This window comes from Salmo salar, chromosome 03 (assembly GCF_965601325.2).
Source record: "Salmo salar chromosome 03, fSalSal1, whole genome shotgun sequence".
Taxonomy (NCBI): domain Eukaryota; kingdom Metazoa; phylum Chordata; class Actinopteri; order Salmoniformes; family Salmonidae; genus Salmo; species Salmo salar.
Window position 1 is genome coordinate 18,454,946 of NC_138293.1, and position 144,179 is coordinate 18,599,124.

General features: G+C 42.1%; 5 protein-coding genes and 1 long non-coding RNA gene across 15 annotated transcripts in view; 2 read left to right on the forward strand and 4 right to left on the reverse strand.

Annotated features, from left to right (window-relative positions):
• Positions 1-27,950: 27,950 nt before the first annotated feature.
• LOC123741615 (uncharacterized) lies at positions 27,951-31,139 on the reverse strand. Its single transcript, XR_006769078.2, has 2 exons — positions 28,323-31,139; positions 27,951-28,213 (listed from the first exon to the last, which is right to left on the reverse strand). It is a non-coding gene; the product is annotated as an uncharacterized LOC123741615 (long non-coding RNA).
• On the reverse strand, positions 31,140-39,566 carry rwdd3 (RWD domain containing 3). Of its 2 annotated transcripts, none has more exons than XM_014190230.3 (4): positions 39,387-39,566; positions 37,097-37,560; positions 33,575-33,687; positions 31,140-33,391 (listed from the first exon to the last, which is right to left on the reverse strand). In XM_014190230.3, exons 1-4 carry the CDS (start codon positions 39,469-39,471, stop codon positions 33,280-33,282), a joined length of 774 nt encoding a protein of 257 aa, XP_014045705.2. In that variant the 5' UTR covers positions 39,472-39,566; the 3' UTR covers positions 31,140-33,279. The 2 variants fall into 2 exon arrangements, with proteins under 2 accessions (XP_014045705.2, XP_014045703.2); XM_014190228.3 differs by having other exon boundaries at positions 37,097-37,563.
• A 6,644-nt stretch (positions 39,567-46,210) lies between these two features.
• On the reverse strand, positions 46,211-51,550 carry LOC106599140 (holocytochrome c-type synthase). 5 transcript variants are annotated; one of them, XM_014190236.3, is made up of 7 exons: positions 51,530-51,550; positions 50,560-50,712; positions 50,193-50,392; positions 49,717-49,865; positions 49,458-49,577; positions 48,806-48,892; positions 46,211-47,162 (listed from the first exon to the last, which is right to left on the reverse strand). In XM_014190236.3, exons 1-7 carry the CDS (start codon positions 51,531-51,533, stop codon positions 46,964-46,966), a joined length of 912 nt encoding a protein of 303 aa, XP_014045711.1. In that variant the 5' UTR covers positions 51,534-51,550; the 3' UTR covers positions 46,211-46,963. The 5 variants fall into 5 exon arrangements, with proteins under 5 accessions (XP_014045711.1, XP_014045713.1, XP_014045712.1 ...); XM_014190238.3 differs by lacking the exon at positions 51,530-51,550 and adding an exon at positions 51,229-51,523; XM_014190237.3 differs by lacking the exon at positions 51,530-51,550 and adding an exon at positions 51,170-51,523.
• Positions 51,551-55,467: 3,917 nt separating this feature from the next.
• tm56b (Transmembrane protein 56-B) lies at positions 55,468-72,042 on the reverse strand. Of its 5 annotated transcripts, XM_045714302.2 has the most exons (8): positions 71,821-72,042; positions 70,987-71,065; positions 60,651-60,817; positions 60,312-60,401; positions 60,149-60,207; positions 59,951-60,045; positions 57,969-58,042; positions 55,468-57,023 (listed from the first exon to the last, which is right to left on the reverse strand). In XM_045714302.2, the coding sequence occupies exons 3-8, from the start codon at positions 60,803-60,805 to the stop codon at positions 56,708-56,710; spliced, it is 789 nt and encodes a 262-aa protein (XP_045570258.1). In that variant the 5' UTR covers positions 60,806-60,817; positions 70,987-71,065; positions 71,821-72,042; the 3' UTR covers positions 55,468-56,707.
• Positions 72,043-76,476: 4,434 nt separating this feature from the next.
• Positions 76,477-105,784, forward strand: LOC106599141 (calponin-3). Its single transcript, XM_014190240.3, has 7 exons — positions 76,477-76,765; positions 97,938-98,059; positions 98,535-98,601; positions 98,739-98,876; positions 99,204-99,320; positions 101,094-101,240; positions 101,654-105,784. The coding sequence occupies exons 1-7, from the start codon at positions 76,709-76,711 to the stop codon at positions 102,041-102,043; spliced, it is 1,038 nt and encodes a 345-aa protein (XP_014045715.1). The 5' UTR covers positions 76,477-76,708; the 3' UTR covers positions 102,044-105,784.
• A 37,531-nt stretch (positions 105,785-143,315) lies between these two features.
• Positions 143,316-144,179, forward strand: part of LOC106599203 (tissue factor) — a 3,142-nt gene continuing 2,278 nt past the window's right edge. The window contains exon 1 of the mRNA XM_014190321.3: positions 143,316-143,586. Coding sequence (XP_014045796.1) covers positions 143,514-143,586 — 73 coding nt within the window. The 5' untranslated portion in view covers positions 143,316-143,513. The remainder of the gene's footprint in view (positions 143,587-144,179) is intronic.

Consider the following 144,179-nt stretch of genomic DNA (forward strand, 5'->3'; position numbering starts at 1 on the left):
AACCAAGGCTAGCTCATAATGGTTACCACAGGTAGGAATATGCTAATATAGATTTAGCACAGGGAGGTCAAGGAGGTACGGAGACCTCCACCCACGCTCTTGCTAATGGCTAGCCTAGTGTGACTGGCTCGACGGGAGCGTGTAATTTGTAACACGGAGTGGGCGCCTCACTGGGCTGGGCCCCCCCAGCTGCTGGACCAAGGAGAGATTAGTTCCACCCAGAAAGGAGGCTTCAGGGGATCCATAATGGCTCAACAGATTCCGCTGGGCTGACCTTTCAACCATTCTGTTTAATTTGGAGATTAGCAGCCAAGAGCTGTGGATTAACAAAATGAAAGAGAGCAACACAGGTAGAGGGGGAAGCGAGAGCAAGAGAGAGAAAGAGAGAGAGAATGAGAGTTAAAAAGAGGTAGAGGATAGAAACAGAGCGAGGCAGACATATTATTCAAACAAAAGGGAGAAAATAGATTGAATTGTTAAATCCTGAGTGTGGCTCACAAAACAAATAGTATAAATAAAATAGTAGATTTATGTTTTCTCTATATTGTTACCTATTTATTACATATTAACTAAAACTCCAACACGAAAACATCTGCTTGTACGCATGCATGCTTGTGTATTTGTACGAGGGGTAGACAGAATGTAATTTCGAGACTGTCTCATTTTCTCCACGGCACGACTGATGTCATCTGTATGGTTGCAGGGCACTGGAAGACAAATAATGTTGCTCTTTAGCTGCCAGAGATAATTGTCAAACTCACCCTGCTCACAGCTCCATTACAAAGATGTACCACCGGAGCAATTCAAACCAAAATGATTCACCAGCACATTGTATTCCAAGGGAATCCTTAAAATACAGCTCGGCCTCAAATGAGGCCTCCCTCGGGTAGACATATTTGTCTTTGGAATGACTGCAAAAGCCTTTAAATATAGCAGTTACTTCAGAACAGCAGCTAGTGGGCATGAGATAACACCTGGAAGTGGTGAAACAATGTTGGCGTAAATGTTAGTTTTCCTGGGCCTTCCTTGAGTAGGCTAGCTTTTATTTTCTGGAGTCTTCGTGTTGTTCACCATTACCTGCAGTAAAGTGCATTTCATCTTCAAGGAAACGCAAATTCTGGATGACCGTTTACATGAGACTTTAGATCCTACTTGAAGTACATGTGAGGTCCAACAGGGATCCAATCTTGGCCCCTTGCTTTTCTCTTAGTACTGCAGAAATACCTACAGTATAGCTTCAATCTCTGTCGCAACCGAAACCCTTCCAACGATGCCAAGATGGATGATAACTTTAAAAATCCCTCTCAAGTCAAGGAGAACACAGTGACAAAAACACACTGAGAGAGTAGAGAGAGTACAGCCTGCTGTCTCTCCTCGTTAGCCTTACCTCTCGCCTTGTCCTCTCTTCCAGTCCACTCCACTTCCATAAGCTAATTGCAGTAATTAATTAGCATAGCCTGCAGACAATGGGAGCTCCAGCTGCTAGGCCCTGGCCAGGTTATCACTCAAGTGTGAAATCAATTTACAACTGTAGGATGGAGAGAGGGAAAGAGCAGGAAGTGAATCTCAAAGTAGATCAAGATTGTCAAGATTGTCGACACTTTTTAACAGTGGACTCCGTGACTGAATCAAGACTTGTGGTATAAACCAACACTTGTAGAATAAGTTTTGGTTTATTGGCATGACAGATTGTTGGCAAGTGAAGTGGCTGTTAATTCAGCCAACTTGACAGACTTACAGTAATAACGGCATCAGAAAATTTTACTTTGCATAGACGTGCAAAAAATCTATTAGTTCTGGTGAAAACCTATTTACACTAAACATAGCCAAACACTGAATAAGATCAAGAAGAAAGAAAAGAAAGACAGAATTCCACTTTACTGCTTCTCTCATGTCTACTGCTTTATTGCTTCTTCCATGCCAAACCAAGCCAGTTACGTTTAGGTCTGTCACCACAACACAATGTAAACACACAGGAGTGACGTTGACTGCTTCCCTGTTCCCCCTCCTGGCAAAGCTCCAATTTAAAGGTCAGGGTTCTCTAGGCACTGAGAGACTGATGGGAGGTGAAGCTTCAGGAGCTATACTGCAGGTGCTTGTCACATCCACACAACAACTCCAACCTGATGCCCCTGTACTCAAGTCTACCTTTGTGTCGCATTGCACATCTTTATATTACAACAGCACTACATGGCCCTGTATGTGTTATTTCAGAAGCTGTACATTGGGTATCGATGAACCACTTAAGTGGATGGGGAATGACTTGCAAAAAGAAGTGATGCTGTAGATTCTGTGAGAACTAGTCAGGAACACGATCGCTGCTGTGTTAGATCCACTACAGAGATACGCTTTGTGCATCTTTTGCAGAACAACCCAGTCAAGTCGGCCCATTGCACCTGGTTCTACACAGCCTCTCTCTGCTGAAACACTTCCTTGTTCACATCCCATAACTTCTATCTGTCCAATCAGACGAGACATTTCCTAGTGTACAAAAGCCTTTGTGAGATCAACCATCCACCATCGACCATCTTCTATCACAATGAAATCAGAGTTCCATCTCCTCTCGCTACCACATCTTTCACAAAAGGAGAATCTGGCTGATTCACAGTCGACTCCAGACTCCAGCGGTGTTGTTCGGTTTGGTTCAGGTCATCTTCCCAACCAGCGTGAGAGAAGAGTGACAGGATCCAAGAATAGAAAGGCCACCCTGAGAAGCGGTTGAAAAAAGGACAGAAAATAGGAGATGACAGGCAGAGGCTGGCGTGCATGCTGAAATAGATCGCCTTGCCTTAGTCCCCTTCTCCCCAATGGCTCTTAATTAAATGATTACCTCTCTGATGCTCTGTAGCAAAACGGTCCATCCAGGGTGGGAATGCCACACCATGTTGCAGGCTATAGGGATTAGAATTCTCTAGTATTCTTCACCAGGATTGGTTTGACAAGTAGAAATCCAGGCGAAGCAGGCGTTTTGTGGAGATACTGGACTGACTCGTTTTCTGTCTTTCTCACTTTTTTCCCCCTATGAGCAAAGAAAATGTTGAATCGGTCATTTGTTGATTCAACCTTCTGTTAAAATAGGAGAAAGTGGATGAAAAATATTAAGACACACAGATCCACTGAAAGAGCATTGGACAAATGTAGCTTAACACCTTTTTCACAAAATATTTAAAATGGTATCTTTAAAACAAAAGCATCGGATCCCAACACACACATTATCCATGTTTTTGTCCGTCTGTAAAATGCTGATATGTTTTTTTGGGGAAAGAGCTCACTCGATGCACTTTCATAGATAAATAGGTTTGTGTTTGGGGAAGACCAATGTGAGAGGTGGAGGCGGCCCTGGGTTTGATGGTCTCAAACAGGTTATATAGGGGAGGAAACACATAGCGGTTGGTGTGGACAGACACAGTGCATTCGGAAAGTATTCAGACCCCTTCCTTTTTCCCACATTTTGTTATGTTACAGCCTTATTCTAAAATGGATTACATTTATTTTTTTCCCTCATCAATCTACGTTTGTAGCGTCATACCCAAGAAGACTTGAGGCTGTAATCGCTGCCAAAGGTGCTTCAACAAAGTACTAAGTATAGGGTCTGAATACTTATGTAAATGTGATATTTCCAAGTTTTGTTTTATAAACTTGCAAAAAATTCTAAAAACCTGTTTTTGCTTTGTCATTATGGGATATTGTGTTTAGATTGATGAGGGGGGAAAAACAATTTAATCCATTTTAGAATAAGGCTGTAACGTAACAAAATTTGGAAAAAGTCAAGGGGTCTGAAAACTTTCCGAATGCATTGTATCTAACCTGCTGGGGAGAAAAGGAGGGTTTAAGCTAAATTGTCTGAGGGGTGAATAATTCAGCAGAGATCAAAGACTGTTGTGATGACTGGGAGCCTGGCATGGGAGCTGGCACTCTTTTACCATGCTGGTGTTGTGTTACGCTACGCTACCTCCAGATGTAAGAGGAAGTTAAAATACATATGATGCGGCCCGGTGACACTTCGCTTCTTGAAAGTCCAATATCTTGAAAACTTGACTGCTGGCATGCAAAACATTTTTGGACTGTATCAACATTGCACTAAAATAAAAATATTTGGGCTGCCCTTAAGTTTTGCACGATCATATTTTGTTAACATTACACAATGAATTAATGCTTTTGGCGGAATGTAATTGTCTCTTGTTGTCATAGGCGTCGTAAGGATTGGACCAAGGCGCAGCGGGTATAGTGCTCATCTTCTTAATTTATTTAAAGATAACACTTAAACAAAACGACGAAACAGTTCCATAAGGCAACACAGGCTATACAGGAAAACAACCACCCACAAAACACAAGTGAAACAAACCCCAACTAAATATGGCCTCCAATTAGAGAAAATGACAACCAGCTGCCTCTAATTGGAGGTCCTACCAAAAACCCAACATAGAAATAGAAAACTAGATTTAAACATAGAAATAGAAAACATAGAACCTAAACCAAAAACACCGAAACACACAAAACAAACACGCCCTGCCATGCCCTGACCAAACTACAATGACAAATAGCCCCTTTTACTGGTCAGGACGTGACACTTGTAGAATTTACTTAACTCAGTGGTTAATTCTGTGGTTAGTTCACTGTACCAACTGCTGGCTTAGGAACTGGCAGAGAAGCACATGGATGAGCACGAAGCAGATGGGAGCAAAAATCTCCCTACTGAAATCTTCACTATACCATTGTTAATTGGAAATAAAATGTAAAGAAGTGGTTTTTTTATTTAGTAGTTAAGGACAAATGCAACTCAAAGAGCAAGAACTGACACAATTTATTCATTTGGGAGGTACTTGAGTGGAAACATGATTACCTGAATACATTTTGTCTATCTGACTTCATAATTTCTTATTATTATTTCTCAATTCAATAGTGTTTCAATAACACAATTAAATGAAGTAGATCTGTATTATTGATTTCATGTAAAAAATAAAAAATAAAATACCTGTTTCAATTAAATGTAACTACTGTCCAAAATTGAATTAAGTAGATCCAAATAATTTATGAAAATGAAAAAATATCATTTTTGAGTGGAGTTCCCCTTTTATCAACAACACAGACCAACCCCTCATGAATCTAGATAAAACTTACTGGTGTAACTATATATATGGGAAATGCTACATTATCAATAGATCTGAGTGAGCATATGTAGCCCTACATTTGGCGTAGTCAGCAGGATTCAATATGTATACTTATTAGTCCCCCACGTTACACATGCAAACATTAAAGATGTATTCAACTCTTATAGGTTTAAACAGCAACAAAAACATATTTATGTACTCACATGAAGAGAGATTATTTTCTAAAGGTAGATATAGCATGTTGAAGTGAGTAGGCCTCATCTTGTCTTCAGGGAGAGAGGATATGTGACACTCAACTAAATCCATTGTGACAGTCCATAAAAATGTGATTTACAGGCCGAGTCAAATCACAAATTATTAGCTCATTCTGTCAAAAGGGTTGCAGAGTCGGCATATAAATAATATTAGATAATTGATTTTATTTTTTGCTGGACAGATGATTTGAATGAATACCACAGCATTATCCAATAAGAATGGAATAAACTGATATCTTCATAGTCCATTGGTGTTAAAGAACAGCTTAATGTTAGGCTGTAGTAAAGAAGAGTTATATAGCTTGTACTAGAGAGAGAGAGAGAGAGAGAGAGAGAGAGAGAGAGAGAGAGAGAGAGAGAGAGAGAGAGAGAGAGAGATGAAAGCTAAGGAAATGGATATGGTATATCTATGAGGCTCTGCTATGGTCCAGTCCACCTGGTTTCTCTTATCATGCACCACGGATTTCTCCCGCAAGCTGCCACTTCCTGTTAAAGGTCTGTGATCGAGTGGGCAGGTCATACTGGTTTTGTGTCTGCTTGAGTGGAGTCTCTCTCTTTCTTTCTTTCTTTCTCCCCTCTCTCTAAAGGACAGTATTATCCAGTCATCTCTCTGAACCTTCCACCGATCAAAGTGTTTCCCTTGACTGACATGTAAAGCTAAACAAACTGTCTATCTCTGAAATGTAATCACGTACCAAGTTTCAGATTCAGGTTGTCTGGGGATCTGAAAATCATGTTAGTCCTCTGAGCTAAAGCCCAGGCATTCGCTCTGGGACCTCATCAAGACTGATACAGACAAATAAGGAGTACAGACCCACCCACTCTGTAATTATAAATTCTATAATTACCTCTAGCTACAATGCTCGTCAAAGGCTCCACTACCTGGGCTGTAGCTCCAGCTGTTTATCTGCTTGATTTTCCGTCTGTGTTTTGTATTTTTCTCCTTAATTTTCTCGCTCCCTCTGTTTTCTTTGTGGGCCTCCCACGGCTTGTTAAATCACAACATGTCACACGGCTTGATTGCAACAGTCAAACTTTACTGTATGCCACCTGTGGGTGTGCTTTAAAGTCTGTAAATTATATTAGCCCCATAAAACAAGACAAGCTGAAATAATAATGGTGCGGGTTTCATTTTTCCCATAAAGCTCCAATAAGCTATGTTTGAAGACAGGGAGATAGAGCGAGGGAGATGGAAACAAAGCATGGAAAAGCAGCTGGGTTGTATTCTCTTGCGGAGACATGATGGCGTTTATTTTTTGGAGGGGAGGGGTGGTAAAGAAACTGATGTTGCGTTGTTGAACATAGAACTTCATTGCATGCCACTCGAATCGAGGTAAACCTGGGTAATAGATGTCTTACGTCTCAGTATTTATCAAGGAGTACAGTATACTGTAAAGTAGCTCCAAACAGAAATATTAGTATGTTTGCTTCATCATTCATCATCAGTATGCTTCATCATTGTATAATTAAGTGTAGTATCACCTTGCGCCTCATCTCCATGTGCTTGTGGAACAGACGTTGTTTCTCCTGCTCAGGCAGGTTGTGGTAGTGGAAGCTGGCCATGTTTAGGGACTTCCAGTACCACTCACAATGCAAGATCTCTGAGAAACCTGGGAGGACCTGACATAAAGTCACACATAAAACCATTTCTTGAAGTACCTAAATGCATTTTAAACAAGGAATGTTGAGAAATTCACAAAAATAAGTAATGAACCAAATCCTATTAAAAATACATAGATTGATTCTTACCACTAACCAGGTTTCCATCCAACCTTTTTATCAGAGTAAAGTTCATGTCTATATAAAAATGTCACGACAGGCCAGACGGAAACAGATCATTTGTCTGTAAACTTTCCAAATGTCGACATAAAACAAAAACATAAAGTTATGATGGACTTCACTGGGTGATGAGCCTGATGCTACTTTCTAATAAATATTGAGGGTCTTATTCTGGCTAAAAAGAATCTTGCTCTTTTGTCTATAATAATCTCATCATGTAGGCTATACCCGCACTGTATCTATGAAATGTTGGCTATAGCACACGTGCCAATACCAGAGTGGGAACATTCGCTATATAGAACCATTCTTTTTGTGATTAAAAACATCAGTATAGTTGAAAATCCATTTAACTTGTATTTTTTATTCGGTACATGGGGATTTAACCGCAAAAGTAATGTTTATGTGCACTACGTCATCACGCACAGCCTTTTATCCGCAACAAGTACATTTGATGGAAACACATCTCTGGTGGGAAAATGCGCATATTGTTTTCATGGTAATTTTGTAATATTTGCATGAAAATCTGTCACCAACATGGTGGAAACCTAGCTATTGATGATGATATTTGATGGTCTTATATGAAGATACTGATGCTCTTGTGCCATCCATGGTACGGAGTGGTGGAATCGCTGGGCATTGAAGCTCATTGTTAAAAAATGTATAATTTTGGATAGCAGAAGCAGAAACATCTAGGGTGTTTCTCAAAATACATACTACCGTGTTCCGAGCACGCAAATTGGAGTACGGGAGGGCCGGAGTATGAGTCCAAATCAAAGTATGTGAAATGGAGCACGGAGGGCACTTCTGGAATGCGTACTTCATTCAAAATTGTTTAAGTGTTTCTTCATCTTTAGCACACATTCATTCAACATGACAGGGGAGTAGCCTACAATTTTTACAGGCAAGAGAAAATACTGCAGACTTAGATTGTCACCATTGTCACCAAATGCAAACTTCATAACTGTAAAAAAAAAAAACAATAGCATTTGAGATTTGATTTTCTACCTAGCTGGTTCAGTGCAGATGGTAGGTGGGAGGGAGACAGTAGGGAAAGAGAAGGGAGAGGGCAGGGGGTTTAAGATGGGATAAATGTGATGAGGAGGATGGTGATTAAGATGTATGAGGGTCAATCAATAGATGTGAAGTAAAACGTTTGTTTTGTGTACAGTGCATTTGGAAAGAGTCTTGTCCCAAAGCCACTCATGCGTTGTCTTGGCTGTGTGCTTAGGGTCGTTGTCCTGTTGGAAGGTGAACCTTCACCCCAGTCTGAGGTCTTGAGTGCTCTGGAGCAGGTTTTCATCAAGGAGCTCTCTGTACTTTGCTCCGTTCATCTTTCCCTCGATCCTGACTAGTCTCCCAGTCCCTGCCACTGAAAAACATTCCCATAGCATGACGCTGCCACCACTATGCTTCACCGTAGGGATGGTGCCAGGTTTCCTCCAGACGTGATGCTTGGCATTCTGGTCAAACAGTTCAATCTTGGTTTCATCAGACCAGAGAATCTTGTTTCTCATGGTCTGAGAGTCCTTTAGATGCCTTATGGCAAATGTGCCGTATACTGAGGAGTGGCTTCTGTCTGGCCACTCTACCATAAAAGCCTGATTGGTGGAGTGCTACAGAGATGGTTGTCCTTCTGGAAGGTTCTCCCATCTCCACATAGGAACTCTGGAGCTCTGTCAGAGTGACCATCGGATTCTTGGTCACCTCCAAGACCAAGGACCTTCTCCCCTGATTGCTCAGTTTGGCCGGCGGCCATCTCTAGGAAGAGTCTTGGTTGTTCCAAACTTCTTCCATTTAAGAATGATGGAGGCCACTGTGTTCTTGGGGACCTTCAATGCTGCAGAAATGTTTTGGTACCATTCCCCAGATCGGTGCCTTGACACAATTCCTTCGACCTCATGGCTTGGTTTTTGCTTTGACAGGCACTATCAACTGTGGGACGTTATATAGACAGGCGTGTGCCTTTCCAAATCATGTCCAATCAATTGAATTTACCACTGGTGGACTCCAATCAACTTATAGAAACAATGGAAACAGGATGCACCTGAGCTCAATTCTGTTTACATTTTTTGTACAAATTAGCAAAAATCTGTTTTACACTTTGTTATTATAGGGTATTGTATGTAGGTTGATGATATTTTTTAAAACATTTAATCAATTTTAGAATAAGGCTGTAACATAACAAAATGTTGAAAAAGTCAATGGGTCTGAATACTTTCCAAATGCACTGTATATCTTGTTTTGTCTCTACTGTTGCCATTGTCCTGGCTGGAAGAAAGTTCAGTGAATGGGGAGGTGCAGCGTGAGGTAATACAGTAGGGGAGTGCGAGTGCTTCTATAGCATAATGTTTTATGTGTTCTCCACACTCTCGTCCTCACAAGTACGTACTCAAGAGAACGTCCTCGGAGAATGCACTTGGAGCATGAGAGTGTGGAGCACGGTAGCATGCATATTGAGAGACAACCCTAGTCTTGGGGTTGCTGCCACCAAAACAGAGTTCCAAATCAACCTTGGTGCCATATCAACCAAACATTCTAACATTCTAAATTCTACTAAAGTTGCTCTTTTCAATTGTGATATCATCATATTCAAATGCAATTTTATTCTTATGAATACAATCACCATGGCAATTTTTGTTACTTGACTTCAAATCAGCACTGTTGCTTTTGTCAACCAAAAATTCTAAATTCAAACATTCTCCCAACTTTGTTTTGGTTCATTTTGTATTTTTATGATCCAGAATTCCCATGATAATGAAAAAGAGTGAAATTAATGAATGTACTCTGTGCATAATGTTAGATTAGTTTTACATTGAACCCACACTGGCAAATTAAATTTACTTTAACACAGAAGTGCACCAATCACCCTGATGTTGTGATCTCAGTGCTTCATTTTAGAAGTATGCCAAACTATACCAGTAAACAATACACACACACACACACACACACACACACACACACACACACACACACACACACACACACACACACACACACACACACACACACACACACACACACACACACACACACACACACACACACACACACACCTTCACTATAAGGCAGCTTCTAAAGACCCAGGTCACCTGACCATCTCCCAGACCACATTCTGTTTGATTGTTGCTCCACAGAACACTTCAGGGAGCCATGGAACAGTGGTAGGCAGCATTTAATGAACAATGGACCGGTCGGGGGCCTCAGTGACGGAGGGTAAGGTGAGGAGAAGGGAGCTCTACAAGGAGAGTACCACTGTAACTACCAGGCCTGAGTTTGTTTGTCGCCCCGGGCAAGTGTTTCCAACAACAGCCCCCCCCCCGCTGCTTGTGCGGCCATATAAATGATTGAGGAAGCTGCCAGGTGGGACACTGTGTGTCTCAGATTTCATAGTACTTCACCTCAAGACTCAGAGTCAAGACCTTTTCATGATAGGGTGTGGAGGTAGGGCAAAGACCACTTTCAAATATGTATCATTTAGGAGGTGTTTGAGGGTGAGCTACTATTGTTACCCTGTACACTCCATATCCACTCTGTTACCACTAAAGGTGGTCACATCACTGATATGCCATGGAGATATATGAGGTGAACTGAGAGTAACATGCGTTAGAGTCCTGCATCGGGTCGAACACCCACGTTTCCCCACAGGTGACCCGCAAAATAAATCAGCTGTCGAGTGGAATTAAAACGTTCCTTCAACCTGTGGGTCGGCTTGCGTTTCAGAACAATTATATTGCGGATTAGAAACGTTTTAAATCAAGATAATCTTTTTTTTACAAACCCAGTTGCTTGTGTTGCATTTTGTTGCGAATTGCATTCTGTGACGGGTGAGGCAGACATAGGGAGTGTGGGGCAGGGAACTGTCCATTATTTGTATGGTGCTGAAACAGTCTAATTTGTCTTACGTGCAGAGCTTATGTTCCCTCCCTACATGAGAATACATTGCCAAGTTTACTTTCCCTGGCTAGTCTAACTCATGCGAAAATGGCTAAAATAAGTGTATAAATACAAATAAAAGTTATGATGGGGTAATACACCATTGTGGAAAAAGGTGCTGCACGAGTGAAATCCCCAGTTTGGACAGATGTTGGAGTCATTGTGGACAAGGACAACAACCGGGTAGATGGCTACACAGCCTGCAAAAAGTGCAAGCAGCTATTTGTTTATGATAATTCAGTGATTTATCATTTAATTATTATGGGCCAGCTGCCAGCACAGCTTTGGAATTGACACATAGGCAGGAAAACAGAGCCCCAAAAAGTTACTTTTTCAAATCCTTTTACAGAGTCACATGCATGTAAGATGTTTTCAGTGGTGTAGTGGAGAGTATACGGAAGTATACGTCATATACCCACTTATTTTTCAGTGTTCATTGTGTATACTCATTTCTTAATCCCCACGATGCGTATCAAAATACCCTTGTGTAGTGGAGGTAGACGCTGTATCAATTAATAAGGCTGATGGAATAGATCAGAATGTTTAGCTTAAAATGTTGATAAACTACTATTTCTTCACAATTTAGCAATGTGAACACGGCGGTAGGCCTACGTGCGAATGTTCCAAAATGCAATTTGGTGAAAAACACCACTCTTAATTTGATTTGATATGATTTTAAAATGTGCACCGCACATGCCAGCAGTTTCATGGAGGTGGAAATATCAATAAAAAAATATCCGTTCAAAATTTTGAATGAGGGGAGATCTAAAGATGCAACAACTATCATGGGTTGATAATATGACTAGGATAATGCCTTTGGCTGCAAGACAATGAAATAAAATTGAAAGAAAACCAATAGAACAGGAGAACGCAAATGAGGAAGTCTTTATAAAATAATAATTCACATTTCATGGTGGGATTTTGGCTATAGACTACTTTTAAGCAAGGTAAGACATGTCTTCAGTGGTGTAGTGGTGCCTGAAGAAGAAGTGGGTATACTCAAATTGTGTGTGTAGTTACCCTTTAATTCACTAGCACTGTTTTTTGGATAGTGATCATTCTGTAGCACATGAGATGGAGTTTGAAAAACACATGGCCACTGGATTGATGCAAATAATCATGATATCCTTCTGCCAGGTGGGCATGGGCTACTTTGTAGCTAGTTAAGCCTATCATTAGCATTATCATATTTTCTTGTTCCTTAATTGTTTGAAAACTGGATTTTTTTACTTCATATTATGAGGCATGCAGTGGTGAAGTTGAGGGTTCACTTTTAGAAAAAAAGGGTTCTAAAGGGTTCTTCGGCTGTCCCCTTAGGAGAACCCTTTTTGGTTGCAGGTACTGTAGAACCATTTTTGGCTCCAGGTAGAGCCCTTTTGGGTTCCATGTAGAACTAAATCTCTTTGGAAAGGTTCTACATGGAACCCAAAAGGGTTCTAACTGGAAACCAAAAAGGGTTCTTCAAAAGGTTCTCCTATGGGGACAGCCGAAGAACCCTTTAAGGTTCTAGATAGCACCTTTTTTTCTAAGAGTGTATACCCCTTGACTTTTTCACATTTTGTTGTGTTATAGCCTGAATTTAAAATGTATTAAATGTAGGTTTTGTGTCACTGATTTACACACAATATACCATAATATCAAAGTAGAATTGTGTTTTTAAAAGGTTTACAAATTAAATAAAAATGAAAAGCTGAATCCCCAGTCAATAAGTATTCAACACTTTTGCAATGGCAAGCCTAAATAAGTTCAGGAGAAAAATGTGCTTAACAAGTCTCATAATAAGTTGCATGGACTAACTATGTTTACAATAATGGTGTTTAACATGATTTTAAATTATTATCCCATCTCTGTACCCCACTCATACAATTATCTGTAAGGTCCCTCAGTCGAGCACTGCATTTCAAGCACAGATTCAACCACAAAGACCAGGGAGGTTTTCCAATGGTTAGCAAAGAAGAGCACCTATTGGTAATCCGGGGTGTCCTGTTCCTGCTCCCCGCATTCGACCTGAGGTGCATGTTACCAGTCTGGCACCACCTATGCCAGTCCCACGCATCGGACCTCTAGTGCGCATCCCTAGTCCGGAGCCTCCAGCGACGCTCCTCAGCCCGGAGCCTCCAGCGACGCTCCTCAGCCCGGAGCCTCCAGCAACACTCCTCAGCCCGGAGCCTCCAGCAACGCTCCTCAGCCCGGAGCCTCCAGCAAAGCTCCTCAGCCAGGAGCCTCCAGCGACACTCCTCAGCCCAAAGCCCTCAGCGGCGGTCTGCAACCCAGAGCCTTCAGCGGTGGTCTGCAACCCAGAGCCTTCAGCGGTGGTCTGCAACCCAGAGCCTTCAGCGGTGGTCTGCAACCCAGAGCCTTCAGCGGTGGTCTGCAACCCAGAGCCTTCAGCGGAGGTCTGCAACCCAGAGCCTTCAGCGGCGGTCTGCAACCCAGAGCCTTCAGCGGCGGTCTGCAACCCGGAGCCCTCAGCGGCGGTCTGCAGCCCGGAGCCCTCAGCGGCGGTCTGCAACCTAGAGCCTTCAGCGGTGGTCTGCAACCCAGAGCCTTCAGCGGCGGTCTGCAGCCCAGAGTCTTCAGCGGTGGCCTTTAGCCCAGAGTCTTCAGCGGCGGTTGGCGGTCCGAAGCCTCCGGCGACGGTCCATGGTCTGGTTCCTCCGGACATACAGAAGCGGGGGGATCAGCGGGCATTGAGGGTACTACGCCCAGAACCAGAGCCGCCGCCATAGACATTAGTCACCCACCCTACCCTCCCTTCTTGTTTTGTGGTTGTTTATTATTTTATTTTTGTACATTTTGCATTCGGAGTCTGCACCTTTGGGGGGGGGGGGGTACTGTCACGTCCTGACCCTAGTAAGATGTCATTTTCTATAGTAGGGTAGGGCAGGGCGTGACAGGGGGTGTTTTGGGTTGTTCTATGTTTTGTATTTCTATGTTTAAGTTTTAGTTTTCATTTTCTATGTTGGGATTGTTTGGGGTTGATCTCTAATTGGAGGCAGCTGATACTCATTGCCTCTGATTAGAGATCATATTTAAGTAGGGGGTTTTCTCTTCCGGTTTGTGGGTTATTATCTTTTGAGTAGTGTGTTTTCCTCTCTGTGTCACGGTTTGTTGTTTTTGTATATTCAAGTAATTTGGGATTGGAAACCCAAATTGGTCTACATGGACAAGTTCTGGCCTGGTTTAGATCTTATCTGTCGGAAAGATATCAATTTGTCTCTGTGAATGGTTTGTCCTCTGACAAATCAATTGTAAATTTCGGTGTTCCTCAAGGTTCCGTTTTAGGACCACTATTGTTTTCACTATATATTTTACCTCTTGGGGATGTCATTCGAAAACATAATGTTAAATTTCACTGCTATGCGGACGACACACAGCTGTACATTTCAATGAAACATGGTGAAGCCCCAAAATTGCCCTCGCTAGAAGCCTGTGTTTCAGACATAAAGAAGTGGATGGCTGCAAACTTTCTACTTTTAAACTCGGACAAAACAGAGATGCTTGTTCTAGGTCCCAAGAAACAAAGAGATCTTCTGTTGAATCTGACAATTAATCTGGATGGTTGTACAGTCGTCTCAAATAAAACTGTGAAGGACCTCGGCGTTACTCTGGACCCTGATCTCTCTTTTGAAGAACATATCAAGACTGTTTCAAGGACAGCTTTTTTCCATCTACGTAACATTGCAAAAATCAGAAACTTTCTGTCCAAAAATGATGCAGAAAAATTAATCCATGCTTTTGTCACTTCTAGGTTAGACTACTGCAATGCTCTACTTTCCGGCTACCCGGATAAAGCACTAAACAAACTTCAGTTAGTGCTAAATACGGCTGCTAGAATCCTGACTAGAACCAAATAATTTTATCATATTACTCCAGTGCTAGCCTCCCTACACTGGCTTCCTGTTAAGGCAAGGGCTGATTTCAAGGTTTTACTGCTAACCTACAAAGCATTACATGGGCTTGCTCCTACCTATCTTTCCGATTTGGTCCTGCCGTACATACCTACATGTACGCTACGGTCACAAGACGCAGGCCTCCTAATTGTCCCTAGAATTTCTAAGCAAACGGCTGAAGGTAGGGCTTTCTCCTATAGAGCTCCATTTTTATGGAATGGTCTGCCTACCCATGTGAGAGACGCAGACTCAGTCTCAACCTTTAAGTCTTTACTGAAGACTTATCTCTTCAGTAGGTCCTATGATTAAGTATAGTCTGGCCCAGGAGTGTGAAGGTGAACGGAAAGGCTGGGGCAACGAACCGCCCTTGCTGTCTCTGCCTAGCCGGTTCCCCTCTCTCCACTGGGATTCTCTCCCTCTAACCCTATTACAGGGGCTGAGTCACTGGCTTGCTGGTGTTCTTCCATGCCGTCCATGGGAGGGGTGCGTCACTTGAGTGGGTTGAGTCACTGACGTGGTCTTCCTGTCTGGGTTGGCGCCCCCCACCCTTGGGTTGTGCCGTGGCGGAGATCTTTGTGGGCTATACTCGGCCTTGTCTTAGGACGGTAAGTTGGTGGTTGGAGACATCCCTCTAGTGGTGTGGGGGCTGTGCTTTGGCAAAGTGGGTGGGGTTATATCCTGCCTGTTTGGCCCTGTCCGGGGGTATCATCGGATGGGGCCACAGTGTCTTCTGATCCCTCCTGTCTCAGCCTCCAGTATTTATGCTGCAGTAGTTTATGTGTCGGGGGGCTAGGGTCAGTCTGTTACATCTGGAGTATTTCTCTTGTCTTATCCGGTGTCCTGTGTGAATTTAAATATGCTCTCTCTAATTCTCTCTTTCTCTCTTTCTTTCTTTCTCTCGGAGGACCTGAGCCCAAGGACCATGCCTCAGGACTACCTGGCATGATGATTCCTTGCTGTCCCCAGTCCGCCTGGCCGTGCTGCTGCTCCAGTTTCAACTGTTCTGCCTGCGGCTATGGAACCCTGACCTGTTCACCGGACGTGCTTGTTGCACCCTCGACAACTACTATGATTATTATTATTTGACCATGCTGGTCATTTATGAACATTTTAACATCTTGACCATGTTCTGTTATAATATGCACCCGGCACAGCCAGAAGAGGACTGGCCACCCCTCATAGCCTGGTTCCTCTCTAGGTTTTTGGCCTTTCTAGGGAGTTTTTCCTAGGGAGTTTTTCCTAGCCACCGTGCTTCTTTCACATGTATTGCTTGCTGTTTGGGGTTTTAGGCTGGGTTTCTGTACAGCACTTTGAGATATCAGCTGATGTACGAAGGGCTATATAATTAAATTTGATTTGATTTGATTATTTAAGTGTATTGCATTCAGTTTCATGTTTAAATAAATATGTGGAACTACGAACACGCTGCATTTTGGTCCGCTCCTTCAAACAGCCGTGACACACTGGTAGACGAATTCAGCTTTCAACAGGAAATTACCAAAAACACAAGGCCAGATATACACTGGAGTTGCTTACCAAGACGACATTGAATGTTCCTGAGTGACCTAGTTACAGTTTTGAATTAAATCGGATTGAAAATCTATGGCAAGACTTGAAAATGTCTGTCTAACAATGATCACAACCAACTTGACAGAGTCTGAAGAACGTTTTAAAGAATCATGGGCAAATATTGTACAATCCAGGTGTGCAAACTCTTAGAGACTCACAGCTGTAATTGCTGCCAAAGGTGATTCTGACATGTATTGACTCAGGGGGTTGAATACTGAATAATTATTTTCCTATAATTAAAAACAAAATGTTGGAATTGTTCTTTCCTTTTTGACATTATAGAGTATTTTATGTAGATCGTTGGCAAAAAAAAAAAAATTCAAGGGGTATGAACACTTTCTGAAGGGGACCATGGCGCTCTCCCCGAAGCTTGTCTGGTGGGTAAGACCTGTGAATTCAGACAAACAAAAGGTGTGATGGGTCTTCACTCAAAAATGTTATTTAAAGCTTACCTTGTTTATTTTTATTTGTTTTACTATTTTCAATATTTAGAAAGAGCAGATTCTGGGTTTCCAAAACACCGACCTGTACCAAATAACTCTCAAAATTGAAGCGATGAGCTCTATTTAAAAATATATATTTTACCAAGAACAACTGGTGTTCCATTTGCTCCACCAATGAGCCTGCAGCATCATATAGCCCAGGCTACTAAGCAGGTCATTCCTACATACCTACAGTGCCTTTTCTGTCCACAGGAAATATTGTTTATTTTTTGTTTAAAATGTGGATTCCAAAAGACTTTAAATATAAGGCCAGGTGTACTTTACTTTAAAAACACAAACATATGGATCTTTGAAGGGAATTTTGTGCAGTTTGAACACTTTTTTGTCATGTCCCAGAGTGTTATTCATCAACTTCCACAAGAAATATAAGCAGTACAATATTTAAAATACGGTTCAAGTGTTGACCATTATGCTAGCTCAATCTTGCTCACTCACAGAGCTATGGCTAATTTAGGCTGCACATTTCTACAATGTTAAATTCCATCCTGTTAAAACTATGCACCTAAAAGGTTTGAAAACTTTCCTAAAAAAAAAAATGAAGCTCCTGAGCCAATATGTTTTTCTGAATGTCTTTTTCTGATAGAATATTTTTTTTCCGAAGATATACTTTTCCCCCCATAAGTTATGAGGTCCAAAAGGCACCACATAGCAGGAATAAAGGCCGGTGCGGCTCCAAAAAACTGACTCGTGCAGGACTACTGAGAAGTCTACAATGTTATGCATTTCCTAATTTAGGACTTTATTGATTTGCAAGCACTTTATAAAGCTAAATTATAAATAACTATTTAACATCCCTATCACCTCATATAGCTTACTGTAGTCATTAGTTATGAGTAGAAAATCACCTATACTGTGTTACCCATGTTAGAGTCGTGCACCGATCAGCTTATTGGAGCCACATCCATTCATATCTTTCTTCGCAACCCAATCCACCTGTATAGAATTGTTCCGAGAGCCGATCCGTTACCTGCCAAATAACATCAATTTATTTCATTGTTTTTATGAGTCCAGAGTATAGGCTACTGATCCCCTTTACCTGCATGAATTCATTTGTCTGCATGTCTATTCAACATTTGGATAAAAGGAAACCAAGCCATGAATTAAGAACGATATATCTTTATTTTCACAATGCGATGCGTCACATTGACAACTCAAATTGCTTTGAGCCTTTTTGCCTAATGAAAGCCTATTAAGCGACATAACAGAACAAGACCTTTACATTCAATATTGTTTAGATCAACAAATAGTTTAAATAAACATAAATAAACAATTCTCAGAATAGAATATATGCTGCAAAAATAAATGTATTTAGTAGTTAGTAGGCCGAGGCTTTACCAGCCAGTTTAAACTTTATATGGCCTGCGTGTGGTCTAAATGAACAAAAGCCTCAATTTACACTAGAAAACCCTTGCTTTTTAAAATGTACTTTAAATTGTATTATGTTACATATCTTGCCTTAGTAGCCTGGGCTATATGCTTCCGCGTGCTCACGTGTGGAGTGCGTGGAACAGTGGTTGTTCTTGGAAAAAGTGTTATTTTGAAATAGAGCTTATTTCTTCAATTTTGTTATTTGGCAAAGGTAAGTGTTTTGGAAATGCCTACTTTTTCGGGAAAACTGGCGTACGCTGCTTTGAGGTATATTTTGTACATACGCAACGTTTATAAATGAGTCCCCTGGACTAATAATTACTGTCTATCTGTCTGAACTCATTGCCTGACATGATCTTTTTTTTCACTGAGACACAGTGAGCATGGAGACCAGGCAGGCGAAGCTTGGCAGAGGAGAGAAAGGAGAATGAACATGAATTATGCAAAAGGAAGGCTTATGGCTCATAAGCAACCCATCATTGGCTGTTATCCCATTTTGATGATGTATGGCATAGAAATGACTATTGAGCCCATGGTGAGATGGAGCACACCAACTGACTGTACTAGAAAAAGAAAGGAGGGTTAGTCTATTGTAATGTTATACATGGATATGTAGGCTATGCGGTCCAACACACACACACACACACACACACACACACACACACACACACACACACACACACACACACACACACACACACACACACACACACACACACACTGTGGACCAATTTCTTCTCTAGAATGATAATAGTTGTCCTCAACAATCAATGCAGATGGAAAGTATACAACGACATGGCATCAGAAATCCAATTTGTGTGGCAGACGTAATTTGACCATGTTTGCCGAATACCCAAGTAAATCACTTGTCCTGTGTCTTACAGAGAATATTTATAATTAAGCGATGTCGTTGGTTGATGATAATTAAAATTTTGCTATGCATCGACGCTCCTGTCAAACATCAGCTTTCCCCATCAAGTCTCACACACACACGCTCCCTGCTCTCCCACAGTCGCACTCAGAGCTATCTTTTCACTCAGTGAACCACAGCTCCCCTTTCCAAACACAAAACACACACACACACACACACACACACACACACACACACACACACACACACACACACACACACACACACACACACACACATACACAGCCACAGCCACAGAACAGGAGCTGGTGTGTTCGTGTATAGCTATTGCATTTGTTATGGTTGATCTAACTTGAGCTAATCTCACATGTTCTGCATTGACTCAGCAGGTCACTGTACCTCCTCATCTCATCTCTCAGTCCTTATGAGTGTATCATGAATGACGTACAACCCTAATGTTGAACAACTGAAGAGTCCACTGATGAAAAACCTAATGAGCCAGCGGCACAACTGAATGTGATTGCTGAGATTATCATCAAAGTACTTTATGCAATGAGTTGACATTTCCACCCTTCATAAAAAGCGGAACAATTATCTCTCTGTAAATATTCTGTTTGGGCAATTTTGTGAGATGGGAGGCATCGCTGACTGCACTAGCCTGGTCCCAGAGCTGCATGTTTTAGAATACTCCTCTGACTGTGGTTGTCTTACCATCCAATATGGCCTCAATGTAGTCTAAATTCTCATCTGCAAGGCTTTTCCTGTACAGGATTCATAAGGTAAACTGAAACACTACGCTCAAAGTGGAACTGACAGAGTTTTAACTACTTTGCAGATATGAAACAAACATACAATCATAATATCAGTAAAAAATATAAAATTCCCAGTTTATGCTACAAAACCGACTTACTAAGAGGTTTTAAAAATAGGTTCTATTTGCCTCAACATTCCATGACCTACAGTAAGACATCGTTGGCAGAATAGATGGATGCAGTTCAATGCATGATTGATATAATTCACCAATACATTTCTTGGTAGTCCAAAACATATTGCTATCAGGTTGTAAATCACAGCTGGTCTGGTACATTGTTTGCTGCCTCCATTCAGGATTCACTGTTTCAGTTTCAATGACTAAATATTCTGGACAAAAACGGACGAATGTAACAAAGTCTGGGAATGTCGGTCAATACAATCAAACTAGCAAGGGCAATGATCACAAGTCAGTCATAACATAGCTAATAGGCTAGCATATCTATTCATGTAGAAAGATAAAAACACAGAGCCTAACGTTAGCTAGATAGCTAGATAGTTGCTAGGAGGATGTCATGTCATGTCATTGGAGGAGTGCGTGAGTGACTGACTTTTTCCCCTCATATCATTTTTCAGTGGCTATACTGTACACAGCTAGAGATGCAGGTGTCATTTGGTTAGCTAGCAAGAACTTGAACGTTCACAAATTCACTCTGGCTATCTACTCCTACTTCAGAGCACTCTCGTCTGAGTGTGCCAGAGCACAGAATAACTGATGAATTTACAACTGTGCAACACCCACTGAATTTGACCGACCGGTGTCAGTATACGTAGGCAAAGAAAGTAATACTTAGTCACGAACGCTCTAGATAACATGTAAGCAGCTTAACCAGCTCTGCTACAGCGAATACAATGGTCAGAGTAAGTTGTTCTCTCATTTTTGTCTGGAAGTAGCTTGCAAGCCAGCTAGCTAACTTTCGCCAGTTAGCTTTGGGTGCTTGGTTGGGACAAGCATGCATTGTTGGCAGGCAAGCTGCAGAAGGATGAGTAGGCTACAATTAAACAAAGGTCTACTGTAGCTCTGATTGGATATGGTGCACAGGTCTGCGTAGACTCTGGTCCTGGACGAGACAGATGTTTTTATTAGGATTTACTGCAGACAATTGCATTAGTATACGTAATTCCTAAACATTCTAACAATTTATGAAAACCTGAAAATGTCCATATCTAAGTGCCCGCTTGTCAGAAAATGTTTCAAAAAAGTGTCATATTCTTCCTGGGGGTGTATATGAACATATTTTAATAAGATTTCATGTTGCTAAAATGCTGTCAGTTCCACTTTAAACTGCAGTACATGGTAGATAGAAGTACAATACAGAATTTAGAGCACTGTGCACTGAGACTTGATCTTGCCTTCTCCCCCACTAAACCAGAGGCAAATTACAACATCCCTCACACACATTTGTCTGCGTGCCATACGGGTGACCTCTCGCAAAGGTCAAGACAGGTCAGCTCAAACCTAGAATTATTAACTGATACAGGTCTCACTATTTGTGTGATCAGCATGCGAATAGCAGTCCCTACTGTGTTTAGCTATTCCTATACCACAATATTAGTAATAGAAAACCACCTCCTAACTACTCACCTCTGACCTTGCTGGTAGAATTGCTGCTCATGGGAAGAAGTTGGTTGTGTATCTTTATTGCACTTTTCCTTAAAACAACCAACTCAAGGGGATTTTGTTATTCAGCTAATACATCTAATACAGTATATGCAATGTGTTTCACTGGTTCATATCCAGCTCGAAGGACCATCGCTTTTTCAGCATGAAACTTTGAAATTCTCACAGTTAAATATGTTGAATAAGATGTGTATTTCTGAACAGGTAAATGGAGAGATATTTAAGGAAAATGTTCAGTACAAGAGTTATTGATGCAAGCTCCAAATATAGGTGTACCTACCTAACATATTCGAAGACTAACTTTTAATGTCGAACGATCTTCTGCTCTCAGTGTGAATTTTATTCCATGAGTCATATTCTTGATCATTCATTATGACATTTGCCTTTTATTATCTTAGAGATGCAGTGGAGTCAGTATGGAGAGGTAGGCCACATGTTATAATATCAAAGAGATTAAAGTCCCTTCCTTAGAAAACCTGAACATTTATTCCTTAACTACTTTTTTTTAAATGGCAAATATCAATTTCAATCATTTATTTGCATGTTGTCTTTTCCTCCCAACATTTTTCCTTTCCAAATGTAAAGTAAGATGTCTCACTGGTTCTGAATAAGTAAAACCTTGGCATGCTCGCAGTCCTCCCTTATCTTGCTTTAAAGAAGTGCAAATAAACTCTCAATTAGATTACATAAACTGTGAACAAGACTTAAAATGTCTTCCCTGCTGCTAGGAACAACAGTTAAAACGGTGAAACCACGAACCACGGTATGTTGGAAATAAAGCAGAAAACACCCATTGTACCCAGCATGTTCTCTCGACAGATTCTGAACAATAGAGCATTTGTTAGGTGTTTTTTTATTTTTATTTTTTTACAGTAAGTACACTTGGGGAGTTCGAAGGGAAGGCAAGATAATTGGGATCGATTTTATATTGCCTCTGATTGTTGCAAATCTGCTGTCTGTTCCATTGTGTCTATACTGTGGTCAACATGATGGCCTGAAAAGTAAGACAATCTATTTGTCTCCAAAACACCTTTTCCTTTGTGGAAAAACCACCTGTTTTGGGGTCTCACCAATAGACGGTTCAATAAATTCCCACCAACAGGTTAACCACCAGTGCAGTATGAAGAGGCTATTTGATATTTGCTGGTGTCATATTTAAAAAGGGCAGTGTCTGAGGGAGTCCCAGTGGGGAGTAGCAGGCTGGAGGGTTTGACACTAATCCACGGTGATGTATCTGTTTAGTTAGATTCTCAGATGAGGTAGAGTGAACACACCGCACTCACTATCACTTTGCAGCACCTGCCATTTTATAAGCTGACAAATTGCATTTATGAGGCACTCCAACAGCTCATTTAAGAAGTGTGTGTGTGTGTTTTTGTGTGTGTGTTTCCTATCCTTCTATTCTTGAGGAACACAATTCACTCTAACGATAGGAGTCTTTTCATTTATTTCCATTCTTTCTTTTCCCAGGAAACCACAGTTGAGCTGACTATGGGTGGCAGTGGCACATCAAAGACATAGAGGCGCAATGATCTAGTCAGCATCTAATCTCCGGAAACTAAGGATTTAAGATGCCGTGACCAAGGAAGCGTTTACAGACACTGAGACATTTTGCCATATTGCTGCAGTAGTAGGTCTCATGTAGCAACCTTGATGCCAGAAGCTAGACTTGCACAACAGCAGTCCTATTTTACCACCTGAGGCTTGAAATTGCCCATTGCAACCTTTATCCTGTCCATATAAGAGCCTGTTTTAATTGCTCAAAAACAAACACTGTGGGTCAAAAGCAATGCATTTACATTAGAACACATGTCTACGGTAAGATATACTGTACAGAGATTGAGCTCAGATTGAGCTCATTTCCGACAAAGACCACAGTACAGCCCTCCTTCTCCTCCTCATCCCTCCATCCCATTTCCATGACAGATTTGTGTACATTTGTACGTCTCTGCAAGGCAAGGTGAAACATGGGAAAATGTTTCATTTAGCCGGCAGGTGGCTCAATTATCCTCTTCCCAGCAATTAGGCACAACACATCGTCATCTTCAAGGGCACCATGGACAAATCTGTTATCCTGCTTGTTTTCCAGCAGCGCTGAGCCTGTCAGACCATAGTTTCTACCATGGTTGGATCCACTGTATGCATATAGTGTGATTTTGGGGGGAGGGGGACAAAATGCTAGTTCTGTTGTTTACAAGTAAGCCTGCTGTACTGATTAAAAGACCTTTCGGTCCCACTTTACAACAAAGTGTTGCAATTACTGGGGTATTTATTTGGTAGTTACATAGAGGTACAGTATAATTACAATATAAAACTGTGCCTTTGTAACTAACACTTATCTACATAGGCATTGTAACAACTTTTCTCCAATAGATGTTCAATTAATTTGCTCATTCACCACCACAGTTAAGAAAGTATCACCTTCCCTTTCACCGCGCACTTTTGTCCTGCACTGTATCCGTGGCAGACAACATTTGGAGAGGGCATGAAGATACGCGAGCCGTGTTTCTCAGTATGTACAGTTAATGATGTGTTGTTTTCAGATTAGACTCGTCTAGTCAGAGAGGTGCCAGGGAAACAAGGTTGTTCTGTCTTTACAGGAACAAGCAGAGGCCTTTTCACAAACCGATTAATTCAAATATGCAGCAATAGCCAGGGAGAGCAGACAGATTTAGGAAGGGTCACTGTATCACCTAATGAGCCTCAAACAAACTCCAAAATAAAACTGTTGCTTGGTCAACTTCTCAATGTGTTTTTGAGTGCCAATTCAAGTCAAGTAGAACTACACAATAGCACTGAGTATGAAAAGCAAAAAAACACTTGCTACGAAGTTGTTGTTTCGCAGTGTACCGAAAATCTCAGGTGATTGAGTTTTATCATACTCTATGTCTGCCAAAGGCAATGGAAATGGCCTCGTCCTGGCATGGAAGCTAGCGAAATGAGACTGACCTAATTGTATTGCCATTGATTGTTTCAACAGTCACTGTTCGTTTGACTGACAGTGACCTCATAGGTAATGATCATTTGTCCAAGGTAATGAAGAGATAGGATGCCTCGGAAATTTCACCCTATTACCTATATAGTGAACTACTTGGTCAAAATAAGTGCACTACAGGCCAAGGAATAGGGAGACTGGTGAAAAGTAATTCACTATATGCTGTCATTTGAGACGCAGACTCAGGGATTTGTCTTTACCATCTGTAATCACCTGCTGTGTTTGAATGATGACAACTGTATAATCCTCCTATCGTTGTCATGTCATGCATGGCACATCCAGATCTGATCTGGCATCAGTCTAGTTATGGCCCGTCTTCATCACTGTAAACCCAGAGGCTACAAGCAAATCCTCAGAGAGGCAGGTGTGGTCGACTGCTGTTCTGAAGCATCAGGCAGAAACACTTAGTGTCCCCACAGACCTATTCAAAGGTTGGTAGAATCCTTGATATAACTTTGATATAACTCATTAGATTCACTTTAATGTCTGCTATAATGGTTGTTTTAGAAGGAGACCAAATTAAAGATCATGATCATAATTATTCATTGTCTCAATTCACATCAGAACAAAAAATATGTGTCCTGTGGCTGTGGAGGGAAAAGTCCCTTGGTAAAGAACAACAGTGTCCTGTGGCTGTGGAGGGAAAAGTCCCTTGGTAAAGAACAACAGTGTCCTGTGACTGTGGAGGGAATAGTGCCTTGGTAAAGAACCACAGTGTCCTTTGGCTGTGGAGGGAAAAGTCCCTTGGTAAAGAACAACAGTGTCCTGTGGCTGTGGAGGGAATAGTGCCTTGGTAAAGAACCACAGTGTCCTCTGGTGGTTGTCATTTAAAAATCATGCACTGCTCTGGTCTGTGTTTACAGATGCAAAATTGCACATTCTACCTCTCTCTAACACACACACACACACACAATCCTCTCTCTCTCTCTCTCTCTCTCTCACACACACACACACACACACACACACACACACACACACACACACACACACACACACACACACACACATCAATAGATGTGTGTTTTTCAAGGCCTAAACTGTCAATCACCCCTCCCCAGTATCATAGCTTAGGCTTCAACTTTAAAGCTGGTATTAATTCGGAGCTAAGGGGGCAGGGGATACATGCACTATTAAAATATTTAGCGACTCACTGTGTCTATGTATGGAATACTTGTGTTCTTCTTTCATTCCAGCTCTTTCATGTGAATATCAAAGACATCAAAATAGAGTCCTATAAAGAAGTTATTGAGGTTACCGCTGAAAATTACACACACATATTTGTGTGTCATCAGTAATGAGACATGGGACACAGCAATGTGTGTGTTTGTCTCCACACACACCAGTGCATTCCCCTCACGTGGTGGTTTGAGTATAATGGTCTCTCCTAATTGACTCTCTAATGTTTGCCTACCCATCTCAAGCATGTCAGCTGTATTATCTTCTCCAGGATAATAAGATTGCCCTTGAATTTGTGGAGAACAGTGTTGGAAAATAAATGTTGGTGGTGGAGTGGTTACGATAGGGCAAAATGACTTATTATCTTGGTTTGACAATGAAATCATGACTTGTTTGTTTGATTTCTCTGGGTGAACGGAATAAGAGCTCCGTGAAGCAGGAGAGTTGGGTAAGTTGAGCTATTTTCTTTACATCCTGCGTCACTCCGTCAAGGGAAATAAAGTATTCTTTCTAACAAAGATATCTACATTATTTCAGGATGTTGTGTATCCCTGGAAATAATCAGAATTCACGTAAACTTTAGTTTTGAAAACATAGCTTGTCCGAAAAAAAGTGATCTCTCGGCACAAAAAGGTTAACTTTTTAAAACCATGTTTATATTTGTCTTATCTAATTTCTTTACTGAATTAAATATTACTACTACCTTTTTAAAACCATGTTTATATTTGTCTTATCTTCATTTCCCAAACAAAATTCAACACAAACACTTAAAAATATATATTTGAACCATTTTAAGCATGGTTAAAAAAAAAGGCTTACTTTTTTTTTTTACAACACTTTGAACATAGGCCCTGTTGTTACCTCATATCCCAGCAATAATGCCTTGCATTATGCCCGGTAAGAAAACACTTCAATTTGCTCAACCATTAGCTCAACTTACCCCAAGACAAACATTTTGACTATATTAGCCCACACAGCTCATATTAAACTTTATACAGACCCCAACTGGTGTATAGAACAATCTTAAAATGATCTACTTTGGTTTAGTTATACACAAGCATCATGAAACCTCTAACACAAATTCATTTGACTGGACCTAACTTGCTTACCACTTTTTAAATGTGGTTTCTTACTTTACAGACTCCATGAAATGATTACCTCTTCTTAAATATTTGGTCAACTGATTAACTTTGTGTATGCTTCCTAAAAAACAAGTGTGGCTCAACTTACTCCTTTGGCTCAACTTACCCCACTCTCCCCTATAAACATTGAAAAAAACAATTTATCTCATGGTTGAAGTCACAGGAGTCACCAACTAACAACAACTATGCCTTGAATCACATTGTAAAGCCACATTCTGCCATGTTTTCCAACTCCTCCAGTTCCCCCAACAGCCCGCATTTTTGTTGAAGGCTGGGACAAATACGCCACATGCAACTCATTGAGAGCTTGACGATTAGTCGACAAGTTGAATGAGGTATGCTTGTCCAGGGCTACAACACAAACGTGTGCTGCTGGGGGAACTGGAGGACTGGAGTTTGGAAACACTGGCCTATTGTACTGTATGACAGACATCCAAAAACATATTTTCAGGCCCTTTCCCTCACCCATCCCCTTTCCAGCAATCAGAATCATTATGCCCCGTCCTACATTTTTATTTTTTTCCCTGACAATAACACGTTTATCTCTCACCTAAAAACCTTCTACTCTACTTTCATTAAAAAGGCCAGTGTCCTCTAGCTGCATTACTCAGGAGCTAACGAGTTAGGGATAATTAAGAAGCCAAGCTCAATAATGGGGAGAGGAGCAGTAATGCCAGGGTAATTGAGGCGTGTGTGTGTGTGTGTGTGTTGTTACCATTGCTGTGAGGGGCAGCTCATGAGAAAGATAAGAGCGGCGTCACCACAGTCAGTTCAGGGTGAAATACCACATTCGATGACTGTCGTTCACTAAGTCATTATGCTGATAAAGATTGCAGAACATTGTGTGCGGTTTAGTATATGTGCAACAAAATGTATATTTGAAAATGTTGAGGAATTGAATGAATGCAGACACAGACAGTCCAAGTATATGAACGAATACGTATTTATTTGTAAAGTAAAGGTGAAGGGTGAGAGAGGGTGTCTGAGGGTGATGGAGAAGGAGGGCTGTTGAGGGGATATGAGACATTCATGTTATTGTGTAAAGTACCCATTGTGGAAGGTATTCATATGTACACACTATTTCAATTCAAAAAGAGGTGTAAAAGAAATGGTGACCTTACGCCGTGTTGATCCAACCCCTCTTCAATCGTGACACGATTCGTATACAGAGAAAGAGTCCTTCCTATCCTGTGTCAGGGGAAACAAGAGACAGTATTAACAAAAACAGCATTAGTGTATGTTGTTACTACTCTTCAAGGTTATTGAGCCCAAGACAACTATAGGTCAGAGGTTATACCTTGTTCCCAGCAACAGTCCAGCCACCCAGTCTAGCCCAGCCACGCTGATAAAGGTTATGACATTTAGGACGGTCTATGGGACAAAGAGGGAAACTTGAGGCCATGTTGAACTGTTCTTCTGATACACAGCAGTTTATGAGTAAAGTGTTCTATATGTATGCATGAAGCTATGATTTAAGTACTCACATTGAAGGTCTCTCTCACGAAGGCCCACAGTACAAGAGACAGCCCACCTGAGGAATATCTCCTGGAACAGAGGCAGGGCATACAGGCAGGGCATACAGGCAGGGCATACCACATGATGGATGGATAAATCTCTGCTAACACGGATATATCTCGACTAAAAGGTGCCATAGTCTGCTTCTGGTGTCTTACCTCAGGGCTGAAGTCTTACCTCAGGGCTGAAGTCTTACCTCAGAGATGTTCATTCAACACATTTATGAAACCACCACTGAGCTTATCATTTTTACATTTTAGTCATTTAGCAGACGCTCTTATCCAGAGCGACTTACAGTAGTGAATGCATACATTTCATGCATTTTTTTTTGTACTGGCCCCCCGTGGGAATCGAACCCACAACCCTGGCGTTGCACACACCATGCTGGTGTTGCAAACACCATGCTCTACCAGCTGAGCCACAGGGAAGCTTATAAATCAATTTTTATACTGATTTGAGGTTGAACAGACAAAATAGTTTTGTGTCATAATTTCTATTTCCTGACTTGCTGTCTCTGCTCTAAGCCCTGTTTTATCCAATGAAATGCCAGTAGGTGAGTGACATTTAAGCAGTGTTATTTGGGACTGTGTGTCAGGGAAAAGGGCAGGCCAGGTGGATTGATTGTCCAGGGCAGGAGGTGGTAAAGGTGTTGGAGTGAGTGGGTTTCATTAAGGTCTGGTAAATCACTGAGAAAAACAAAGACATTGTATCCCTATGCCATTCACAAGGACTATCTCCTATACCAGGGTTACTCAAGTACTAATTGAGATGGTCCATTCACGCAAATTTCCTAGGAGGTCCAGATGGATATTGTCATTTATCGGCGAAGAAACAAACTACCACCCTGCAACCCCAAACGGTTTAAACTGTTCACACCCCTCTGGTTGGCGGTGAGAACATTTTGCAGATTTAAAGCATATTTCCTGCAATTCTACACAATTTGCAATGGGGTGGATAGAAAATGTTGCCGTTTCAGATGTCATTTCTTGCAATTCTACACATTTTGCCATGTCTTATTTGAGAAAATATACCTGAGTAACTCAATAAACTCAAATGGGGGCCCCCTGGGGGTCGAGGCCCCTGCCCACGTAATATGGCCATGATAACTACAAGATTTAGATATATGGTTAGCCTAACTTACCTACCTAGCTAACATGGGTTAGTTGATCAACTCGACATGTCTGACAGGTCATAAATAGCTCTCCAAGGTCTGTCAGTGAATGACATAAGAGGGAAACTGCCCATGCACTAACAAAATAATAAATAATAATAAATCAAATTTAAAAAAGCCTGGACCCGCGATCTGTATTGACCCTGTCCTGGGTCCGGATCGCTGTCTGCCAGTTGCGTATGGCTGCCCTTTACCATTCAATACCTGTATAACGTTCATACAGACACCATACAATTCTGTACCTATACCATTCATAAGGAGACATGTATACCATTCTACCTATCTACCATTCATACGGACACTCTCCCGTTCAATTCTATACCTGTATAGTATACCATTCATAAAGACTATTATACCTTTCTGTACTTATATATTGTTTAATAACATGTTTCATGTAACATTCTGTACCTGTACCATTGACAGTGATCCTATGAATCTCTCAAAGTCTTTCCTATCAACAACTGTAGGAATTCAGTGCAGATACCCATGACAGCTAGTTAATAGGCAGGACAGACAACAGTTACGACTACTTCTCTGCTTGTGATTTCTAATTATAACAACTTGATGGCTGGGCAGGACAGGAATAAGCAAATATGATTGAATGTGCCTCAGAAAGGTAAAAGACATCCATCTTCCAATACGCAGCTTTTTTAAGATGAGATCAATAAAACTATAAAACACTGCCTAACATTTAAATGGCCTGATTTGCAGGCCTTCTGTAAGGGAGAAAACAATTGATATTGACATACAGGGAACTCTGAGTAATGGTTATGTTGAGGGTTCTATTTTATTTATGTACTGATGGAGGCAGGAATATATGATGAGTGGTTCTTGTATGCTTCCCACAGTTTCAGATTAACTTTGCAACAACTTTTCAGTTCAGTATTTTTTAGTGGCGCTAAATAAAAGCCATGTATTTAAATGGCAGTTACATAGACATGAACAGGGTTATGGGACATGTTACATAGTCCTAAGCAGCTTCAAATCGCAACTAGGATGTTGTATACAGACAGCATCCTAGTTGAGCATTGTTCCTGTACCTGCCATCCAAAATGAATTACAGCCTTATGTGTTATGGACATGTCAAAGAAGCAAGTGTTTTCCAGTTGGAAAATGACAATACTAGGCTTATCGTTGGAATGGAAGACCCTGGATAAAATCTGTTTTTCAATGTTTTTGATAGCGTTCCTAGAGATTATAGATATGCCTTTGTCGACGGGAATCTTCTTTTTTTTTGTTAAACTGTACACTTTATTAACCTTGTACAAACATCCGGAAGTTTTGCGAGATTACATTCGGTTTCGCTACACAGATTCAGCTAACCATTTACAGTGAATTCGGGAAGTATTCAGACTCCTTGACTTTTCCACATTTTATGTTATGTTACAGCCTTATTCTAAAATTGATTAAAATTGCCCCCCCCCCCCCACCCCCTAATCAATCCACACACAATACCCCATAATGACAAAGCAAAAACAGGTTAAGGCATTTTTTTAAATGTATTAAAAATAAAATAGCACATTTACATAAGTATTCTTAATCTTACTCTGTACTTTGTTGAAGTACCTTTGGCAGTGATTACAGCCTTGAATCTTATTGGGTATGACGCTACAAGCTTGGCACACCTGTATTTAGGGAGTTTCTCCCATTTTTCTCTGCAGATCCTCTCAAGCTCTGTCAGGATGGGGAGTGTCGCTGCACAACTATTTTCAGGTCTCTCCAGAGATGTTTGATTGGGTTCAAGTCCAGGCTCTGGCTGGGCTATTCATGGAAATTTAGAGACTTGAGATTTAGAGCCACTCCTGCATTGTCTTGGCTGTGTGCTTAGGGTCGTTGTCCTGTTGGAAGATGAACTTTAGCCCCAGTCTAAGGTCTTGAGCACTCTGGAGAAGGTTTTCATTATGGAACTCTCTGTACTTTGCGCCGTTCATCTTTCCCTCGATCCTGACTAGTCTCCCAGTCCCTGCTGCTGAAAAACATCCCCACAGCATGATGCTGCCACCACCATGCTTCACAGTAGGGATGGTGGCAGGTTTCTTCCAGCCTTTACTTTTTCTTTTTTCTTTTTTAAATTTCACCTTTATTTAACTAGGCAAGTCAGTGACACTGGTCTGAGAGTCCTTTCGATACCTTTTGGCAAACTTCAAGTGGACTGTCATGTGCCTTTTACTAAGGAGTGGCTTCAGTCTGGCCACTCTACCATAAAGACCTGATTGGTGGAGTGCTGCAGAGATGGTTGTCCTTCTGGAAGGTTCTCCCATCTCCACAGAGGAACTCTGGAACTCTGTCAGAGTGACAATTGGGTTCTTGGTCACCGCCCTGACCAAGGCCCTTCTCCCCTGATTGTTCAGTTCGGCCGGGCGGCCAGCTCTAGGAAAAGTCTTGTTGGCTCCAAACTTCTTCCATTTAAGAATGATGGCGGCCACTGTGTTCTTGGGGACCTTCAATGCTGCAAACATTTTTGGCACCCTTCCCCAGATCTGTGCCTCGACACAATCCTGTCTCTGAGCTCTACGGACAATTCCTTTAACCTCATGGCTTGGTTTGTGCTCTGACATGCACTGTCAACTGTGGGACCTTATATAGACAGATGTGTGCCTTTCCAAATCATGACCAATCAATTAAATTTACCTCAGCTGGAGTCCAATCAAGTTGTAGAAACATCTCAAGAATGATCAATGGAAACAGGATGCACCTGAGCTCAATTTTGAGTCTCATAGCAAATGGTCTGAATACTTATGTAAATAAGGTATTGTCATTATGGGGTATTCTGTGTAGAAATTGTATTTTTAATCAATTTTAGAATAAGCCTGTAACGTAACAAAATTGTGGAAAAAGTCAAGGGGTCTGAATACTTTCCGAATGCACTGTATGTAAGCTCGCGAGATCAGGGTGGCTCACGAGGCTAAAACTGTATGGCTGTTATTAATTTCAGACGCTAGGCACCGGAACGATACGCATCTGTATACAACATCCTAGACGCAGTTCGAAGCTAAGTCATATGATGCAACTTTCATGTAACAGAGTTTTGTGCACCACTTTATATAAGTTTTTCTATATGACCTTAACCTTCATGCATTTCATCTGATGAAGAGGTACAAGAGGGAGGAACAAATCTGTCAGGAGTAGAAAGCAAGGCACAACTTTTCAACTAGGAAATAGCCTAAGTGGATACCTGAGCTGGCAAGGTGAAAAACCTGTCGATGTGTGGTGAGCAAAGCACTTCACAGTAATTTGCTCCAGGGGTGCCGTGCTACTATGGCTGACCCTGTATAACAACACATTTCAAAGCACCTATCCAGTATGTGACAATAAAAAATAAAAAAGATTTGAATAAACTATCAACTTTACAAATCTTTGATTCAAATGGTAGACTTTGCTGCCATCATGTGGATGGTAGAAAAACCTTTTGAATACCTTTTACATTTTCAATGCACAGATGTAACCCATAATTGAATGTTAATCAGATATTTAGATTAGTCCTTCCGTTGACTGTCATATGGAAAGTATAAAGTTCACATAAGCTGCACCTGTCTGGAAAAGCATGACTTGACAAAAGCCATGATGGCTACGGCAATGTGGGCACAAACTCTTGGTACAGAGTCAATAGTCCAACTTGCTCAAACTCCCTTTTTAGCTCCTCGAGGGACAAAAACTCTTTGATTTCAAAAGATGAGATCCTGTGAATGAGAGAAAGAAACACATTGAGGGATGAGAGTGAGGAGCAGTAAGTGAAATCAAGGACTGATTACAGTGAGTTCTTGAACACATTGCCTGAGACCTTTACAATGCCCAAATGTACAATTGCAAAATGCCCACGTTATGACACAAATTCATATAGAAAAGCTGAGGAAATCCTTAACCGTTTGAGGTCTGAGACTTGGGTTTCGCAAAGAACTCTCATCATCTTCTCTTTGCATCTCTTTCCTGATGAATCCACATCTACTTTCACAGTTCTCTGGAGATGGATGTATTCCTACAGAGGGAAAACAAACAGCAAACAGGCGTGGATTTGGCTTGTAAATATAATGACCTGTGAAACCAGCAGTTAATTAATACTGTTCAAGTACACGTTTCGCATGGGTAGTAGTTATTCCTGGTTGGCAAATGATGGAGGAGGCAGGGTAATAATGATCAATAAATGTATTGTATGATGTTGCAATAATTAAGGTGCCAAGTCAACATGTCCCAACACTGTTTGTCTGAATTATATTTTCCAACTTTCATATTCAGTACAACATATGCAGTTAATTACTGAACAAAGGAAAAGTGGAAAACAACACAGACATTTTGTGGACTGACATACTGTGCTTTTTCAATCATTAATTTAGGTTCAGATTAAATATGAACACCACATCTTTAAAAGAGTGGATCAGGCCTAAAACATAACATACATTTGGAGGGGAGTGAATTTGGACAGTGAAGCTACCATTTTTTTTTTATTTGTCTCAATAATCCAGCATTTTAGATTTGAGATAAGATGTTTTACATTAGGTGACAGTATAGAATGTCACCTATTTTGGGGTATTTTCATACATACTCTCCCCTGTGTATTTATTTGGACAGTAATGCTAAAACTTTAAATTTGAGATCAAACGTTTTATGCGAGGTGGCAGTACACAATGTTACCATCTATTTGATGGTATTTCCATACATACGTTTTACCATTTGGAAATTAAAGCACTTTATGCATCTAGTCCATCCATTTGAAGGTGTCATAAGAACTCATTTTACTCAATGTTTAGTATTTGGTCCCATATTCCTAGCAAGCAATGACTACATCAAGCTTGTGACTCTACAACTTGTTGGATGCATTTGCAGTTTGTTCTGGTTGTGTTTCGGAATATGTTGTGCCCAATAGAAATGAATGGTAAATAATATAGTGTTATTATGGAGTCACTTTTATTGTAAATAAGAATAGAATTTGTTACTGAACACTTCTACATGAATGTGGATGCTACATGATAACAAATAATCCTGAATGAGTCGTGAATAATAGGTTAGGGTTTGTGATTATGCCACCAAAACACCTCTCATCATTATCAATAACAGGGGAGGTTAGCATTTTTGGGCGGGTAAGATATTTATGCCCATCTCCCCTGTTAACTTTCATTATTCACGATTCATTCAGGATTATTCGTAAGCATGGTAGAATCCACATTAAATGTTGAAATGTTCAGAAACATATGTTCAGAAACATAAAAGAATATTCTATTCTTATTTACAATAAAAGTGATTCCAAAATGACACAATACATTATTTACCATTAATTTCTATTGGGCACAACATATTCCGAAACAACCAAAACAAACTGCAAATGCATCCAACAAGTTTGTAGAGTCAAAAGCTTGATGTAGTCATTGCATGCTAGGAATATGGGACCAAATACTAAACATTTGACTACTTTGATACACTATAACAGAATTTGTTCAAATACTCATGACTTCTTCAGATGGGGGGGGGGCTAGATACATAAAGTGCTTTCATTTCTAAATGGTAAAACAGAAATGTATGAAAATACCCTTAAATAAAGGTGACATTCTGTACTGTCGCCTCACATGAAACATTTCATCTCAAACCCAAAATGCTGAAGTATAGAACAAAATGTAACATATGGGAGTGTACATGACATCATTATATCCACCATATTGTGACATGTACACTTGAAGTCGGAAGTTTACATACACCTGAGCCAAATAAACTGAGTTTAAATGTTTCACAATTCCTGACATTTAATCCTAGCAAAAATGTCCTGTCTTAGGTCAGTTAGGATCACCACTTTACTTCAAGAATGTGAAATGTCAGAATAATAGTAGAGAAAATGATATATTTCAACTTTTATTTCTGTCATCACATTCCCAGTGGGTCAGAAGTTTACATACACTCAATTAGTATTTGGTAGCATTGCCTTTAAATTGTTTAACTTGGGTCAAACATTTTGGGTAGCCTTCCACAAGCTTCCCACAATAAGTTGGGTGAATTTTGGCCCATTCCTACTGACAGAGCTGGTGTAACTGAGTCAGGTTTGTAGGCCTCCTTGCTCGCACATGCTTTTTCAGTTCTGCCCACAAATTTTCCATAGGATTGAGGTCAGGGCTTTGTGATGGCCACTCCAATAACTTGACTTTGTTGTCCTTAAGCCATTTTGCCACAACTTTGTAAGTATGCTTGAGGTCATTGTCCACTTGGAAGGCCCATTTGCGACCAAGCTTTAACTTCTTGGCTGATGTCTTGGGATGTTGCTTCAATATATCTACATAATTTTCCTTCCTCATGACGCCATCTATTTTGTGAAGGTCACCAGTCCCTCCTGCAGCAAAGCACCCCCACAACATGATGCTGCCACCCCCATGCTTCACGGTTGGGATGATGTTCTTCGGCTTGCAAGCCTCCACCATTTTCCTCCAAACATAACTATGGTCATTATGGCCAAACAGTTCTATTTTTGTTTCATCAGACCAGAGGACATTTGTCCAAAAAAGTACAATCTTTGTCCCCATGTGCAGTTGCAAACCGTAGTCTGGCTTTTTTATGGTGGTTTTGGAGCAGTGGCTTCTTCCTTGCTGAGCAGCCTTTCAGGTTATGTCCATATAGGACTCATTTTACTGTGGATATAGATACTTTTGTACTTGCTTCCTCCAGCATCTTCACAAGGTCCTTTGCTGTTGTTCTGGGATTGATTTACACTTTTTGCACCAAAGTACGTTCATCTTTAGGAGACAGAACGTGTCTCCTTCCTGAGCGGTATGACGGCTGCGTGGTGGCATGGTGTTTATACTTGCGTACTATTGTTTGTACAGATGAACGTGGTACCTTCAGGCGTTTGGAAATTGCTCCCAAGGATGAACCAGACTTGTGGAGGTCTACAATTTTTTTCTGAGGTCTTGGCTGATTTCTTTTGATTTTCCCATGATGTCAAGCAAAGAGGCACTGAGTTTGAAGGTAGGCCTTGAAATACATCCACAGGTACACCTCCAATTGACTCAAATGATGTCAATTAGCCTATCAGAAGCTTCTAAAGCCATGACATCATTTTCTGGAATTTTCCAAGCTGTTTAAAGGCACAGTCAACTTAGTGTATGTAAACTTCTGACCCACTGGAATTGTGATACAGTGAATTATAAGTGAAATAATCTGTCTGTAAACAATTGTTGGAAAAATGACTTGTGTCATGCACAAAGTAGATGTCCTAACCGACTTGCCAAAACTATAGTTTGTTAACAAGAAATGTGTGGAGTGGTTGAAAAACAAGTTTTAATGACTCCAACCTAAGTGTATGTAAACTTCCCACTTCAACTGTACATCATATTCATTATTTATCATGAGTGTTATAGCTGATCTGAAGAGACATCATTGCATCAGTTGAAGTCTAAACTCTACACTACCTTGATACTCCTCCTTGCGCCTTGCAGAAGGACCAGTATCAACTTCCCCAAGAACAGCCTTCCGGTGAGCCCCAATTCCAAGCTCCACTTTTCAATTGTCTTTATATATTTTGTTTTGGACCTCATATGGTCTATTAGAAAAAGAGCTATCCACGTCTCCTCCTCACCACCCTCCTCTTGCACCTCCACCAGGGACTGGTCATTTAAAGTAAGTTCAGTGAAGTTCTGTTGGAGCCACAGCAGTAGTTCATGAACCATGGGCTCTGGCTCCAGTGCCGAGGCCTTTTCCAGCAGACTCTGCTTGATGTGTTGGCATTGTTTCCTGGAGAGCTGTTCAGAGCTGACACTTATTTCTGGGACACAGTGGGGGTACTCTGTTGGCAGCTGGAAGAGGAGACTCAAAAGAGTTCTCTCACTGGTGGCTGCTTCCACCTCCATCTGGATGCGGAATATAAGTCCCTTTTCTGCTGTGAAAACACTAACATGTTCAAGTAACTCATAAAACGTCACACCACATGTAAAACACTACTAGCTATACATAGCTAGCATCTAGGCTAGCCAGCTAACTAACATAACGTAAAAACTCTAGCTACAGTGTACATAATGTATTGTGGAATTGCCAACTCCAAGTACCTTAACTACACAATGATTTCATCCACGGGGTTGAGCGCAGACTAGAGTTTGGGAAATTAGCCGCCGACACGCATGCAGTCGATACCTCGAAACGTAAATTCTTAAACCCTTACAGTGCTTGTCCTTTGTTTTATAAAAAAGTATGGATTTCAGCAAACAATCAAAAACAACCACCGACTGTTTCCTTGTTGAGATTCGCACCGAGTTGCCATCGGTGATTGTATTTGAATAGCGTTTTATTTTAAAGTATAGATTTCAGCAAACAAAAAAAGGCATGCAACAGAAGACAAACATATGTACATGGTAAGGATTTAAGAATATACATTTTTGAAGGGTTCCCCAACTGGCGGCCTGCAGGGTGATTTTATTTGGCCTCTAAAAAATGTAGCAAATAAATATTAGCTTTTAATTGTTGGAAAAGTGATTCGAATTTTGGAAATCTGTTCCAAAGTATTCCCACGCTTAAGAGAGATATATGCTCAGTGGCCAGTTTATTAGGTACACCACCCCATTCACAATTTTTTTTTTGCTTCTACAGACAGTGAGTCATGTGGCCATGGCTTGCTGTATTAAGCAGGCAGACAGGGATCGCAGCACGTTAGAATGTGCAAAACGAGCATATTTGAGTGTGGTACGATTGTTGGTGCCAGGCGCGCAGGTTCCAGTATCTCAGAAACAGCCAGCCTCCTGGCCTTTTCAGGCATGACAGTGTCTAGGGTCTACAGAGAATGGTGCAACAAACTAAAAACATCCAGTCATCAGCAGTCTTGTTGGCAAAAAACAGCTCGTTGATGATTGGTCGAAAACGAATGACACACTGCTCTCCACGCCAATCAGCCCAAAAACAAGAATAAGTGGATTCAGTGGGCATGCAACCACCAATACTGGACAATTGAGGAGGGGAACCTGCCTGGTCCGACAAATCCCGGTTCGTGTTGCGTCATGCAGTCAGGATTTGGCGTAAGAATTCCTTGGCTCCATCTTGCCTGCTGTCAACGGTACAGGATGGTGGCAGTGGTGGTGTAATGTTGTGGGGAATGTTTTCCGGGCACACGTTAGATCCCTTGATACCAATTGCGCAACATATCCATGCCACAAATAATTCAGGCTGTTCTGGAGCCAAAGAAGTGTCCTACCCAGGTCTAGATGTGTGTACCTAATAAACTGGCCAATGAGTATGCGATCATATACAACATGTAAGCAAGGTTAGAAAGTGTTTTAAATCAAATAAAGTTGTTTTCGTCACATACTTCCTAAACAACATGTGTAGACTAACAGTGAAACACTTACTTAGGGACCCTTCCCAACAATGCTGAGAAACAAAATCGAGAAATAATAGAAAGGTAAAACGCGTAATAATAAATACACATTGAGTAACAATAAACTCGACTCTATATAAGTGGTACCAGTCAAGTAATATATCTGTTTCAGGTCCTTGCGGTCAATTTGTAGCCTCCAAATTATTTGTAATGATGTTCTAGGCTCGACATCTGAATCTAGTTGATGATCCCTGGCATAGCGATTCTAAGGAGTCGGAGTTTCATTTAAAAAAGTATAATCTGTGCCCAACTCCGTGGATGAAATCATCGTGGAGTTGAGTTACTAGGCAAATCATGGTGTAGAGAAACACAACTAGCTAGCTAGCTCAACAATTTACCTGATTTCTCAAGTAGCTCAAATTCGTCCTTTTCACAGTATATTGCTGATAAAACGGACATTTCATCCAATGCCAGCTCAGACATTTCAAACTACAACTGTCATTCAAAATATCTCAAAAGAAATCAGTGGTTCTTTCAATCATTTTGTAAAAATATTTACGCATTAAATGTGTGCTTGTTGTTTATGTCCGACGTACTTCAGGTCCCTATTTTTAGTTCCACCCGTATCCAGACAAAAAACTATGGTCAAAAGAGCTGATTTACTTGTAGTGTATCTAGCTAGTTCAACTTGTAATTAAAACTACACTACATGACCAAAAGTATGTGGATACCTGCTCGTCTAACATCTCATTCCAAAATCATGGGCATAAATATGGAGTTGGTCTCCCCTTTGCTGCTATAACAGCCTCGACTCTTCTGGGAAGACTTTCCACTAGAATCTGTTGGAACATTTCTGCGGGGACTTGCTTCCTTCCATTCAGCCACAAGAGCATTAGTGAGGTTTGGCACTGATATGTTGGGCAATTAGGCCTGGCTCGCAGTCTGCGTTCCAATTCATCCCAAAGGTGTTAGATGGGGTTGAGGTCAGGGCTCTGTGCAGGGCAGTCAAGTTCTTTCACACCGTTCTCGACAAACCCTTTCAAATCAAATCAAATGTATTTATTTATATAGCCCTTCTTACATCAGCTGATATATCAAAGTGCTGTACAGAAACCCAGCCTAAAACCCCAAACAGCAAGCAATGCAGGTGTAGAAGCACGGTGGCTAGGAAAAACTCCCTAGAAAGGCCAAAAGCTAGGAAGAAACCTAGAGAGGAACCAGGCTATGAGGGGTGGCCAGTCCTCTTCTGGCTGTGCCGGTTGGAGATTATAACAGAACATGGCCAAGATGTTCAAATGTTCATAAATGGCCAGCATGGTCAAATAATAGTAATCACAGTGAACAGGTCAGGGTTCCATAGCCCCAGGCAGAACAGTTGAAACTGGAGCAGCAGCACGGCCAGGTGGACTGGGGACAACAAGGAGTCATCATGCCAGGTAGTCCTGAGTCATGGTCCTAGGGCTCAGGTCCTCCTCCGAGAAAGAGAGCATACTTAAATTCACACAGGACACCGGATAAGACAGGATAAATACTCCAGATATAACAGACTGACCCTAGCCCCCCGACACATAAACTACTGCAGCATAAATACTGGAGGCTGAGACAGGAGGGGTCAGGAGACACTGTGGCCCCATCCGATGATACCCCCAGACAGGGCCAAACAGGCAGGATATAACCCCACCCACTTTGCCAAAGTACAGCCCCCACACCACTAGAGGGATATCTTCAACCACCAACTTACCATCCTGAGACAAGGCCGAGTATAGCCCACAAAGATCTCCGCCACGGCACAACCCAAGGGGGGGCGCCAACCCAGACAGGAAGACCACGTCAGTGGCTCAACCCACTCAAGTGACGCACCCCTCCTAGGGACGGCATGGAAGAGCACCAGTAAACCAGTGACTCGGCTCCTGTAATAGGGTTAGAGGCAGAGAATTCCAGTGGAGAGAGGGGAACCGGCTAGGCAGAGACAGCAAGGGTGGTTCGTAGCTCCAGTGTCTTTCCGTTCACCTTCACACTCCTGGGCCAGACTACACTCAATCATAGGACCTACTGAAGAGATGAGTCATCAATAAAGACTTAAAGGTTGAGACTGAGACTGCGTCTCTCACATGGGTAGGCAGACCATACCATAAATATGGAGCTCTATTGGAGAAAGCCCTGCCTCCAGCTGTTTGCTTAGAAATTCTAGGGACAATTAGGAGGCCTGCGTCTTGTGACCGTAGCGTACGTGTAGGTATGTACGGCAGGACCAAATTGGAAAGATAGGTAGGAACAAGCCCATGTAATGCTTTGTAGGTTAGCAGTAAAACCTTGAAATCAGCCCTTGCCTTAACAGGAAGCCAGTGTAGGGAGGCTAGCACTGGAGTAATATGATAAAATTTTTTGGTTCTAGTCAGGATTCTAGCAGCCGTATTTAGCACTAACTGAAGTTTATTTAGTGCTTTATCCAGGTAGCCAGAAAGTAGAGCATTGCAGTAGTCTAACTTAGAAGTGACAAAAGCATGGATTAATTTTTCTGCATCAATTTTGGACAGAACATTTCTGATTTTTGCAATGTTACGCAGATGGAAAAAAGCTGTCCTTGAAACAATCTTGATATGTTCGTCAAAAGAGAGATCAGGGTCCAGAGTAACGCCGAGGTCCTTCACAGTTTTATTTGAGACGACTGTACAACCATCAAGATTAATTGTCAGATTCAACAGAAGATCTCTTTGTTTCTTGGGACCTAGAACAAGCATCTCTGTTTTGTTTAAGTTTAAAAGTAGAAAGTTTGCAGCCATCCACTTCCTTATGTCTGAAACACAGGCTTCCAGTGAGGGCAATTTTGGGGCTTCACCATGTTTCATTGAAATGTACAGCTGTGTGTCATCCGCATAGCAGTGAAAGTTAACATTATGTTTTCGATTGACATCCCCAAGAGGTAAAATATATAGTGAAAACAATAGTGGTCCTAAAACGGAACCTTGAGGAACACCGATATTTACAGTTGATTTGTCAGAGGACAAACCATTCACAGAGACAAACTGATATCTTTCCGACAGATAAGATCTAAACCAGGCCAGAACTTGTCTGTGTAGATCAATTTGGGTTTCCAATCTCTCCAAAAGAATGTGGTGATCAATGGTATCAAAAGCAGCACTAAGGTCAAGGAGCACAAGGACAGATGCAGAGCCTCGGTCTGACGCCATTAAAAGGTCATTTACCACCTTCACAAGTGCAGTCGCAGTGCTATGATGGGGACTAAAACCAGACTGAAGCATTTCGTATACATTGTTTGTCTTCAGGAAGGCAGTGAGTTGCTGCGCAACAGCTTTTTCTAAAAGTTTTGAGAGGAATGGGAGATTCGATATAGGCCGATAGTTTTTTATATTTTCTGGGTCAAGGTTTGGCTTTTTCAAGAGAGGCTTTATTACTACAACTTTTAGGGAGTTTGGTACACATTCGGTGGATAGAGAGCCGTTTATTATGTTCAACATAGGAGGGCCAAACACAGGAAGCAGCTCTTTCAGTAGTTTAGTTGGAATAGGGTCCAGTATGCAGCTTGAAGGTTTATAGGCCATGATTATTTTCATCATTGTGTCAAGAGACATAGTACTAAAACACTTGAGTGTCTTCCTTGATCCTAGGTCCTGGCAGAGTTGTGCAGACTCAGGACAACTGAGCTTTGGAGGAATATGCAGATTTAAAGAGGAGTCCATAATTTGCTTTCTAATGATCATGATCTTTTCCTCAAAGAAGTTAATGCATTTATTACTGCTGAAATGAAAGCCATCCTCTCTTGGGGAATGCTGCTTTTTAGTTAGCTTTGCGACAGTATCAAAAATTAATTTTGGATTGTTCTTATTTTCCTCAATTAGGTTGGAAAAATAGGATGATCGAGCAGCAGTGAGGGCTCTTCGATACTGCACGGTACTGTCTTTCCAAGCTAGTCGGAAGACTTCCAGTTTGGTGTGGCGCCATTTCCATTCCAATTTTCTGGAAGCTTGCTTCAGAGCTCGGGTATTTTCTGTATACCAGGGAGCTAGTTTCTTATGACAAATGTTTTTAGTTTTTAGGGGTGCAACTGCATCTAGGGTATTGCGCAAGGTTAAATTGAGTTCCTCAGTTAGGGGGTTAACTGATTTTTGTCCTCTGACGTCCTTGGGTAGGCAGAGGGATTCTGGAAGGGCATCAAGGAATCTTTGGGTTGTCTGAGAATTTATAACACGACTTTTGATGCTCCTTGTTTGGGGTCTGAGCAGATTATTTGTTGCGATTGCAAACATAATAAAATGGTGGTCCGATAGTCCAGGATTATGAGGAAAAACATTAAGATCCACAACATTTATTCCATGGGACAAAACTAGGTCCAGAGTATGACTGTGGCAGTGAGTAGGTCCGGAGACATGTTGGACAAAACCCACTGAGTTGATGATGGCTCCAAAAGCCTTTTGGAGTGGGTCTGTGGACTTTTCCATGTGAATATTAAAGTCACCAAAAATTTGACTACAAGGTCCGATAGGAATTCAGGGAACTCAGTGAGGAACGCTGTATATGGCCCAGGAGGCCTGTAAACAGTAGCTATAAAAAGTGATTGAGTAGGCTGCATAGATTTCATGACTAGAAGCTCAAAAGACGTAAACGTCTGTTTTTTTTTTGTAAATTGAAATTTGCTATCGTAAATGTTAGCAACACCTCCGCCTTTGCGGGATGCGCGGGGGATATGGTCACTAGTGTAACCAGGAGGTCAGGCCTCATTTAACACAGTAAATTTATCAGGCTTAAGCCATGTTACAGTCAGGCCAATCACATCAAGATTATGATCAGTGATTAGTTCATTGACTATAACTGCCTTGGAAGTGAGGGATCTAACATTAAGTAGCCCTATTTTGAGATGTGAGGTATCACGATCTCTTTCACTAATGGCAGGAATGGAGGAGGTCTTTATTCTAGTGAGATTGCTAAAGCGAACACCGCCATGTTTAGTTTTGCCCAACCTAGGTCGAGGCACAGACACGGTCTCAATGGGGATAGCTGAGCTGACTACACTGACTGTGCTAGTGGCAGACTCCACTAAGCTGGCAGGCTGGCTAACAGCCTGCTGCCTGGCCTGCACCCTATTTCATTGTGGAGCTAAGGGAGTTAGAGCCCTGTCTATGTTCGTAGATACGATGAGAGCACCCCTCCAGCTAGGATGGAGTCCGTCACTCCTCAACAGGCCAGGCTTGGTCCTGTTTGTGGGTGAGTCCCAGAAAGAGGGCCAATTATCTACAAATTCTATCTTTTGGGAGGGGCAGAAAACAGTTTCCAACCAGCGATAGAGTTGTGAGACTCTGCTGTAGAGCTCATCACTCCCCCTAACTGGGAGGGGGCCAGAGACAATTACTCGATGCCGACACATTTTTCTAGCTGATTTACACGCTGAAGCTATGTTGCGCTTGGTGACCTCTGACTGTTTCATCCTAACATTGTTGGTGCCGACGTGGATAACAATATCCCTATACTCTCTACACTCGCCAGTTTTAGCTTTAGCCAGCACCATCTTCAGATTATCCTTAATGTCGGTAGCCCTGCCCCCTGGTAAACAGTGTATGATCGCTGGATGATTCGTTTTAAGTTTAATACTACGGGTAATGGAGTCGTCAATGACTAGGTTTTTCAATTTGTCAGAGCTAATGGTGGGAGTCTTCGGCGTCTCAGACCCCGTAATGGGAGTAGAGACCAGAGAAGGCTCGGCCTCAGACTCCGACTCGCTGTTTAATGGGGAGAACCAGTATGGACCTCACTTTGTATACAGGGGCATTGTAATGCTGAGCTTGGGGAAAGGGCCTTCCCCAAACTGTTGCCACAAAGTTGGAAGCACAGAATCGTCTAGAATGTCATTGTATGCTGTAATGTTAAGATTTCCCTTCACTGGAACAAAGAGGCCTAGCCCGAACCATGAAAAACAGCCCCAGACCATTATTCCTCCTTCACCAAATGTTAAAGTTGGCACTATCCATTCGGGCAGGTAGCTTTCTCCTGGCATCCACCAAACCCAGATTTGTCCATCGGACTGCCAGATGGTGAAGCATTATTCATCACTCCAGAGAACACGTTTTCACTGCTCCAGAGTCCAATGGCGGCGCGCTTTACACCACTCCAGCCAACGCTTGGCATTGCGCATGGTGATCTTAGGCTCGTGTGCACTTAATCTGACATAAAAACCCATTTCATGAAGCTCCCAACTAACAGTTATTGTGCTGAGGTTGCTTCTAGAGGCAGTTTGGAACTCGATAGTGAGTGTTGCAACCGAGGCCAGACGATTTTTACACACTACGTGCTTAAGCACTTAGCGGTCCTGTTCCGTGAGATTGTGTGGCCTACCGTTGTTGCTCCTAACCCTATGTTTCCACTTCACCACAACAGCACAGTTGACCGGGACAGCTCTAGCAGGGCAGAATTTTTACAAACTGACTTGTTGAAAAGGTGGCATCCTATGATGGTGCCACATTGAAAGTCGCTGAGCTCTTCCGTAAGGCCAATGTTTGGCTGGGGAGATCACATGTGTGCTTGATTTTATACACCTGTCAGAAACGGGTGTGGCTGAAATCCCCCCCCTATTGGGTCAAATGGGAAATAAAAGCATTATCTGAGTTTTTCCTGCTGTGTACCGGAGTCCTCTTTGCTAGCAACATCGGTAAACAGTGTTCTTCGCCCTCGCCATTGTTAACAAAACTGCAGGAAAATAGTGCCGACTGGCGTGGGTGAAGGACACTTACAGGTGTGTACTAGCTTTAGGTAGGTATCGTTGTCGCTCCCCAAATCATCTTCTTCTGTGGGGTTTATCAGCAGTTGGCATCCAACGTTATGGTGCATTACCGCCATCTATTGTACTGGAGTCATAGTTTAAAAATGGACCAATACAAGTATAGAGGGGTACCTGCAGATGTAAGAATGCCCACATGCAGGAACGCCCGGAATTTCGAGGCTGCAGTTGCACCCTTCTCAATTGTACCGAAAAACGGTTAATTACTCAGAGCGTCATTATCTGTTCACAATACACATTAATCACATCTGATGGTCAACAATAAATAGCAGCGTGTGATTATCAGATAGACAGCTTTTTCTCCACTGTTTTCATCTAAACTCCGTGGCACACTGGTAAAGCCTCGCTCACATTTTCAGTCGTTGGCTTCAGTAGCCTATAGTCAGTTGAAATACCAAGTCCACATATCATGCTTTCCTTTTTGCCTTCAAGTTTACCATTTCAAAAACTGAATCCTTTATTAAAGATGCTTAAGACAGAAGCTTATACTATACTAAATAAAACAACTAATTTTCCCTGAATTTAACAAAATTATGATTAAAAAAGGCAACTGTGTGTTGCATTGAAACTCAAGCCAAAGAATATACATTAACCTGTTTTATCTGGGACAAATACATTATCAATTTGTCTTCATTGAGAGTCCATTCCAAATGGTTGCTTCCATTGACCTGGGAGTTGTTGCATTTAGTCATTGAGACACTTTAAATACATGCTACAAGACCACAATTACAGTATCTCTCCCTTTAACTTAAAACAACACCATAGAAACATGCCTTTACTTTAAACATAATACGGGATACAAATAGCACACAGTTCTATCTTATCAACTTAGGAGAATTGATTCACTATAGAAAAGCCACCAATTAGTATGTCCTCCCAATCAAACAATTATTACAGTGAGTCAATATACATGTGATTGCGTGTGTGGACTCAAAGTCAATCAAAACAGTTCACTTCAAACAATGAAGCAAATCTAGCTGTCTATTAAAAGTTGAGTTATTAGCAGAGTGCCAGAGTCTGGTCAATAAATACATTAGTACTCCCTCAAATCAGTGGATCTTAAGTGGTAGTGGATAGCCTTGTCCCAGATCTGTATGTGATTTAGCCAACTTCTCTGACTATCATTGAATGGCATGACATCATACAGATCTGGGATCAGGCTATTAGTGTGGGGAGTGTTGGGGTTTAAGAGGAGGTCCAGCGCCACCAGGCCACTCTCATACGGTCCCACACGGCGCTGAGGGAGTCAAAGGCAGGACGCACGTCCAGGATGGTGAAGTTCTGCTTATTGATCTCACCGCCATCGTAATAGTCAATCACATAGCGCACCTCCTTTCCACAGCGGTCTACGATCCAGTCGTGCCTGTCAAACGGTAAGCCATACCTGCAAACACAAAATGACGTCGTATGATCTAGTCTATCACAAATTGAAACAACCAGAAAAAGAGTGCTAGTTGTACTTGCTTGGGCTAGGTCTGTGTCAAGAAAATGTATATATTTTTGCATGCAAACTCAGCAAAAAAAGAAACGTCCTCTCACTGTCAACTGCGTTTATGTTCAGCAAACTTAACATGTGTAAATATTTGTATGTACATAAGGAGATTCAACAACTGAGACATAAACTGAACAAGTTCCACAGACATGTGACGAACAGAAATTGAATAATGTGTCCCTAAACAGGGGGGGGGGGGGGGGGGGGGTCAAAATCTAAAGTAACAGTCAGTATCTGGTGTGGCCACCAGCTGCATTAAGTACTGCAGTACATCTCCTCCCCATGGACTGCACCAGATTTGCCCGTTCTTGCTGTGAGATGTTACCCCACTCTTCCACCAAGGCACCTGCAAGTTCCCAGACATTTCTGGGGGGGGAATGGCCCTAGCCCTCACCCTCCGAACCAACAGGTCCCAGATGTGCTCAATGGGACTGAGATCCGGGCTCTTCGCTGGCCATGGCAGAACACTGACATTCCTGTCTTGCAGGAAATCACTCACAGAACGAGCAGTATGGCTGGTGGCATTGTCATGCTGGAGGGTCATTTCAGGATGAGCCTGCAGGAAGGGTACCACATGAGGGAGGAGGATGTCTTCCCTGTAATGCACAGCGTTGAGATTGCCTGCAATGACAACAAGCTCAGTCCAATGATGCTGTGACACACTGCTCCAGACCATGACATACCCTCCACCTCCAAATCGATCCCACTCCAGAGTACAGGCCTCGGTGTAACGCTCATTCCTTCAACGTTAAACGCAAATCCGACCATCACCCCTGGTGAGACAAAACCGCGACTTGTCAGTGAAGAGCACTTTTGCCAATCCTGCATGGTCCAGCGACGGTGGGTTTGTGCCAATAGGCGACGTTGTTGCCGGTGATGTCTGGTGAGGACCTTACAACAGGCCTACAAGCCCTCAGTCCAGCCTCTCTCAGCCTATTGCGGACAGTCTGAGCACTGATGGAGGGATTGTGCGTTCCTGGTGTAACTCGGGCAGTTGTTGTTGCCATCCTGTACCTGTCCCGCAGGTGTGATGCTCGGATGTACCGATCCTGTGCAGGTGTTGTTACATGTGGTCTGCCACTGTGAGGATGATCAGCTGTCCGTCCTGTTTCCCTGTAGCGCTCACAGTACAGACATTGCAATGTATTGCCCTGGCCACATCTGCAGTCCTCATGTGCCTAAGGCACGTTCACGCAGATGAGCAGGGACCCTGGGCATTTTCTTTCTGTGTTTTTCAGAGTCAATAGAAAGGCCTCTTAAGTGTCCTAAGTTTTCATAACTGTGACCTTAATTGCCTACCGTCTGTAAGCTGTTAGTGTCTTAACGACCGTTCCACAGGTGTATGTTCATTAATTGTTTATAGTTCATTGAACAAGTGTGGGAAACAGTGTTTAAACCCTTTACAATGAAGATATGTGAAGTTAATTTGATTTTTACAAATTATCTTTAAAAGACAGGGTCCTGAAAAAGGGAGGTTTCTTTTTTTGCTGAGTTTATGTAACTTCCATACAGAACTGTTTACACCAAAAACTCACCCCATCCAGTGGCGAAATCTGGCTCTAGGAGTGAATTCTTTTGCTTTGCCTCCAAACCGTAACAGGGAGGGTCCGCATGGGCATGCCCTAGAAAGAAAGAAATTAAATACAATTCACATATCTGGTATGGCACACATATCATGACATGCACTGGTTGTTCAGGGGTAATTTGAAGCGTCAGTAAAGTGCTTATTAAAGTGCTGTGATTATTATTATTTGATCCTGCTGGTCATCTATGAACATTTTAACATCTTGGCCATGTTCTGTTATAATCTCCACCCAGCACAGCCAGAAGAAAACTGGCCACCCCTCATAGCCTGGTTCCCCTCTAGGTTTCTTCCTAGGTTCTGGCCTTTCTAGGGAGTTTTTCCTAGCCACCGTGCTTCTACACCTGCATTGCTTGCTGTTTGGGGTTTTAGGCTGGGTTTCTGTACAGCACTTTGTGACATCAGCTGATGTAAGAAGGGCTTTATAAATACATTTGATTGATTGATTGAAGTGCGCTCAACCTTACATGGTAATAGGGGGGGGGGGGCATTTCAGACCAAACAAACACAATGCTTGGTTATTATCACTTAATCTTATTAAGTTTGTCTCTTTTTTTTTCTTTTACCAGAGTCTGAGATGTTGATTGTTCACTGAGGTTACTCACTTCTTATGGAATTGTTCCCATTTGAGGATCTCCTGCCATGCCTGTTCATTGTTCTGGTTATGAATCTTGATGATGTTTGTCATGTCTTTTTGACCAAGATCTTCATCCTTCCAGTGCCATCTGTGAAACAATTTTAATGAGTCAGTACACAACATTAGAAACCCTAAACCCAAGCCCATAGAGATATAACTATAGGTTCTATCAATTCTATCTCTATGCCCAAGCCATATTTCTTCAGTGTTCTGATTGGTCGACTGACCCTTTCCTCAGCATGGCATTCCAGAACATCTGTTCCGAGGGGTAGACCCAGTTCTGATCCGTACCACCCCGGGGGATCTGGGACTCCTCTCTGTTGACTGACAGATCAAAGGGCTGACCTGGGGCAGGCTGCTGGTTGGGTGGTGGCATCTGGATAAAGAGAAATAACAAAACATAACGATGAGATGTAGCCTTCAGGGTTTTAAGTCTCATCAATATATGCTGTAGTGTCATCTATCTCCTAATTGACTGGGTTTGATTCGATTTTAGCCTATTAGTCAACCAGTTCCTGGGTTATGAAAAAAGAGAGGTACACTAAACAACAGTTAGTACATCAGTTTATTTAAAAACTCTGTAACACTTTACTTTAGTGTTCTTATCACAGCGTAATTATAGTTGTAGGAGTAACAAGTATTGTAATTACATAGTAAGAATAATACACAGTGCATGTAAAAGTATTTTAGCTGCTTTGCGTACCATGTTTGCGATATTGATGTCAGACACAAATTTCTCTCTGTTGGCTGCTTTCATGGGGCACTCCACAAACTCGTATGCCCGATCCTGATGTGGTGGCCCTGCCTGGTCTGAAGCTGGGGCTGTTGGGGGGGCCGTGCTCTCAACCTGGGCCGGGGCGGACGCCTTGTGCATGGGACACTCTGGTGGTGGTAATGGTGTACCTGAGAGGACAGGTCAAAATACATTAGTACAATGAAAAACAATATCTGCTTTGCTATTGCTATGCAAGGTGTGACAGCTGATGGGGTTATGGATATACATTGCAGACAACAGAGAACCAATAGACAAACACAAACAGTATCAACCTGACACAGCTGAAGAGACTTACTTGGTTTGGTCTCCTTTTGCATGGGGCATCCCTGGGGTGGTGAGCCAGCATAGGGGTGAGCGACCACAAAGCCCTCTGCTTTAACTGTTGAACCGGACATGGGATCCATTCTGCCTGACAAGTTAGTCACTGGATAGGTCTTACACCCCAGACCTGTCAGCAATATAACAGATATTAACGTTAAGAAAGAAGAAATGTGTAAAGGGTCATGAATTCCTGCTATGCCTCATAGCTAGCTCATACCACATCTAGCCTGTGAATTAACCAGTCATACAGCTAATGGTCAAAGATTGAAACAACAGCACCCCTAGCTTGTTATTTCCATATGTCTGTAACACATGACGGTTGTTCTAAATGGGATATTACAGTAACTGTTGAAATTACCATTGCAACAGCAGCGATTATGTAAATATCACGACCTTGCATGCACTATGGACCATATCAGCTGCTGGATACTGTAGCGGTAGGACTCCCATCCCATGCTGGTTTGAAATTCGTTTAGAAATGACAGACTAATTTTATGACTAAACTCGTTGCCTATTTCTTGAAATATATAAAGTAAAACAAACGATTTTACTATGGATTAATCTAGTAAATATAAACGTGTTACCTTGATGAAGGTAGTCCGTCTATGCTGCAATGTCGTGAAAGTTAGCAAACACTACATACCCACAATGCATTGGGGGAATGTTCTGGTTACTTTGGGAGAATCTCAATTGCATACACTTCGCGTCCTCTCCAATGAGGTATAAACAGAGAACGATATAAACCGGGATTCCTATGAGTTGTAGCCGCAATGGCGCTTCCCATTCCTAAACTGTCACATACGCTACAATGGCACAGATATAAAGATGAGTCCTGTATCAATCTCTATGGGTTTAAATAACAAAGAACGGTCTACTCGACTCTCTCTTCAAAACTCATTGCAGAAGGTCAGACAGGAGACCCAGACAGTCTTATCACAATTTACCCATGATACATCACGGTTTTGATGCTCGTGTTCGAGAGCATCAAACCAAAGAGTTTTTAAACCAATTTCCGGGCACGCTTGCGAAACAGACCATGCAGACTAGGCCGGGGTTTGAGAAGTCAATTAGAGAAGTAATTTTTTTCCCCTTAGTTGTTCATTTTCTTGAAAGGCACCACCTACATTCGAGCCAATGTCTTAAGAACTTGAAAATGTTATTACTCTAACCTCTTGAAAGTGACAAACTGACACGTTTTCATTTTCATAAAAAAACAAGTATTTGATTTCACGGCGTGTACACGCGCAGTTCGGCGAGAGACGCGTTTCTACGACCGAGTTTAGCTATCCATCGTCGCCATGACATCGCATACAATGGGAATGTCTATTGGAGAAGCAGTTTCTGCCTATCTTCATACTGTACTGTCTTTGTTCGAGAGCATCAAAAACCGTGATGTATCGTTGGTAAATTATGACAGGCGTGAATGATCTAGAAATACTATTGAGTAGTAATTTAAGATGCAAGGTGATTTGTAGATCAATAAGTCTCAACTCACCTTTATCCCATTTAATCCCATAATTTTTCATTACACCCAGAAATCTGCTCCTTTTATTCTCTGTCGCCAACTCACAAGATGACCAGTTCTTTAAGCCTTTAGCCATACCCTTATCCTACTCTGTTCATCTGGTGATGTAGAGGTTAACCCAGGCCCTGTAGCCCCCAGTTCCACTCCTATTCCCCTGGCTCTATCATTTATTGACTTCTAAAAGCCTTGGTTTCATGCATGTTAACATCAGAAGCCTCCTCCCTAAGTTTTTTTTATTCACTGCTTTAGCACACTCCGCCAACCCTGATGTCCTAGCCTTGTCTGAATCTTGGCTTAGGAAGGCCACCAAAAATTGTGACATTTCTATCCCTAACTATAACATTTTCCACCAAGATAGAACTGCCAAAGGGGGTGGAGTTCTGTCGTGCTATCCAGGTCTGTGCCCAAACAGTTTAAGTACTACTTTTAAAAATCCACCTTTCCAGAAATAAGTCTCTCACCGTTGCCGCTTGTTACGGACCCCCCTCAGCCCCCAGCTGCGCCCTGGGCACCATATGTGAATTAATTGCCCCCCATTTATCGTCAGAGTTTGTACTGTTAGGTGACCTAAACTGGGATATGTTTAACACCCCGGCCGTCCTACAATCTAAACTAGATGCCCTCAATCTCACCCAAATTATCATGGAACCTACGAGGTACAACCCCAAATCTGTAAACTTGGGCACCCTCATAGATATCATCCTGACCAACCTGCCCTCTAAATACACCTCTGCTGTCTTCAACCAGGATGTCAGCGATCACTGCCTCATTGCCTGCATCCGTAATGGGTCCGCGGTCAAATGACCACCCCTCATCACAGTCAAACGCTCCCTAAAACACTCGAGCGAGCAGGCCTTTCTAATCGACCTGGCCCGGGTATCGTGGAAAGATATTGACCTCATTCCGTCAGTAGAGGATGCCTGGTTAGTCTTTAAAAGTGCTTTCCTCACCATCTTAAATAAGCATGCCCTGTTCAAAGAATGTAGAACCCGGAAACAGATATAGCCCTTGGTTCACTCCAGACCTGACTGCCCTTGACCAGCACAAAAACCTCCTGTGTCATACTGCATTAGCATCAAATAGCCCCCACGATATGCAACTTTTCAGGGAAGTTAGGAACCAATATACACAGGCATTTAGGAAAACAAAGGCGAGCTTTTTCAAACAGAAATATGCATCCTGTAGCACAAACTCCAAAAAGTTCTGGGACACTGTAAAGTCCATGGAGAATAAGAGCACCTCCTCCCAGCTGCCCACTGCACTGAGGCTAGGAAACACTGTCACCACCGATAAATCTATGATAATCGAGAATTTCAATAAGCATTTTTCTACGGCTGGCCATGCTTTCCAACTGGCTACCCCTACCCCGGTCAGCAGCTCTGCACCCCCAACAGCAACTTACCCAAACCTCCCCCATTTCTCCATCACACAAATCAAGACAGCTGATTTTCTGAAAGAGCGGCAAAATCTGGACACCTACAAATTAGCTGGGCGAGACAATCTGGACCCTCTCTTTCTAAAATTATTTGTTGCAATTGTTGCAACCCATATTACTAGCCTGTTCAACCTCTCTTTCGTATCGTCTGAGATCCCCAAAGATTGGAAAGCTGCCGCGTTCATCCCCCTCTTCAAAGGGGGAGACACTCTAGATCCAGACTGTTACAGACCTATATCTATCCTACCCTGCCTTTCTAAAATCTTCGAAAGCCAAGTTAACAAACAGATCACCGACCATTTCGAATCCCACCGTACCTTCTCCGCTATGCAATCTGGTTTCAGAGCTGGTCATGGGTGCACCTCAGCCACGCTCAAGATCCTAAATGATATCATAACCGCCATCGACAAAAGACAATACTGTGCAGCCGTATTCATCGACCTGGCCAAGGCTTTCGACTGTCAACCACCGCATTCTTATCGGCAGACTCAACAGCCTTGGTTTCTCAAATGACTGCCTCGCCTGGTTCACCAACTACTTCTCAGACAGAGTTCAATGTGTCAAATCGGAGGGCCTGTTGTCCGGACCTCTGGCAGTCTCTATGGGGGTGCCACAGGGTTCAATTCTCGGGCCGACTCTTTTCTCTGTATACATCAATGATGTCGCTCTTGCGGCAGGCGATTCTCTGATCCACCTCTATGCAGACGACACCATTCTGTATACTTCTGGCCTTTCTTTGGACACTGTGTTAACTAACCTCTAGACTAGCTTCAATGTCGTACAACTCTCCTTCCGTGGTCTCCAACTGCTCTTAAATGCAAGTAAAACTAAATGCATGCTCTTCAACCGATCGCTGCCCGCACCTGCCCGCCCGCCTAGCATCACTACTCTGGACAATTCTTAGAATATGTGGACAACTACAAATACCTTGGTGTCTGGTTAGACTGTAAACTCTCCTTCCAGACTCCTATTAAGCATCTCCAATCCAAAATTATATCAAGAACCGGCTTCCTATTTCACAACAAAGCATCCTTCACTCATGCTGCCAAACCTCACCCCCAAAGCCAATTCCTCCTTTGGCCGTCTATCCTTCCAGTTCTCTGCTGCCAATGACTGGAACGAATAGTAAAAATCCCTGAAGCTGGAGACTCATATCTCCCTCACTAACTTTAAGCATCAGCTATCAGAGCAGCTTACAGATCATTGCACCTGTACATAGGCCATCTGTAAATAGCCCATCCCCATATTGTTATTTTCTCCTTTGCACCCCAGTATCTCTACTTGCATATTCATCTTCTGCACATCTATCACTCCAGTGTTTATTTGCTAAATTGTAATTATTTCGTCACTACGGCCTATGTATTGCCTTACCTCCCTAATCTTACTTCATTTTCACACTGTATATAGACCTTTCTATTGGGTTATTGACTGTTTGTTAATTCCATGTGTAACTCTGTGTTGTTGTTTGTGTCGCACTGCTTTGCTTTATTTTGGCCAGGTCGCAGTTGTAAATGAGAACTTGTTCTCAACTCGCCTACCTGGTTAAATAAAGGTGAAATAAATTAAAATAAAAAACAAGCATAATTGTGAGTTTTTACATCCATAGTTGTACATTTTTATCTATACTTTAAGAGCCAGAGGTAATAATGGTGGCCAAAGTAGCCAGAGGTATGAGACTTTTAGAAAACAATGTGATGACCAAATGATGCCAAACCAAGGTTTTAACATCAATCATTTTTTTATTAATATTCCTCAAAACTCATTGACCACCGTATCCTCCTTTTGAGGGGATGTTTGCAGTCCCGCATTGTCTCCACAAGAGAGCAGCAGCAGACAAGTGTTGTCATGTCTGCTGACAACTGTCTGAAGATAATCAAAGCAAGTACGAAAATTAAGTTAATAAATCACTCACTTCAACTATCTCAAAGAGTACATTATTAAAATATATTTTTTTATGAAATATTAAAACTAACAAAGGTGTAAATGTCACAATAAATAGCTTGCATATTCTCACCCAGAGATCCAACAGGGAAACCTGAAAGGCATAATGCAAGATTCTTGCATTTAAGGCCATGTTCTGCTTACCCAGTCAGATGAACTTGTGGATACCATTTTTATGTCTCTGCACACAATATGATGGAAATAGCGGTAGTTTAGCTAGCCAACGTTAAGCGATAGCACAAGGACTTGAAGTCTAAAGGTACAGTAGCATTGCTATTCTAACTTCATACTGCATGCAGACATACAAGTTCATCAGACTCTGGGTAACCAGAAAAAGGGATTAAATGCCAGAATCTTGCAGTATCCCTTTAATTACATTTTTCACATTACATTATGAAGCTTGACTTCTGAAGTTTGATCTGTAATTTGTAAACTGTGTGGAGATGCTTGTGTGAAGTTATAGTGTGGGTGTGTCGGTTAGACATAAGTGCACTTTTATTGCTGTTATCATGAATCACACTCAGTAAGGTCACTTCTAAAGATAAAATTACAATACATTCTGGCATTTGTTTGCTGTGGTTTGTCTAAATCTACTCTGATACTTTATGTGCATGACTAATATTTCCTAGGCCTACTGCATGAGCAGGCTCCTGAGCATAGACTTCAGTAGTCTGACAATATACTTCTTTTACATCCTAATGCTGGTGAAAACACAGATTTCAAGTAAGGATTTTATTTTCGTACAATATCTCATGATATTTGTACAAGAGCCATCTATATGGCTTCATAAACATTACAGAACTATGTGAGTTCCTTTAACATTCTCTTCCATGTCAGTTCATGTAATTGTGGCAATACACACAAGACACCTTTGGGTGGACATATACAATTTACAAACAAAGGGTCCAACAGACAAGAGCTGTGCTTTAGAATATTGTCTGTTTGTTTCCATCCACTTCCTCCATCTGTAAGGACCAAGAGGAGACGCAATCCAATGGCCTTTACCATGTCCCCTTCCATCATTTTGGAGGACTGTAGAGCTTGTTTAATTGGCATTGTTCTGGACAAATAAGTATAGTGGTACACAATTTACCTAGGGCTGGTGATCCTCGGGAGTCTCAGGACATTTCCAGTCCATGAACCATTTGATCCAAAAATGTCCATGAACCATTTGAACCAGACATACAATAAAATAACTCTACCATAGCCTTTTGCAACCTCTCAGTGCACTTTCCCATTCTGTAGCTTTTCCACTTTTACCTTTCCGGGACAGCGCAGAACGCTAATGCAGCCGCGGGCCATTTTATGCATCCACATGACGTTCATAATGTCTAGACAGAAACTGGGGCCCATCCAGGCACAACGGCCCCCAAAAGTCACCCGGTAGAAAGCTTCTGTCCCGTACACGTCGTACATCCGGCTGTAATACATCGGCATGACCGCTATCCTCACCAGGAAGAAGGATAGCGTCATGGCAATTCCGTTGACCATATTTGGTAATGATTTCTTTGGGTAACCAAGCACTTCAAAGAACCAGCTGAAAGATAGATACAGTTAGTATAGTTACAGAGTGAGGTAGAAGTTGTTGGACTCAATTGTAATGGAGTCATGGATATCAACTGGCATTGTTCCAGAAAAGTGACTCTTAAAACATATCTACAGTATACCCAGCACTTAAAGGTTTTAAGTACAATTCCTTAGCGAACTGCCCCTCCCTACCTTCAAGCCTATGCCCAAACCCTACACACCCTAACCCGAGCACTCCGTTCTGCCACCTGTGGCCTCTTGGCTCTCCCAACCCTATGGGAGGACCGCTCCCGCTCAGCCCAGTCAAAGCTCTTCTCTGTCCTGGCACCCCAATGGTGGAACAAGCTTCCCCCCTGACGCTAGGACAGCAGAGTCCCTGCCCATCTTCTGAAAAAGTCTGAAATCCTACCTGTTAAACTAACACTCACACTTGACTCTTTTTCTACTAATCACTGACTTTGCAGATAGCTACTTTGAGGAAAAATATACTTACTTTGACTGTGATATGTGGTTGTCCCACCCAGCTATATTAAGATGAATGCACTAACTGTAATTCACTCTGGATAAGAGTGTCTGCTAAATGATTAAAATATAAATGTTTAACATTGAATCTGTATTTTGTCTTTGTTGGATTAAATCAGGATAATAGTATACAATTGGAAATGTATGTGACTGAAAATGTATTATTAAGTATGAAACATGTGTCTCTAATGATGTATGTCAGACACTGTACGAGCTTTCAGCTGGGTGTAACTGGTCTGACTCACTATAAGTAGTTAAACATTAACGGTCAATAGTGTTTCTGAAACGGTTGAATGCACTACTACCAATGACAAAAGCCATTTGGCAAATGCTGTAAGGACAAATAAATGGGTATTTTATGAGGTTCTCTCTACTTCCCAGTAAACATTCTGTTTGTGTGTGCGTGAGTCTATTTGGCACGGAGGTTACCTACCGCTGGTTCACACAAGGAGTGGAAAGCTCTGCGACCAGACGGAAGTTAGCAAAATAAGGCAACATTCCTATGCTCTAAAAGAGAGAGACAGAACAAAGTGCAAAGAAAATAATGCCAAGAGAAGTACTTTCAATAATATGTGAATTCATGATACATCATGATCGTAAACCTACCGTACGATCCAAAAACAATAAAACATCTAGGTGTACTTACTGGGGTTATGACACGGTTAATAAACTTGGGTCACATAGAAATGTTCAAAATGTGTTCAAAAATTGGTGGTGACAATCCAGCAGTGCATGCTCGTACCTCTATGTACTGGTAAATCCATACTGTTACTAGGCAACATGTGCTCTATGTACCACAACAGAATTCACTACAGACAAGATAGGAAGGGACCCCTTCTATCGCCATTTGACACAGGCCTGTTCTTTGTTTAGGACATTTTTTGCATGTTCTGTATTGTTAGCAGGATAGAGACACAAGACTGGGTTCATTGATCACACATGTAAGTGGAGGAAAGACATGGACATAAAATACCTAAACAAAAGAAATGTGCAACTAGTGAAAACTGGCACCATTAAAAGCCCCCTATCCCAACATTGAAGAAGATAAAAAAAACATTCTTGAGAAATTAAAAAAGATATGGACTAACTATGTGGAGGCTGTTATTAAGTTAATATCTAATTATAAATTTCAAAACAATTACTCTACAATCCATTCTAACATTACCCAAAAAAGGGACTGGAAATTATCCAGTACATTTTACTAAGAAAAGTCAGTGGTGATTTAAAAAAAATGAAATGAGAGGAAGACCCTGTCTTTGTATTGATGTATAGGGTCTAGGGTATAGGCTCAAAAGGTCAAAACAACCAAAAGGCAGCATGTACCAATCACCATCACAGATTGAGAGAAGTAAGAGAATACATTATGCACAGAAACTCTACAGTCTGGTTTCCTGGACACAGATTAATCCTAATCTGGGACAAAACATTTTTTATATTCAATGGATATTCTCCATTGAGCATGTTTTCTAGTCCGGGACTGGTCTGAATCTGTGGCTTTGAAACGGGCACAACAACTCATCATCCTATTCCATGCAAAAAATGGTCCCTATCCTCATCATTGTCATCATTAATCTTAGCAGCTACTGAACCTGATGGCCCAGAATAGATTCACAGGACAGGACCAAGAGTGAACATCTACATCACATGGTTGTCTAGCTTTTAGTGGTGTGTCAACTGCAAGCCGTATCTCAAAACTGTTTTACAACTGTAACTACTTTCGAACAATATATGCGCTTGCTTACACTGTACCTTCCCGAAGAGGGGAGGGTAACACTTTAGTGTACAGCAGGGGTCAGCAACAGCAGGGGTCGGCAACAGCAGGGGTTGGAAACAGGCCTAAACCTGGCGGGGGGTGATTTTTGCTCAAAAAGACTGTAAAATCACCAGGAATTCAGTTAGAAATGTGTTATTTTAGGAAATCTGTTCAAGTATTCCCACAATAAAAAAGAGATGTGTAATCGTGTCTCAATGTAATCAAGGTATGAAATTATTGTTATTTTTAAATACAATCTCTTTTTGGGCTTAGTTGTGGTCAATTTGCAATGTACACATTTTGGCGACCATTCGCTCCGACAGAAATCGTCCCGCGGCTGAATCTACTTGCCTACCACTTGGTTTACAGTGTTCTATTACTGTCTAATAACCCTAGTAAGTACAGCAAAACAACTGAGTAATAACACTTATAGCAGTGTATTTATAGGTCAATAACAACACTGTAAATCAAAGTGTTCCAAATATAGGTCTACACATATTAGGGATACTGAATGTAAAGTGGAACCAAACTATTTCATCCCTGACAAGCACTTTGTTATCCATTCTAACCAATCCCATTAAACTACATGGCTGTTCACCCTTGGCCCTTGTCCCTTCCCCATCTTGCCTGCACATTCTGCTCTGGGTCAGTAGAGAACTCACCAGTACATAGTAGTAAGCATACAGTGCTGCCAGGTGGTGGATTACAAAAAACTTGTCCCCTATCGCCCGCCAATAGTAACATATGAGCAGCATATCTGCAAGACAGACAAGGGAGATAGCTCACTGTATGGGTCAACATAATCCATGGAAATATGCAAAGCAATACAAGGGTTAAACATGTTTGAAGTGGAAACCCACCTGATAGGAGGTAGCCACAGGTTATGGACACATTTATTTTCACCAGTGACGGATCTCCCCTATTGGTAAGAAAGCACAAAGCACATGTTTAAAATATAGATAAATGTTCCAAATATAAGATTATATCAAGAATTGCACACTTTGCAGTCAGGTAGATTCTTACCAGACTGGGTCTTCATTGACGGCATCATCAAATAGTAATATGTAGAGACAAAAAAGGCCCACTATCAAGGCGTGAAATGTAGACACAGTTCTAGAAAAATATCACAAAAAAACAGACACACATACTCATAAAAGCATACTAACTTAAACTTGACATTTCGTGGCAGCTGTGGGATTCCATGCCATGGAAAAATGCTAAACAAGAATATTTGAAAGGGTCTATGCTCAGAAATGTACTTTGACTGGGAAAATGATAATCCAATATGTGTTCTGATAGGAGCTTTGAATTACATGATTGAATAACACCAAAATATGCCTTCTCAGTCTCCTGATGCTGTACCTGGAGTTCCACTCTACGGTGTGTTTAGGGCTGAGACGGCGGTACCCAGGGCAGAACCGAGCAGAGATACAGGGACTGACAAAATGGAACAGACACTGGAACGTCGCAAAGCTGGTGGCAGTGATGGACAGGACCAGTGGAGAGAAGCTCGCCATTACCACTCGTTACTGAGAGAGAAAAACACAGTTCATAGTAGAGAACCAAATAGGAATGTGAGATATACACCCGTACAGTAGAGTAAGTCAGACTTTTGCCTACATCATGCACTGAATCATGTCAATAGGAGTTTGACTGATATTCTGCTCCTGTAGGCCTGTTAGCAGTGAGCAAAAAGGGAGAAATCCTGACTTGAAATCTACAATACCAGTGTATGATTGACACCGTTTTAAAGCTATAAAGTAGTTAACCTCTAGAGCCCGCAGCAACAGACCGTAAACTGAACTTTATATTTGACTTGATTTTTGGCATGCTTAGAACAGAGCTGCATGTTAAAGCATTTATGGTGTCTTTTTTACTGTACTGTACAGTACAGATATGCTATCACCAACTGTAGATACTGTATACCCAAATATGTCAACACCTGCTTCTGTATTATCTTATCTCAGGCCAGGACCCATGTATTTACCACCGGCTGCCTTGCAACAGTTGGGAATATTTGTTGATTTAGTTGCATTATCATGTTGAGGTTATGGGTCAGCCCATATACCAATCTACTAATGCCCCCCCCCTCCCCCCCCCCCCTTTACAAATAGACCAGTCACACTAATTTATGTGGTCACCAGATCCTACCTTTGTTGTAGTGGACCCCCTGCTGTACACTGCAGTTATACTGCAATGACTGTGTCCAAAATACCACAGTTGACTGCAGTTACTGCACGTTTTCTGCCGTTTCAAAACTAAAATATTTTTTGTAAGGGCCACACTCACATTCTGTTCACGTGACATTACTTAAAACTGGAGCGACCATATTTCATGCAAGGATTTATTTTGCAAGGATTTATTTTGCAAGGCATTTTGGAGGGAAGCGAAACTGTATGGTAAAATGCATTCTCCACTGTTACTTGAAATGTTGCAGTATTTCTAGTTCTTCTTCATAGAACAACTCATACATTCTGCTACCAAAAATAAACCGACCCCTGCCCAACTAACAATAACATGTCCGTTTCGAAATACAGTGTTGTTTCTTCGAAATTGTGAAGCATTCCTCCTAGTGCCCTTGAGAAAACGGTTGAATAAAACGAACGTCACCTTCAGGAAACAAGTGTGGACCAACCATTCATATGCTACTTCTGTAAAGTATACTCAACTCTTAGGATCACGTTTGCGTCGCCACTAGCTACCACAGTCATAAAGTCATAAATCTGGCTAAACCTCGCCTATTTCTACAATGTCTCTTCTTCAAATCTGATTTAAACCTAACCCTAACCACACTGTTAACCTTATGCCTAACCCTAACCTTAAATTAAGACCAAAAAGCATTTTTTTAAAAATGGTTTATACATTTTTACGATATAAACCATTTTGACTTTGTGGCAGTGGTAACTAATGACAACCCTCGTCTGGCTCTGTGTCAAAATCGCTGACGGTTTGTAACTAAATACAGTTGCAGAAGTTGATCCCCATACATGTCCCCACAGCCCAAACCTCAACCTGGTGGGGACCTCCATGCTTTCATCAAGTGTCTGATCAGGTAGTTGTTGACCACAAGTGACCCTGTCTGAAATAGCCAATAACTGTGAGAAACTATAGCATATTGTGGAATACCCTACATTGTTGCCAGACAGGAAATCTGAACAGCTGATCTGCTTTAAGATAAAGTAGACACAACCTACTTTTTCTAACTAAAACATGAATAACTACTGTACAATAAAACAAGATCTCTACAGAAACATTGACTACAGTATACTGTATTAGTAGGTTATGATGGTAGATACTGTATTGGCAGCATAAGAGCGTAACACCATTATAGTGTGATAGGTCAATAGACAGGCAGACAATTATGATACAAGGCAAGCAAATTGTACATTACTGACAGAAGCATACTATACTTACACTCAATTCACCGCACTCGTTTCTAAGAAATTATATATTCCACCGCGTACAGATACAAAATGTTGTAGTAATTGGCGACTCTGACGCCTGCTCAGTCGATATAGCACTCCATTGCACAGGCAATGACGCCCTATACTAACCTTCACGTCATCGTGCGATACGAAGCGCGATAACGACAAGTGCATTTCAAGGGGAGCAGCATATCCCGAGATATAAATATCCCCCAGTGATGTCGAAACCTACCCTGTGTACAAGAGGCGTTGGTCGTTTTAAGGACATATATTACAGGCTATGCTACACATTGGCTGAGAAACTGAATTGGAAAAACACGGGTAAAACTGGTTGGCCGACATATTTACCCAAAATGACTCCACATCGAAACGCAGATTGTCTACAAGCCTATTCATTACAACGATTATGTTGCAAAACGTTTCTTAAACGCAAGCAAACGGAACGAAACGTGGAGGAACCTACCGGAATTTGGGAAAAAGCGTAAAACTGGTTGCACGACATATTTAGGCAAAATTACTATCATGACATCCGCATATCTACATGCAGGAGGAAATGTAAACAACACTGGTTTGCTTACAATAGTGAAGCTGTTAACTTACCTTGTTTTCACATAGCCAATGATGCGAACGGAATGGATTTTAAATTGCCTAATCATAAAGCTGCCTTTCCATATTTTGCTAAAATACAAGCTATATTTGTAATGACTATTCATTTGTGGCTTTGTTTCCCCAAAATGCCAGTTTTGAAATCAGCTATGGGGGATTAATTCATCTGATGTTTGATAATTGTAACCTGATGTTTTTTATAGTCTCTCCTTGTCTTTTAATGTCATATCTCTCTCCTCCTTCCATTCACCCCTCTCTCTCCATCTGTGTGTCCGGTGTGTGTACGTCCGTGCGTGTGTGTATAGATGGTATGATATGACGAAACAAGATTTCTGTAGCTGGGTCGCATTCAGCAGGACGCAACGTTTTGGAACGTTGAGATAGAAATAGGCTATGTAGAATAAACATGCCTCTCTGACATGTAGAATATTAAACACTTTGGCTCTTTTTGTGGAATTTCTATCTGCAATGTTTGGCAACTGAACAAGGGCCAGGATTTATTGTGCTTTCAAGGCAACTCGGAAACTCGGGACCTCCAAGTTAAACATTTGCGTAGAGCTTCCTATTTGTTGACTCTGATACTTTCCAAGTGGGAAACTCTGGGCTCATCTTTGTGGCGCGTTCAGGTCATGTCGGGAACTCAGACCTTTCCGACTTGCTTACGCGTTGTAGAAAATGGTACCCGAGTTCCCCACTTGGGAAGTGTCAGAATCAACCAATAGCAAGCTCTATGCCAATATCGTTCATTTAAACTCAGAGGTCCCGAGTTTACGGCATCTACAACTGAATTACCTCCCAAATAAATCAATTGTGTCAGTCCTTGCTTTTGAGTTGCAGTTCCGAGTTGTCTTGAACGTGGCATAGAGCAGGGAGGAGTGTCATACTACTACAGTATGGCGGTGTTCGAGAGCATCAAAGCCGTAATGTATCATGGGTGATCTACAAATAATAATGAGTAGTTATATGTGATGCAAGGTTATTTGAAGATCAGTCAGTCAGCAGTCGCCTGCACTGTCGCCTGCTATGTCGAACAAGCCTACTGTCATTCACCCATAGCGTGTCATTGAACCAGCCATATAAGGAGACAGTGCCGTGTGAACTCTAGTGCCCCCATTATGACCAACATCCATTCTGTTGCTCTCCTGTACAGCTGTTTATAATCACCACTAGATGGTAGGACTCCCTTTCTGTGTCACATCATGTATGATTAATAGGCTACTTTCTGCATTATTTCCTTGACCAATGAGGTACTCTCGGTTAACACAGAAGTAAAGTATTGGTCAGATGCTCTATTAAGTTCTGGGCCCATATTGCTGCGTTTAGACAGGCAGCCGAAACCAGATATTTTTTTCACTAATTGTTCTTTTGACCAATTAGATCAGATCATATCAGCTCAGAGCTGATGTAAAACGATCTGATGTGATTGGTCAAAAGACCACTTACTGGATTAAAAAAAAAATCAGAATTGGGCTGCCTGTCTAAACGCAGCCTTTCTGCTAAGAGAAGTGATCGGAACCGATATTATAATGATGGTTTTCACCACAGATGGTTTGTTTACGTTTCTACTGTTGTGGCTAGATGGAATAGGCATACAGCGCCATCTAGTGGTCGCGTCGGGGACACCAGTTGTTGACAACCCTAACACTCTTCCTTTTAAAAAATATATATATTTAACCTTTATTTAACCAGGTAGGCCAGTTGAGAACATGTTCTCATTTACAACTGCGACCTGGCCAAGATAAAGCAAAGCAGAGCGACAAAAACAAAAACAGAGTTACACATAAACAAACGTACAGTCAATAACACAATAGAAAAAAATCTATGTACAGTGTGTGCAAATGTAGAAGAGTATGGAGGTAAGGCAATAAATAGGCCACAGAGGTGAAATAATTACAATTTAGTATTAACACTGGAGTGATAGATGTGCAGATGATGATGTGCAAGTAGAGATACTGGGGTGCAAAGGCGCAAGAAGATACATAACAATATGGGGATGAGGTAGTTGGGTGTGCTATTTACAGATTGGCTGTATACAGGTGCAGTGATTGGTAAGCTGCTCTGACAGCTGATGGTTAAAGTTAGAGAGGGAGATATAAGTCTCCAGTTTCAGTGATTTTTACAATTCGTTCTAGTCATTGGCAGCAGAGAACTGAAACGAAAGGCAGCCAAAGGAAGTGTTGGCTTTCGGGATGACCAGTGAAATATACCTGCTGGAGCGCGTGCTACGGGTGGGTGTTGCTATGGTGACCAGTGAGCTGAGATAAGACGGGGCTTTACCTAGCAAAGACTTATAGATGACCTGGAGCCAGTGGGTTTGGCGACGAATATGAAGCGAGGGCCAGCCAACGAGAGCATACAGGTCGCAGTGGTGGGTGTTATATGGGGCTTTGGTGACAAAACAGATGGCACTGTGATAGACTGCATCCAGTTTGCTAAGTAGAGTGTCGGAGGCTATTTTGTAAATGACATCGCTGAAGTCAAGGATCGGTAGGATAGTCAGTTTTACTAGGGTAAGTTTGGCGGCATGAGTGAAGGAGGCTTTGTTAGGAAATAGAAAGCCGATTCTAGATTTGATTTTGGATTGGAGATGTTTGATATGAGTCTGGAAGGAGAGTTTACAGTCTAGCCAGACACCTAGGTATTTGTAGTTGTCCACATATTCTAGGTCAGAACCATCCAGAGTAGTGATGCTAGTCAGGCGGGCAGCGAACGGTTGAAAAGCATGCATTTGGTTTTACTAGCGTTTCAGAGCATTTGGAGGCCATGGAAGGAGTGTTGTATGGCATTGAAGCTCGTTTGGAGGTTAGTTAACACAGTGTCCAAAGAAGGGCCAGATGTATACAGAATGTCGAAAAGTGCCAGATAGGATGGTGCGTTAACCTGATTCAAATAATCAAAACTTGAGGATGAGTTGATCATTTGATTCATCTGTTTAGTGCTAGGGCAAAAAAAACTAAACATGCACCCCTTGGGGTCCCCAGGACCGAGTTTGGGAAACGCTGAGCTAGTGTGTATTAACTAGTGTCTGCTAGCTAGATAATGTGTACTAGCTAGCTAACATGTACTAGCAAGCTATTTAGCTAGTGTGTACTAGCAACAGTGGTTAACATAATGCCCTGGACCAGAGCTAGTGCGCCGACTGGTATGTGTGTAACACACTGACGCCCTGGAACAAAGCTACTGACTCATGTGATACACGAGACCAACAAATGTCGACTTTCGAGTTCACATACCATTTGAGATTCAAAAATACCATCTGAAACGCAGCGCATGCTCTTTGAGGCTCGCAGACCACATAGCGTCAGCGCGCATTATCTGCTGGGCCTGTAACAGAAAGGTCACTGGCAGAGCCAGCCCTAACCTCAGTGGAGCCCTAAGCAAAATTCTGCTAAGGGGCCCTCCTACCTGACCCATGAGACATGTAAATCATTTACCATTGCCACACAGTCACACCTGACACCCCAGTGCTCCCACTACAATCCTCCCTCCTTTAAAACAGTGTCGGTCTAAGAATAGGTAGACCTATACAGAACAGAATGAGGTTTAACCAAACAATATTTATTGAATAGAATATTTTATATAGAATCTTAAGATAACTGAATATTAACATTAACATAAATAAGAAATTGTAGAAAATAATGAAATATAACACCGAGCTTTGGCTCTGCTGCCTGGTAATTAGTCCAGTCCTCACAATATTATACAATTAGCTTTGTCTATACAATGTAAACACTTTTACATTTTAATCATTTTAGCAGACGCTCTTATCCAGAGCGACTTACAGTAGTGAATGTATACATTTCATACATTTTTTTCTCCGTACTGGTCCCCCGTGGGAATCGAACCCACAACCCTGGCGTTGCAAACACCATGCTCTACCAACTGAGCCACACGGGTAAACATAAGCCTATAGGCTATGGCTGCAGCTATATGTCTCAAAATAGTCAAATAACAGCTGTGTGATTAACTTCGGTTCCCTCTACAGCCTGGGCATTTTCAGCATCAGCATGGGCACCAGTCTATCTGGACTGTCTGGAAGAAATTGAGAACGTATGTCACATAGTTAGTTAAGCAGTCATTTACACAAATGTACTTCTGCCTTACAATTTTAAACGTTACTAAGTGTGTAAACATTTGAATGTTTGAATTAAAATCTTACCATCAAAATATTCCTCTTCTGCACTTTCTTGAGGCAAAATCATCAATGATGTCATCATAGCACACGTGTTTCCCCACGTCATGATTTACACAAATGTACTTCTGCCTTACAATTTTAAACGTTACTAAGTGTGTGAATGTTTGAATTAAAATCTTACCATCAAAATATTCCTCTTCTGCACTTTCTTGAGGCAAAATCATCAATGATGTCATCATAGGACATGCGTTTCCCCACGTCATGATTTATGCTCATGATGGCCAGACCACTCAAAACGTTCCTGTGACATGGAAGACCTCAGGTAGCTTTTGATGAGCTTTCATTTTGAAAAGCTCCTCTCTGCCGATGCTACTGTTACTGGTAGGGTGACTGCAATTCTTAGGGCTATCCAAAGGTTAGGATAGAGTTCCTCCGGGTTTTTCTCACAGAGAAAGGAAAGAAGCTCAAAGGCAGTCATCTTATCTGATGGCAGATCAGGTCAATTCTGAATCTCGTGTGTCTGAGAGGCAGTGCTGAAGTTCAGCAGCACTCCATATTTGGTTTTCACCTGGTTGAGTGTTTCAAATTTCTCATACATGGATGTAACAGCAGAGTCGACTACAATGTTGAAGTAGTTCACTTCAAGGTTTTTCAGTGCATCAGTCACTGGTTCATCAGGAGCCTCATAGCTGAAATGCCTCTTGCTGTTCCTCAATCTCTTCTCTTTCAGAAAAGCCTCCACATTCACTTCTTCACAAATGCTTTTGGTTGTTGTCTGGGCCTAGGAGAATCCAGTTTCCCGGTATGTAGTGAGGGAGGCCTTTGCATTTGAGATGAAATTCACTATGATATCAAACTGCATTGAGGCGGATTGGAGGAGCTTGTTCACCTTGTTTGTCATTGTCAGTATCTCACACCATACGACACAGCAAATCAAGAAATGGTAGGACCCAACTTCCTCTGCTAGTGCTTGTGCCTCCACTTTGGCCACAGGATCAATGATCGTCTGTCTGGCTTCCAGTAATGCTTCCCGAACCTCAGAAACCTGATACCTGATTGCATGAACACTTTGGAGCCTACTCTCCCAGTGTCACTCCATGACTTCATGGTTATGTTCACGTGTTTTTTCAAAACACTCCATCTTTGTGTGCCAGCTGAAAAGAAGGTGAAGAGCTTTTGCACATGCCCAAGAAACCCAACTGCATCTTTTGAAGATTTGGCAGCATCTGCAATGACAAGATTTAGAGTATGTGCTCAACATGGGACGAACACAGCTCTGGGATTTTTTTGAGCTGTCTGGCTTTACTCCTTGGTGCTTGCCCTTCATGTTGGCCCCATTATTATAAGCTTGCCCTCTGCAATCTTCAAATGGAATCTTCAGCTCGTTCAGCTTATCTAAGATGAAAGTGGACAGATTCAAGCCTGTTGTAACCTCAACATTCACAAAGCAGAGGAAGGGCTTCTTGATCTCTGACTTTGCCTTTAAAGCCACGCTTCTCAGAATAATGGGTACTCATGTCAGGTGTACAGTCCAAGATAATGGAGAAGTACTTTGAGTCTCTTCCTTGAGTCACTATTGCTCACAATCTGTATCACCTCATTCTGTGTGCGCTTCCCAATGTAATGAGCATGTGTCTCTCCATCTTTAATTTTGCTGAGATGATTTTCCGTAACGGGGTCAAATTTAGCCAGTAATTCAACCTCTTTTAGGAAGTTTCCCTTACCTGGTTGGAAGAGTTTATCTGATGAACCCCTTAATGCTAGGTTTCTTTCAGCCAGAGACTGGGTGATACTTATTAAACGTGTAAGGAGATCCCGCCATCTCTTTCTTTCAGCCTCCAAAATTGAAATTTGTATCTGGTCAAGAGTCTGTCCCCGACTTAGGCGCAGCTCAAGTTCTCTCCACTTAATCATATTGTTTGTGTGTTCAGGACTACCCTCATGGTGTTTCAGAATGGCGTTGATATTTGACCAGTCATTCACGCCTTCCTTTATTATTTTGTAGTCTTTTGTAGAAAAGAGCGTACAGCAAAAACAATACACAGCGTTGTTTTTGATTGAATATGAAAGCCAGCTCCTGGTAATCTTTTCCCCATTTGACAGCTGTCTCTGTACCGTACATTCCGGACTATAAGCCGCAACTTTTTCCCAGGCTTTGAACCTCGCGGCTTAAACAATGACGCGGCTAATATATGGATTTTTCCCGCTTTCAATTTTTTTTTCTCCAAAGAAACACATTCTGTGACGTTCTCAGTTTTTTGGCGGCATGAAGCTTTCATTAGACCAATGAAATTGCCGAACGGGTTAAGGTCAAACAACTTTTTTGTTTACTGTTTAGATTAAATCGAGCGCTCTCAAACTTCCCATCATTCTGATTACGATAGTAATTTTGTCACCCTCATCATGGCAAAGACACGGAGAAATGCATATGATGCAGCTTTCAAGTTGAAGGCGATTGATCTGGCTGTTGGAAAAGGAAATAAAGCTGCTGCACGGGAGCTTGGTCTTAATGAGTTGATGATAAGACGTTGGAAACAGCAGCGTGAGGAATTGACTCAGTGCAAAAAGACAACTAAACTTACTGCTAATTTTTTATTACAAGCCGTGTTTCGTTAAAGCCTGTGTAAAGTTAATTTGTTTCAATGTACCGGTAGGCACCTGCGGCTTATAGACATGTGCGGCTTATTTATGTTCAAAATAAAAAAAACATTTTAATTCAGTGGGTGCGGCTTATATTCAGGTGCGCTTAATAGTCCGGAAATTACGGTAATAAGCCTGAATGGAAACCTTTTCTAGACTTGTCTTTAGGGTAAGAAAACCCAGTCCTGGTTTGAATGGACCACTGCGCACTAACTCAGTCCTCATAAAGTCTGTTAAGCCTGGGGGCCAATCTGCTGGGTCATTTGATGGAGCAGCAACTGTTCTATTAGGCTCTGAGCTGCTTCTATCTGATGCTGGCTGAACACCTCTATTTGTGCTAGTACTGGCTGAGGCTGCCTGTACTTCACCTGGGTCTGTGTTAGTACTTGCTGAAGACGGCTGTACTGGGTCTGTGTTAGTACTTGCTGAAGATGGCTGTACTGGGTCTGTGTTAGTACTGGCTGAAGCTGCCTGTACTGGGTCTGTGTTAGTACTGGCTGAAGCTGCCTGTACTGGGTCTGTGTTAGTAGTTGCTGAAGCTGCCTGTACTGGGTCTGTGTTAGTACTTGCTGAAGATGGCTGTATTGGGTCTGTGTTAGTACTGGCTGAAGCTGCCAGTACTGGGTCTGTGTTAGTACTTGCTGAAGCTGCCTGTACTGGGTCTGTGTTAGTACTTGCTGAAGACGGCTGTACTGGGTCTGTGTTAGTACTGGCTGAGGTTGGATGTGGATCAACTGAGTCTGTGCTTGTACTGACTTATGATCCAGCATCTCCTCTACTGACAAATGTAAGTATAGCACCTGTAAATTATAGATAACAACACTATTGTAGCGACCCGCACAGACAGCTGTGGGTTATGTGTTAGGCTATTAGTGGGTTGTGTCGTACTTACCAGTGTTCGCGGGGTCATGCCAATCAACCTGCTATCTGCCAATCACGGGAATGCCTGGAATTTTCTGATACCGGGTAGCCTGGTGGTTGGTGGAGTGGCGTGGAGGGGGGTTGGGCAGGGGGATGGAGCATTGGAAGTTAAGACCAGGTTTAGCCATTATTCTCTCTCTTACGTCTGGGCTTCACAAGAGAAGGTCACGGTTGGTTTGTAGGGTACCTTTCATTTTTTGGCGTGGGCTACGGCCAAACAGTAGCCTGTGTTAAGTTGGGTTAATAAACCGTCCAGCTAATCAACATTTTAAATTCAATATATAAATCAATAGTCAATGTCAATCCATTGTTTTTCGTCTTGAATTAGTCCAGAGTTGTAACTAAACCTTGACTGAGAGACTAGATAATCATTGTCTTGTTTTAAAATTATGTGCGCCTATGAGGAGTGCCATCACGCCCATATATTGTCTTGACTGGTCCCCACAGAGGTTGCTGCTGGAAAGCGCGAGTTTCACTTCGTGCACGCGCATATCAACAAATGTTCACGCACAACGCGGTTATCTTTTCCGAGCTGCAGTTTATAAACACCGTTGCCCGTTGGCGTTTATCAAACGTAATAAATAGTTGTATTTCACTCTCACCTTTGTCAGGCACAAAGTCACAGAACACAGCCCTGGAAGTGGCTGGCAAGCAAGCAAGACACAGACAGACCAAGAGATGCACTGCCAAGCTAGGTTAGCAAGACAGACAGACTAGAGAGAGATGTACTGCAAGCTAGGAGATCAACTTAACGTTACTGTTATATGCTCACATGACACTTGGAGAGGAGAGAACACAAGTTTACCTGATTTCTGTTCCCGCAATTCACTCTCATGGTGTTTTTTTCTCTCTCTTTTCGTGACCAGAAGGATAGTTCCGCTTCATCCTCTCATCGAAGTTGTAAACAGTGACACCCGCTTTGGCACGAGGAGGAGGCGGGGACCTTGCGTAATTTGCGGAACCCTACGCAACTTGCGTAGTGAGCGTATAGGGCCACTCGACTCTGGTCACTGGTTTGAGTCGCTGGTGAAAAATCTGTCGATGTGCCCTTGATCAAGGCACAACCGTAACTGCTCTGGATAAGAGCATCTGCTGAATGACTAAAATGTACCTGCAAAATGACTAAAATATACTCTATGATGCTCAATGTGTCAAAATGGCTTTTGAAAACATCTAGTCCTGAATCTGGGAGGATCTCTTGTTTGGTTTCTACTAAATCATAAATGACAGTAGGCCAAATGGCCACAGCTGGGGAGAATTCCGAGGAGGGATGAGGGCCTCACTGCATAGGAGAGGGAAACATGGAATTCCCAGATATGTGATGACCATACAAGGGCATTTGAAATAAATCATGAGATAAGTACTTAAAGTACCTGTACTTTAATGCTAAGAAGCCCAGACATGGTCAGTACTATCTTTGCCAGTGGGAGCTATTCTCATGATGGGAAAGATGGGAAATTGTGTTTTATTATACTGGGTAGTATTTGACAGACTATGGCTGGTTGCCAGTACTCTGCTCTCCTCATTTTGGATTTGAGTTTGAGCACTATAGGCACACACACACACACACACACACATGCAAAACATATATCTTTCTCCCCATTTTTAACACTCAGCAATAAAGATCCATGCCATGTATTTGCTGGCAGGACCTGATGTAGAGAGTGACAAAAATTACTGATGGACTTCACAGTAAATGTCTTGGCATTATAATATGGGTTTCTGCCCTGCTGAAATAAGCCCACTGACAGTTTTCATGAGAAATGTCTTCGACAGATGTTTGCAGTGGCGATTTTAGCATGTAAATCTTGGTGGGGCAACATTTTTTTTACATGCATGCCAGCAAAGCCACTACACAACACAACACAACACTAAACAATAAATTAATTGCACTATAACGGTGACAAACGGTGTCCACAAACTGTTAGGGCCTACATAAAGCTGTCCCGACAGCGGAGTCCCAACAGCAGTCCCAAAACATTACCACTGCTAGATCTGGCTATCAGCGGAGCCTTGTCTGGCAGCGAAACAGTTCATTCAGCCTCATTTACTGCCTTAAAAAAAACAAAGCTGATATGGCTCACTTGCTTAAACAAATGTGGTTTCTACTGACAATTGAAATGTACAAACTATGGCATAAGGGGATGACGAGCGGATTAAAGGCAATCCGTAATTTCGATTAAGACATTAATGACCGAGCTAGAACGGATGTAGTCAATATGACTATTTGTTCAGCACTTTTGAAATGTATAGCGACAGAATTCAGAACATGGGCCGTTCTTACAGTATTCTCCCTGTACACCAAGTCAGAACCGTAGGATACATCAAGCAGACAATGAAAGCTCTTACAATATTCGATGATGACATTTCTTTAAAACAGTCTATAGGCTACATGTGCACCACCAAATCAGAACAGTAGGTGAAATTAAGAGTGGAAAAGGGACTAAATTATTAGGGTGAGGCACATAGGCTATTAACAGCTTACTACAGAACATACACTTAGTATTACTTTCTTAGCTACAGTATACATATTTCCCTGGCATATTAAATCATTTATGCAGCAGCAAACAATACATTTTTGGACTCACCTTGTTGTGCTGTGTTCACTTGAACAGGAAGGTGGCGCGACAGTCCTTCGTGGGCAAATTTTGTCATCAAACTTTGTCATCAAAGTCTGGCATTGTCTGATTTATGGTGCTTTCAAGATCGAATCATGATGATGTCAGTGATCTTCAGGTCAGAGCTCTAGAACATGGCCCGAGTTCCCGTGATGCAATTCCGAGTTGGATGACGGTTCAAAACGTATTTTCCCAGTCGGAGCTCATTTTCTTCCGAGTTCCCAGTTGTCTTGAACCCACTGAAGTCAGATTTCCCAGTTTCCAGTTTCCAGTTGTTTTAAGCGCAGCAGAAGTCAAGCTGGATTGACAGCATGGCCAATGTTGAAAATGTATCCTTTTAAGTTTGGAAAAGAGACCCCTTAAACCCAAACTAGGGACCACACAACCACTCCACTGAATATGAGGCTTGTGATTGCTTGCCAATGCTTGCAGTTAGCCACTGATTCCTTCTAAACCACTCATTGTTGAATTTGCGATTTCCAACTTGTGTAATGTTTATGTCCAATAGCTGATGAGCACCGAAACGTTTTAACTATAATTTCTCTTCATTATTTCTCTTCATATAACAAGGATAAAAAAATAATTTTCCAGGAGATTGTCGACTTGATTCATGATGATGACTGCTAGCTTGCTAGCTAAGATTTTGAAAGTATGATGTTGATCAGTCCAATCAAAGCTACTGTAGATATAACATGATTTGATGTCATTTTATCTGTGGCCTATGACCCTGAGCCTTCTTGGATGGGCACTTTTAGTGTAACTCTGTGGTAGCATCCAAGTGCCTTGAATTTTTTTGCTCTACCCTTAGATTTTGTGGTGACGCAGTGTCCCCATGAGTGACAGAACGCTGAGCCAATCACGGAGCAACTAGAGAACAATACCAACCCCTACGGTCCATATTTTACACTGGCTGCCACACCACCACAGAAAGCACTGAGCTAGGCTGAAACGCCTGCATTTTGGAGCTGCCTTACTCAAGAAAGCAAAAAAGAGACCAAGTTTGTATGCGGCTTTATTAGCTGAAAGATTATTTGTATTTATTTACATTGTTTGCAACTGATATGTGACATGTATTAATGTCAAAATAACATGCAAAACAGGCAACCCCCAAAATTGTTGTATTTAAAAAAAATCATATTAATAAATGACAGGTCACCACTGGATGTTTGTCATTTGGGCAAACACTTTCATTTTTTGTTAAACTGAAAGTCTTAACTGTCTCTCTTCCTTCCTAAGGAAAAACACAACGGTTAACAGTCACTGCTTCAGCATTTAGTAGTAGACTACCTGCAGTAAGTGTGCCGTTGGCAGTAGTTGTTGGTGAACAAAAAATTATGCACAGTAATAATTATGCAACAGGTTAAACAGGAAGAAGTGCTGAGTAAGATCAGTGGAGTCTTTACAGTTGTACTGCTTGTGCAAACACGCAGGATAAATGACTGGAAAAAGGCAATTGAATTTCCATTCACAGTTTGTTTTTCTCTTTTGTGGAAACTGTAACCTACCTAGGTGAATACCAATTCTCTCCCTTACTTTTTTTCTCTTCATCACCTAAGTTACAACCAAAACAATGGAATCATACGCATGATTATGTTTCATGTTTCAGCATGTTTCATATACAGAATGAAAATGTTTGACATACAGTACACTCTTAGAAAAAAAAGGTTCTGGATAGAACCAAAAAAGGGTTCTATGCTTGCTTCATACAGTATATGTCAGCGCTTAAGGTTCTATATAGTACTTAAATTGGCTCCATATAGAACTCTATATGGAACCCAAGGGTTCTATATGGAATCAATTTTGGTTCAGTGAAGAAAGGGTTTTATATATAACCTTTAGGGGTGTCATATATGAAGCAAGCAATATAACCTTTTTCGGTGTGTACCCAACACTCAATACAACATTAATAATAACAAACACTTGAATCTTTCTATGAGGCAAATGTACAGTATTAGTATGTGACTGTCATCCTGAAAAAAATTGTGTTGTATATTTCCTAAACTTTTCAAACAACTTTTCCTCAGAAATTTAACCCAGAACTATTTTGTGAGTATAAACAGACTAGTAGACTAGGCCTAGACTACCTAGGTTGTTCAGAAGAAAGGCCAAAAATGGGACCTAGCTAGCTCTCATAGTGGGAATAGCATGGGGAGTTCTTCAGGGGCTAGCTCTGTTTGTGTTTATTTCAGGATGAGCAGTTCTAGCAGCAAGTTTCTATTGTGGACAGTCTTCCTGTTTATGGAGGTTTGGTGTCCCTTGACAGCACTGCTCAATAGACAGGAAACACATGGAAAGAGGGAGGGATGGAGGAAAGGATTTGTTTGCATTCTGACAGCAAATGTAGAGATAGTATACACAGAGACTTAGGTATCCTTTACTATTTTTAGAGCTGATCTCAGTGTAAATGGAAACTGAACTTATTCTCATTTCCCAATGCATTGTGGAAGGATGCAGTATTACTGTCACCCCCATGCTTTGCTTTAGTATTCTAATCCATGTTTTTGAGGAAAATAGGCAGATGTTTCATGACTTGTAGCCTACTATATCAAATTATATATCTTCATAAAAACGTTGGATTGTTTGTAATTTAATTCTATTTTTGATGACATTGTGATATATATGCAACATTATCGAAAGTTATAAGTATAATATAGCCTAATCAGGGGAAACTTGACAAAACAAATTCTGAATCTGTTATTGTGAATAACATTTTGTTTGTCCGAAGGCTTTCTTTCTTACATCCTTATATTCAGCGCTATCCATAGATCTATCCTCCATTTAACAGCGAGCGCACGGAAATTCAAGGCTTCTGATTGGCTTGCCGCGGGTATCTCTCGCGCTGCACATTATTCTTTGGTCTAGAGGAGCTACTGCAACTCAAACTTTCTGTACGAACGCAGATCCTTTCTCTCTCTCCATCTGTTCGCTGAAGAAGCAAACTATCTCGATTTAGAAGGTTGACGGTTTCACACTGTTGCACGGAACGTGTTACTTTGTAACAGAGGAAACTTGGAAGAAGCAGCAACTTTTGTTGCAAATTATTGACACAGTTTTACATTTGCAAAACAAAGGAACATGACTCAATTCAACAAGGGACCAGTGTACGGGTTGACTGCAGAATTGAGAAGCAAGGTAAGCGTGACTATTAGGACTACTATTTTACCTATCAAATTGATGCAATTAGATTTTTGTACGTTTTTATTTAAGAAACGATTTATTTGTATTCATCAAGTGGCCCACGTGAAACTGCTTCGCATCAGTCGATGCATTAATTTCCCTCGAGACGACCTGGAACTGGTTTTCCTTTTATGGAAAGTGTGTGATGGCAAATGGCCACGTACTTCAGAAGCATATGAATGATGATCAGTCAATGTGCCCTTTGTCTTGTAAATGTTGTCCTGAAAAGGATAGTCTACCAGGTTACATAGTGCAGAATACCCCGCACAACAAATTGCAAATGGGTTGTGATTTAATGTCTTCAACATAATGCATCTGCACTGAGAATATGTCTGTTTTGGAACACTACCTTGGAAACTAGTGATCAACACACATCACCAACGAGGCTGTAATAAAAATATGTCCATTCTCGGGCCCCTTTTCCCAGACCTTTCACAAATGCAACCTTTAATTAGGCTACACAGTGATGCGGGATGTACAAATGTACAATATTCCTTTATGATCTTATTTGATGCTTCTGGTTCATGTCAAAGGAAAGGATGAAAGCTTCATGAATGAATGGCAAGGCCAACAACTCACTGTTGCTCCACCATAGTGGGTGGAGCCTGTATGGGCGGTGTAGGGGCCCCTATACTGCTGAGTGAAGTCTACAGAACTAGACAACATCATCGACAATGCATTCTCCTCCTCTGACCCCTCTGTAGTTTATTGTACTTTATACACCATCTAAAGTTGCAGCATTGCCTTCATTGTCAGACCTTATCTCATATGGAATCAGTTTTCTACTATTGTTTTAAAGGGTCCGTTAGATGTACCATGCAGCTCAGCTTTGAATAGATGAATGATGGGCTGGGCCCCCTGCCAAGTCCTCCATGTTTTCTTGGCTTCTGCTTAGGGCTGGGTGATATGACCTAACAATTATATAAAAAAAAGTTTTCTCAAACTTATGGGCTATTCACAATATATATCTCTGAATAAGAGCAGATGCTCTTATCCAGAGCCACTTACAGTAGTGAATGCATACATTTTCATACAGGTCCCATATGGGAAACTAACCCACAACCCTGGCATTGCAAGGGCCATGCTCTACCAACTGAGCCGCACAGGATACACTGCATTTCAAACAGTCATCAATAATCAGATGAATTCAGGGCTTATGAAGTTATACCTAGGAAAAATATTTTGTATTTATTTAACTAGGCAAGTCAGTTAAGAACAAATTCTTATGACGGCCTGGGAACAGTGGGTTAACTGCTTTGTTCAGGGGCAGAACGACCTATTTTTACCTTGTCAGCTCAGGGATTCACTCCACCAACCTTTCGGTTACTGGCCCAATGCTCTAACCACTAGGATAAAATAGGCAAAATAGTTGAACCTGCTTTTTTTGCAATAATCACTTATCTAGTTTTCACGTCCGTCTATGAAAATAGACGGACTATTAACCATGAATAATGTACATTCACTATAGAAAATTAACTCAGGTCTCATAAACAATCTCTCAAGCATAAGCCCACATGCTAGTGAGTAACCAGCTAATCTTTATGTTTCAAGTTTAGCCAACTTGGATCGATTTGCTAGCTAAAAAGGCAAAACAGTTGAATTGTTATGAACACACCCTTCTGTCTGCCTTCAACTGTTTGAACAGCATAGCATGCTTGTCCACTTTGTTCAGATGTTGAAATCAAGTGCCCTACCTTATTTCTCAGAATGAGAACAAGTTGCCGATTCTTTATATAATAGCTTATATGCTTATTGTACATTTATAAAACACAGACTAGACAGCTAGTAAAAAAGTATTTGGCAGAAATGCTGCTAGCGGTAGGCCATACTAGCTACTGGAATGCCATGCGTGACAAACTGAGCATTCATTTTCCAGAATCTAGGTTCATAGATACTCTCGTTTGAGTAGTGTCTGCTCTGTGTGCAATTTGAGAAGTTGAGACATATAAAGGGTATTGTTAAAAAGGTTAACTTCTCCACTATTACGGCAAAATAAGGTCCCACTGTGTTTTGGTGTCCATATGAACGATTCTGTTGGACCAAATGCAAATAGCGAGATGAAACCGCTTGTCAGAGAGGAAGAAGTGATTTCTCATCTTTGTTGGTGTGAGTGGCAGGAGGAGTGGCTTGGTATGTGTAAGCTGTAAACACACAGGAAGAGGTGAAGTGAGAGGTTTCACTCTTGCTAAAATCTGTCCCAAATAAGCCCAATGTGTTTCTATGGGCTTATTTTGGATCTAAGCTTGTCGTCTGCCTTCCTGCCCTTGGGACAACGACTCCCATTGTTAGAGCGGAGATATGAGCATCTCGTCATTATATACAGATTTCTGGTGTAAATGGGAAGGTGAACACAGCACAAGGAGACGAGACAAAAAAGACAACATGAGAACAAACAGACATAAACGCTCATATAAAAAATAAACTAGATTATTGCGATACAGGCATTTGGAACATCGCACAAAAACATAAATTCTAATTAATCGAATGAATTTGATATATCGCCCAACCCTACTTCTGTTCAATTGAGCACATTGTTCTTGGGGAGAACCCCAGATGGCCCAGAGGTCTATCAGCCACACGTTCAGTCTGTCCCACACATGATCTAAAGAGGTGGATCACCTCCCTTTGTCTGGGTACAAATCTACTAGAAATCATCACAGTACACCAGGAGTTTTTCCTGACCACCTAACTTGACCCACTTATAGCTACCGTATATCTAGGGCCCAGAGTTTTCCCAGGTCAAGCCACTTAGTCTGAAAAAACTTTCCCCAGTCGTCTTTATCTTTTTATACTGATATCCACACCTGCTCTCCGGTGGATTCCCCCGGTACTGCTGCTCATTCCGTGCACCAGCTCCTGAGGTCTACATCACCAGCCTCTAGGCGTCACTGAACTGTTTCATTACGCACACGTGGTTCCCATTCGCCCTGGTTAGTAATTGTATATATGTGCCCTCTGTTCACCATTGTTTTGTCTGTTATTGTTCCCATGTCCGTTGGTCTTGTGAGTACCTGTGCTTTGTTGTTTCGGCTTTCGTGCTGCGTGTATTGTGTACTCGTTATAGGTCTCGTCCCGTGTATTGTTGTGCACTTGTTATTACAGGTCTCGTCCCGTATATTGTTATTACGGGTCTCGTCCCGTGTATTTATTAGAGGTTTAACCTCGCTCTTTTGTTTGGGTTACATCCCTGTGTTTTTGTATAAGTGTTTGTTTTGGGCTTCATCCCCGTGCCTTTTCATGGCATGTTGTATTTTTGGTTAGAGTATTAAAACCCCCTATTACGTTTTCCTGCCCTTGTCTCCAATCATTTATACAACATGACACTTTGTCATTTCACTCCCTTTTAAATTGGATCTCGAAGTGTGTCATTCCATCCATGCAAAGCAATGGTTCCATAAACTTCCGTCCCTATCGCCTGCCAGTGTGAGCGGAGACATTTTCCACGTTGTCTGCTGAAGATACGCTTTATTAGAAGTCTGACGGAGATATGCCAGCCCTTCAGTGGTCTGCTTGTGGAAAATAATTATGTTTCATAGGAAGTGCCATGAATGTCTCTGAACTGTCAAGCGGAGCACAAAAACCTCATAGCCAACCTCCCTTATAACTTTTTAGTATTTCTTTCTAGTGAAGATCTACGTTAATGCAGTTCAGGCAAAGCCTTTGGGGCAGTTTCCCAGCCCCAGATTAAGCCTACTCCTGGACTTAAGCATTCTCAAGGTAGAATCTCCATTGAAAGTGCTTTTTAGGCCAGGAATATGCTTAAACTGAGTCTGGGAAACTGTCCGTAATAGTATAGTTAAAGCCCCAGTAGAGCCCTCCACATGGGTTCCTGGTCATGGTTCTTATGGTAACTCCTGGCAGGCTGGCACCCAGATGTGTTCCAGGAAGTAAATAGCTGATCACAAGGGGAGGCTCCCATCACTTGGACGTCAAGACCACAGTGGGAGCTTTGGTGTGTGTGTCACTGGCTGTCGTCAGCATCACCTTACACAGTCTTTATTACTTTGATGGTTAAAAAGCACCACACAACATCTTCACAACTATGGCTGTGTCAAACAGCAACAACGTAGGACATTGTACTGGTGTAGCAGGCTTGGGTGATTGGAGTCGATTCCATTTCAACTCAGTGGATTCAGGAAATTGATAATTGACTTACTTGAAATGGCATTGACATCATCCTATGTTTTTGTTAGCAGCTCAACACACATCCTCTGTCAATTGGTTTTGCATATTAAGTCAGTTCTCCATGTTAGAAGGTAATGTTTACTGTACCTTTTTAGCTTTTATTAGTGTGATGCACTTTAACAGTTTGATTAATTTGGAAATTCTCAGGAAATGCTTGTATGTGCTGTTTATGAATACCTAACATGCATGACTACAATAGAGCTCTACACTACAAAGGACGTTGCTTTGTCCAGTAATTGCAACAATGATGAAAGTGAATTAGCCTGCTTTGTAAATTGTCCACTCCCTGGCTTTCAGCCATATTGCAAGTTGTGGCTTCCTGCATTGTGTTATCTGATACCGTCCAAAACGTTTCAACTATGCCAATACCTGTAATTATGAATCTGATACAGGGTTGAAACTGTTGCAGTTATAGCTTTTTCTTTAGTGATACAGTAGAGCTGGGCGATATGGACTAAAATCCATATCGCAATAAATTGCCTGAATTGATGCTTTCACAATAATTAGAACGATAAGTTTATAACATTGATGTGCAACATTTTTTATTATCCTTTTAAATACTACTACTAGTCTGATGGTTGTAGCCAACAATTGTCCCATTAACAATCACCCATATTAACAATCATATTTGATTTCAAACTTCACATTTCTCTAGTATAGGCTACTTATCGTACTGAACGATATCAGCCAAATGCCTACGATAAGTATGGTCACTTCACAGTGAGGACTTTAATAAAGTGGTGCTGTGATGGCCTGACATCTGCGCTGCCTCAAGGACAGGACACTTAAACCTTCAGTCCTCTAGCAATTCTGAAAACCAGGCTGGAAGTTTTGACACGTGCCTTGCTCAAGGGCACATCCACAGATTTTTCACCTTGTCGGCTCGGGATTCAAACCAGCAACCTTTTGGTTACTGGGCCAACGCTTTTAACCTCTAGGCTACCTGCCTGTCGTGACTTCCTCCGAAGTCGGTCCCTCTCCTTGTTCGGGCGACGTTCGGCGGTCGACGTCACCGGTCTTCTAGCCATCGCCGATCCACCTTTCATTTTCCATTTGTTTTGTCTTGTCTTCCCACACACCTGGTTTCAATCCCATCAATTACATGTTGTGTATTTAACCCTCTGTTCCCCACATGTCCTTGTCCGGTATTGTTTGTTTGTAAGTGCGTATTGTTTGTTTGTAAGTGCTTGTGCACGTTATGTTCTGGTGTGCGTCGGGTTATGTACCCATTTCTTATTGTTCTGTAATCCGGTGGGTTTTTATTATTAAACTGAGCCGTTGGAACCACAGTTTTGCTCTCCTGCGTATGACTTCTCTGCCGTCAGCACACACCCCTTACACTGCCACCCTACCTATACCCCCTCTGTAACCTACTGAGAGATGCAGTACAGAGTTACAGTACATACAGAAGAAGTGGGCTATACCGCTACAAACGTGTCCATATCATGAATACCCGAATGAGGAAACAAATAGAAAGAAGTGAAGGCCATAGAAAAGAGAAGGGTATTCAAGAATGTGCTTTCTTTTATGTGAACATTCAACACATACTGGTTAATCTCACTACGAAGACGCAACTTGCGTCATTTTCAATAAGAATTAATTCAAGCCACATTCCCTACACCTTTTCGCACTTCAAATGACTTTGGCCAAGCACCTCTCATCACACCGTTCTTGTATCATATCTGCAGCATTATGTGTCTGCAGCTACTTTTCTCTCCTGCTCACAACAGATAAGGCTGCAGTGACACATGTGCACGGTGCGTCTCATACATAGGACTTAAAATATATTCCCTGAAAACACTATATAAGGGTAGCCCATGTCAAGCCACACAGAACAAAGACATGTTTGTGGTGTTGGCTTGGCAGATAGTTGTTTGAGAGAGGACTGAAGAGATTATGCTCAAGTGTATCAGTCGGGAAATATTTGCATGTAACTGCCAGGAAAGACCCGACACTTGTTCTGTTTTGTATAATTGAATGTAAATGCAAAAGATTCAAGTATCCATATATTTAATCAAACTGGGGGCTGTGTGTGTGCTCGTGTGTGCCTTCCCTTTTTAATGAGCTCTACCACCACAACACGCATGGCTGTTGGGAGGGAATGTCATGTTTTTGTTGACGCTCCTCTAAAGTGCTGACGTGGCCATCCTCCCTCCGTTGAGGTTGTCCCAGAATCGCCCTTTAAACCCCACGCTGACACCTCAAGGAGAACAGGAAGGAGTCTTCCTTGAGTGCTGTTAAATAAACACAGGCTATAATTGCCCTTCAAGAAAAACACAGGATGGAGCAGCAGCACTTTCTGTTTGTGACATATTGGGAGTCTTTTTTCCCCCTTTCTGGTTATTTTTAGGGCAGGAGGATGTGTCCTAAGGATAACAGTGACATTTTGAGTCATGGCTCACTTTTGAGGATGGATAGATTCGAATTGGAAAAGGAAAAACGTTATTGTTCACACAATGTGGAAAATGGCCGCCTTCCAGCTTTACTTAAGACTCTGTTAACATGTTCTTACTATATGTCAACAAACTAGTGCTGAACAATTAGTGCTTTTTAAGGTCAGTTCGATTATGAAAAAAATATCACGATTTTGGATTTTGGTTTAGATTATTTGGGTTGAGTGCTGTAACAACACAGAATAAAACAATTCATAAGTCCCATAATGGTAGTGACTGCTCATTACTGCTTGTCACTAATTAACAATTTATTCACGTTACTTTAATACAATATTTCAGTAACGGTGTATATTACATTTGTTTTATTTGATGACTTTATTATATCATGCCAAGTCATCATCTCATCTCTATAGAGCTGCTATCTGACAAAATCACTATTTTGTAGTTCTTCAAAGTAAGTAAGGCATACTTTTATGACTGCTGAATAAATACCAACTATCAATCACTTGGATTATGTATTTCCAGGTAGAGATACCTCGCGAAGCTAAAGCTTCTCTCTATATCCCCTTACGATCGTGCATTCTTCTCTCTTCTGTAGCAGGCGTAAAAGAAATACAGACCGGACAGGTAGATGCACAATGGATTATGTTCATTGAAGTTAATTACCATGTTTTATGCACTAAACTATATATGCAGAATATTGGCCTGCTGGAAACTACAACTCCCTACTACATGCACAGTTCAGGCTGGATCTGATTTATTTCTAGAGAAACTTTGCAATGTGCGCATTGAGCTCACAGAAAAAAAACACAAAATGGAATTAAAATAATTGAACCGAGTTGGTCAATTAGGTGTTTAAAAACTGAAAAATGGGTGAATTGCTCAGCACTACAACAAACAGCAATATGACAATGGGCCTAGGGCGACATAAACAGACATGGTGAATTGTTTCTACCTCACCTCATGCTCATCATCCTTGCATCATTCCACTCCATTGAACATTTTCCAGAGCCACGGAAGGTTAATCATTTATTAACGCCTCACCAGCTGTCTCTATTGTTAAGGCTCCATTCAATGCTATTTCCTCTCCAATAAATGGATAACCAATATTTGGACAGATTGTGGGTTTTGTGGTAACAAACAGTAAGAGGTTTTTGGAGGACAAAGCTTGTGATTTTTGCAACATGCAGTACAGTAAAGTCGTATCCATAAGGAGCGGCCTGTTTACAATACGGCACTCTCATTCTTTTTTCAGTCCAGATGTTCTCTCCATTCCACAGACCCATCAGGAAATGCTTCCAGTTGCGTGGGCAGGAGTGGTAGTATAAGACGAGGGGGTTTCTTTCTCTGTATGCCTGAGAAAAGAGAAAGATTAATCAATTTCTGCTTTACTCCCCCTCTTTCCTCTCTGAATGCCTAGCTAGCTCTGCTCTATCAAGTCCCAAGAACACTGGAGCTATTGTTGGGCTGTAGAGGAGAGATTGCTAGACCCGAATAGGAACTGTACACACTCCCCTCTGTCAGCCATCCACGGGAAGTTTTAAAGGCCCAGTGCAGTCAAAAACGTGATTTCCCTGTGCTTTGTATATATTTCCATACTGAGATTGGAATAATACTGTGAACTTGTGAAAATTATGATAATGGACTTTTTAGTGTAAGAGCTGTGTGAAAAGACTGCCTGAAATGTCATGTTGTTTTGGTGGGATATTATGTAACGTCGTTTGGGTATTTGCGTGTAAAAAAAGATACACGTCAAATAGTGTTATTTGACGTGTCAAATAAGCTTGTTGACCAATCAGGACCTGAATGACTGCACGTCACATAATAATTTAACACGTTCATTACTTTTTTACGTAGTTGTTAAACATTGATTACACTATCACTCGTATTTCATATGTCACAACGATTCATCGATACGTATGCTATGATGCTGGTAAAGTTGTCTCGCGCACCTACAGTGCTGGTCATAAAAAAAGCTAGCTAGCTGATGGATGCAAACAATGTTCTTCCCCAAAAACATAGCAAAACAACATAATCTGTTTCAGTAGCTATATAGTTAGCTAGCTAACTATATAGCTAGGTGTCATCATCAAAAATAACCCTAATTAATGAAACAGTTCTTATTTGATTAATGGTCGGACCCATCTATGTGAAGCTAGCCACAATAAGGATTAGCCACAATAGTGGACTTTGCGGTTAGCCTTCAAATTAAAGGTATGTCATTGATCGTGATGCAAATTAATACAAAAAGTAGAATTACGCTATAATTGAATAGATCATAATAAACGAGGTTATATTAAATCAACAAAAGACAATAATTTGTTAATTTGACAAATCTGTTGAAATCACACTGGATGTATTAGCCTTTAGAATTGCATTGGGGACATACTTATTTCACTGTACAGCCTTACCTATGGATTGTGGGTCAATGACATGGGGTATCAGTCTACTCAGTGACACCCAGAGAACATTAGCGTCGTAGCTCTTATTGCGGGACTCTGAAACAACGGAATTGAGACACATTTATTGTCAACCTACTATGTGTATTGAGCGTTATTCCAGAGGAAAAACAATACTGCGTGGGTGTTTTGGAGTCTGATAACTCTGAGGAGGACGTTGGGGAAAAATATCATGGGTATTGAGTAGACTGATACTCCATTTCGTTGATCCCCACAAACATATACAGTTGGCATTGCTGTTATGATTTCAGTTGTCCTTGATGTCCTTTGTTTTAAATGTATTATTATTTAATTTTTTTGCATTGTTGTTTGCTATTTTCTTCTGTCTTTTCCTTTATTCTCTTTAGTTAATTCTCTGATTCCACCAGTTGTAACCTTCTGCATCACTTTCAAATAGGTAATTTTATTTTGAAGGCAACCCGCAAATTCCACTATTGTGCCTAATCCTAATTGTGGCTAGCTTCACAACCCATAACCCGGTCCGGTCGAGCCTCACTAGCCAGGTGAAGCTAGCTGGCTGTTTATAACGTTAGCTTTGGGCAACGGGGTTAAGTCGTTGGCTAGCTATTTATTTTCATGAACTGAAGTTAAATTTCAATAGGCGAACAACACGTGGCTACCTAGGTAATACTTACTCGCAAGGATTCCTAAATCATTGCTAAGAATAATGAAAATGACTGCAGTTTCTACTGGTCATTGTTTTCAGGCTGGTTGTATTGGTGCTAGCTAGGTCCCAAGCTAAAGCTAGCTAGCTAGCCCAGAAGTAGCGGTCAAACAAATAATGACTTATTAACAATGCGGTATTGTAAACACATCGTTCGTGGCCGGTGTGTGCTTGTTTGCAGGCTTTTTTGTACGGCTTTGACAGTGCTACTGATAGTAGTGGTGGCACTTGGCTTGCACATGCAAATTCAGCACACACAACATTCTATAATAGAATTCTGTTATTTGACGTGTAAAATTAAAAGCTTATTTAACGCGTGTATCTTTTTTGACAGGCAAAGACCCAAACGGCGTTCCATAGGATGGAGTTTTGGCCATCCACAGTGACATCACCATGCGTAAATTAGTTAGACCAATAAGTAACAGTTCCAAGCGTCTCTGCCAATAATGGCACATTTTCTGTTTTCCCTTCCCCACTTAGACCTCTCCCAGACAGTTCTAGCAAAGTTCTTGCTTGATAATTTGCACTTTGTTAAGAAGCTATTTTGTACTTTTTTTGCCATTTTAAATGAAAACAGTCACTGTAAGGTACTTAATTGTTACCCAGAAATGATTTGATATTGAGATAAAAATGGCTGCATTGGACATTTTTTAAAAGGACTCCCTGTGTGGGACATGAGTCTCATAGCAACGGCTAGCGTAGCTTGTTTGGCACGACACAAGGTTGCGAGGGGCACTTTTTCCTTTATCTACCTTTCACATTGAACTCTGACCCTTCCAGCGTGGTATCGAAGTCGGATTAATTTTTCCTGGGACATCACATCAACTTTCCCCACCTTTTAATCACATTAAAGACTCTTTGCCCTTTTTGAGGTCTGCTGGTCTTTGTAGGAACGACGGCCATCTTTCTTACACCCAGCCTTTGAGCAATACTGAAATAATTGTTTTCCCTTTTCATCTTGATGAGAGATTTCAGATTTGACTGTCAAGACTCTCATGTTGGCGGGTGATGAACTATTAGGCACAAAAGTCTGGTTTGTTATGTGTGAAGGGTGATGAACCGTTAGAAACAGTTAAAGTGGGAGTTGTTATGTGTGAGGTTGATGGGATTTCAGCCCTCTGTCTTCCTGAGAGAACTGAAGACTTCTTTCAGCAGAGGTTAGACTCTGAATGTGGAGGATTAGGCCTATCAGAGATGGCTCTGAACCTTTGGAAAACCTCTACTTGTTTGCTTGTTTTCACCATAGGCAGCAAGAGGTGCTGGTTTTGTGTGTGTCATTCAAGTACAACATGTGTGTTTAATAAATTGCAGATGAGGGATCTCTTGGATCTACCTCGGCTCCTCCCAGCTAAAAACACACTGCCCACATTCTCAAACACACACACACACACACACCTTGAAGAGGGTCTGTTTTGACATTGTGGTAGCTTGACTCAGACAATGAAAACAGACCAGTGGTATTGCCAATGGCTTTTTGTTTTTGAGGTTGATATAAACTTGGAGGTTTTGTTATTTTGAGATATCTTTGTATGGTTCAGGTTCGGTACCTAACCTTTTATTCCATACATTTGCATGGAGGTCAATAGCCCATGATGGCTCACAATCTCTGTTTGTGAAATAATAATTCATTTTAAAAAAAGTATCTGAGAATGTGTAGCTTGTTTTTTTTGTTATACCTACAAAACTCTATTTATATATTTCCACACTGAGGTTGTAGTGTGAAATTGTGAACATTTGCATTTTTGTTACACAGCCGTCAATAGGGTTTGCATTTTCCTGTCCAAAGACCTTGTAAGAGTCAGATTTTCTCCTTGATATCCAGGTACACTGCATGTACTGTCTGAACCCCTCCGGTTTCCCCATGAGGCAGTCAGATCTGTGCTTGCGTGCCAGACTGAGGATGCACTACAGTAATTCGAGCTGCGAGGAAGAAACCTGGTCGATCGCTATTCCACATTCCTTCTCTATGGGGAAACTACTAACTCCAGTGTTGTTACTGTACCATAACTTGCTTGGGCTGCTCCTGTGGCGCCGCGAGGAAAAACAATACCTCCTTAGTCGATAATTAGCCCTAGAGCCGTATGTATCAAGCGTCTCAGTGCTAATCTAGGATCAGTTTAGCCTTTTAGATCATTATGAATAAGATTACATGGAGAGGGGAGTCCTGATCCTAGATCAGCACGCTGAGGTGTACATGCAGCACTCTGAGTGCTTTCTCTTGATTAATTGATTAATTAGCAAAAGCAGCAAGATGGTGCCGACAGACATGGCAGCTCTGCTTCTAGCTCCTAAGCAACTTTTGAGTATTTAGTTTTTTTGTGTGTTATTTCTGACATTATTAGCCCAGAACGTGTTTTGTGTTATTACATACATCTGGAAATAACTTTTGGATATCAGAGCAGCGGTAATAACCAGGAATACGACTTTCCTGAATTCGATGCTTTGTTCGTACCCCCAAGGGCTTTTGAACTTATCCCAGAGGCTCATCCAAGTCGCCGCGGACGGAGAAGAGGTATTCCGAGTGGACTTCTAGTCTGACTCAGGAGGCGGGCACACCATCCACTGTTTCCAAGTATATTACTCGCTTAATGTCTCATGGACAATAAAGTCGGCGAGCTCAGGGTGAGGATCTCCTTCCAGAGAGATGTCAGGGACTGTAACATACTCTGTTTCACGGAATCATGGCTCTCTCCGGATATACTGTCCCCGTCCATACAGCAAGCTGGGTTCTCAGTTCATCGCACAGACCGGAATAAAGAACTCTCCGGGAAGAAGAAAGGCGGGGTGTATAGTTCATGATTAACTACTCATGGTGCGATTGTGATAACATACAGAACCTTTTGTTCACCTGAACTAAAATACCTCACAATCAAATGCCGACCGTATTACCTCCCAAGAGAATTCTCTTCGGTTATAGTCACAGCCTTGGAAATTCCCCCTCAAGCCGATACCACGACGGCCCTCAAGGAACTACACTGGACTTTATGAAAACTGGAAACCAAATTTGAGGAAAACGCCGCCGAAGTTCTATCAACACCTTGACTGTAGTACTCGCTTAGGAAAAACACTAGATCACTGCCACTCACTGCCACTCGCCTTTTCGAGGTGCCTACAAGGATTGCGACTCCATTTTGGTCCTCCCTTCCTATAGGCAGACACTCAAACAGGAAGTATCCGTGCTAAGGTCTATTCAATGCTGGTCTGACCAATCAGAATCCATGCTTCAAGATTGTTTTGATCACGCAGACTGGGATATGTTCCAGGTAGCCTCTGAGAATAACATTGACGCTTACATGGACACGGTGACTGAGTTCATCAGGAAGTGTAGGGGATGTTGTTCCCACAGTGACTGTTAAAACCTACCCAAACCAGAAACTGTGGAAGGCATTCGCGCAAAACTGAAAGTGTGAACCACCGCTTTTAACCATGACTAGGTGACTGGAAATATGGCTGAATACAAATAGTGGAGTTATTCCCTCCGTAAGGCAATCAAACAGGCAAAACATCAGTACAGAGACAAAGTGGAGTCGCAATTCAACGGCTCAGACACGGGACGTACAGTACCAGTCAAAAGTTTGGACACACCTAATAGTGAAGACATAAAACATATAAAATAAAACATATGGAATCATGTAGTAACCTAAAAAGTGTTCAACAAATAAAAATATATTTGAGATTCTTAAAAGTAGCCACCCTTTGCCTTGATGACAGCTTTGCACACTCTTGGAATACTCTCAACCAGCTTCATGAGGTAGTCACCTGGAATGCATTTCAATTAACAGGTGTGCCTTGTTTACATTTTACATTTTTAGTCATTTAGCAGACGCTCTTATCCAGAGCGACTTACAGTAGTGAATGCATACATTTCACACAATTTCATACATTTTTTTTTCTTTTTTTTTTCTGTGCTGGCCCCCCGTGGGAATCGAACCCACAACCCTGGCGTTGCAAACACCATGCTCTACCAACTGAGCTACGGAAAAGTTAATTTGTGGAATTTCTTTCCTTCTTAATGCGTTTGAGCCGATCAGTTGTGTTGTGACAAGGTAGGGGTGATATACAGACAATATCCCTATTTGGTAAAAGACCAAGTCCATATTATGGCAAGAACAGCCCAATAAGCATAGAGAAACAACCGTCCGTCATTATTTTAAGACAAGAAGGACAGTCAATTCGGAATATTTAAAGAACTTTCACATTTTCTTCAAGTGCAGTCACAAAAACCATCAAGCGCTATGATGAAACTGGCTCTTATGAGGACCGCCACAGGAAAGAAAGACCCAGAGTTACCTATGCTGTAGAGGATAAGTTCATCAGAGTTACCAGCCTCAGAAATGGCAGCCCAAATAAATGCTTCACAGAGTTCAAGTAACAGACACATCTCAACATCAACTGTTCAGCGGCGACTGCGTGAATCAGGCCTTCATGGTCGAATTGCTGCAAAGAAACCACTACTAAAGGACACCAATAGGAAGAGACTTGCTTAGACCGGTGGAAATCTGTCCTTTGGTCTGAATCCAAATTAGAGATTTTTGGTTCCAACCGCCATGTCTTTGTGAGACGCAGCGTAGGTAAACGGATGATCTCCACATGTGTAGTTCCCACTGTGAAGCATGAAGGAGGAGGTGTTATGGTGTGGGGGTGCTTTGCTGGTGACACTGTCAGTGATTTATTTAGAATTCAAGGCACACTTAGTCAGCATGGCTACCACAGCATTCTGCAGCGATACGCCATCCCATCTGGTTTGTGCTTAGTGGGACTATCGTTTGTTTTTCAACAGGACAATGACCCAACACACCGCCAGGCTGTGTAAGGGCTATTTGACCAAGAAGGAGCGTGATGGAGTGCTGTATCAGATGACCTGGCCTCCACAATCACCCGACCTCAACCCAATTGAGATGGGAAGAGTTGGACCGCAGAGTGAAGCAAAATCAGCCAACAAGTGCTCAGCATATGTGGGAACTTCTTCAAGACTGTTGGAAAAGCATTCCAGGTGAAGCTGGTTGAGAGAATGCCGGATTGATTGACCTTCATGTCTTAAAGTAATGATGGACTGTCGTTTCTCTTTGCTTATTTGAGCTGTTCTTGCCATAATATGGACTTGGACTTTTACCAAATAGGGATATCATCTGTATACCACCCCTACCTTGTCACAACACAACTGAGTGGCTCAAACATATTAAGAAGGAAAGAAATTCCACAAATTAACATGGCACACCTGTTAATTGAAATGCATTCCAGGTCACTACCTCATGAAGCTGGTTGAGAGAATGCCAAGTGTACAAAGCTGTCATCAAGGCAAAGGGAGGCAACTTTGAAGAGTCTCAAATATAAAATGTATTTTGATTTGTTTAACACCTTTTTGGTTACTACATGATTCCATGTGTTATTTCATAGTTGATGTCTTCACTATTATTCTACAATGTAGAAAATAGTAAAAAATAAAGAAAAATCCTTGAATGAGTAGGTGTGTCCAAACTTTTAAGTTGCACTGTATGTGGCAGGGTCTACAGACAATCACGGATTACAAAGGGAAAACCAGCCACGACGCGGACACCGACGTCTTGCTCCCAGACAAGCTAAACACATTCTTCGCCCACTTTGAGGGTGGCACTGTGCCACCGACGTAGCCCGCTCCCAAGGACTGTGGGCTCTCCTTCTCTGGGGCCGACGAGTAAGACATTTAAGCGTGTTAACCCTCACAAGACTGCCGGCCCAGACGGCATCTCTAGCCGCGTCCTCAGTGCATGCGCAGACCAGCTGGCTGGAGTGTTTACGGACATATTCAATCTCTCCCTATCGCAGTCTACTATCCCCACTTGCTTCAAGATGTCTACCATTGTTCCCTTACCCAAGAAAGCAAAGGTAACAGAACTAAATGGCTATCACCCCGTGGCACTCACTTCTGTCATCATTAAGTGTTTTGAGAGGCTTGTTAAGGATCATATCACCTCTAACTTCCCTGACACCCTAGACCCACTTTAATTTGCTTACCACCTCAGTTTATTTATTTATTTTTATTTATTTCACCTTTATTTAACCAGGTCGGCTAGTTGAGAACAAGTTATCATTTGCAACTGTGACCTGGCCAAGATAAATCAAAGCATTTCAACACATACAACAACACAGAGTTACACATGGTATAAACAAAAATACAATCAATAATACCGTAGAAAAGTCTATATACATTATGTGCAAATGAGGTAGGATAAGGGAGGTAAGGCAATAAATAGTCCATGGTGGCGAAGTAATTACAATATAGCAATTAAACACTGGAATGGTAGAATGTGCAGAAGATGAATGTGCAAGTAGAGATACTGGGGTGCAAAGGAGCAAGATAAATAAATAAATACAGTATGGGCATGAGGTAGATTGGATGGGCTATTTACAGATCAGCTACTGTATGTACAGGTGCAGTGATCTGTGAGCTGCTCTGACAGCTGGTGCTTAAAGCTAGTGAGGGAGGTAAGAGTCTCCAGCTTTAGTGATTTTTGCCGTTTGTTCCAGTCATTGGCAGCAGAGAACTGGAAGGAGAGGCGGCCAAAGGAAGAATTGGCTTTGGGGGTGACCATTGAGATATACCTGCTGGAGTGCGTGCTACGGGTGGGTGCGGCTATGGTGACCAGTGAGCTGAGATAAGGCGGGGCTTTACCTAGCAGAGACTTGTAGATGACCTGGAGCCAGTGGGTTTGGCGACGAGTATGAAGCGAGGGCCAGCCAACAGGAGCGTAGAGGTCGCAGTGGTGGGTAGTATATGGGGCTTTGGTGACAAAACGGATGGCACTGTGATAGACTGCATCCAATTTGTTGAGTAGAGTGTTGTAGGCTATTTTGTAAATGACATCGCCGAAGTCGAGGATCGGTAGGATGGTCAGTTTTACGAGGGTATGTTTGGCAGCATGAGTGAAGGATGCTTTGTTGCGAAATAGGAAGCCGATTCTAGATTTAATTTTAGATTGTAGATGTTTAATGTGAGTCTGGAAGGAGAGTTTACAGTCTAACCAGACACCTAGGTATTTGTAGTTGTCCACATAATCTAAGTCAGAACCGTCCAGACTGGTGATGCTGGATGGTCGGGCAGGTGCAGGCAGCGATCGGTTGAAGAGCATGCATTTAGTTGTACTTGCATTTAAGAGCAGTTGGAGGCCACGGAAGGAGAGTTATATGGCATTGAAGCTAGTCTGGAGGTTAGTTAACACAGTGTCCAAAGAAGGGCCAGAAGTATACAGAATGGTGTCGTCTGCGTAGAGGTGGATCAGAGAATCACCAGCAGCAAGAGTGACATCATTGATGTATACAGAGAAGAGAGTCGGCCCGAGAATTGAACCCTGTGGCACCCCCATAGAGACAACCAGAGGTCCGGACAACAGGCCCTCCGATTTGACACACTGAACTCTATCAGAGAAGTAGTTGGTGAACCAGGCGAGGCAATCATCTGAGAAACCAAGGCTGTTGAGTATGCCAATAAGAATGTTGTGATTGACAGCGTCGAAAGCCTTAGCCAGGTCGATGAATACGGCTGCACAGTGATGTCTCTTATCGATGGCGGTTATGATATTGTTTAGTACCTTGAGCGTGGCTGAGATGCACCCATGACCAGCTCTGAAACCAGATTTCATAGCGGAGAAGGTACGGTGGGATTCGAAATGGTCGGTAATCTGTTTGTTAACTTGGTTTTCGAAGACCTTAGAAAGGCAGTGTAGAATAGATATAGGTCTGTAGCAGTTTGGGTCTAGAGTGTCTCCCCCTTTGAAGAGGGGGATGACCGTGGCAGCTTTCCAATCTATGGGAATCTCAGACGATATGAAAGAGAGGTCGAACAGGCTAGTAATAGGGGTTGCAACAATTTCGGCAGATAATTTTAGAAAGAGAGGGGTCCAGATTGTCTAGCCCGGCTGATTTGTAGGGGTCCAGATTTTGCAGGTCTTTCAGAACATCGGCTATCTGGATTTGGGTGAAGGAGAAGTGGCGGAGGCTTGGGCGAGTTGCTGTGGGGGGGTGGAGGGCTGTTGATCGGGGTAGGGGTAGCCAGGTGGAAAGCATGGCCAGCCGTAGAAAAATGCTTATTGACATTCTCAATTATAGTGGATTTATCGGTGGTGACAGTGTTTCCTAGCCTCAGCGCAGTGGGCAGCTGGGAGGAGGTGCTCTTATTCTCCATGGACTTTACAGTGTCCCAGAACTTTGAGTTTGTGCTACAGGATGCACATTTCTGCTTGAAAAAGCTAGCCTTAGCTTTCCTAACTGCCTGTGTATATTTGTTCCTAACTTCCCTGAAAAGTTGCATATCACGGGGGCTGTTCAATGCTAATGCAGAACGCCACAGGATGTTTTTGTGCTGGTCAAGGGCAGTCAGGTCTGGAGAGAACCAAGGGCTATATCTGTTTCTGGTTCTACATTTTTTGAATGGGGCATGCTTATTTAAGATGGAGAGGAAAGCACTTTTAAAGAGCAACCAGGCATCCTCTACTGACGGATGAGGTCAATATCCTTCCAGGATACTCGGGCCAGGTCGATTAAAAAGGCCTGCTCGCTGAAGTGTTTTAGGGAGCGTTTGACAGTGATGCGGGGTGGTCGTTTGACCGCAGACCCATTACGGATTCAGGCAATGAGGCAGTAATATAGATAGATAGATAGATCCACAGACGATGCAGTTGCCATCGCACTGCACCCTGCCCTATCCCATCTGGACAAGAGGAATACCTACGTCAGAATGCAGTTCATTGACTATAGCTCAGCCTTCAACACCATTGTACCCTCCAAGCTCATCATTAAGCTCGGGGCCCTGGGTCTGAAACCCGCCCTGTGCAACTGCTCCTGGACTTCCTGACAGTCCACCCCCAGGTGGTGAAGGTAGGAAATAACACCTCCACTTCGCTGATCCTCAACACAGAGGCCCCACAAGGGTGCGTGCTCAGCCCCCTCCTTTACTCCCCGTTCACTGCGTGGCCACTCATGCCTCCAACTCAATCATCAAATTTGCAGACGACACAACAGTAGTAGGCCTGATTACCAACAATGATGAGACAGCCTACAGGGAGGAGGTGAGGTCCCTGGCAGAGTGGGGCCAGGAACATAACCCCTCTCAACATCAACAAAACGAAGGAGCTGATCGTGGACTTCAGAAAAGAGTAGAGGAAGCACGGCCCTATCCACATCGACGGGACCGCTGTGGAGAAGGTGGAAAGCTTCAAGTTCCTCGGCGTACACATCACTGACAACCTGAAATGGTCCACCCACACAGACAGTGTGGTGAAGAAGGCGCAACAGCGCCTCTTCAACCTCAGGAGGCTGAAGAAATTCGGCTTGGCCCCTAAGACCCTCAGAAACTTTCACAGATGTACAATTGAGAGCATCCTGTCGGGCTGTATCACCGCCAGGTACGGTAACTGCGCCACCCGCAACCGCAGAGCTCTCCAGAGGGTGGTACGGTCTGCCCAACGCATCACCGGGGACACACTGCCTGCCCAGGTAGCATTTGTGTTAAAAAAAGGTGACCCATTTTTCCCGTGTCCAAGGGCATTGAAATATTTGATATTGATTTATACACTTTGTTCTGTTGGAATTTAGAATTCCCAAATCAAAGCTTTTGACACCTACAGCACCCGATGTCACAAAAAGGCAAAAAGATCATCAATTACATCAACCAACCGAGCCACGGTCTGTTCACCTCACTATCATCCAGAAGGTGAGGCCAGTACAGGTGCATCAAAAACAGCTTCAATCTCAAGGCCATCAGACTGTTAAATAGCCATCACTAGCCGGCTACCACACAGTTTCTCAGCCCTGCACCTTAGAGGCTGCGGCCCTAAATACATAGACATGGAATCACTGGCCACTTTAATAATGTTTACATACTGCTTTACTTATCTCATATGTATATACTGTATTCTATTCTACTGTATTTAGTCAATACCACTCCGACATTGCTCATCCTGATATTTATATATTTCTTAATTCCATTATTTTACTTTTACATTTGTGTATTGTTGTGAATTGTTAGATACTACTGGACTGATGGAGCTAGAAACACAAGCATTTCGCTACACCCGCAATAACATCTGCTCAATCTGTGTATGTGATGAATAAAATGTGATTATTTGAAGATATGTACATCACAGTTGGAAGTCCAGGGCTTCAACCAAGCAGCCTATGAAAGCTCATTAATAAGATGGCTGAGGGCAATATCCCTCTAATGTCTCCCTCCGCTACCTCACGTAACGTTGTCTCTGTAATGTTTTCATGGAAGTTTAAGACACTTTATTGCTCAGGACATCTCAGGAGTCTTTCTATCTTGCGTTCTGTGTTTGTGTCTGTCTGTCTTTCTCTCTCTCCTTCAAGTCATTGGGTAAAGCAACGGTGTTAGTCTGGACTGGGGAATCTGTGGAGCCGTCCTCTATAGCCAGGGTTCAGGCATGGGGCAGCGGTCCATGTCATTTCCTGTGTCTTACCACTCCTGGCAGCAGGCCACACAGCAGTGATGTGAGGGAGAGGAGAGAAGAGTGTTCTCCCAAAAAACTGACCTTTAGAACGATATGTGATAGATCGGCTTTGGCTTCAGTTGAAAAGCTTTGGCCTTCTGTTGTGAGGATTGAAGCGTTACCTCAAGTGACTTTCTCTTTAAGAAAATACATGAATGGATAGAATGGATATCAGAATTGTTTTTCCTTTTGGTTTTAATTGCATAATGCTTTCTCAAATGTTCTGTATTTAGATCAGGCTAAAAGCCCTATAAATTATTGTGCATGTCTACACTTTAAACAGACCTAATCTAACTTTCCCAAGGAGTGGGCCGGCTGGGCCCAATGACCACGAGTTATAACTATTGAATGGGTGTGCTGCTCACTGCTTAATAAGCAATCTGTTGAGGTCAGACTAATGCATTACACTTAACATAAACACTGCTTCTCTGCCTAGAGGCTATTAGAACTCACAGACTCACTCCCTGTGTCACACACAGGCATCATATTTGTTTATTTATTTAACCTTTATTTTATCAGGGAGTCATACTGAGACCAAGGTCTCTTTTACAAATGAGCCCTGAATTACATAAATTACAGAAAATGCACACATATATATATATATAAATACAAAAATCAAGTAGAAAGAACAATCATACCAACAAATTATGGAGTTCATAAAATAGTCTAGGTTTAGGCTTACATTGTGGTTAAAATTGGATCAAATTACAAGATACCTTAAGTGTGTAGCTTGTTTGGTTGGTGTTAGGATTGGGTTTGCCTGCAGGATCGGAAGTCTATGGTAATTGCTCAACCTTGCCCACTTGTAGGCTAAGTGGTATTTATGTCATATAGCCTACCTATCTAAGCCTACCTATCACAAGTGTCTAGGGGGGTCAGGGTTTGATTTTGAACTATTGTTAAATGAAGAGTGGGTGGAGTTACATAATTATTTGATATTTTCAGATCGCAGGGAAGTATGACCTGCAGAAGGAGGAGGAGCTCCGGTTTTGGATCGAGGAGGTGACGGGCATGCCCATTGGAGAGAACTTCCAGAAGGGCCTTAAGGACGGAGTCATCCTCTGCGAGTTAGTTTATTTTTTTTCTGTCTACACAAAGTGTATCTGTGTGAGATTGACTATTATATGTATTCTAATGTTTTAGGTATTTATACATTTTATACCATTTGTCCAATCCATATTGTTAGGTTGTATAATCATCCCCAACGTGTGAAGGATGTTTTGCCCTGTTCAATTTACTGGTTTACAAGCCCTTGACTTCACCTGTCTTCAGCTCAGTCAGCTATGAGGATGTAGGGGAATACTTAGTCACATTCCTCAATAGATGATCACTCAAGTAGACTTAATACAAGATGTTATATTGTTTCCATAACAGTGATCAGGTGTTGAAAAGGCCTACAGAGGATTAGCTCTGTGGTCTTAATCTCGCTATCATTATTTTCACTACCACTAGGAACAGTGTATTCTTTTTCATTGCTCTAGTTGAGAATCTGTTTTATGTTCATATCAAACTGTTAGAGTTTACTCCTTTCTTCTACCTTAGGCTGATAAACAAACTGCAGCCTGGTTCCATCAAGAAAATCAACCACTCCAAACTCAACTGGCACAAGGTACGTGAAACAAAATAAAAGATGTTGATATATATACTGTAGCGCTACCATTTCACAGAGGGAAAATGCTTTTCATTCAACAAGACTAAATAACGAGACTGAACCGGAGTCTGATTTCCTTTGTTGTTCCCTTCTAGCTGGAAAATCTGGGGAATTTCATCCGAGCCATTCTGAAGTTTGGCCTTTGTCCCAACGACATCTTTGAGGCCAATGACCTGTTTGAGAATGGGAACATGACCCAGGTCCAGAGCACACTGCTGTCCCTGGCTGGTGTGGTAGGTTCTCGGTTAGACTGGGGTGAATGTGGAACCCTGAGTTGTTCGTGACCTTGTTATAACCATGTGCCATAACACCACACACAGTGCCATGGGAGAGCATGACATGAAAAGGAGGCAAACATTGTTTTTTGGTTTGTTTTTATTGTTGGTGCTGAAATCCGTGGTCGGACAAACACTGTGGTTTTTATTGAATTGCTGGTGGTTGAGATGTCCATGCACCACTGTGTAGGCTTACAGTACAGTTGTAATTAGTGAGTAAAAACATTGTTATGTAAAACTGCAAGCAACACTGACTTTGTTACTTTGTCTCTTACCATGCAACAGGCGAAAACCAAAGGTTCAAACTCCAACTGTGACCTCGGTGTTAAATACGCGGACAAGAGGACCCGCCATTTCGACGAGGAGAAAATGAAGGCTGGACAATGTGTAATTGGACTGCAGGTGAGTCATGCTCAGACAATGGCAATTACCACAGAGATAATGTCATAAGTGGATCTCATCCCCAAAAATATCCACTTAATGATATTACAGCAGTAGACATGTAGTTCATCCCCCCAAAATATTTACATGAAAAATACATATACTGAGTGTACAAAACATTAACAACACCTGCTCTTTCCTTGACATAGACTGACCAGGTGAATCCAGGTAAAACCTAGTATCCCCTATTGATGTCACCTGTTAAATTCACTTCAGTCAGTGTAGATGATGAAGAGGAGGAGACAGGTTAAAGAAGGATTTTTAGGCCGTGAGACATGGATTGTAGAGGATGATTGGGCAAGACAAAATATGTAAGTGCCTTTGAACGGGGTATGCATGGGTGTCCGAGCTGTGTGCCAGTAGTTTAGACAGACAGCTCGGTGCAGTCAACATGAAACATCACCTCTCAAAAATAAAAGTAGTCAAATCTGTCTTCCACTTTCAGCCAGGAGAGATTGACATGCATATTATTAATATTAGCTCTCTGTGTACATCCCAGGGCTAGCCATGCTGCCCTGTTCTGAGCCAATTGCAATTTTCCTAAGTCCTTTTTTGTGGCACCTGACCACACGACTGAACAATAGTCCAGGTGCGACAAAACTAGGGCCTGTAGGACCTGCCTTGTTGATAGTGTTGTTAAGAAGGCAGAGCATCGCTTTATTATAGACAGACTTCTCCCCATCTTAGCTACTACTGCATTAATATGTTTTGACCATGACAGTTTACAATCTAGTGTTACTCCAAGCAGTTTAGTCATCTCAACTTGCTCAATTTACACAGTATTAATTACAAGATTAAGTTGAGGTTTAGGGTTTCGTGAGTGTTTTGTTCCAAATACAATGCTTTTAGTTTTAGAAATATTTAGGGCTAACTTATTTATTGCCATCCACTCAGAAACTAACTGCCGCTCTTTGTTGAGTGTTGCAGTCATTTCACTCGCTGTAGTAGCTGACGTGTATAGTGTTGAGTCATCCGCAAACATAGAAACTCTGGCTTTACTCAAAGTCAGTGGCATGTCATTAGTAAAAATATTGTAAAAAGCAATGGGCCTAAACGGCTACCCTGGGGAATTCCTGATTCTAACTGGATTATATTTGAGAGGCTTCCATTAAAGAACACCCTCTGTGTTCTGTTAGACAAGTAACTCTTTATCTACATTATAGCAGGGGGTGTAAAGCCATGACACATGCATTTTTCCAGCAGCAGACTTCGATCAATAATGTCAAAAGCTGCACTGAAGTCTAACAAGACAACCCCCACAATCTTGACACAACTCTGGGAAGCATTGGCGTCAACATGGGCCAGCATCCCTGTGGAACGCTTTCGACACCTTGTAGAGTCAATGCCGCAACGAATTGATGCTGTTCTGAGGGTAAAAGGGGGGATTGCAACTCAAGATGTTTCTAATGTTTGGTATACCCTCTCTCTCTCTCTCGGGGGGGGGTGTGTGTGTGTGTGTGTGTGTGTGTGTGTGTGTGTGTGTGTGTGTGTGTGTGTGTGTGTGTGTGTGTGTGTGTGTGTGTGTGTGTGTGTGTGTGTGTGTGTGTGTGTGTGTGTGTGTGTGTGTGTGTGTGTGTTATCCTGTCTGTACCAAAACAATGGATACCAGTCGTACTCTGAAAAACAAATTGAATTTGTGGTCAATACCATTGCCAGACATAGAATAGATTTGATTAGAGGACATTGTGACCTATGGATGGAGCCATGTCTGAAAGCTGTTTTTGTCCTGGGTAGATGGGGACAAATAAATGTGCCAGCCAGTCTGGTATGACAGCGTACGGGACCAGGAGACACTTATACGACCCAAAGTCACAGACGGACAAGCCCTACGACCAGACTACCATCAGTCTGCAGATGGGAACCAACAAAGGAGCCAGCCAGGTAAGAGTGTACTGTTCGTCTGTGGTGTATAAAGTACTGTAGTTCTTATGGTTCAATGGTTCTGCTGCAGTGGATTCCTAGCCACTATAATCCCTGGAAGCAATTAGCAGTAATCTTGTATCAGGGTGAGACATCTACCAACTAAAGGTTACTGTGGCCAGGTGCACGCACACACACAGACACACACATTCTTGCTCTCCCTCACAAACACACACCCTTTTACTCTCTCTCACATGCACACACGCACACACACACACACTCCCACTTAACCACCAACCTAACATTCCCACCCTCTGCTCCCCCCTGTCCTCTCTCCTTCCCTCCCTTCACTCCCACTCTCTCCCTCCCTCCGCTCCTCCTCTGTCCTCCCTCCCTCCTCTCCCCCTCTGTCCTCCCTCCCTCCTCTCCCCCAGGCTGGCATGTCGGCGCCGGGTACCCGCCGTGACATCTATGACCAGAAGTCGGCGGGACAGACAGCAGACAGCTCCACCATCTCCCTGCAGATGGGCACCAACAAGGTGGCATCCCAGAAGGGAATGAGCAGCTACGGCCTGGGCAGGCAGATCTACGACCCCAAGTACTGCACCTCCCCCACGGAGCCCATCTCTCCCGTTACCCTCGGCAACAATGCCGGTAGCCATGGCAACGGGAGCCTGGGAACGGGAACCAATGGATCGGAGATTAGTGACAGCGACTACCAGGCGGAGTACCAGTATCACCATGACGACGAAGAGGAGTACCGGGGTGGGTACCAACAGCAGTACAGCGGGCACTATGACGAGGACCAGGGCATCGACTATTAGACTGACTGTGTGTCAAATGGCACGCTATTCCCCTCTTTACGGTGTCATTTCATATTTTCCCGTTTGACTCTGTGGGCCCCATTTTGGCAGCTAAAAAAATGTGCGCTTGTTTTGACAACAGCGCTTTTTTTTGCGTTGTCAAAAAGTCACCCTGTGCAGTAGTATCTCAGTTGGCATAAGTGTAACACAGTGTGTCTGGGAATATGTGACGTTATAGTGGCCTTCTACCGGAATTGGAGTGGAGTAACATGTCCAAGTACCTTTATGGATCATATGAACCATAGGCCTATATATTTAGTTTGATACAGTTTTGTGGGACCACTTATGATGACGTTTTTTAAACTGATGCAAATTGTGTTACTCTGGTATAACTGTAATATAAAGAGTGTGAGAGAGAGTGATTTTGTTATCAACAGAGCAAGAATTTTACTATCCTTGCTAGCTTTTTTAAAAACATGTTTTTTGCCCTATATAGTTGAAGTCAGAAGTTTACATACACTTTGGTTGGAGTCATTAAAACTCGTTTTTCAACCACTCCACAAATTTCTTGTTAACAAACTATAGTTTTGGCAAGTCGGTTAGGACATCTACTTTGTGCATGACACAAGTCATTTTCCCAACAATTATCTGGAATTTTCCAACAAAATCCAGTGGGTCAGAAGTTTACATACACTAAGTTGACTGTGCCTTTAAACAGCGTGGAAAATTCCAGATAATGATGTCATGGCTTTAGAAGCTTCTGATAGGCTAATTGACATAATTTGAGTCAATTGGAGGTGTACCTGTGGATGTATTTGCCTCTTTGCTTGACATCATGGGAAAGTCAAAAGAAATCAGCCAAGACCTCAGAAAAAAATTGTAGACCTCCACAAGTCTGGTTCATCCTTGGGAGCAATTTCCAAACGCCTGAAGGTACCACGTTTATCTGTACAAATAACAAACAACAGTACACAAGTATAAACACCATGGGACCACGCAGCCGTCATACCGCTCAGGAAGGAGACATGTTTTATCCCCTAGAGATGAACGTACTTTGGTGCAAAAGTGCAAATCAATCCCAGAACAACAGCAAAGGACCTTGTGAAGATGCTGGAGAAAACAGGTACAAAAGTATCTATATCCAAAGTAAAACGATTCCTATATCGATATAACCTGAAAGGCCGCTCAGCAAGGAAGAAGCCACTGCTCCAAAACCACCATAAGAAAGCCAGACTCCGGTTTGCACCTGCACATGGGGACAAAGATCATACTTTTTGGAGAAATGTCCTTTGGTCTGATGAAACAAAAATATAACTTTTTGGCCATAATGACTATTGTTATGTTTGGAGGAAAACGGGGGAGGCTTGCAAGCCGAAGAACACCATTCCAACCGTGAAGCACGGGGGTGGCAGCATCATGTTGTGGGGGTGCTTTGCTGCAGGAGGGACTGGTGCACTTCACAAAATAGATGGCATCATGTGGAAGGAAAATGTATGTGGATATATTGAAGCAACATCTCAAGACATCAGTCAGGAAGTTGAAGGTTGGTCGCAAATGGGTCTTCCAAATGGACGATGACCCCAAGCATACTTCCAAAGTTGTGGCAAAATGGCTTAAGGACAACAAAGTCAAGGTATTGGAGTGGCCATCACAATGCCCTGACCTCAATCCTATAGAACATTTGTGGGCAGAACTAAAAAAGCGTGTGCGAGCAAGGAGGCCTACAAACGTGACTCGGTTACACAAGCTCTGTCAGGAGGAATGGGACAAAATTATTGTGGGAAGCTTGTGGAAGGCTACCCGAAACGTTTGATCCAAGTTAAACAATTTAAAGGCAATGCTACCAAATACTAATTGAGTGTATATAAACATCTGAGCCACTGGGAATGTGATGAAAGAAATAAAAGCTGAAATAAATCATTCTCTACTATTATTCTGACATTTCACATTCTTAAAATAAAGTGGTGATCCTAACTGACCTAAGGATTAAATGTCAGGAATTGTGAAAACTCAGTTTAAATGTATTTGGCTAAGGTGTATGTAAACTTCCGACTTCATCTGTAAGTGAAATGTTGCATTATCTTTCTTGCATTCCTTTTAAACTCTCGTTAGAATGTCCATATTTTTCGACCAATCAGAATAATCTAAAGAATGTGCCATGTCCTTTTCTGTTTTATGGGTTTTGTAGTTCTCATGGTTCAGAATCTCAACTTGGAAGTTCTGTGAAAGAAGAATTCCGTCACATCATGTTTACCTACTTCCTTCCTCCTTGTTTTCAATATACTCTACTGTTTGTCCTCTATTTCCTCTCCTTCAAATCAGAACCACAAGTCTACTGCTCAGTGGTGATTTTTGGTAAGAGACTTACACTGAGTGTAAAAAACATTAGGAACACCTGCTCTTTCCATGTCAGACTGACCAGGTGAATCCAGGTGAAAGTTATGATCCCTTATGATGTCACTTGTTAAATCCACTTCAATCAGTGTAGATGAAGGGGAGGAGACATGTTAAAGAAGGAATTTTAAACCTTGATACAATTGAGACATGGGTTGTGTATGTGTGTCATTCAGAGGGTGAATGGGCAAGACAAAAGATTTATGTGTGATAGGGTGCCAGGCGCACCGGTTTGTGTCAAGAACTGTCTCACTCAACAGTTTCCCATGTGTATCAAGAATGGTCCACCACCCAAAGGACATCCAGCCAACTTGACTCTACCGTGGGAAGCATTGGCGTCAACATGGGCCAGCATCCCTGTGGAACGCTTTCGACACCTTGTAGTGTCAATGCCGCAACAAATTGAGACTGTTCTGAGGGTAAAAGGGGGGATTGCAACTCAAGATGTTTCTAATGTTTGGTATACTCTCTCTCTCTCTGTGTGTGTGTGTGTGTGTGTGTGTGTGTGTGTGTGTGTGTGTGTGTGTGTGTGTGTGTGTGTGTGTGTGTGTGTGTGCGCGTGCGTGCGTGCGTGTGAGCAAAGGGGGTGAAACTCAGTATTAGGAAGATGTTCCTAATGTTTTGTACACTCAGTATACATTTTCTATGTCCATTCTGATTAATCAAGCAATCATATTTTAGAGAAGGTTGGCAGGAGAAAAGATAAATGGTTGAAGTTAAAATGTTTATGACTGTCTAGTCCCAGTTTGACTTGAAAGCACTGGAATATTTTTGTAGTTCTCTTTGTAGTTTTTCTGCCTCTTTAACCTTTTACTGCAGTGGGCTAAATCAGGGTCACAGTGTTTCTTGGTAGTCTTAAACAAATCTACTTTGAAACAAAAGTATACACCTCACACACATGGTTGTGGGCTTAAACAAAAGAAAACACCTGTACCATGTCAGATATACAGTTGAAATGTACTACATTTTGAGTTTGCACCCCAATATTACACTTTATATACATCACAGAAGACTGAAATAGAACAAAACCGTTTCAGCGTTTGAAAAGTCATGCTTATTAATTATGAAAAATATGAATAACATTGGATCCATGAGGCCACTAGAGGTGCGTTGGTCATTCGACTGCAGGAAAGGCTTTTTAATACTCTTAGAAGAGAATCTCAAATGTTAGTGTCTGTCACATGACCAAACTTATGGATTTTTAAACGTTATTTTATATCCCATTGATTCCTTGTGCCATAATGCCCCCTGTCTGTGTGTAGAGCCCCAACCACTGGTGTGGTATTATTGCCATTTCTCCCTATATAGATATTTCTTCTATTGTTTTGATTCTTTTGTATCAATAAATGTTTGTTTCATAAAGTCTTACATGCAGTCTACAGTTATATCTAAACAGAAGTCACTCTGAGAACCCACTGGTGTTGTTTTACCTACTAATAACATCTGAAAGTCAAGTCATACTGCCACCTGGGTCTGTCTGTGCTGTTTTGGCAGGAGAAATACATAGAAGTTGGCAAGAGCACACTAATAATTGATCTGGGACTAGTGTCAGTATGGTTTGATCTTCAGAGATTCATTAGTATATCTGAGATTGCCAGCAACCCTGGGATACCCTGTACAGCACACCGTGTCCTAACCACAAGGCTGAACATGTTGTAGACAAGAGCACAACCAGGAATGATGTGTGGCAGAAAGACTGGCTTAGACCCCAACTGACTGGGGAGCAACAGAACAGACTTCTTAGCAACCAACGGGGTTCATGAGATCTCCCCCCTTCTCTTTATTCCTGTCAACAACCTCTATGGTCAACTGCTCTCGCTCTCTTCCCGTCAACAACCTCTAGTCTAGTGAGTCTATGGCCAGGAGGAATAATCCCCTCTTTGTATGCTTGTGGAATTCACCCTCCATAATACAAGACTCAATTAGGGAGAGTACAAGGGAAAGGGAGAAACTTTGTTACCTTGGCAAAGCCTCCTTTCAGACCAAGCTGAATGTCCAACCCTGTGGCACAACACTCAGAGACTTTGGGCACTTCAGCCTAATAGATAGATGTACGTCATCATGTGTAATGGTTCTTAACCCCATACGGGGTCCTTGGGTACAACATTTTTCCTGTTATCTCAGTCTTTGAGTTCCCATTCAGTTTCCATTGGTAGACTTACATAACTTCATTGCTCTCTCTCTGCTGTGGGTGCATGATGGGCATCTTGCTAGCGGTCACTCATATGGCGAGGGGCTGAAGTTCATTGGTTCAACTCTAATTTCTATTGGGCTGGCCCACGTGGGGGGAAATGGAGGGAAAATGGAGCAGGACAGCTTCCAGAAAACAGTTGCTTTCAAACTAGGGATTTAGTGGCTAATTGAGGTAAGACAGTAATTCTGTTTTACCTCATAGATTATGCATGTATGAACTACACATTGACACATCCAGCTTAGTAGTCGCCAAAGTTCCGGAGCATGTCTTTAAAGCTCAGTTGTAAACATGTTTGGTATGAAAGACAGATAAGCCTCAGAGCACAGCAGCCATACTTTCTACAGCATAGTAGTAAATAACAGGGCTAGTTTTGGCAGCTGTGCCAGGTTTCCTAGTTGGAAGTGATTCCCACAATGAAACTTTATTTAAATCTCCCAGAGCGGAGCTGGGGTAGAACTGGGTGGTCTTCTCCCTGCCTGTAAAGAGAATTATGCATATGATCTTTTGACCTGTCTGGGTCTGGAGGGGCCGGTCTTGGTACTGTTCAGTAGGCCCAAAACGTGAGAAAACATTTTGATACAGAGGCTGTTGTAGGCCTACCTGACTATCTAATGAAAAAGCATGTGTTTGTTTTTTATTTCAAAATGTTTTCTCCAGTTTGTGGTTACAGAAATGGTCTGACCCTGGACATACACTGTTCGTATGATTGCAGCATCGGTTGAAGTTCACCGTCTGCACCATGTGGATCCTAGTGACTTGCAATCTCAATGTCAGTATGTACACTGTATGTATCACTCTACACTCACGCATGCACGCACACACACACATTTCATTCATTGATGATTCATCATTAATTTCATTCATATATCATGCATTTATTTTACATAGGCTCTTACAAGTCAAGACTCAGAAATGGTGTGATTAGAACCAATACAGTGTGATTTAAAACAGACTAGTGTAGATGTATAAACTTGGATTGAGTTTTAATCCTGAGGAGTATTTTCCAGCAGGCCTCTATCTCCAGCTGAACACATTCCTCTTCCCTGTCGGAGGCACCAGTTGTGGAAGGACAAGGCCTGGAAATGTTTCCCAAATCGTTCCACAAGGTCAAGTTCTCACACTGGTGCTTGGGGTTGGATTTTGGAACACAGTTATAAGGAAAGTCATGTTTTAAAAGTAAGAGTTGATGAGAAAAATTGGCTGAGTTGCCTGTGTGAGGTATATATTGCTGCAAATTTGGGGGTATTGTTTGCAAGAACATGAAGAATCAAACTCCGAACCCTCTAGCCACCAAGGCGACAATGCTCCACAGTCTAAACGATCAAAGAGGTCATCATAGCCAGCCTACCAAAGGCAGATTTGTTACAACACATCACAAAACCCTCATTGCACTGTTTCTCAGTCATGTCTTGTTTTGAAAGTGGAGAGGAAGTGGAAAGGTGGTATTTACCACATATACAACTGGGGAAAATACACTTGAACGCCCCCCCAACTGGTAATTACGAGTGAGGAACTCGTCTATCATCCCTGAGCTCTGACTTTTCCCACATGCTGAACTCTGACGTCACCTACTAAGGAAATTACCTCCATAACAACATTTTCAGCAGTTAAATGTGACAATATTTATTATAAAAAGCAGTCTATTAAAATTGTTTTTGAACACTATAATTTGTTTACAAGCCTGATAGCTGTACTTTTAGTTAATGGTTGATGCAGCTTGTTGACCATTAGCCAACCAGCATTTCTCAACGAGTTCAGAGCACTTGAATGCATCCAAACGGAATTTACAACTTCACAACTGGTAATTACCACCTTCCCACTCTGCTTTTCCTCAGCGGTCAGTCAAAGTCCACACCTCCTCTTTAACCCTTCAGTTAGTCCTGGCTGACTTTTGTTGAACTTTGACCTTTATGTCAGGGAAGGATGACAGAGAGGGAGGGAAAATGTTACTTCTTGTGACCAGATGTTTGCAGTCTCTATAATCCTGTGGGATAATTCAATCTTAAAGTAACTTTACTTTGACAACATGTTCTGTACTGTAGGATACAGAATACAGAATTGACTAGAGTGTGAGGAATGTAAGGAGACACTGTCATTCATGTAGTGTATTATTAGGATAAACCATATCATCATGTGGTCATGGATGATTGCTGTCCACTGTATGCCCCAGGCCATAATCAAGTCATAACATAACATTTGGAAATCAACTGTTTTACTGAGGTAAATAGCATCAGGCTGTAAAAATGAGCTCATCAGTCTTCAAAGAGCAGAAGCCTAGGGAAGCATCTGTAACATGAACTAGCCAAAACCTCCAAGCCACAGTTGTATCATAGAAATTCACACAGATTTTGAATAGTGAATAGTGCCCCCACTCAACCTCAAAATAACTTGTACCCAGCTAACAACAAACGTTCCCACAACTTTAGGTCATATAACATTTCCATAGGAATGCTCCTGTTATGTGCAAGGAATGTTTCCAAGAGACCCTTCCCTTAATGTCAAATAGAATTTACCCAGAATGTAGTTACCATGTTCTCCGAATTTAAGATATTAATGTTCTAGACACATTTCATGGGAACGTTGCAAGAACATTAATGCGTCCAGTTTTCCGTGGATTAGGAGAATATTCCATCAACGTCCCACCAAACGTACACAGAACATGGTTGTCTAATGTTGATGGGGCATGTTAACCTGTTTTAATGATCATTTACATAAGTGCCTAGGGAGGAGGGGTTAGGGTTTCTTCTGACTGGGTGTAAAAGTACTGGCCCAATAAGCACATCCCTGAGAGATATCCCTTATTGGGACAGTGGTTAGGGCATTGGGCTGTCACGGATTCCCCCGGTACTACTGCTCATTGTGTTCACCAGCTCCAGAGGTCTAGTCACGGATCATTGGATCGTTACCCCCAACCCCGGACTGTCTTGTCTCATTACACACACCTGGTTCCCATTATCCCTGATTAGTATGTGTTAATATGTGCCCTCTGTTCCACATTGTCCTTGTTGATTACTGTTCCATGTCCATGGGTCTTGTGAGTACCTGTGCTCTGTTGTATCGGCTTTCGTGTTAGTGTGCACTTGTTATTATGGGTCTTGTCCCGTGTACTTATTAGAGGTTCACACCTCGCTCTTTGTTTGGGTTATAGCCCTGTGTGTAATATATATATATATATATATATATATACACACACACACGTGTTTGTCCCTGTCATGTTCATGAAGTACTCTATTTTGTGTAGAGAAATAAAAAAAACTATTTTGTATTCCTGTTCCTGTCTCAATATACGTGACATAGGCATTGGTGCAGGTGGCCTGGGTTCGACAATACATGTTCATGTCATTATTTGGCAACAGTTAAAACACACCTATCTGATCTAATTCAATTGGGTTTGTCAATGACACTTTTGTTCTACTTTCTAAACTCCCTTTTTCAGGACCTTGTCTTTCAAAGATGATTAGTAAAAATCCAAATAACTTCACAGATCTTCATTGTAAAGGTTTTAAACACTGTTTCCCACGCTTATTCAATGAACCATCAACAATTAATGAACATGCACCTGTGGAACAGTCATTAAGACACTAACAGCTTACAGACGGTAGGTAATTAAGGTCACCGTTATGAAAACTTAGGACACTAACGAGGCCTTTCTACTGACTCTGAAAAACACCAAAAGAAAGATAGCCCAGGGTCCCTGCTCATTTTCATGGTGATTAAAAATGGAGCTGGAAGAAATGGCAGCAGTTTTAAGGGCGCCCAACCAATTGTGCTATTATGTGGTGTTTTTTTTTGTTATTTGTAACTGTAAGCATTTCACTGTAAGGTCTACACCTGTTGTATTCAGCATTTCACTGTAAGGTCTACACCTGTTGTATTCGGTGCACATGACAAACTTTGATTTGATTTGCAAGGAGGCATGAGGTCTGCAGATGTGGCCAGCGCAATTAATTGCAATGTCCGTACTGTGAGGCGTCTAAGACAGCGCTACAGGAAGACAGGACGGACAGCTGATCGACCTCGCAGTGGCAGACAAGTGTAACAACCAGGGGCGGAAATCCCGGGGGGGACGGGGAGGACATCCTGGGAAAAATATGATTTGTCCCCCCCAATATATCACTGAAACATAACTATGTAATTGTAATTTAAATAATATTAATAATACGCAATGAAAGCAATTGTGCTGATTATAGACACTTAATAGCGAGTTTTTAAGTTTCAAAAGATTGCGACCCCCCCCCGCCCTTTGCCTCACAATGGTTTGATCCACTGCCAGTTCCTTAGCTTGCTACGTAACTGCCGTGAGGTTCATCCAGTCAATCGCGCACACACACACTAGCTGAATATGCAGAGCTAGCACGCAAATATTAACTATTAAGCTAGCTAGTACCTATTCCATTTATGTGGCGTCGTCAAAGATGGAATCAGCATGCAGATGATGTAAGTTAGTGCTTCAAAATCCCTGTGATAAGGTTAGCGATAAACTGAAGTCCAAACTGAACAGAACTACACTCTCTTCTACCATTGTCTTAAATATATTTAATGGTCTCGTTGCAAAAGCTAAATTGTCGCAAGGGAACTTTTATTTATTTATTTTATTTCACCTTTATTTAACCCGGGTAGCAAAGATTATAGCAAACACCACTGAAACTGAATTGGTGCTCGCTAGCTTTGCAAATTCAGCTATTGTTGGAAGCCAGCCAATATGAAACAAACTATTAAAATTACAAAAGGTTGCAGCATATGTTGTGTAAATGGTGAACTCGTACAGCTGTCAACTCTGTCATTTTAATCCGTTTCACATTTGCTAGCTACCTTTTAGATCGAAGCCCATATAGAATGATTGAAGATGATAGAAGCCCATATCCTACTGTAAATAACCTACACACTGTGTGTGTAGCCAGCCAGCCAGCCAGGTAGAAAAATGGCAGAAAAATAAAAGACGGACATCAGAGTATTTTTCAATACACCAAAACGCATAGTAAGAACCCTAGTAGCCTAATATCTCAAAGACTAGTTGATAAAATGTTCAGAAGAAAGAAATGAAATTCTAATGGAAATGTTTCACAATGATGTCATTAGGCAGAGCAGGCAACAGATGGCACACAGACAGCAGAGTTGGGGACAGATATGCAGGGACAGACTGGCAGAGACAGGGAGTCTCAGGTAAGTTTGTTGAGTCTTTGTTTGGCAACATTATGAAAGGTTCTCAATTTTTTTGACTTGTAAAATAGGAACATAATTGGAAAATGCCATGGATACCCCCACTCTCAACTTAAACTGGTGACTGAACTAAGATTTGTTAAAGGCAATGGTATTGCTGTTGTGGTTAGTTGTGTAGTTTTGGTTACCGGTAGTTAGGAGTACGGCAAACGCCTTATTTCTTTGGTTCCTCAATATACATTTACCATATTACAATGTAGGCTATGTGTTACAACACTACTTTTGGTGTCCCCCTCAGGAATTCCTCGTGAGAAAATTTCATGTAATTGTCCCCTCCAAAGTGGATATCAGATTTTCGCCCCTGGTAACAACACCTGCACAGGATCGGTACATCCGAACATCACACCTGTGGGACAGGTACAGCAACAACTGCCAGAGTTACACCAGGAACGCACAATCCCTCCATCAGTGCTCAGACTGTCCACAATAGGCTGAGAGTGTCACAACGTCTATGGAAGGTGGCGCCTCTCCCCGTTCGGGCGGCGCTCAGCGGACGTCGTCGCCGGTCTACTAGCTGCCACCGATCTCCTTTTCATTTTAATTTGGTGATGTCTGTTTTGAGTTAGTTCGTTAGTGGGGGTATTTAGTCTGTCTGTTTAGGTTTAGGGTTGTGCGGGATTATTTTGTGTCTATTATCGTCAGGTTGGGGATTGGTTTTTCTCTGCCTTTCATTCCTTTTGGCATACGGGTTTCCTGGGCTGTGTCCCGACTCGGGGTTGGGTGTTTTTGCCTATTGTTGGATTCCTTGTTCCCTGCCTTGTGTTCGGCATTTTGGACTGGTGTCTATTAAACGTGTTTTCACGTACCTTGGTCTCCTGCGCCTGACTTCACCCCTCCTGCATTTATAGAGTTCCTGACAGAGAGAGGCTGGACTGAGGGCTTGTAGGCCTGTTGTAAGGCAGGTCCTCACCAGACATCACCGGCAACAACTTCGCCTATGGGCACAATACCACCGTCGCTGGACCAGACAGGACTGGCAAAAAGTGCTCTTCACTGACAAGTCACAGTTTTGTCTCACCCCTGGTGATGGTCGGAATCGCGTTTATTGTCAAAGGAATGAGCGTTACACCGAGGCCTGTACTCTGGAGTGGGATCGATTTGGAGGTGGAGGGTCCATCATGGTCTGGGGTGTTGTGTCACCGCATCATCGGACTGAGCTTGTTGTCATTGCAGGCAATCTCAACGCTGTGCATTACAGGGAAGACATCCTCCTCCCTCATGTGGTACCCTTCCTGCAGGCTCATCCTGACATGACCCTCCAGCATGACAATGCCACCAGCCATACCGCTCGGTCTGTGAGTGATTTCCTGCATGACAGGAATGTCAGTGTTCTGCCATGACCAGCGAAAAGCCTGGATCTCAATCCCATTGAGCACATCTGGGACCTGTTGGATCAGAGGGTGAGGGCTAGGGCCATTCCCCCCAGAAATGTCCTGGAACTTGCAGGTGCCTTGGTGGAAGAGTGGGGTAACATCTCACAGCAAGAACTGGCAAATCTGGTGCAGTCCATGAGGAGGAGATGCACAGCAGTACTTACTTTTTGGTGACCCCCCTTGTTCAGGGACACATTATTCCGTTTCTGTTAGTCACATGTCTGTGGAACTTGTTCAGTTTATGTCTCAGTTGTTGAAACTTGTTTTGTTCATACAAATATTTACTCATGTTATGTTTGCTGAGAATAAACGCAGTTGACAGTGAGAGGATGTTTCTTTTTTTGCTGAGTATATCTGTGGTGTCGTTTAAAAAATACGATAGAGTTCTCTGAGATGCTCAGATATATAGAATTGATAAATACTGATAATTTCAGATAGTGGACATTTTCACTCAAGGGCAAATCCTACAGATTCCCATCTTTCAATGAGAAACATATTTGAATTAGATCAGATAGGTGTGTTGTATCTATTGTCAAATAATGACATTAGAATAGTTTGCTAAGATTGTCAGAGTAAGATGATTCCCCTAGCAATCTCGAACCCAGACCACCGAGGAGCGTCCCCACCGCTGTCCAAATAAGGGATATCTCTAGGACGTGCTTATTTGGTCACTATTGTTGTCCAGGAATTTTCCAAAGATTATCTATTATATTGACAAGATAGTCAAGTGACCACTCTAACAATGGAAATACAGTGTCACACCCTGACCTGAGAGAGCCTTTTTATGTCTCTATTTAGGTTTTGTCAGGGTGTGATTTGGGTGGGTATTCTATGTTCGTGTTTCTATGTTTGGGATTTCTTTGTTTCGGCTGGGTATGACTCTCAATCAGGAACAGCTGTATATCGTTGTTGCTGATTGGGAGTCATACTTAGGCAGCCTGTTTTTCCTTTGGGTTTTGTGGGTAGATGTTTTCCATATAGCTACTTTGCCTTATGGAACTGTGTAGTCGTTGTTTTGTTTATTTTGTAAGTGTTCACTTTTCTCAATATTAAAAAAGATGAGCATTCATGTTCCCGCTGCGTTTTGGTCCTGTGTTCACGACGACCGTTACATACAGCTCCTCAAAGATGGAAGGCAGACGGGAGGAGACGAGATCAGGGGACAGTTTTAGCCAATTAGAGGGTAGATAAGCGTGTGAACTCAGTCATGGCTAGAAGGGATACAGCTAATTTTAAGTTGATGTCAAAAGTTGTTGTTTTTTATTTGTTTTGTTTTTTGCTAACCCTAAACGTAACCCTTTTCCTAACCATAACCTAATTCTCCTAACATGCTCACTGAGGTATAAAAGAACTGGAGACTGTGTCCAAAATAACTGACTGTTGTTTTCAATGTAATCTACTCACGCTGGCATACGCCGATTCATGTGCTGTCTATATCCGTGTAGCATTCGGTTTATACAGCTGCTCCAGGAACACCCTCTTGTTCCGCTTATCAGGTATCCAGGTAGGGTTGATCTTGTTCCATATCACGAAGGCATTGTATGAGGACATATCAATGATGTTATGGAAGATGCCAGGGCCAGCGGGCCCCGCAGCTGTAAGTTCCAATCACCTTGTCCAGGTTGTTCACGCCTCCTTTGTTGTGGTTGTAGTCCAGGATGATGGCTGGCTTCCTGTCCTCACGATCACTGACCTCAGCCGTTTTGTGCAGTCTGCTCAGGAGGACCACATTCTTGTTCCTCTTTGGGAGGTAAGAAACTAGAGTGGTGGTGGGGTGAAGGCAAACTTTGATGAGAAGGCCTTTCTCCCCCTTGTTGCGAGGAGTGCAGGGGGGAGCTCAGGCTTGTTCTTTCTAACTGTGCCAACTATGGTGATCTTCCTCTTCAGGAGCTGCTGGCTGAGTTCACAAGAGGTGAAGAAATTGTCACACGTGACATTGTGCCCCCTCAGTCCATCTGTCACATCAAGCACAACCCGCATCCCCTGGTTCTTCTCCGGGCCTCCACTGGTCAGCTTCCCTGTGTAGACTTGCATCTTCCAAGTGTAGCTGGATTGTGCGTCACAGGCCACCCATATCTTGATGCCATACTTTGCTGGCTTGCTGGGCATATACTTCCAGAAAGGACAGCGACCTTTTGACAAAAGAGATTACTATCAGTAATTAGTATCAGTGTCACAGAAAACAATCACATAAATCAATGATATTACAGCAATACATAATAAAATGAACAGTGAAAATCACTTCCATTACAGATATGATTTTTTTTTTTTACCTCTGAATGGAACCAGTTGCTCATCCACTGTTACTTCAGGCCCAGGGTTGTAGAGGTATGGCAGATGCTCCACCCATTTCTCCCAGACCTCTCTTATGGCCGCCAGTTTGTCTCTCACACATCTTGCAGGTCTTGACTCACAGTTATCAAATCGTAACATTCTTGAGAATGTGTGCATCCCAGAGACTACATATAGCCTCGCCTCGGGACCTATATACACCCGCTAAAATTAGCAGCCCTGTGTAGGCACGCAGGCCAATCTCATCCATCCTTTTCCAGTTGTCTCCATATTTACGGAAACCCTCCAAATTTGTCACCTCCAGGATCTCCAGGATGTTTTTCAAATGTTGGGGTCACTCTCGGAAAAGTAATCAAATTTCAAGGTGAAAAAGTATCATTTAGGGGGTTTTCTCTGCTGTTAAACATAGTGGCGGTCATTTTTTACCCTTAAGACAACACAAGGGTTAATCAGCTTCTTGATATACCACACCTGTCAGGTGGATGTATTATCTTGGCCAAGGAGAAATGCTCACTAACAGGGATGTAAACACATTTCTGCACAAAATTGGAGAGAAATAAGCTTTTTGTGCATATGGAACATTTCTGGGATCTTTTATTTGGAACATGGAACTTTACATGTTGCGTTTTATATACACTGCTCAAAAAAATAAAGGGAACACTTAAACAACACATCCTAGATCTGAATGAAAGAAATAATCTTATTAAATACTTTTTTCTTTACATAGTTGAATGTGCTGACAACAAAATCACACAAAAATAATTAATGGAAATCCAATTTATCAACCCATGGAGGTCTGGATTTGGAGTCACAGTCAAAAGTAAAGTGGAAAATCACACTACAGGCTGATCCAACTTTGATGTAATGTCCTTAAAACAAGTCAAAATGAGGCTCAGTAGTGTGTGTGGCCTCCACGTGCCTGTATGACCTCCCTACAACGCCTGGGCATGCTCCTGATGAGGTGGCGGATGGTCTCCTGAGGGATCTCCTCCCAGACCTGGACTAAAGCATCCGCCAACTCCTGGACAGTCTGTGGTGCAACGTGGTGTTGGTGGATGGAGCGAGACATGATGTCCCAGATGTGATCAATTGGATTCAGGTCTGGGGAACGGGCAGGCCAGTCCATAGCATCAATGCCTTCCTCTTGCAGGAACTGCTGACACACTCCAGCCACATGAGGTCTAGCATTGTCTTGCATTAGGAGGAACCCAGGGCCAACCGCACCAGCATATGGTCTCACAAGGGATCTGAGGATCTCATCTCGGTACCTAATGGCAGTCAGGCTACCTCTGGCGAGCACATGGAGGGCTGTGCGGCCCCCAAAGAAATGCCAACCCACACCATGACTGACTCACCACCAAACCGGTCATGCTGGAGGATGTTGCAGGCAGCAGAATGTTCTCCACGGCGTCTCCAGACTCTGTCACGTCTGTCACGTGCTCAGTGTGAACCTGCTTTCATCTGTGAAGAGCACAGGGCGCCAGTGGCAAATTTGCCAATCTTGGTGTTCTCTGGCAAATGCCAAACGTCCTGCACGGTGTTGGGCTGTAAGCACAACCCCCACCTGTGGACGTCGGGCCCTCATACCACCCTCATGGAGTCTGTTTCTGACCGTTTGAGCAGACACATGCACATTTGTGGCCTGCTGGAGGTCATTTTGCAGGGCTCTGGCAGTGCTCCTCCTGCTCCTCCTTGCACAAAGGCGGAGGTAGCAGTCCTGCTGCTGGGTTGTTGCCCTCCTACGGCCTCCTCCACGTCTCCTGATGTACTGGCCTGTCTCCTGGTAGCGCCTCCATGCTTTGGACACTACGCTGACAGACACAGCAAACCTTCATGCCACAGCTCGCATTGATGTGCCATCCTGGATGAGCTGCACTACCTGAGCCACTTGTGTGGGTTGTAGACTCTGTCTCATGCTACCACTAGAGTGAAAGCACCGCCAGCATTCAAAAGTGACCAAAACATCAGCCAGGAAGCATAGGAACTGAGAAGTGGTCTGTGGTCACCACCTGCTGAACCACTCCTTTATTGGGGGTGTCTTGCTAATTGCCTATAATTTCCACCTGTTGTCTATTCCATTTGCACAACAGCATGTGAAATGTAGTCAATCAGTGTTGCTTCCTAAGTGGACAGTTTGATTTCACAGAAGTGTGATTGACTTGGAGTTACATTGTGTTGTTTAAGTGTTCCCTTTATTTTTTTGAGCAGTATATTTTTTCAGTATAGTTCTGTTCTTGAGCTCTTCTTGTTTATTAATGTTCTGTACTGTACTATATCGTGTTTCATGTTTTGTGTGGACCTCGTGAACAGTAGCTGCTGCTTTCGCAACAGCTAATGGGGATCCTAATAAAATACCAAATACTAAAACCCAATTGAATACTTATGGGAGATACTGCAGCGGCGCCTGAAACAGCATTTTGCACCACCATCAACAAAACACCAAATTATGGAATTTCTGGAGGAAGAATGTTCCAGACGCTTGTAGAATCAATGCTAAAGAGCATTTAAGCTGTTCTGGCTCATGGTGGCCCAACATTCTGTTAAGACACTTTATGTTGGTGTTTCCTTTATTTTGGCAGTTGCCTGTATCTCCGGCATAAACCTAATTTCATCAACTCATTTGTTCACATGATTATACTTCCTGAACTGGAAATTAATCTAAGATTTGTGACTGGCTCAAAACGGGAATAATCTGGCCCTAGACAGAGGTAATCCCTTTTGTCAAATCGATGGTCACCACCTTTCAAAGTGTGTTGCATTATGGTTATAAGAATTGTCAGACTTACATGCTGACTGCATGAACTTAACAAAAATCATGTGATTAAAGGTCATGCAGGTTTTGATGTTCACCTTTATGTTGTTGTTTCTCACCAACTGCACCATGCAGCCATCACCTTCATTGTGGCAGACACTATTTGTCATCAATCATTATGGTATTTTTGTTTGACCCAAGCGGACGTGGCCAAAGACATGGCTGAAACAGGAACCAACTTTGTTGTGATTCTAAAGCAACAGGGGATACAAATGAAAGGGATATTTGAAACCTCTCTCTAACCAATTAATTGTACACACATTTTCAGTTTGACTGTGTGATATGGGAGTAGAGAAAAGTTTATTTTTAAAATAATTTATACATAAAAGCTATGTTGGCACTGCCATGTTGATCTGAGCCTTGCTGTTGGAAAACCACTACAGTGTCCGACTTTTGGCTGTCGCAGATGTTCCTCCCCCGACTTCATTCGCCGACTTTCATCTATTGTCGGCTTCGTTTCTAGTTGGCTTCGCTAGGCTTACCGCTCGAACACACCAATTATTATTGGGTTAATGACACATAACACTGTTCCCTGTGTTTGACCAAGCCTATAGAATGCTCCTGTGGTTGTTGGATTAGGGCTGTATTACAGAATGTGTGATTCATGAGTGGAAATTTGTTTTGGTCAAACACTATGATTCTTTGTAGAGAAACTGAGGTTTCTATCATTTAGCTACTGTGGTTGTGGTGAGTACAGACTATACAGTATTATCGCAGTTTCTAAACCCAGAGGCCCAACATCGCAAGACTTCCGGGGATGCTTGCCAAGCAGACTGGTAGTCAATGGGCGCATTTGAGTGGATCACATTTGTGAAGTCGCTGACCAACGCCTTTCAAAGTGTGTTGCATTATGGGGATAAAAACTGTCCTACTTGCACCTACATGTCAACTGCATGAACTTTAAATAAATCATGTGATCAAAGGTCATGACGTTTTGACTGCAGTCAATTGTATGTTTTCTGCAGTTGCTCTTCACCGACTTCATCCTGCAACCATTGTGGGAAGCTCTATTTTGAACCAATCATTAGGGTGTTTTTGTTTGACCGACATGAACGTGACCATTTGATTTCAGTTTGTGAGTGTGTGATATGGGGTTGGAGGCATGTTTATATTAAAAATAAAGACTTTTATAAACATTGAAACACTGCCATGTTGATCTGAGCCTTGCTGTTGGAAAACCACTTTAGTGTCCAACTTATGCTGTCGCAGACTTCGACTTTCATCTAGTCGGTTGCTTCAGCCTTACCACTCAAAAGAGCCCAGAAGCTTCTATAAACACAAAGTCATAAAAACAGCCCATTTCTACAACTTTTCCCATCAAATGTTATTTTAAATCTAACCCTAACTTTAACCACACGGCTAACCTTATGCCTAAACCTAAACTTCAATTAAGACCATAAGGCAAATTTATGTAGCCAATTTTGACTGTGGCTGTGGATCTGATTTTGGGGATATGGAAGCAAGTGGAAGCCAAGCAGACTCAGCAGACCAGACTGGGGTTTGGGGTTTAAGAAGTTAATAAGTGAAGTGAAAAGTTCTTCCTTAGTTATTAATTTTCTCAAAATCTAAAGGCACAACCTAGATTTGAGACAATGTCTTAAGTAGCTGAACATGTTATTACTCCAACCTCGTGAAAGTAACAAACTGACTCATTTTCATCAAAAACGACTTTATATTGAAGGATTTCCTTTGATTTGACGGCCTGCCCAGTTCGGCATGAGACGACCGTTAGACCCAGTGATGTGTTTCTGCGCATTACATTTATTCAGCGCGTTCGAGTGGATCACTTTTGAAGATGGTCACCGCCTTTCGAAATGTGCATTATGGGGATAAAAATTGTCCGACTTGCGCCTGCCTACATGTCGACTGTATGAAGATTACAAAAATCATGTGATCAAAGGTCATGAAGTTTTGACTGCAGTCGACTGCAAGTTGCTGCAGTTGCTCTTCGCCAACTTCCTCCTGTAGCCATTGCCTGCATGCGGGAGGCTCTATTGTCAACCAATCATTAGGGTGTTTTTGTTTGACACACAAGAACCTGACCAAAGATGTGACTGAAACATGAACCAACTTGTTGCAATTCACGTGTAGAGTGGATATGTACAAATGAATGTGATATTTGAGGCTCTGTCTCTCACCAATTGATTGTACAATGTACACACATACACTTGAGTGTACAAAGCATTAGGAACACCTGCTCTTTCCATGACATAGACTGACCAGGTGAATCCAGGTGAAAGCAATGATCCCTTATTGATGTCACTTGTTAAATCCACTTCAATCAGTGTAGATGAAGGGGAGGAATAAGTATTTTTAATCCTTGAGACAATTGAGACACGGATTGTGTTTGTGTGCTATTCAGAGGGTGAATGGGCAAGACAAAATATTTAAGTGCCTTTGAATTGGGTATGGCAGTAGGTGTTAGGTGCACCGGTTTGAGGGTGTCAAGAACTGCAACGCTGCTGGGTTTTTCACACCTATTAGTTTTACGTGTGTATCAAGAATGGTCCACCACCCAAAGGACATCCAGCCAACTTGACATAACTGTGGGACGAGTTGGAGTCAACATGGGCCAGCATCCCTGTGGAAAGCTTTCAACACTTTGTAGAGTCCAAGTCTCGGCGAATTGAGGCTGTTCTGAGGGCAAAAGAGGGTGCAACTCAATATTAGGAAGGTGCCATGACATCACCTACAAACGTGATCGGGGATTTCTATTGGAGAAGCAGTTTCTACATAATTCATACCAAACCATATTTAGTTTTGTCAAGCCTTATCAATTGGCTATCATATTTGGCACAGTCTACTACTACTGGTATAGTCGTATAGTCCAAGTGTAGGTTAGTAGGGCTCAGAAAAAAATATCTGACCTGGAAAAACTTTTGGCCTTTGTTATAGTGTACTGCAACTACAGGGTACAGTAAGGTACAGTTATAAATGTCAGATCAAATGGTCAGGAAAAACTCCTCACTCCAGTTTCTGTTTCTCAAAGAATCCACAGCTCTTGAGCGATGATTCCCATGTCAGCCACAAGGGGGTGTTTGAGTGTAGAAGACAGGTGGACTACGGAAGAACTGGTGGACTGATTTGTTTTGCTGTTAGAAGGATAGAGTGAGAGAGAAAGGGAGGGCACCTATTCATCTTTTCCAGTTCTATGTCAGTTTTATTGATACAATCTTAGACATTAGTGTTAACTTTTCCCAAAATGCCTGATGGGGATTTAATTATGATAGTGATTTAGAGAGTCAAAGCATCAGGGCCTGCTCTAGCCTTTTGGGGGCCCTAGGTGAGATAGGGTTGGGGGGCCCTCCACCAAGTGGGCCAATTTTTTTAGTGTATGTTTGAAGTTAATTTCCTGCAATTCTACACATTTTGCCATGACTTGTGCCATGTTAGTGATATCTTAGGCAAACCATCTACAGATATTAATGATTTTTGACAAAATGTTATATCCAAACTCTTACAGCTGCATGCTAAACTTTTTACAAATTATTAAACAAAAAAAAGGCGAATAATGTTATAACTGTATTATACCCACAGCAATGTCTTTCTCTTGTTTCCTCTCAAAAGAAATTGCATGAATAATTTGTGTGTAACGTCAACAGGAGTTCAGATATCCTGACTTAATACTAGTCACAGCATTATCTGACTCAGTTGGTAGAGCATGGCACTTAAAAAGCCAGGATTGTGAGTTCAATTCCCACAGGGATTAGTACAAAAAAATTATGAACTAACTATTGTAAGTTGCTCTGGATAAGAGTGTGCTAAAAATGACAGAAGTGAGTTTGTGTTCTCACAGTAGGCAATACACTTACATTACCCAACAAAATAGACAGAAAATCTACAATTTCCATAATATCTAACCAAAGTGTAACCAAAGGTGTGATCAGTGAAGACAACAGAAGACTACAATCATTCATGCAAAAAAGCATGTTTTTCAGATATAATTGTAACATAGGTTTACTGTCTGTAATCGAATGTACGGTTAAATATAACAAATTAAATGAATGAAAATAAAACATTTAGCCATAAATACTCATCCACATCACAGTGAATGTCCTCAATATTCATGCACGGTGGGAAAACCTTTTGGCATTGCAAATCCAAGCTTGACATTGGTCTGCATTGATGTCGTCGAATGCCTCATCCATGGCCAGGAGGAGGGCGGAGATGGCACGCTCATGGAGATGGTGGTCGTACAACTTCTACCTCCATGCTGAAAAAATTACTGACAAGATGGTTGCTGCTGTCAGGGGGAGGTTAGATTTATTAAAATGTTGTTGCCAGGGAAACTCACGCAAGGAGGACTGGGAGAGGCTATATGAGTTACAAGATGTCTTAGACATTTCGCAGAACCTGGGGAGAGCTATCATATACTGTTATACTATACCAACTTCTGCCTACAATTGTATTACTAAAGGAAAATTTTAATACTTAATAAACAAAGAGTCTGTGTTTCCTTTCCATTACTAATGTATGTTTGATAATTATATAGACCTGATCATTTGTTGAAGAAATTGACCAACAGGGTCACGAATCGGGGATGGGCCCGAAACCATGCCTGAACCACCTCTGCACGGTGGAATCTGACATTGTCCCACTCAATGACCTAGGTGACCCCTTCACCTTACTAGGTCTGCTCAATTTAATTGAGAAACACAATGAGGTGTTCAGTGTTGTATGATCCAAGTAATGGCCTACGTCCTACCACACCATCTTTAGAGATCGCTGCGCACATGGAGATGTTTCCCCCACGTTGTCCAGGCACTTGGACGGTCACCCGTTGGCCGATGAGTTTTGGCCAGTTTGAAGCCCGCTTCATCAACAAAGATATACTTGTGATGGTTCACAGCAGCATCAATCACCATCGCCCTCTAAAAATATATTTTAGTTAGGTATTTTTGAATTATAGTTCCAATATAATATTGTGAAGTAGCATGTGCATCAAATAATAATAATAGTAATAATAATAATAATAGTAATACAGTATATAGTTCTGTACCTTAACATACTCAGCCAGCAGTTATTTCACCCGGTCGTTGTGTCTCTCAAAAGGAACCAGGTAAATGTGTTTCATAGATACCTGGTGCCTCTTCAAAAGGCGGGAGATTGTTGGTAGACTTATGGATGCCACATTGGCAAAGGTGTCATCGTTCTTCTCAGTGGCCTGCTTTATTTCGGACATCCGTATGTCACTCCTGGCCACACCATTTCCACCACTGTCCACTCCTGCTGGTCGTTCAGCACACGGCCACCATGGGGTCTTCTGTCAATTCTGTGGGTAGAACAGAGTTTACTGTAAATAGATCATACTGTAAAATGTTTTGTGAATTGACATGCATTACAATATGTAATTTACTATAAATGTAATGGTAAAGCATAGTGCATATCCTGCAGACTTACCGGTTTTCTTGGCAAAATGGTCTCATGATCGAATTGACAGTTGATCTTTTCAGATTGGGGTGAACTAACCTGACAGCCTCTGCCATGGTAAGGTCTCTGTTTACCACATGGTCAATGATGATGGCCTGGACTTCATTAGGCAACTGTTCCCTACTGTCTGCCTCCATCTCTATGATGTCCACCACTTTCACAGGGACCATGTCCACCTCTTTGATAGGGCCCATGCCCACCTCTGACGGGCTCCTTGTCTACGAGCTCTTTGATTTCTTCCTCTCCTTTGCTGTCTATCCTGCTCCATGTTGAAATAAATTGCAAGTTTTCACACACCCTTTTATATGGTGACCAACTGTGGTTACCACTATCTGAAATCAATTAGCAATAACCAGAGGTCATTATGTATGGTTATCATGTATCATACACGTAATTTTGATGTTTATACTTTACAAACACACATTTTATTTCTGTAGTTCTCAAAATCCATATATAGTAGACAAACCAGTTTAAAATCTATAGGTTTACCAAATGGTTAAGTGGTTAACCATAAAGCGCAGTTGGATTAAGCGATGGTCAAATGTATTTAAACAAATGAGAAGAGAATCATATGAAAAGTATTGTGAGCATTGCATTGTGAAAGGCAATTACTTTATACGAAAGGTATTTCCAGATTAAACTGATTAGGTTTGGTGAAAAAGTTACTGTGTGATTTTGTGTGTTATTGTCACGTCCTGGCCAGTAAAAGGGGTTATTTGTCATTGTAGTTGGTCAGGGCGTGGCAGGGGGTGTTTGTTTTGTGTGGTTGGGTATTGTGGGTTTAGGTTCTAGTTTTCTTATTTCTATGTTTATCTAGCTTTTCTAGTTCTATGTGAGTTTTGTCAATGACCTCCAATTAGAGGCAGCTGGTTGTTGTTGTCTCTAATTGGAGGCCATATTTAGTTGTGTTTGTTTTCACTGGGTTTTGTGGGTGGTTGTTTCTAGTATCGTCTATGCACCTTACTGGACTGTTTTCGTCGTTTGTTTTGTGTTGATTAAGTGTTTTCTTTAATAAAAAAGAGGATGAGCACTTTACCCGCTGCGTTTTGGTCCCCCTTCAACGATGCTCATTACAGAACCACCCACCAAAGAAGGACCAAGCAGCGAAGGAAGGAGCAGCAAGAGAGCTATTTGGAGTCCTGGACATGGGAGGAGATCCTGGATGGTAAAGGACCATGGCACCAGGCTGGGGAGTACCAGCGCCCGAAGGAGGAGCTGGAGGAAGCTAAGAGGGAACGACGGAGGTATGAGGCATTATATCGTCCATTTCAGGAGGTGAGGAGGCAGCCCCCCCAAAAAATTGTGTGGGGGGGGGGGGGGGGGGGGGGGCTTACGGGGAGTTGGGCTGAGTCAGGGGGAGCCCTGACCTAACTTCCCGGGCATACAGGGGAGAGCCGTGGAGCAAAGAGGAGCCAGTCAAGGAATCAAGCGAGGAGCTTGACGCGAGATTCCGCAGGGAGGTACTGGCGGAAAGGGCACGAAGGAGCACCTGTACTTACTATGGGGAGCGACGGAGCAAGCAAGCACCGTGTTATGCGGAGATGCGCACGGTATCGCCAGTGCGCAGCTACAGCCCGGTGCGCTTGGTGAAAGCTCCTCACAGGTGTCATGTTAGAGCCAGCATTGAGCCAGGACCGGTGATGCAAGTTGCAAGCATCAGACCGCTGGTGAGGGTTCATGGCCCAGTGTATCCTGTTCCTGCTCCTCGTACTCTTCCTCCAGTGCGTCAGCCCAGTCCAGTGCGTCCTGTTCCTGCTCTCCGCACTAGCCTTGAGGTGTGTGTTACTAGTCTGGCGCCTCCAAAGCCAGTCCCACGCATCAGGCCTCCGGTGCGCCTGCCCAGTCCAGTACGTCCTGTTCCTGCTCCTCGCACGAGCCCTGTGGTGCGTGTTACTAGTCTGGTGCCTCCAAAGCCAGTCCCATGCATCAGGCCTCCAGTGCGCCTGCCCAGTCCAGTACGTCCTGTTCCTGCTCCTCGCACTAGCCCTGGGGTGTGTGTTACTAGTCTGGCGGCTCCAAAGCCAGTCCCACGCATCAGGCCTCCAGTGTGCCTGCCCAGCCCAGTACGTCCTGTTCCTGCTCCTCGCACTAGCCCTGTGGTGCGGGTTACTAGTCTGGCGCCTCCTAAGCCAGCCCCACGCATCAGGCCTCAGTGCGCAGTCCCAGTCCAGAGCTTCCGGCGACAGTTCCCCGTCCAGAGCTTCCGGCGACAGTTCCCCGTCCAGAGCTTCCGGCGACAGTTCCCCGTCCAGAGCTTCCGGCGACAGTTCCCCGTCCAGAGTTTCCGGCGACAGTCCCCCGTCCAGAGCTTCCGGCGACAGTTCCCCGTCCAGAGCTTCCGGCGTCATCCTACAGTCTGGAACCGACAGAGACGGCCTACAGTCCGGAACCGGCAGAGACGGCCTACAGTCCGGAACCGGCAGAGACGGCCTACAGTCCGGAACCGGCAGAGACGGCCTACTGTCCGGAACCTGCAGAGACGGCCTACAGTCCGGAACCTGCAGAGACGGCCTACAGTCCGGAACCTGCAGAGACGGCCTACAGTCCGGAACCTGCAGAGACGGCCTACAGTCTGGAACCTGCAGAGACGGCCTACAGTCCGGAACCTGCAGAGACGGCCTACAGTCCGGAGCCTGCAGAGACGCTCCTCAGCCCTGAGCCTGCAGAGACGCTCCTCAGCCCTGAGCCTGCAGAGACGCTCCTCAGCCCTGAGCCTCCAGCGACGCCCCTCAGCCAGGGGCCTCCAGCGACGCTCCCCAGTCAGGAGCCTCCAGAGACGCTCCCCAGCCCGGAGCCTCCAGCGGCGCTCCTCAGCCAGGAGCCTCCAGCGACGCCCCTCAGCCCGGGGCCTCCAGCAACGCTCCCCAGCCCGGAGCCTCCAGCGACACTCCCCAGCCAGGAGCCTCCAGTGACGCCCCTCAGCCAGGGCTCTCCAGCGACGCCCCTCAGCCCGGGGCCTCCAGTGACACCTCTCAGCCCAGGGCTTCCAGCGACGCCTCTCAGACCCGGGCCTCCAGCGATGCCACGCAGCCCAGAGTCTGCTGAATGGGAGCTATGGCCAGAGCCAGAGCCACCTCCATGGTGGGAGGATTGGGAAGGGGGGGTGAAGCACAGGAACCGTCGTTGACGGTGGCCACCCTCCCTTCCCTCCCTTTAGGTTTGGGGTTGTTTTTGTGGGTTTTGTTTTGAGGTGCATTCAGGGTCTGCACCTTTGGGGGGGTACTGTCACGTCCTGGCCAGTAAAAGGGGTTATTTGTCATTATAGTTGGTCAGGGCATGGCAGGGGGTGTTTGTTTTGTGTGGTTGGGTATTTTAATAAATAAGAGGATGAGCACTTTACCCACTGCGTTTTGGTCCGCCTTCAATGACGCTCATTACAGTTGTATTTAGTCAATTAAGAATGTGCTTAAAGTAAAAAAATTTTGAACAGGCTTTTTGATGTTTTGAGTTTTGTACTAAGAAATTTGAAATTTTACCACATACTTGTGAAAATAGTAACAAAGCGATAAAAAAAATTATGTAAAAAAGAAATTCAAGCGTTTTTTGGGGTTATTTGTACTTTTCAATTTACTATTTATACTATTTACTAGTAATACTATTTACTAGTCATATTTTTGACTACCTTTACTTCACCACATTCCTAAAGAAATGAATGTACTTTTTACTCCATACATTTTCCCTCACACCCAAAAGTAGGAAAACGATTAAATTCACGCACTTAACAAGGGAACGCCCCTGGTCATCCCCACTGCCTCTGATCTGGCGATTGACGTCGCCGGTCTACTAACCACCGGTCCTGGCACCCCATCATTACGCACAACTGGCAACCTTCATTACGCACACCTGCACCTCATCATTGGGCACACCTGGACTTCATCACTTCCCTGATTACTTCCCTTTTATTTAGCCCTCTGTTGTCATCACTCTTTTGGTATTATTGTTCATTCTTTTGTATCAGGTCAGTACTAAAACTCACCTTCTGCACCTGCGTTCTGACACCTGACACACTGGCAGACTCACTAAACACAAATACTTAATTTGTCAATGATGTCTTGCAAGATGGTGCCAACAGAGATGGTCGCCTCGCTTCGAGTCCTTAGGAAACAATGCAGTATTTGTTTTTTTATGTATTATTGGGCAATTGGGTCCTGGACTCTCTGACGGGCGGTCCCCAGGTGGTGAAGGTAGGAAACATCTCCACTTTGCTGATCCTCAACACTGGGGCCCCACGAGGGTGCGTGTTCAGCCCCTCCTGTACTCCTTGTTCACCCATGACTGCGTGGCTATGCACGCCTCTAACTCAGTCATCAAGTTTGCAGATGACACAACAGTAGTGGGCTTGATTATCAACAATGATGAGACAGCCTACAAGGAGGAGGTGAGGGCACTCGGAGTGTGGTGTCTGGAAAATAACCTCTCACTCAACGTCAACAAAACCAAGGAGATGATCGTGGACTTCAGGAAACCGCAGAGGGAGCACCCCCTATCCACATTGATGGGACAGTAGTGAAGGTGGAAAGTTCCTCGGCGTATACATCACAGACAAACTGAAATAGTCCACCCATACAGACCGTGTGGTGAAGGCGCAACAGCGCCTCTTCAACCTCAGGAAGCTAAAGAACTTTGGCTTGTCACCTAAAACCCTGACAAACTCTTACAGATGCACAATTGAGAACATCCTGTCAGGCTGTATCACCGCCAAGTACGGCAACTGCACCACCCTCAACTGCAAGGCTCTCCAGAGGGTGGTGAGTCTGCACTACGCATCACCGGGGGCAAACTACCTGCCCTCCATGACACCTACAGCACCCGATTTCACAGGAAGGCCAAAAAGATAATCAAGGACAACAACCACCCAAGCCACTGCCTGTTCACCCCACTACCATCCAGAAGGCGAGGTCAGTACAGGTGCATCAAAGCTGGGACCGAGAGACTGAAAAACAGCTTCTATCTCAAGGCCATCAGACTGTTAAACAGCAATCACTAACTCAGAGAGGCTGCTGCCTACATACAGACTCAAATCCTTGGCCACTTTAATAAATGGATCACTAGTCACTTTAAATAATGCCACTTTAATAATATTTACATATCTTACATTACTCATCTCATATGTATATACTGTATCTTACACCATCTATTGCATCTTGTCTTGTCATCCATATATTTATATGTACATATTCTTATTCCATCCCTTTAGATTTGTGTGTGTTAGGTAGTTATGGAATTGTTAGATTACTTGTTAGATATTACTGCACTGTCGGAACTAGAAGCCCAAGCATTTCGCTACACTCGAATTAACAGCTGCTAACCGTGTGTATGTGACCAATCAAATTTGATTGTATTCTGGTGTTCCCCTGGCTATATCTAAATAAATAAAAAAACAAGAATTGTGCTGTTTGGTATACTTAATATAAGGAATTTTAATGATTTATACTTAAGTATATTTTAGCAATTGCATTTACTTTTGATACTTAAGTGTATTTAAAACCAAATTCTTTTAGACTTTTACTCATAGTATTTTACTGGGTGATTTTTACTTGAGTCATTTTCTATTAGGGGTGGCAGGTAGCCTAGTGGTTAGAGCGTTGAACCCCTGAACAAGGCAGTTAACCCACTGCCAAAATAAGAGTTTGTGCTTAACTGACTTGCCTAGTTAAATGAAGGTAAATTAGTTAAGGTATCTTTACTTTTACTCAAGTATGACAATTCGGTACTTTTTCCACCACTGAGGAATGCCCAGGATACAGCATTACTCTAACCTCTGACGTTCTCTGGAGTTTAGATTCTGCATCCCCATCATAGGTGCTATAATTCTTTACCAGCAGTGTTAGCTTAGAGAAGCCGAGTGGACTACCAAGACACGAGGAATGTGGCCACTATTTTAAAAAGCTGAAGGGTTTGTAAGTCGCTCTGGATAAGAGCGTCTGCTAAATGACTTAAATGTAAAATGTAATGTAAATGGTGAGCCTTTACCAAACACTGAAATGAAAATTCCCACAAAATATACCACTCTCAGAGAAATTGTTGTTTGAATCCCCCATCTTTCTATCTGAGTGGATGACCCATATTTTGTGAACCTATTTTATGTTCCGTTCTCAAACACACCGAACTCCAGGTTGGGTAATCGAAAGTGTCTGGCAGGAATTTTGTAAATGTCTACTCGTGATCTATAGTAAGGGAACCTGAAGGCATTGGAAAGTAGACTTTTAGACCATTTAGGTTTTTCTTTTTCTTTTTTGTTACAGAATCTGTGTTCCAACCCAAGGCATGGTGCCAATTAGGCTGGAGAGTTCCGGATCTCAGCTTGTAACAGTTGTTTTGGAATGGGATGATAGGGAGCGGGTATTATTACGTAAAGGACATCTGGGCTACACAGCAAGGGACATATTGTTTTTTCTTGTTTATGACAAGAGCATGGTACGTCTATTGAATGTTCTACTTCGATCTTATACCGTGTGTGTTTGAATGATCAAACACATGAAGCCTACTTCTTAGTGTAAATTAGAAGTGAATAAAAAAACGTTGGAATGGGCTCTCTAAACATGAACCTGCAAGTGAACTATATTACACTACAATAAAGAAGGAACAAAAATTTGAGAAAAATGTACACTTGACCAATAACGTTCTCCCCCTGTGTGAATAAGGTGTCTAGTCCTCTTGGCAAGAGGTCAGCGCTGTGGAAAATAAACTCTATTTGCACCAGGACAGAGGGAGTGAACAGGAATGTGTAGTGCAATCTATCAAGAACTGTAGCTAAAAAATACATATTGGATTAGACAAGTGTGAAATGAAGAGTCATAGTCTGACTAGGATTTGTGGTCACTTTATCGGATAGTGGGGGCCAGAACCATTAATTCAACAGCTGCATGGCTGCACTGTTGGAGTAGTGGAGTATTTCAGTGAAAAGGATATTGTGTTTGTGTACCATGTATCTGGCAAGCATCTAAATGAGCCAATCAGTTGAGAATTATCCCAAACAGTCTGGGGCTTTATTCCATCCAGCTAAAATCTCCATATACAGTATCCCCAAGAGTTAGGCTAGACTAGAGGGTCCTGTTGACAGGTGTAATTATGAGTGTCCTCTGGTAAAGATAGCACAGAGAACTCTGCTCAGTTTCACAGCCTATTACACCCAAATTACACTAGTCACTTCCTGTCGTTTGATTTCAACAGACTTCAACAAGTTACGTGAAAGTACATTTCCTAGATTTCACTGAAGCTTTGCATATGGCTCAACAAGAACATGCAAACAATGGAGGATATACAGCAACCATGTGTCCTTATAGATTACAAATTATCTTATAGTTTGAAAAAACTGAATCAAGTTTGCTGTTGTTTTTAGTGATGTATACAAATGCTGCCAAAACCTATCCTGATCCCAATTTCAGTCGGCAGATTACCCTAAAAGTGCTCGCTTAGGCTAGAGCCTTCCCTGCTGATCCTATTCTTTGTGAATATGGGCCCAGAACTTTATTATAAGCCTGGTTGGTCATTAGTCTGAATGAAAGAAAACCAGCATCCATTGCCCTCCTTTGAATGTTGAGAATGTTGAGAATTGCAAATGGAGAATTCCATAAAAGGTCTATGTCCATAAAAGGAGCTCCAGGTCTTAAGGGAAAGATTTACCCATTTAGAGTGTACTTGTTACAGATGTAGGATCTTAATTTGAGCCAGTTTGCTACAGCAGGAAAATAATCCTGCAGCAACAGGAAATGTGAATTATTATGTGGATTGTAATTAATGGACATTTGTGTTGTGGTTGAAACACATTTAGCAAGAGAAAATCAAGTCTGAAATGTCAAAGTGGAAATGATGTAACGCTTTTGGTTTGGAGACGTAGCGGAGTCAGGCGCAGGACACAGGTTTGAGTGCAAAACAGTCTTGTTTACTCAAAAACACAATCAAAAATCTCCAACAGCAAAACAACAGGGTGAGGAGAAATACCAACAACCACTGACAAAACAGAAAGGGAAGCCAGAGGGTTAAATAAGGAACATAATAAGGGAATTGAAAACAGGTGTGTATAATCAAGACAAGACAAAACGAACAGGGAAACATGGATCGGTGGTGACTAGTAAGCCGGTGACGTCGCCCGCCGAACGCCGCCCGAACAAGGAGAGGGGCCGACTTCGGCGGAAGTCGTGACAAATTACAAACTTCAGAAGCCTTTTTAAACCTCAAATAGGCCGACACTACAAGTTTTACATTTCCTGCATTGCAGGAAAGTTCTCCTGCAACAAGGTGATCAAATTAAGATCCTACATCTGTAGGATGACTAGGCAAGGCTCTGTGGTGTGGTAATTAATAGCAGGCTTCCAGTGATTTATAGATGGAACATCCACTTCACCACAGCAGCACTCAGGACAAATCAAACATCCCTCCCTCTGTTGTTTACTTGAAAGTCAAACAAATACAAACATTTTTGTCTGTTACACAGATGGTCAAATGGTCAAATATTTAGATTCTTTGAGGCACACTGTTCCACTGCTTGAATTTAGCCCAAGAGCTTATTAACCTTATGTGTACTGTGTGTTTTACCAGTTTAGAGTTTATATTACAATTCTGCAACATATGGACAAAAAATGTACCATATACATCTCACGGGATAAGGAGGTCTCTATCACCAGTCCGTTGGCAAAATCACCAGATATGGGCCAAATCGGGACGAAGTGGTACACGCTAAGCAAGCAGCGTGACATCCTTTACACATCCACCACCGTTACTATACAGCTCAGATATAGTGATCACAGTGGACAAGGACGGCTCCATTGTTCATCTGTCATCTCACTTTTACAATTATATTGTTCATCTGTCATCCAGCTTGACTGAACCCATGTGTGGAGGTGCCATGGACCCTCACGTCTGTCTGTGAGTCTGAGGAATAACTGTGCACCACAGCTAGGTGCCATGAAACTACTGTAGTACAGTACAGAGCAAGTTAGGGTCGGGGTTAGGTTTGTCATAGTAGTAGGCCACAGCAGACCTGGGGAGTTAGTCAGCTAACCAGAATAACCAACAATACTCTTAAAGAGCGACTGCCTTTGAAAAGCAACTAATCTCTTTGAAAACGGCCTATGTGGCATCGATATGAGTCAGAAACAGTCATTTTAGTGTCAAAATTGACTGCAACGTGTAAATAGGATTATTTTGGTTAAGAAAAAACAAAACGTTGCGCATTTTAAAACTTGAGAAATACCGCACCAAACATCTTAGTTAGATGTTAAATTGCGTAGCTAAAAAGTCCTTGGCAAAAACATTAACATTTAACTAGTTTTCTTGAGTTATCTTAGATTCATTCTGGAGATTTTGAGGAAGTGAAATAGGCTTCTGCGGTCTACAGTATCTCATGGGTGACAAACATCATTAACCAATAGTCAGGAAACCCACCTCTGAGACTGAAATCTCATTTTTCAAGTGAGCCAACCGAAAAATATATGTGCCAGTCTGCGTGTTCAATGGCTCTTTAAGAAAATGAGCCGGTCAATGTTCAAAAGATCAATCTGTGTGGTTAGTGTGTGTAGACTCAACAGTCAACAACAACAACTTAAGTGCATTGAACACAAAATGATGGGAAGCGGTGAGACTGAGAGGGAATGGGTGGGCCTATACAAACAAAGACTGAAGTTATTGTGAAATGTGAGAAAGATGGAGAGTTTAATGAAGCAGGCGACAGGCGGTTGGACTCATGCCACCCATGGAATTCTAAACCCCAGAGGCTTATAGGTCAGCTGTGAAAATAAATCATGGGATTTGAGGGAGAATATAGATCAGATATTTATATGTTCGACTACAGAGACAAGTTAGGTAAATGGTGTGAAAACAAGAAGATTGTGGCTTTTGGAAAGATTCTGTGCTTAAAATAATAATGCTATAATCGAGTGATCACTGATTGTGTACAATTATCATCTGTTACATTAGTATGAACTTACATATTTATTATTAATGAATAATTGAATGCCATTGAGAAAACATTTGTTTAATGTATGTACTGTCCAGAGTTTATCTTTCATGTGGTTTTAGTTTAGTTTCTATATGGCATGTAGGCACTGTTGTGGATTTGGCAGGTGTTCCCACCTTCCCTGATCATCACTTCCTGTCTGTCTGCCTGTCTGTCTGTCTGCCTGTCTGCCTGCTTGTCTCTCTGTCTGTCAGTCTTTCTGTCTGCCTGCCTATCTGCCTGCTTGTCTGCCTGCCTGCTTGTCTGTCTGTCAGTCTTTCTAGCATGACATTAAAAGGGATAAAAAAGGGAAATCTTGAATGGTCATTGTCGCAGTGTATGGAAAGAAATGAATACACACATAGAATACCTCAATATCAACTAATATTAGTAATGGAACATTTGTCACCTTGTCATGCCTTCTGAGGCTTGTTTGTGTAACTCTTTGCTCTTAATTTAGGTATTTTTTTGTTCCAGCTGTGACTAAGCATGAAGGGGTATACTACCTTTCATGTAACACTACAATGGAAATCTACCTGATTGCTTAAAGAAAGGACAGTCATGACATGAGAATTGCACTAAAAGGCATAAGATTGTGCCAGTGACAAACCTTTGATTGCAGCATCTTAGAAATGTACCTCAACCGCATGCTATGTAATTTACATCCCATGACATCTAAGTCACTGCTTTCTAGGGTAAATTACTTCCTGGGTGGATTCTAGTCAACACACAGGATATTGAGAAAATGTAACTTTTATTTATTATACATTATCCACACGGGCATTAAAATGACAAAGTTTTAGCTGGACCAAATTTCAACATCAAATCAAATAGAGTTAAAAAAAAATATGAAAAATAAAAATAGTAACACAAAATGAATAAAATGTACAAGAATGAAGCTATATAAAGGGAGTACCAGTACCATCAATGTGTAGGGGTACGAGATATTTGAGGTAGATATGTACAGTGCCTTCGGAAAGTATTCAGACCCATTGACTTTTTCCACATTTTGTTATGTTACAGCCTTATTCTAAAATGGATTTAAAATGTGTTTTCCCTCATCAATCTACACACAATATCCCACAATGGCAAAGCAAAAACAGGTTTTTAGAAATGTTGGCTAATTAATTAAAACCAAAAAGGAAATATAACATTTACAGTTGAAGTCGGAAGTTTACATACACTTAGGTTGGAGTCATTAACTCGTTTTTCAACCACTCCACAAATTTCGTGTTAACAAACTATAGTTTTGGCAAGTCGGTTAGGACATCTACTTTGTGCAGTGCCTCTTTGCTTGACATCATGGGAAAATCAAAAGAAATCATCCCAAAAAATTGTAGACCTCCACAAGTCTGGATCATCCTTGGGAGCAATTTCCAAACGACTGAAGGTACCACGTTCATCTGTACAAACAATAGTACGCAAGTATAAACTCCATGGGACCACACAGCCGTCATACTGCTCAGGCAGGAGACGCGTTCTGTCTCCTAGAGATGAATGTACTTTGGTACGAAAAGTGCAAATCAATCCCAGAACAACGGCAAAAGACCTTGTGAAGATGCTGGAGGAAACAAGTACAAAAGTATCTATATCCACAGTAAAACGAGTCCTATATTGACATAACCTGAAACGCTGCTCAGCAAGGAAGAAGCCACTGCTCCAAAACCGCCATAAAAAAGCCAGACTACGGTTTGCAACTGCACATGGTGACAAAGATCGTACTTTTGGGAGAAATGTCCACTGGTCTGATGAAACAAAAATAGAACTGTTTGGCCATAATGACCATCGTTATGTTTGGAGGAAAAAGGGGGAGGCTTGCAAGCCAAAGAACACCATCAAAACCGTGAAGCACGGGGGTGGCAGCATCATGTTGTGGGGGTGCTTTGCTGTAGGAGGGACTGGTGAACTTCACAAAATAGATGGCATTATGAGGCAGGAAAATTACGTGGATATATTGAAGCAACATCTCAAGACATCAGTCAGAAAGTTAAAGGTTGGTCGCAAATGGGTCTTCCAAATGGACAATGACCCCAAGCATACTTCCAAAGTTGTGGCAAAATGGCGTAAGGACAACAAAGTCAAGGTATTGGAGTGGCCATCACAAAGCCCTGACCTCAATCCCATAGAAAATTTGTGGGCAGAACTGAAAAAGCGTGTGTGAGCCAGGAGGCCTACAAACCTGACTCGTTTGACCCAAGTTAAACAATTTAAAGGCAATGCTACCAAATACTAATTGAGTTTATGTAAACTTCTGACACTGGGAATGTGATGAAAGAAAGAAAAGCTGAAATAAATCATTCTCTCTACTATTATTCTGACATTTCACATTCTTAAAATAAAGTGGTGATCCTAACTGACCTAAGACAGGGAATTATTCCTAGGATGAAATGCCAGGAATTGTGAAAACTGAGTTTAAATGTATTTGGCTAAGGTGTATGTAAACTTCCGACTTCAACTGTACATATGTATTCTGACTCTTTACTCAGTACTTTTGTTGAAGCACCTTTTGCAGTATCAAGTCTTCTTGGGTATGACGCTACAAGCTTTGCACACCTGTACTTGGGGAGTTTATCCCGTTCTTCTCTGCAGATCCTCTCAAGCTCTGTCAGGTTGGATTGGGAGCGTTGCTGCACAGCTATTTTTAGGTCTCTCCAGAGATGTTCGATTGGCTTCAAGTCAGGGTCTGGCTGGGCCACTAAAGGACATTCAGAGACTTGTCCCAAAGCCACTCCTGCGTTGTCTTGGCTGTGTGCTTAGGGTCTTTGTCCTGTTGGAAGCTGAACCTTCGCCCCCAGTCTGAGGTCCTGACCGCTCTGGAGCAGGTTTTCATCAAGGATCTCTCTGTACTTTGCTCCGTTCATCTTTGCCTCGATCATGACAAGTCTCCTAGTCCTGCCGCTGAAAAACTTCCCCACAGCATGTTGCTGCCACCACCATGCTTCACCGTAGGGATGGTGCCTGATTTCCTCCAGATGTGATGCTAGGCATTCAGTCCAAAGACTTCAATTTTGGTTTCATCAGTAAAATAATCTTGTTTCTCATGGCCTGAGAGTCTTTAGATGCCTTTAGGCAAACACCAAGCAAGTTGTCATGTGCCTTTTACTGAGGAGTGCCTTTTACTGAGGAGTGGCTTCCGTCTAGCCTCTAACATAAAGGCCTGATTGGTGGAGTGCTGCAGAGATGGCTGTCTTTCTATAAGGTTCTCCCATCTCCACAGAGGAACTCTAGAGCTCTGTCAGAATAACCATTGTGTTCTTGGTCACATCCCTGACCAAGGCCCTTCTTCCCCGATTGCTCAGTTTGTCCAGGCGGCCAGCTCTTGGAAGAGTCTTGGTGGATCCAAACTTCTTCCATTTAAGAACAATGGAGGCCACTGTGTTCTTGGGGACTTTCAATGCTGCAGAAATGCTTTGGTACTCTTCCGTACACCTTTGCCTCGACACAATCCAGTCTCAGAGCTCTATTTCTTCGACCTCATGGCTTGGTTTTTGCTCTGACATGCACTGTCAACTGTGGGACCATATATAGTCAGGGAGGGCCTTTAAACACACGTCTATATACGGTGTGTGTGTGTATGTGTGTGTGTGTGTGTGTGTGTGTGTGTGTGTGTGTGTGTGTGTGTGTGTGTGTGTGTGTGTGTGTGTGTGTGTGTGTGTGTGTGTGTGTGTGTGTGTGTGTGTGTGTGTGTGTGTGTGTGTGTGTGTGTGTGTGTGTGTGTGTGTGTAGTGTAGTGTAGTGTAGTGTAGTGAATGTGTGTAGGTTTGTGTGAGAGTGTCATTGTTGTGTGTGAGTGTATATATAGTGTATATATAGTCTTGTCAGTGTCCGTAGCGTCATTGCAAGATGGGGTCAATGCAGATAGTCTGGGTAATTATTTAATGAACTATTTAACAGTCTTATGACTAACCACTAACCGCCACGTTCCCACAGTCCTCTCCTCACTTCAACACCCAGGACTGACAGATGAGGAACTGCCTAGATGACACATTACACCACTATTGAATTATCCACATCGGATAGACACCAGGAACTAATATCTAACGTTTTACTGCAGTGTGTTAAATCAGCGTCACACAGAGTGTTTCTTGGTAGTCTTAAACAAATTCTACTTTTAAACAAATGTTTACACCTCACACACATGGTTATGGGCTTTACAAAGAGAAGACCATGTCAGATATAAACTCAATTATGAGTTTGCATCCCAATATTACACCGTATATACATCACAGAAGATTGAAATACAACAAAACTGTTTGACATAGAAACACCGGATAACATATATATATATTTTTTAAGTTTATTAATTATGAAATTATGAAAAATATTTATAACATCCCACTCACGAGGCCACTAGGTCATTTGACTGCAGGAAATGACTACTCCACACAGGTTGCTGTTAAGGAAGTCTTAGGCTACCAGACACAAACCCTTTCAAGATGGAAGAGATTGACAGAGCCATACACCAGAGATCCACAATATAAAACTTTTATTGTATCATTGACCATGGTTGTATTATAGTTGCATTGCATTGCAGTTCTTTGTTTAACTATAAGGGTTTATTCACTGACCACTGTTCTGCAGATTCTGATTATAACTATTAATTGTCATGGCTTATAATGGGCAATGCTCAGTTTTGCATATTTTCGCATACTCCGTCTTCAACACATTTGGGAGTGATGCATGTTTTATCCCAACATGACCACTAATTCATTCCCATAATGAGATGTGTTACTCAGCAGTCCAGGCCAGCCAGAAGGAGGAGAGGGGGTGTGGTGGAGTACAAGTCATTTGGCACAATTTCCACTGCTTAGTAATGATCAAGTTGTTTTCTCAAACGGGGTAATGCTGGGTAGCATGCCTGCAAAGAACAGTGTCACACCCGTTCCCACTCCCCCTCTCTGGCGCTCGAAGGCGCCAGGTTCCCCAGCATTACGCACCCCTGCCACATTAGTACGCACACCTGCTTTACCCCCGTCACGTGCATCAGCGATTATTGGACTCACCTGGACTCAATCACCTCTGTCATTGCCTCCCCTATATCTGTCTGGTTCCCCGCTCTGTTCCAGGCTTCAGCATTCATTGTCATTTGTCATTGTTTACCCGTGTGCTGGCGCTGTACCTGTTTTGTTACCTGTCTGTTCCTGAATAAATGTTGACTCCCTGTACCTGCTTCTCATCTCCAGCATCGGTCCTAACAAACAGTCTTAAAACGGCTCTTTTTTTTTTACGTAACCTTTATTTAACTAGGCAAGTCAGTTAAGAAGAAATTCTTATTTAAGCTAAGCCTAAATCAAATCCTTTATTTATTATCCTTTAATTCCCCTGTGAACTATCACATGGGCCCACACTGGGGCTATCCAGTAAAATTCAACAGTAAAATTCAACAGTGCTCTTTTATGTCCATTTACATATTCAACTGGAAACCGCTTTCAGCAAATGGCGGAGGGTTGGAAAATGACAGCTAATCCCGAAGGTCCAGAGGTCTCCAGCTGGAGTCTCATGTTTGTTCCCTGCCCACCAGACTCCCGGACTATCCTCCATGAGTAACATGTTCTTGGAGATGAGAATGGGAAATCATATGAGTTGATTTTAGAGTAGTGATGCGTTGTAGCCAATTATCATTGTTAAAGTGCTATTAATGTTTTATGACACCTTGACTAACACAAGAAGTGTTTTCATTGAAAAGGATTGTAAATAAGATGTCTATGAGTGTTTTCTTGAAATTAATTTGGATTTTCCCACAACAGATTATGAAGTCATATTTCATTTGGGAGAGAGGGGCTACCTGGGAAATGATTTATGAATGGGAAAAAGAAATGGAAACTTCTGACGGACTACTTTATTTTGTGGGTACGTAGACCCACAAGCCACTACAGACCATCATGAGTTCCGTTTTTTTGTGGCCCCCACCCCCATCAAAGTTGCCCATCCCTGGTGTAGGATGATACTGTATTATCAATTATACCACAAATTATAATATATGATGTAATGTCATATTCAGCATATTCATGAAATAACAGTGATGGCAGAGGAGACGATACTTTTCCTCAATGCAACAGAGCGTGCATTGCAGTTTTGAAGGATCATTATACATTTTAACCAGAAGTACATTAGGCTATGTGTAAAGGCACCCACCATTCATTCTCTGAATATGTTATACATTTTAACCAGAAGTACATTAGGCTATGTGTAAAGACAACCACCATTCATTCTCTGAATATGACTTGAGAGATTGATCCGATTGGATATTTTCCAAATCCCAAATTCAAACATACATCCAAAGATACCAAAACGTATTGCTGTGGTTTGGCATATATTTGTAAAGAATAGCCATAACAATCAAATCAATGCTAGAATATATAAATGGTCTGTAAATTGTGTGGCGATGCATGTACACCCATATCTCACGCTGTCTTTTCAATTAATACTAATTCACCATGCTGAATCTATCCGCTCACCCTGTCATGCACTAAATCACCCGCATTTGGCAATGTACAACTAAATATATCACAGGTTGGGTAACTTGGAGATTTCATTTATTTGTAACATTCTGAATTCATATAGGTGTACAGTACTTCAAAAATATTGCTGAAATAGGTCTGGACTGGAGTCCTATTCTTGCCTTCGTGGACAGTTCTTAGAAATGCTCATTATGTCACTGTTTCATGTAAGAAAAAGTATGTGAACCCTTTGGAATTACCTGGTTTTCTGCATAAATTTGTCATAATATTTGATCTGATATTCATCTAAATCACAACAATAGACAAACACAGTCTGCTTAAACTAAAGTTTTTTACAATCACTTTGGCACTAATTTCGGAACCTTGATGTCATTTTACAAAACTCTTAACACTGTTTCCAATTGCTTGGATACAATACACATAAAGCTAAGATCATTTGTTCATTGAACTAAAATCACCTGTTCAAAATGACACAACATAACATCAAAGTATTATCATTTCAAAATGCAATTCACACATTACATCTGAAATGACTGTCTATTCATTTCATTACAATGATCTAACTATCAATTGATACAACTGCTCAAAATGATAAGTAGCTGTTGCATTACTCTTAATGCATAGTTTTATGGAAACTGACGAACAATATTCCATGTTTAGATCATGAAGGTTTCAGGATAACGAGATCCAATGACACCAATTTTCGTGGACCATGAACCAATTGGACTACATTATCTATGGATGTAATCATCATTCTTTATCAGACAGTGTTTCTATGGTCCCATGTACCACTTTTCCAGACCGTGTTTTCAGATTTGACATTACTGTACACTCACCGGCCACTTTATTAGGTACACCTATCTAGTACTGGGTGGGCCCCCTTTTGCCTCCACAAGACTGTAGTGTGTAAAAATCCCAGGAAGGCAGCTGTTTCTGAGGTGCTGGAATCACCAGGTGGAGCATCAACAATCATACCACGGTCAAAGTTGCTTAGATTACTCATCTTGCCTGTTCTAATGTTTGGTGGAACAACATCTAAAGCTCTCTACTCTATATACTCTATATATTGAGTTGCAGGCAGCCACATGATTTGCTGTTCGAATGTAACCTTCCTTGATGAGCTAAATTAGGTCTGTAGAGCAGATGGCATGACCTATGTCATTGTGTGGGATAATGTCAGGTTCCACCATGCTCAAATGGTGCAAGCATGGTTTCAGGCCCAACCACAATTTACCACCCTGTACTTACCCCCATACTCTCCTTTCCTTAACCCAATTGAGGAATTTTTATCCACATGGAGGTGGAAGGTATATTGTAGGCACCCTCACGAACAAGCCGCCCTTCTCCAGGCCATGGATGACGCATGCAATGACGTCACGGCAGACCAGTAACAGGCTTGGATTCGCCCTGCCCGAAGAGTCTTCCCAAGATGTTTGACTAATGAAAACATCCATTGTGATGTGGATGAGAACCTATGGCCAAATCCACAAGACAGGTTTGATGGAAATATAGAAGTACAGTAATCAATCCTTTGTTTTCCTTTTTACAGTAAGCCAGGTGAGAAACACTGCAGTTGACGTTTTACTGTAGTTTTTTTCTTTTTTGTAGCTAATTATTTCTGCTTTGATTCAAGGAAACCTATGTTGTGATTTTATTGCATTTCATCAATAAATTTCATATTTTGTTCAATTATTCCACTGTGTCTGTAGTATTCTCTCTACTAGTCCTTTTACATTAATGTATTTACGTGTAGTAGCATAATGAAACATATATCACATATTTTGTACTACAATATTTAATGATTGTACGAACAACTACACAGTGAAACTATCGGTATCTTGTGTGTGGGTGATCTAAATGAATGTTCCTATGGTATTTCGTGATAAATGAGTTATTTGAACCAATGATTCTGCAAGTGCAAGGTTTCTTTAAAGATATGAATGCACAATGCAATGTTTTGAACATTGGACAGCCTGTGTTACAAGTGATGACCGTTTTGAGTTTTGTGTCTAGAGTTTTGAAAAATGACCACAAGGTTCTGAAATTAGTGCCAAAGTGATTGTAAAAAACTGTAATAACACACAAACAATTATACATGTTCATGTGTTTATTGAGCACACTGTGTAAACAATGATGGAAAAAGTATGTGAACCCTTGTATTTAATAACTGGTTGACCCTCCTTTGGCAGCAATAACCTCAACGAAACATTTTCTGTAGTTGCGGATCAGACCTGCACAACGGCTGGCTGAGCACGCTGCCCATACAATCTGTCAAGGCATTTACTGTCCGTACATGGTCATCCGGATAGTAAAACTTGACCTGTAGCTTGTCATATATCGTAGCAGCGACATGAATGGAGAGACATGGACATTTTACAAATTTGAGTCAATGTAAGATTTTTGATAGTCCTCTTTTGAAACTGTGTTCTTTAAATAACTAGAATGATGAGTTTCAATGTAATAGTAAATTTTGTTATAACTATAAATAACTATTATACATGATTATATAAATACTGTTTTTTTAAGTACTTGCAAAATGGTTTGTGATAAATTGTGATAAGAAACATTATGACGAAGGGGGATAGATTCGATTTCTGACCATACAGTGAACCGAAAGCAATTTGTTGGTTCTGAAATGTTTTGGGAAACCAGATACGCTTGTAAACAGATTAACATACAGTAGTCTAAGCCCTGAAATTCCAAAGCAGTGACTGAAACACAGAGTTCTCTGATGACTGAATCTGTATCCATTAGGAGAACAAGCTGTGAGTCAGCTAGGCCTGTCTGAAGTGTAGGATTGTTGTGATATTGTGGTTATACAGTGGCAAGAAAACGTATGTGAACCCTTTGAAATTACCTGGATTTCTGTATAAATTGGTCTTACATTTTGATCTGATCTTCGTCTAAGTCACGACAATAGACAAACAGTCTGCTTAAACTAAACTAATAACACAAACAATTATACGTTGACTCAAATCTGTAAAATGTCCATGTCTCTCCATTCATGTCGCTGCTACGATATATGACAAGCTACAGGTCAAGTTTTACTATCCGGATGACCATGTACGGACAGTAAATGCCTTGACAGATTGTATGGGCAGCGTGCTCAGCCAGTGACAAACCAATGATGTATATGAACCACTGGACAAAAGCCCATGATCGAGGAGAGTTGTAAGGGAGGTGGAGCTATTGTTGAATGAGTCGTAACAAAAATTTCGACCGCTTGAAACTTAAATGTGGTAGACTATAAAAACGAGGCACCAGCAGCACTGTGAGCAGTTATCTGGCGAACTTTGAAGTGTTATTTTTAGACGAACACTGGCTCAAGGGAGGACAATCAGCGTTCATTATTCGTTTTCGATAGTAACATTTTGGATTATGATGGATGTAAGGACTTCCGTTCACTTTGGAGTTTCCATTTTATCGGTACTATTCACGATTGGAGCATCTGGTACGTTTTACTTATGGCTTTTTATGAGTTTCATCTCAAAAACATTTAGCCAATTTTGTTTTACCCAAGGCTGCCTAAATAGGCAGAAATTAACAGTCTCAGCTGATTCTACATAAACATTTCTGTTTTTTCCATTGGCACAGTTTTTGCACTACACATTGTAATATACACAATTACTTAGCCCTGACGCTCTGTGGGAAATATGCGAGATAGGTTACACTATCTGAGTTGTACAGATACAGAGGTAAAATACTCTGGACATCTTATCTTCACATTTACAAAACATCAACATCCCTAAATAACTTAAAGGGAAGACTGGTGAACCAAACTACTCAGTAATCTCCTCCATATAACCTAACTCTCACACACTGACATGCACACACACATTTCAACAAAACACTTTTTTTTGTGTGATTACTGATCAATTAATTTATACATTTATAATTAGTCGGTTTTGTTATCTGTTTTAACAAACCTTTTTTTTGTACTTATGTTTTGTATTTTGTTGTGGTGTGGTTTTCATATAAGCCCTTGTTCTTCTAACCACACCTGCTCACTGTTTTATTTTTGTTGGTTTGTTTTTATCTGTTTTG

Excerpts from the sequence above, each read along its gene's own strand:
- LOC106599141 (XM_014190240.3), top strand. The coding sequence starts at position 76,709 with ATGACTCAATTCAACAAGGGACCAGTGTACGGGTTGACTGCAGAATTG. Across the intron at positions 76,766-97,937 it reads CTGCAGAATTGAGAAGCAAG|ATCGCAGGGAAGTATGACCT; the intron begins GTAAGCGTGACT and ends TGATATTTTCAG. Across the intron at positions 101,241-101,653 it reads CCAACAAAGGAGCCAGCCAG|GCTGGCATGTCGGCGCCGGG; the intron begins GTAAGAGTGTAC and ends CCTCTCCCCCAG.
- tm56b (XM_045714302.2), bottom strand. The coding sequence starts at position 60,805 with ATGGCGAGCTTCTCTCCACTGGTCCTGTCCATCACTGCCACCAGCTTT. Across the intron at positions 60,208-60,311 it reads GTCAATGAAGACCCAGTCTG|GGGAGATCCGTCACTGGTGA; the intron begins GTAAGAATCTAC and ends TCTTACCAATAG. Across the intron at positions 58,043-59,950 it reads ATGCTTACTACTATGTACTG|AGCATAGGAATGTTGCCTTA; the intron begins GTGAGTTCTCTA and ends TCTCTCTTTTAG.
- LOC106599140 (XM_014190233.3), bottom strand. Across the intron at positions 49,578-49,716 it reads AATGCCATGCTGAGGAAAGG|ATGGCACTGGAAGGATGAAG; the intron begins GTCAGTCGACCA and ends ATTGTTTCACAG. Across the intron at positions 48,893-49,457 it reads TGGGAACAATTCCATAAGAA|GGCATGCCCATGCGGACCCT; the intron begins GTGAGTAACCTC and ends CTTTCTTTCTAG.
- rwdd3 (XM_014190228.3), bottom strand. The coding sequence starts at position 39,471 with ATGTCTGAGCTGGCATTGGATGAAATGTCCGTTTTATCAGCAATATAC. Across the intron at positions 37,564-39,386 it reads TGAGCTACTTGAGAAATCAG|CAGAAAAGGGACTTATATTC; the intron begins GTAAATTGTTGA and ends GTGTTTTCACAG. Across the intron at positions 33,688-37,096 it reads GCGCAAGGAGGAGTATCAAG|GAATACATCCATCTCCAGAG; the intron begins GTAGTGTAGAGT and ends TTCCCTCTGTAG.